This window comes from Podarcis vaucheri (genome assembly GCF_965113315.1).
Source record: "Podarcis vaucheri genome assembly, chromosome: 15".
Lineage (NCBI taxonomy): Eukaryota > Metazoa > Chordata > Lepidosauria > Squamata > Lacertidae > Podarcis > Podarcis vaucheri.
The window spans coordinates 39,537,942-39,682,120 of NC_138753.1; the positions used below are offsets into that span (position 1 = coordinate 39,537,942).

At 45.3% G+C, this 144,179-nt stretch overlaps 3 protein-coding genes and 1 long non-coding RNA gene across 6 annotated transcripts; all 4 read right to left on the reverse strand.

Annotated features, from left to right (window-relative positions):
• Positions 1 to 424: 424 nt before the first annotated feature.
• On the reverse strand, positions 425 to 13,405 carry GOT1L1 (glutamic-oxaloacetic transaminase 1 like 1). Of its 2 annotated transcripts, none has more exons than XM_082200558.1 (9): positions 13,190 to 13,405; positions 10,742 to 10,923; positions 10,345 to 10,471; positions 9,193 to 9,305; positions 7,879 to 7,971; positions 5,887 to 6,037; positions 3,802 to 3,967; positions 2,557 to 2,699; positions 425 to 670 (listed from the first exon to the last, which is right to left on the reverse strand). In XM_082200558.1, exons 1-9 carry the CDS (start codon positions 13,299 to 13,301, stop codon positions 465 to 467), a joined length of 1,293 nt encoding a protein of 430 aa, XP_082056684.1. In that variant the 5' UTR covers positions 13,302 to 13,405; the 3' UTR covers positions 425 to 464. The 2 variants fall into 2 exon arrangements, with proteins under 2 accessions (XP_082056684.1, XP_082056685.1); XM_082200559.1 differs by having other exon boundaries at positions 13,102 to 13,238.
• Positions 13,406 to 15,618: 2,213 nt separating this feature from the next.
• LOC309519599 lies at positions 15,619 to 28,022 on the reverse strand. Its single transcript, XR_014213854.1, has 2 exons — positions 26,762 to 28,022; positions 15,619 to 15,776 (listed from the first exon to the last, which is right to left on the reverse strand). It is a non-coding gene; the product is annotated as an uncharacterized lncRNA (long non-coding RNA).
• A 4,090-nt stretch (positions 28,023 to 32,112) lies between these two features.
• On the reverse strand, positions 32,113 to 57,805 carry ADRB3 (adrenoceptor beta 3). Its single transcript, XM_082200473.1, has 3 exons — positions 54,764 to 57,805; positions 42,739 to 42,805; positions 32,113 to 36,536 (listed from the first exon to the last, which is right to left on the reverse strand). The coding sequence occupies exons 1-2, from the start codon at positions 56,392 to 56,394 to the stop codon at positions 42,766 to 42,768; spliced, it is 1,671 nt and encodes a 556-aa protein (XP_082056599.1). The 5' UTR covers positions 56,395 to 57,805; the 3' UTR covers positions 32,113 to 36,536; positions 42,739 to 42,765.
• Positions 57,806 to 118,681: 60,876 nt separating this feature from the next.
• LOC309519767 (neuropeptide FF receptor 1-like) lies at positions 118,682 to 129,416 on the reverse strand. 2 transcript variants are annotated; one of them, XM_082200890.1, is made up of 5 exons: positions 129,215 to 129,416; positions 123,076 to 123,244; positions 122,373 to 122,695; positions 121,082 to 121,181; positions 118,682 to 119,577 (listed from the first exon to the last, which is right to left on the reverse strand). In XM_082200890.1, the coding sequence occupies exons 3-5, from the start codon at positions 122,668 to 122,670 to the stop codon at positions 118,686 to 118,688; spliced, it is 1,290 nt and encodes a 429-aa protein (XP_082057016.1). In that variant the 5' UTR covers positions 122,671 to 122,695; positions 123,076 to 123,244; positions 129,215 to 129,416; the 3' UTR covers positions 118,682 to 118,685. The 2 variants fall into 2 exon arrangements, with proteins under 2 accessions (XP_082057016.1, XP_082057015.1); XM_082200889.1 differs by having other exon boundaries at positions 122,898 to 123,244.
• Between the last annotated feature and the right edge of the window lie 14,763 nt (positions 129,417 to 144,179).

The window sequence follows — 144,179 nt, forward strand, 5'->3', positions numbered from 1 at the left end:
GTCACCTATCAGGGATGCTGCGGCTGTGGATCTCCTGCATCAACAGGGGGTTGTACCAGAGACCTTTAGGTCATCCTCTGACCCTCCACCTAAAAATCTAGATGGCAGGGGGGAACAGATCTAAAGAGAGCCTTCATTCTGACATGTTGTTTTCTATGTGCAGCAATTATCACTTGTAGTTTGGAAGTGATGCAAAGCAATCAAATCAAGAAAGGGGGCTTTGTTGTTTAAATTAGCTAACAAATACATAACTGAAAAGGTGGCTTTTGATGTCTTTGTAGTAAAGTACAACAGATTGTTTTAATGATCAACGGTGGCTGGGTAGCAAACTTGACATTTTGCATCCAGAATAGATTATCTTTTTAGAAATTATTCATGGCTTGAAGTCCAAACAAATACCTTTGATCTAATCTTATACAGAGGCTTTGCAAAACAAAGTTTTATTGCACCTATTAAAAAATCATTCAGGTGGACTCTCTTGAAGGTTCATGGCTCTCACTCGACCTCTCCATGAGCTCAATTTGGACTTGAGGGATCGTGGTCACAATTGCTTCATGGATGCTCCGTGCGACATAGTCCAGGTTCTTTGAATTAATGCTGCAGATGTTGATCTGCTTGTTTGCGAGGAGGTAGATATGTTTGTGCTGCGCCAGGAAGTCCACTTGGGAAGCTGGCAGGAAATAAGTAACAGTATTGGCCTGGGCATAAAACCAGCTACGATCAAAAGGCTCATCACTGCAAACAACCTCAAAAGAATTACGAAACACACAAGATGCAAATGAAGCATGCATACAAATAATGCACTCGTTTACTTAGCTTGAATGGCTACAGAGTTTAGGGCTGACGTGATGCAAATCTGCAGCTTCGAGAATTTCCCATCCCCAGTGTAATGGATGATGATGATGATGATGATTAAAAAGTTATATCTCACCCTTCCTCCCAAAGGATTCCAGGCAGCAGACACAGAGAAAATAAAACCATTAATCTAACTTATTTTATTTTTCAAAAAATGGTCCTGCCATTCTCCTGATTCTGCCTGTTCACTCAGATAATCTCTGAACTGGAGAACTTGCTTCATTTTCATGCCCAGTCTGAATGAAGTGGACGTTTCAATTTCTTATTTAACTCTAATACAGCTAGCTAATTGGGAAATTTAATTAGTGCAGAATCCAAAGCTTTTGTAATCATTCATGAATCGTGACTTTGTGGAGAAACATTTTGTTTAGAATGAAAACATTTCGAAGCATGACTCACATATTAAAAGCATCCACCTCAATCCAACAAAGTTTTGGGGACCTGTACGCCTCAATACATGTTTTCGGGGTGAAATCTGCAGGTCTGGGGGATGATTTCCCCCCCCCCCGCAAATTACTTGTAACCTCTGATTCCATCCCTTGAACATAAACAAAAGTTAGAGAGGGAAGTGAGATCATGGGCCCCCATCCCAAGATCTCTTATAGGCAGGTGTGGAGTCTTCACCTCCACCTTCTGGTGGCTCTGCCCTGTGAGTGGTATGTGAGCCAGGAAGTCGCACGTGTATAGACTCTCAATCTCAGTAGGAATCTGGTGCACTCAGGGTTCCCACTGACATGCGCAAGCACCTTAACTGATGTTCTGCTAGGGATGGGGTCCAAATTTGTTTTGGTTTGCAAACTGGCATCTGAGCAGCCGAACAGAAAGGGGAGTGGCCAAGAGAGTAGGAGGAATAGGGAATGATCTGGGAGACAGGTGGGGCAGTGGATGGGAATAGAGTAGCCGGGGGGACTGGGAAACAGCTCAATGAGTGTGCTCAGTGGCTACAGAATTATGACTCACTGCTGGGGAACAAAACAGAAAACCACGGGAAGGGGAACAAATGGGAGAGACTGGAACCCTGAACAAAAGCACTTCATGCTGCAATGGTTTGTTGCACCTCCAACTTCCACCTTTTAAAAAGCATATAGAAAACAGTGCAGAGGCTGTGATTTCTCCTCCTCAACACATGTTATTTGAGTTCTATCTCTTAAGGGCAGTTTAGAGATGTGAGATGGAAGTTACTTCCAGGTGAACAGACCACGCCAAACACACAGTGAAGCAGTCCTGTGGTTCCTCTACCATGCATCCAGATCAATGGCAACTCACCATGGCGAAGCAGGGAGCAAAGAGAGATACATACCCCTGGTAAGGTTTGAGCCTAGTGCTTAGGAAGGGCACAGTCCAGATGCAGAACTGTCTTGGGCTCAGCAACAGACAATGGCGGCTGGTGCCCGTTGGGCCTTGTAGGGAGGAAGGCAGGGAGGTGAACAGTAGACAGAGCAAGAGCCACTGACAGGCAGAGTCAACTAATTCTAGATTTGTCCACACAAATCCTCCTCTCTGCTGAGTTCTACAAGGCAAACACTGAGTCAAAGGAGGAGGAAGCAGATAGCCACTCCCTCTAGCCTCTGGACTGGTTTTAAGTAAGAAGGCAGCCAGGTGGGGGCTGACTTAAGGCAGACCAAAGTGGTGGAGCAGTGCCCCATTTGCCCTAATGGACCGGCTTCCACTGGCAAGAGAATAGGCTTATTGGATACATACGGAGGAACCCGACAAAGCTATTGACTCCTGATTGGGCTGTGATATGTTCCCAGGAACCCGGTGTCCCCAGGATACGCAGCTTTTCCTTCAGTTTTTCTCTAATCAGCATAATTCTCTTTACTAGTTTCAGCAGACTCTGTTTCCTGAGGACAGGGATAGAAAAGATATGGCATGAGATCCCCTCCCCCCCCACTCTCTCCTCAAAACGGCTGTGAAGTCTGGTTCAGACATAATGATTACAGCCCAACAAACTAAAGTTTGTTGAACTAGGAATGAGCCATGCGTCCACATACTCCCACATTATTTCTTTCCTCCCTTCGCTTTCATGCTTTAATTCAATGTTCAGTTAAACCACAGTTTCATTTTGATATCCATACCAAGAAACTGTGGTTTGAGCAATCCATACAAATTACGATATCAAACCAGAATCAAACCAATCCCTGGATCTAGACATCTATAGATTTTAAGAATGAGGCATTTCTCCTTTGACAGTAGTACCTGCTGTGACATGTCCACAAATCCTCTAAAAAAGAAAGAGGCTTTTTTGCTTTAGCAGCTGGTCTTATGTATAGGCATCTATGCAGATTTAAAGAGTGGATGAATGAACCAGTCAACCACCCATAAATTAATCATTCCTGATTTCTTTTGACAAGTGGACAACCCTAATTTTTGATACTAATGATATAATCTGTATATGAGATCTCTGAGTGCTTTTAAATGTTCCTGATCATCCCTTCATCCTTAAGGGCACCAGGGCAGAATATTACAGGCATGAATAAACCAACCATACCAAGACAAAATACAAAAATGCAACAAAAACAAAACAATCAATAAAACAGTTCATGAACCAGTTAACACAACAGAGCAAACCAACAGCGTGGCCAACATTTTAAATGTCCAGGCAAATAAAACGGGTGATCATAGTTGGCACCACTTGCAGCCACACTAGCTGGGACTGATGGGAAATGGAGTCCAAAGGGCTGCAGGCTCCTCACTCCTGTACTGAATGCTATTACTGCACTGGTGCCTGCAGAATATTTATTCAGCCCTTGCCTGGGTTGCTCATCTCCCTCTTTTCTCTTGCCTTTTTCCACTCACAATTGCAATTGTGCAAAACTATTTGGGGAAATATCTTCATTACAGGTGCATCAAAATATTCACAGAACAGCAGCAGTCTGTATTGGACGATTGCTTTTTTTGTCCAATACAAGCCCTGACCGCGGAGTTACCTGCCTTCCTTCTTACCACTCGTACAGCAGTGCAGGGCTGGTCAGCACCATTGCGATGACCCTTGCCCCCAAGCTGGTGGGGCTAAACCACGTCATGCATATTTGCTTGCACAGCTGGGATTGGATTCTGATCAGTGTCTGGTTGTTTTTCGTCACCACAATGAGATTTCCAACCCGCTCCTCTGCATGAAATAATAGCAAAAGGGAACAGGGCATGTTGAAGATGGTGTTGCCAAATCAATTGCATACCAATCAATTACATGCGTACGCAGCCAGCTCTCCCCACACAGAACAGCTTCAGACTACACTTCCTACTCCTCCACCAAATTCAGAAATTGCTGGGGCTGGTGGGAGTTGCAGGGAGTATCCCTGAGGCTGCCAGTCCAGAGGACAACCCACCCAAGCTTTCAGAGGAATATAGGAACGTGCCTTGGTCCCGAGTCAGTCCACTCAGGACCATCAGCCATACGGTCCTCTACACTTTCACCATATGAACCTGCCCAGACCCTGAGATCGTCACCTGAGACCCTTCTCTGTATGCCACCTCTGAAGGACATTCAGAGGGTGGCCGTGAGAGAACATACCTTTTCTATAATAGCTCGATATATATGAAAGGCTTTCCGCAGGGTTTTGATTTACTGGGTACTGGGCAGTACCAGTGATTGGAAGTCTGCTTTATGATTATTATTTTTTAATATGCTTGTGCATCTTTATCATTGGATTTTTATACTGGTTGTAAAATCACTTTGGGGCTTTTTGTGGTGGGATTTAATAAACCGAAATCTACACTGTCAGCGACTCCCCAGTGCTTCATTCCTAGCCGAAATCAGAAATACTGGGGATTGAGACACAAGACTTACCCACTTTGGAAGAATGGCAGATGAAAGTGATGGACTACATGGAATTGGCGGAAATGACTGGCAGAATCCGAGACCAGGGAGAAGATTGGAGGAAATTTAAAGACTATTTACAGAAATATTGCAAAATTAAGGAATGTTAGAATGATGTTGGATTGAAGTTAAGTGGTTTCTAGCTGTAATGGTTTAAAAGAATATGGAAAAATTGGATTTTTAATAGGTAAAAATTTAATGTTATAATATATTAAGATTAAAGATCAGGATAATAAGGAGGGAAAGGAATTGCTGAACTAATAAATTGAACTGGAATACAAAAAGGGAGGTATGAGGAGGTCCAGGAAACAAGTAAATGAAAGATAAGTGATGTAAAGATGGAATTATTTTAAACTGTTTTATATTTTCTATTTTTTTCTTTTTTCTTTTTCATTATGTAATACTGTGAAAACTTTAATAAATATTTATATATATAAAAAAAGAAATACTGGGGATTGAACCTGGAACCTTCTGCATGCAAAGCAAATGCCCTCCCACTGAGCTACAGCTCTTCTTCTATGTGATTAGTTCCTGAAGAGGATCAGTCAGTTTTTACCCCTGCCATTCAATCCAATTTTGGAAGCGCTTTTGGATGGCACACAATAGGAGTGGATTTTTAAACCACTCCATAAAATCATCACAAGCATAAATGTGATATAAACTGGGCATTGATGTGGCAAGCTGAAGTCTAGGATTTCTACCAGAAAAAGAAGAGAATAACTCGGAGTGAGTGCACTCATTGTTACTCGCTAATTTCTGAACTCCTTTCTCTTGTCTTTGAGGACCTCTAGTGTTTAAATATAGGTATGATATCTTTCCAGAGCAGTCATGGACTTCCAAGCAGCCTTCCCAACTATGTGACACCTGCTTTATCTTACAGCTCCTGGGTCCCCATGATGACGGGTAGATTTTAAATGCAAGTGACAAACAAACAGACTCATGCACTGAGAGCATATGCGAGGGGGGTGCAGAGCTGTACTGCCTAGGCCTGCATCATGCCATCAAGACACACGGCAGCAATGGATTTGGCAGCAATGTAACACAGGTTCCTGATACGGTGATAGGGGACGACGTTACCTGGGATGATCCCACAATCCTCTTCTGCATGCTTTTGCTCTTCAACGTGAAAGGGGTTTCTTGCGATTCCACTGCCCTCCCCCAAGATGCTTGGTCTGCCTAAGACCCACTTAGTGTGACCATTGGAGTCCTACCGTATAGGCCAAACATTTTGGAAAAAGACTGAGCACACAGAAGCTCAAATCCCTTTGCTACAAAATGCCGCACTGCCCAGGCATCCTTGTCCAAGTTTCCTGAAGCCAGTCCTTGAGCTGCGATGTCGAAAAAGGGGAAGAGGTGCTTTTTCTAAGGACCCAAAAGAGGTGGGAAGAGAGAAGAAACAGATGCATTGTGAATTTGGGTGACATTATTGTGAACGATAGCTATGGGTTTACCTAAAAACAGCTTTGCATTGAAACACTAGCCTGGCAATCGTGACAAGAAATTGCGTGTGGGTGAGTAAACGGAATTCCATAGAAGTGAGTGAGTGAGGTAAAGGCGGATGGATGGAGCACTCTGTTCCTTCTCTGTAGCCCAGCATACAAAGCAAATTTGCTATCAGAGCAGGGAAGCCCCCTTCTCCATGTCTAGCACAAAAATATAGCAGGCTGCTGTAAGAGGACTGGAGCTCCAGCAGAATAGAGGTTTTGTGTTGTTCTTTTGGGCAGGCTAGTGACTTTTATGGTCTTATTTACAAGGCTGCTTAAAAGTGCCTCTTGATGGGTGTCTAGGATTTGACTAAGGAAGCTTAATGTTCTTCCTAATGGCTTGATGTTATTTCCTGAATGCACAATTCACCTGCAAGGTGGGATCTCAGAATGTGCATGGGGAAAACAGGCAGGCAGTAGGTTTTGTTTTTTTAATGGAAGAGAAAGGGAAAGATTTTGGGATGTAGTCTCTGGTGAATGTGCAGCCTGCTAGAGGAGGAGGGCACGTTTTGCCTCCACTGTGATTTGCTTGTAAATTTGTAAATCAAGCCAGTGTTACAAACAGAGCTGAAGTCTCTTAAGTGTCCACTCATCGAAAGAACAAGAAAAACCCTAAAGTTCTGCCCTAAAACATCTCACTTCTTGGAAGTGGGGATGGCATAATTATTTGCAGTGAAGCATGGGATATACTTGCACATTATCCTTTTTCACAAGTGGGACCTGCAACAAACTGGGTGTCAAGTGCTTCTCCCCAGGATTCTAACCACTCCACTCCATAGTATGCCCCTTTTCCCAACAAATTTCCATTTTCCCACTATCAGACAGGCCCCATATCCCCTATGCTTTTAAAGCAGCATCATACCCAGGCATAGGCAACCTCCGGCCCTCCAGATTTTTTTGGGACTACAACTCCCATCATCCCTAGCTAACAGGACCAGTGCTCAGGGATGATGGGAGTTGTAGTCCCAAAACATCTGGAGGGCCAAGTTTGCCTGTGCCTGATCATATCACTTTGAACAGTCACATCACCCTCTCCACCACCAAAGAATTCTGCTAACTTTACTTCGTTAAGCTGCTGAGAGTCATTAGGAGACCTCTATTCCATTAATACGGGACGCGGGTGGCGCTGTGGGTTAAAGCCTCAGCGCCTAGGGCTTGCCGATCGAAAGGTCGGCGGTTCGAACGCTGCTCGGTCCCAGCGCCTGCCAACCTAGCAGTTCGAAAGCACCCCCGGGTGCAAGTAGATAAATAGGTACCGCTTACCAGCAGGAAGGTAAACGGCGTTCCGTGTGCTGCGCTGGCTCACCAGATGCAGCTTGTCACGCTGGCCACGTGACCCGGAAGTGTCTCCGGACAGCGCTGGCCCCCGGCCTCTTGATGTGAGATGGGCGCACAAACCCCAGAGTCTGTCAAGACTGGCCCGCTCGGGCAGGGGTACCTTTACCTTTACCTTTATTCCATTAATGGATCTACTGTTCCCAGAGTGGTTTAACAATCGATCCCTCTTCCCAGAGAACTGTGAGAATGGTAGCTCTTTGAGGAGAACAGCGGTCTCTTAACAACTCTCAACACTCTCAACAAGCTACATTTCCCAGGATTCTCTGGGGGAAGCCATGCCTGTTTAAAGTGGTTTGACTCCTAGAACATCAGGAGGGCTGCAGCTTCCATATTCCTGGTCTGTCCAGTCATTGGCCTCTCTAGTGGATTCCTATATTTTACCTCCATCACTGCTGCAACTTCTTCCCACTGCTTGGGTGTCAAGCCAGTTTCCTCAGGAGCATGCAGGAACACGATGGAACCTTCTGGTGCATCCTGAAAGCAAACCGACCCTTCAATCAACACCTTATGTTGATTTAAAACACTGGGGGTCACAGAGGTTGGGTGGGGGGAGAAGTCTGGGAAGAAAACTGGGATTGCCTGAGGCAAATGTTATGGCTCATCAATGGCTGTTGCTATCATTCTCAAGTATAAAACCTTCACATTCAGAAGCAGTGCACTTCTGATTACAAAACGCTAGGGACACAGAACAGGAGCGATGGTTTGTATCGGGCACATGAGCGCGAGGGGCACGACACTATAGCTCAGTGTCAGAATACATGTGTTGCTTACGAGAGGTCCCATGTTACAAAGGAACAAAGGAGGCCGCTTTATACTCATCTCAGGGCTCATCTAGACTTGCATTTGCCCTGAGGTTAGAAAGTGTGGGTCTGAGAGGTTTTCCTCCTGCCCCATCGTTTCTTCCCAGGGGGAAAAGCCCACTCGTTGGCACAAGGTCAAAGCAAACCTCCATCTGGGAAAAATGGTGTTTGCTCTGATTCAGTGATAACAATTGGGTCTTCCCAGGGGAAGGCGGCAGGGGAAGAGGGCATGTGGATGAGCCCATAACTGGTATGGTCTATGCTTACTTGAAACCGATTTGCATGATTTCAGCCAAGTGTCCTTTCCAGCCTTCCTTGGAGATGCCGGGGATTGAACTTGGGACCTTCTGTATATAAGGCAGCTGCCTCCTTCACTGAGCTATAGACCTTTTTCAAGGCCAAGCATCTCTTAGCAGCATCAGGAGGCAGACAATGAGGAAGACCTCAGACTGAGGCTCAGCCAGGGTAGATAATACTAGGCTAGATGACACAGCTTCCTGTGTTCTGTTGACAACTGGGTGGGCACTGCTGCAGGAAGGAGGCTGTATTTATTTAATCAATTACATTTGCATCCTGCCCTTCCTCTGCAGGGGTCAGAGTGCACACACCATCCCTGTGAAGTAGGCCAGGCTAAGACACAGTTACTTGTCGGTGGGGCAAGCAACCCTAAGGGTGTTAGTCTAGCACATGGAGGAAGGTCAGCACAGGCTAGGCAAGAAAGGATGGTCTAGCGGTTCCTTTCTCTCCCTATTCTTTCCCACGCAGACACATCAGCTTCCAGTGCAAGCTTGGTTTCATCCCAGCATTCTCACTGCAAGAATCTGTAAGGGTGAGTGCAATCCATCTCTAGCTCTGGCTGATCAAGTACAGTAGTCTTTTATTCTCAGGACATTACCTGCAGCTCCTCCAGGAATCCTTCTGTGTCGACAGTCAATTTGATGGGATCCCAGTAGTGGTAAGAACGGATGTCTGAAAAGCCAGCAACTTGGAATATGCAACCAAGATTGTCTGAAAAGATAGAAGGGGGAAGCTTGTGGGAGCTTTGTTTTGCTCCAGCTTTGTTTTTTGGTTGAAAATGAGGGATGCACTCGCATGTAAGAGATGAGGAATGGGGCAGAGTTCAGTGGTAGAGCACATGCTTGAATGCAGAGGGCCCAAGATTCATTCTCTAATTACGTAAATGATGTCAGGGAGAAGGGCTGGGAAAGACCTCTGCCTGAGTCCATTTAGATATACCGTATTTTTCGCTCTATAAGACACACTTTTCCCCCTCCAAAAATTAAGGGGAAATGTGTGTGCATCTTATGGAGCGAATGCAGGCTCCATGGCTTCAGCAAAGGCAACGCAAAGAGATTGACTGTCGCAATACAGTCCGAAACTCTGAAGCTCTGAACAGGAGTCTCCTACGTGTCCTCAGCACCCTTATTGAACTACATACCATCCAACATTTCAGGGCGGCAAAGCAGAACACCCTCCCACGTCCTCCCTGCCTGATCTCACCACTCTTTCGCCCATTCCCTGCCCAATCCACGTTCTTTCTCACCCCCACCCATCCACCTGATCTTCGCTCCAATCTTTGAGCCTACTTGGTCTCTCCCTGGCCACCAGAATTGGTGTGCCCACTTTCAGAGGTGTACTTCCAGATGTGCTGTGCCCGCTTCTGGGAGTACAGCAGTGGCAGAGAAGGTTGTGGAGGCTGCCATGGCTGCCCCAGAAGACAAGGATGAGGAGGTGAGGAATCCAGGGTTTCAAACAGAAGCCGGGGCAGCTACTGTGAATCTGGGATGTCTCGCTCAAAGCAGGATTGTTGGGTAGTATGGAACAGCTCTCAGAATTCTTCGGGGGAGGCAATAAGTTTTAAAAGTGGTATCATAGTACTTTAAACATATGGTGTGTGTGCCCTCTAGATTATGTTTTCTGCACTGCTGGCACTGCTACAGATTGGGATTCTTTTTTAAATCACAGCAACATTTCCCACGGGCTTGCAGCTTCAACTGTAGGGCTGCGCATCAAAGTGGTGCTGGGAAAACAACAACAGTTTATATACCTAAGTGGGGTGCGGCGATCAAAACAGTTGCTGGAGCTGTGCAGTAGCTGGGCTTGTACCATTGGTGGAGAAATTCAGCTCCAATCCACAAGGCTCCGGTTCCACCATTTGTCTGAACACCACATGCCTATTTACAAAGGAAAGTTTTGGGTAAGTCAAGACGGGCAAGAGTAGGGATTTAAGAAGGCATCAACTTCCATTCTGCCCTGCATTTGCCATGTTCCGCTGCAGCTCCCAGTTCTGTTTTTGTCATAATTCTCCAACATCTCTAGACAGAAGGACCACATAAGTGAAGCTAAGGTACAGGATAAGCACAGGGTTAATTTGTGTACAGAATGGCTTAATTAGCACGGAGCTGACTTCTAATTTAGCTGCTGTTGCTGATAAAAGCTGTTACCCTGTTGTCTAGGAGAGCATGGCTGTCCTTGCCAATAGCTAGCTCCATGGCTGCTCGGGTGAATTCCAAAATTCCGAGCTGTGGGAGGTATTCGTGGTTCAGTGTTGGGTCCTCAGGAATTTGAAGCAGGATTCGTTTTACCACTGGTGGGATCCAAACTTCCTCCAGATCTGTCTGGCAGCCTGGGAAGAAAGGCAGTGCTGATGTAAGCTGTACCCACCAACATTTCAGAGACAAAAACAGGAGGGCACACCCATGCATTTGGTCATGCTGTGTTTCAGTTCTGCATCCATAAGGGACTTTGGAGGTTCCAAATTATTTGATCTTGTTGACAGTTGAAAAAAATATGGCCGTCTCTTTCTCTCTCGGTAATCACCTTGTGTCTTTGCAGCTCGCGTCCGCTGCCAAAGTTATGTGCCTCTCTCATCACTAGGGATGGGGATGAAATCTGCTCCAGTTAGCATTTAAAGGCAAACCTATCTAATTCATATTTTCTGAAACAATACAAAAATCTCAACGAGAATGTGGAAATCTGAACTTAAGTTTGGGGGAAATGAGAAACTGATATTGATAGATTCACCTGCCCCAGCTTGCCCTTCTGATGACATGCATCACTTCTGCTACTGGATTCTGGTTGGCTCCTGGATCTAGCACAAAGCTCCTTGTCATTATCTTCGAATCTCTCCATGAACTCGCACCCTCACTTTCAATCTCACATCCTAATGCAACCCGACCCATGACCCCTCACTTCTCTAGCTCCACCACCCTTATGTTTATTGACTCATTTAGGTCCCACTTCTCCTCCAAGGACCTCAGGGTGGCATATATGGTTCTCTCCCCCTCCCCACTTTACCCCACGACAACCCTGCGAAGTAGGTTAGGCTGAGAGGCAAGGACTGGCCCGAGGACACCTGGCAAACTTCATGGCTGAGTGGGGATTTGAACCCAGGTCCAGAGTTCTCCTGTTCCCTCAAAAGCCTGCTGCTGTGGATCTTGTATCTATGAGTAGGAAACAGGAGGGGTGTGGGGTGTTGCATACTTTAAAAAATATCTCCTTCTCTCTCCGCCCCCCCCGGCCCCGCCCCAAAGCCGTTACTATGTGGAGTTAGTCTGCCTGCTGGTTGGCTGCACTCAGAGAATTGGTTTCTGCCTTAGGGTGAGAATCAAACCTGCCCTCCACCCCCGGTGAGAGGTGGGAGATGTGTGTATTCCCCCTGGATGAGACATGACAATGGCCTGCTTAGTGGAGTTTTTTTTTGTTTTGTTTTATGCTGCAGGCTGATTGATGTTCCTGGCATATATGATTTATTTTTTATGTAACTGATACTGTTTTGATTTGTTTAGCATATGAATTATACTTCTGGTTCATTCATTGTGCTTACTGAATCTTTGGTGTGTGTGTGTTCTGAATTAGGAAGTGTTCTTTATATTGGTTAATCCTTCGTTAATCACTCAGAGCTGCTTTCAGCTAACTTCCCTGCTGGAAAGGGGGTGTTCAGATATAAAATCAAAATATAGAAAGGCTCTGCACTTTCTGTCTGTATGCTCAGAAGTCTCTCCCAGAACTCCTGTGGGTGCTAAAGGTAAAGGTAAAGGGACCCCTGACCATTAGGTCCAGTCGTGACCGACTCTGGGGTTGCGGTGCTCATCTCGCTTTATTGGCTGAGGGAGCCGGCGTACAGCTTCCAGGTCATGTGGCCAGCATGACTAAGTTGCTTCTGGCGAACCAGAGCAGCGCACGGAAACGTCGTTTACCTTCCCATCAGAGCGGTTTCTATTTATCTAATGCACTTTGATGTGCTTTCAAACTGCTAGGTTGGCAGGAGCAGGGACTGAGCAACAGGAGCTCACCCCGTCGTAGGGATTCGAACCACGACCTTCTGATCTGCAAGTCCTAGGCTCTGTGGTTTAACCCACAGCGCCACCTGCGTCCCGTGGCATCACTGCCATCCTGTGGGTGCTAGCTTCCCTCAAAGCCCTCCCTAGACACCACCTTTTCTGTTGGCTCAACCCTTGACTTCCCATGCACTACTGGAACAAACTAAACACCCATGCAACTTTAACAACCATATATTGCTTCCCTCTGCTCCCCTTCCTCGGTTGCATCTACAGTATCCATTCCATTATAATTTTAGACTGGAAGCCACTTGGGAGCAGGGGACTGTCCTCTTGTCCTCTGGAAAGTGCTTTGTACACTTAGGTCAATGTATCTATATGTCTTATGTTTTTGCCTCTCAAAATCACAGTCGTCTGGGTGGCTAAGAAACAGTAAGCCATTAACCTCAGAAGAGCAGAAAAAGGTTGATTCCCTTATGTGCCTCACATCTACAACACCATGGTCACTGAATGTTTCTTCTCACCTGTGACAACATTGGAGTTAACTTGTGCAACCTTCCCTATTGAAACAGATTATTGTTGGAAGGAGCTAGGCTTGGCTAGGAAATCTACCTGCATGGCCAAGGCACACCTTTTGGGGTGAAGGATCTGCTCTGTACGCATCCAAGGGAACGTCTGCTGCTTTGGCTAATGGAACATCAAGGAAAACCGAAAGAGTCGCCATGGCCCAGCCAGGCTAAGACAAATGAAGCTTTCACTTGCACCTTCTTCTGCTCCAACAGTGGGGCCAACATACTTGCTTAAAGTCCTCCAGAAGAACCCACATTGACCCTCCATCTCATGGAACTGTAAGACAATTGTTTCCTGGGGTACCATGTGCATTCAAACTCAAACATTCCAAAGTAAGGACGTGGATAGAAAATAGCCCACTTAGTAAAATCCAACATGCATGATTCTCTGGGACTGCTCCCTCTCTTCTCCTCTACCAAAGGGGAGAGGGGGGAGAAAACCCCCGTATAAAGTTATTTGCCATTGCGTGAAAGTTAGGGCTGTGCAAGCCGCAGCTTCCCGATTCAGTTCAGATCCAATTGGGTGGCCTGGATTTGGGCCTGATCAGACCCAGATCAGACTTTTTGATGCTTAGGGCAGTGGTAAATTCTGAAGTGCAGCAGTTCAGTGTGGTAACTCATGGCCATGCCTCCAAGGATAGTCCAAAAGCAAACAGACTAAAGAGAAGGTTAACCCTGCCAAATTCCAGACAGGTAGATCCAGGGGCAGGATAGAGGTCTTCTAACAACTCTCAGCACCCTTAACTACAGTTCCCAGATTTTGGGGGGGAGGAAGTAATGACTGACTAAAGTGGTATGATGCTCTTTCAAATGCATAGTGCAGATAGGGCCATTGTCAGTGGGGGTAGCTCTCTTTGCTCCCAGGCACAGAGAATGACCCTTATTTGCCCCTGGTGAACGTTACGTTCAACAGCCTAAGACCAACCCTGCTTTATCAGTCCCATCCAGTCCAGCATTCTGTTCCCACAGTAGCCAACCAGATGCCTATGGAAAGTTCACAAGCAGGACCCAAGTGCGCCCATTAGTAGAGGCAGAACACAGCCTTACCCCCCGGGAATTTGTCTAATCATCTTTTAAGGCCATCCAAGTTGGTGGCCATCATTATTTCCTGTGGAAATGAATTCCATCAATTAGCTAAGCTCTGTGTGAAGAGGTACTTTCTTCTCTCTGTCCTGAATCTTCCAGCATTCATCGGATGTCCTTGAGTTCTAATCTGCTCATCTTCTGCATAGCAGCCCTTCAGACAGGCCTCTTCATTGCATGAATACCAGTAACACATTGCATAAAATGTGCCATTTTTTTTTACACACACCCTTCAAAGGGTCCCAATGCAGCTTATGTAATTATTTCAGAAGTCTTTTTGCATGAAGGAGTGTGGTGCAGTTGTTAGAGCCTAGTTAGGATCAATCAATCACTGGTTCATCCAGTGACCTTGGGTCATGGTGACTAACACTACCTCTTGCAGGAGCAAATTCCACTGTGTGCTGCGTGCAGGAATACTTACTTTTGTCGGTTCTGAATCTTCCAACATTCAGTTTCCACCAATGTCTCCGAGTTCTAGTATTATGAATGTTTGCTGCTAATGCTTACTTGCTTGAGTATACCATCCAAACACAGCTTACCAATGGAGAGAAATTCAAAGAATAAGAATAAGAATATAAGAGTGTAATTTGTGAGTTTGGGGGCTGTGCACACACATGCATGCATGCACAAACCAACCCAGGGCTCTACCCTGACCCAGGGAGTATATGCTGTCCTCAAATCAACTTTTTGGGAGGGAGAGCTAATGTTTAGGGTTAATGTGGTTAGTCCCCAAAATGGTGTCTGGCATCCAAGATCATCACTTCCACCTCAGAAACCCTTGTGCCAAGTTTCACAATGATATCTTAGGAGGCATCCAAATTGGTGCAGGTTGGAACTGTCCCACTAAATGTGGTAAAGACCCCACCAAATGGTGTGTGTGTGTGTGTGTGTGTGTGTGTAACATTCAGAGGTGTCCAGATTGGTGTAGTTTGGACCCCTTATGCCAAAAAAGGGTTAAGTCACTGCAAAGTCACATTTTGATCCATCATCTTGATTCAAAATGGCACCCAACATCCAAACATCAGCAAAGACCACCATTCCCACCTCGGGAACCCTTGTACTAAGTTTGGTTACAATATCTTAAAAGGTGGCTGAACCTATGCCAAAGTGATGTTTCAGTCTGCCATCTGGATACAAAATGGCAGCCAGAGATACACACACACACACACACACACACACACACACTGGGAACCCTCACAGCAAATTTGGAGATGATATCTCGAGAGACATCTAAATGCATAGAAAACATAGGCTTCTCAGCCTTTTGGCCAAGATCAAGTATATATGGAGAAATAATTTTCCAAAATATATAGTGGGCTGGTAATATTTTAACCACAGAATGCCACCAAACCAAGAGGACCTCATGGCACAGACTGGAAGAGAAGAAGCTTTTTTTCCTCCTCTAACAAATATTTAATAACCGTTCCATAATATAATCTGTTGGTAGCATTTGGAACCATCTGAAGCTGTTCGTTTGACAGACTTCCTCCAGACGATGCTTGCCACAACGAGGAAATGGGACATCATCGTTGATTAGCTTCTTCTTCCTAAGGATGGGGGATACAGCAAAAGATCAGTTTTGAGAGCTCAAGTTGGTACAAACTTAAGATTCCCAGTTTGAAGGTGCTAACTGCTGTTGACACCTTTTCATTTCTATTTTTTCCTTATTCAGCCCATCTGGGAGCTTTGTGAGCTGAAGAGAGGGCAAAAATGCTTTCATACAGAGCTGTGGGGCCTGTGGCCTTCCAGGGGTTGTTGAATTGCAGCCCACATCAGCCCCAGCTAGCATGGGCAATAGCCAGAAGTGGTGGGAGCTACAGTTCTTCAACATGTGGACGGCACCACAATGACTATCCTTGCTGTTGCTTCTTTTAAAACCACATTAATCTTCAACAGCTAGCTTGAAATACATTGTTGTTGGCATCTGTCCATCTCAAGGGTCAATGGAGTGAGTGCACCTCTGGGGGTGAAGTCAAACCACTTCGTTAGCAGCACTGAAGTGCTGGGGCGCAAGCCATGATGGTGTGTATGGAGATCCTTGGTTGCCCAGACAACAAGGCCACCACCCCTCTCGGACTTGCTGATGTGGTCCAAACAAAAGCAGAGCAATATATCTGGCAGCAGCTTGGTTGAAGGAGATGCCAGGCAGAGGTGTACAAAACACCATTGAACCGTCTTAGGGACTCCATTCTGGATTTGTAAAGCTATGGTTTTCCCAGTAGTGATGTATGGAAGTGAGAGCTGGACCATAAAGAAGGCTGATCGCCGAAGAATTGATGCTTTTGAATTCTGGTGCTGGAGGAGACTCTTGAGAGTCCCATGGACTGCAAGAAGATCAAACCTATCCATTCTTAAGGAAATCAGCCCTGAGTGCTCACCAGAAGGACAGATCCTGAAGCTGAGACTCCAATACTTTGGCCACCTCATGAGAAGAGAAGACTCCCTGGAAAAGACCCTGATGTTGGGAAAGATGGAGGGCACAAGGAGAAGGGGACGACAGAGGACGAGATGATTGGACAGTGTTCTCGAAGCTACCAGCATGAGTTTGACCAAACTGCAGGAGGCAGTGGAAGACAGAAGTGCCTGGCGTGCTCTGGTCCATGGGGTCACGAAGAGTTGGACACGAATAAACGACTAAACAACAACAACAACATTCCTTATAGCCTTTTCTTTTCCCAAATACGTCCCACAAGGCAGTGGAGGTTTAGGGTCAGAGTTTTCCTTCTACTAGATGAGCTAGTGGATGAGCCCCATCTGCCTCTCACTTCATTCTACAGCACGTGTAGAAGCCACTTCCTTGACCCTTGGACTCACTCTCGGTCTCTTCTGCTCAATCCACTGGAGCCTGTCTTGAAATGCTGCTACAGAAATCAGCTCAAAATATTCCACTCTTCCAAAGAAGCCAGCAGAAGGAATCAGAATTCATTGGTCACAGTATAAGTCAAACCTCAATGCAAAACAGCAACTTCTGGGATTATTATTTTTAACCCCAGACATGCAGGTGAACTGTACAGCTCCATTGGCAGAGCTGGCTCAAGACATTTTGCTGCCTGAGAGGCAAGGACAAAGTGGTACCCTCTCCCCATTCCACATACAGAAGCCAACCAGAATGGCAGCTGAATCTTGCTTCAACCACTAGTAATGGGTTAGCATCCTTCAATGCATCTTAGTGATGGGACAAGGGCAGGTCACGAGGCATGCAGAGTTCCGTTCTCCAGCAGAGGGGATTGGCTGATTGGCTTATCCTAACCATTGATTCACAGAGGGTGTGTTCAGACAAGATTATGATGCCTGATTAGAATGCTAGTGCCTGTGTCCAATGACCCTTTCACACTGCTATACCTGCAGTATACCAGCTCAGTCGGTAGAGCATGAGACTCTTAATATTTGGGCAAAAAATTGTGGCATTGCATGGGGTTGGACTAGACGATCCTCGTGGTCCCTTCCAACCCTACAATTCTATGATTCTATGATCTAAAACCCATGTGTTTTGAATAGAACTGAAATCATCACCACTTAAAATTGTCTTGTATGAACTCTTGAGACTTCAAAAACTCTGAAAATTTGTTAGCTGCAGAAATATTTGGCCAGGTGATATTTGGTATCAGCATTTTGGCATCCAACCATTTTACAACAGTTAATGTCTTGCCATATCCAACAGCCAAGTTACTATAGGATTTATTAAGCTAGTTCTCTCTCGTCCAGTGTTTGGGCTGTTGCTTATGCGGCCAAAGCAGTATCATTCAGATACAGGGAAGGGCTGTCAGAAGGAGGGACAGGGAGAGAAATGCAATTTAGTTTGCATGTAAAGGCAAATCTACCTAATCATAGTTTTTGGAACAATATGCAAATCAAAACACAGCTGTCATTTGAAATCCACACTTGTCTGAATTTTGCAATGCAGTTTTCCAGCCAAGTATTGTATCCAAAATGCAAATTGTAGGGTGAATTGCACAGATGAATGCATATATTACTGAAAATAACATCAACATGCATTACATTAGTGGAAAAATAATTATTATGGAAACAAGGCTTGCAAAAACGAGTACATTAGGCAAAACAGCCTACAAAAATGAGTACATTAGGATAAATTAGCACTAAAATGCTGCTGAATTTTCATGAGGACTTTTGTTTTTTAAAAAAGCAATCCCAAACTATTGTAGAAAACCGAATTTAAGATTGAGAACTGAGAAATTGAGAGGAAGAGATGGAGTCACCCATCCCTAACATGGAACTGACCATAGTCAGTGCCACCAGGTAAACAGAATACCTGTGGGGAGGAGGGATGGGCAGAGGCGAGTGACTGATGGCAGTTAACAGCAGCAAAGCCATGCTGATGGCAGCAGCAGTGGGAAGGAGCCATTGGTGGGAGACCAAGCATGCCAACTACCAACCCTGAGGGTAGTCAGTGGTAATTACGAGGAAGACAACCATGGGAAAGAGTTGCTATATTTCAATAAAAACAAAATCAAATTAATCACATCTCCTGCATGAACATAATACTTAGCTTTGCCAACAAAAGCCCATTATAACATATCCAGTGCTATTTTTCCAGAAAAAGAGGTATTGGAATTCACCATGAACACCTCCCTCGTTCTCTTATAATAGCAACAGAGAGGTGCCAGAACTCACCTGAGAGGTGCTGGAACTGAGTTCCAGTGAGTTCCAGCTGAAAAAAGTCCTATATATAGCCACGCGCTCACCCAGCACACTAACATCAGAAATGAATTACTTCTTGCTTTGCAGCAAGACTGTCCCTCTGGATGTTGTGGAACTACAATTCCCACCAGCCATGGTAAGCATGGCCAATGGCCAGGGATGATGAGAGTTGTGGCTCAGTAACATCTGGAAGGCCACACCTGACTGACAAGAGCAATAGCTGTACAACAACAAAATCCTCTATATCAGGCATCCCCAAACTCGACCCGCCAGATGTTTTGGCACTACAACTCCCATCATCCCTAGCTAACAGCACTAGTGGTCAGGGGTGATGGGAACTGTAGTCCCAAAACATCTGGAGGGCCGAGTGTGGAGGTGCCTGCTCCATATCCTTAAGAAAGGCCCCATCAAACCCAGGGCATATTACATCTGAGAAGACTTGCATAGCGTTGGAAGTACACCTGTCAACACCAGTTGCTGTGAAGCACCAGAGGGAAAGGCACTGGCGCATTCAGGCCACACTTGCAGCCTTCCCAGGCGCAAGGGCGCTGACTTGGGCGCCACACTGTGGGTGCCCAGCACTGTGGGTGCTCACTATGACAGTGGAGGCAGCCATCTTCCCCTGAGTCTTCATGCTGCAATTGAGAGATGGCGGGGGAGGACTCGCAGTGCTTTGCTCCTATGCCACTGACCCAATTCAAGACTATTTTCTTTTTATATATATAAATATTTATTAAAGTTTTCACAGTATTACATAATAAAAAAGAAAAAAGAAAAAATCCAAAATAAAAAACAGTTAAAAATAATTCCATCTTTTCGTCACTTATCTTTCATTTACTTGTTTCCCGGACCTCCTCATACCTCCCTTTTTTGTATTCCAGTTCAATTTATTAGTTCAGCAATTCCTTTCCCTCCTTATTATCCTGATCTTTAATCTTAATATATTGTAACATTAAATTTTTACCTATTAAAAATCCAATTTTTCCATATTCTTTTAAACCATTACAGCTAGAAACCACTTAACTTCAATCAAACATCATTCTAACATTCATTAATTTTGCAATATTTCTGTAAATAGTCTTTAAATTTCTTCCAATCTTCTTCCACCGACTCTTCTCCCTGGTCTCTGATTCTGCCAGTCATTTCCGCCAATTCCATATAGTCCATCATTTTCATCTGCCACTCTTCCAAATTGGGTAAGTCTTGTGTAATAAGTATTCTTGCTGCTGTTGTAGCATACATAAAGAAAGTTCTGTCCTTCTTTAACACCGATTGGCCGACTATGCCCAGGAGAAAGGCCTCTGGTTTCTTCAAGAAGGTATATTTAAATACCTTTTTCAATTCATTATATATCAATTCATTATATATAATTCAAGATTATTTTCCAGCTGGAGGTCCACACTTCCTCTTGGCCAATTTTTGGGGTGGGGTGCATGGCCGGGGCTGAGCTGTCCCTATGAAAACCAGCTATTTAAAGCTGAATTGGAGCAAACATCAATTCAAGCTTTCAATGGATTTATGTTTGCTAAGATTGGGCTTTAAATAACGGGTTTCTGTGGGGAAAGCTCCAGAGCAAAAAGAAGGGAGCTCAGACACTGAGCTTTAAATTTCTTCAATTTTTCTTACATGCCCTGACATTACAGCTCACCTGACAGCAACTTATGCAGTCACACTGGTTTCTTTAGGTTCCTCCCTCTTTTCTCTCTCTTTTTTTTTAATAAAATTTTTATTACGTTTCTTTCCATAGGTTCACAAATTCACATGCAAAACAAAAAACAAGAAACAGATTTTGAAGATAAACAGAAATAAAAAAGAATTAGATATATGTCAGGGAACTGACATCGGAGGAAAGGGAAGTGGTAAGGCTCCCAGAGACTGGGAGAGAGTCAACAGCCAAAGCAGGGACCAGCAGGGGGAGCGCGGGGTCTCTGGAGGAGGATCTCAGTAATGCTGAGAGAGACGCAGCAGCCCAGGCAGGAAGCAGCAGGGGAGAGAAAGGGGTGAGAGACACTTCGAGCGAAAATAGCGGGGAGGTGTCAGAAGCAACTGCAGGGAGACCCATGCTGCGCCGGAAGCTGCCACGTCGTGAGTCCAGGAGACGTGTTTCCGTTAAGGAACTTCTTTGCTGGAAGCGCTTCCGCAGACAGCCACTGTCAGACTCTACTAGTGACTAGAGCAGACATGTCTGAGGAGCTCTGTCACACACAGAGGTTTGTGGGGTCGCACAAACTCTGAAGGGGCACAATTTTAAGCACAAGCAGCTAACCATCCCTTGACAATATATATCGAATCATCTTTCCATAAGTTACTACCAGTTAGACCTCCTCACGTCCTCCCAACATTGCGTTCTTTGCAACAACAATATCAGCAATTTGTTACCTTATTTCGCAACTTACTGTAACTTTCAATTATTATGTTACCAAGTTCAAAATGTTGTAATTCAATTTTAGTACCTTTAAAATAAACATAATATATGTGTTTCAAATTGTCTCCTTTTTTTGTTATAACTTACTTTAGCATTTACCTAATCAAATTGCAGAAGCATGACATTTCCTGATCGTGCACAATCTTAACATTCAAACAACTTATGGTATTTTTGCAAATAGTCTTTAAATTTTTTCCAGTCCTCCTCTATTGTTTCCTCGCTCAGATTTCGAATTCTGCCAGTCATTTCTGCTAATTCCATATAGTCCATCAACTGCGTCTGCCAATCCTCCAGTGTGGGTAAATCTTGTGTTTTCCAATGCTTTGCGATGAGAATTCTGGCTGCTGTGGTTGCATACATAAACAAAGTTCTATCCTTTTTTAACACCTTCCGGTCCACCATGCCCAGAAGGAAGGCCTCCGGTTTCTTGGGAAAGGTATATTTAAATACCCTTTTCAGTTCATTATGTATCGTTTCCCAGAAGGCCTTCACTTTCGGGCAGGTCCACCAGAGGTGAAAGAATGTCCCTTCTGCCTCTTTGCATTTCCAACATTTATTATCAGACAGGTGGTATATCTTAGCTAGCTTGACTGGGGTCATGTACCACCGGTATACCATTTTCATAATGTTCTCTTTCAAGGCACTACATGCCGTAAACTTCATACCGGTGTTCCACAACCTTTCCCAGTCCTCACACATGATGTTATGCCCAACATCCTGTGCCCATTTTATCATGGCAGATTTAACTGTCTCATCCTGTGTGTTCCATTTAAGCAGCAAGTTGTACATTCTCGAAAGTACCTTAGTCTTTGGTTCTAACAATTCCGTCTCCAATTTCGATTTTTCCACCTGGAAACCAACTTTTTTATCCATTTTAAAAACCTCTTGAATTTGAGCATAATGTAGCCAGTCTCGCACCTTACTTTTTAGTTTGTCCTGGCTCTGCAACTTCCAATTATCTCCAGTTCTTTCAATTATTTCCCAATATTTTGGCCAGTAGGCCTCCATATTGGGTCTTTTTAGAGCCTTGGCCTCCATCGGTGATAGCCACCTCGGGGTCTTACCTTCTAGTAAGTCCTTATATTTCATCCAGACGGCAAAAATTCCTTTCCTGACGATATGGTTTTTAAACAATTTATGAACTTTCGCCCTGTCGTACCATAGATATGCATGCCAACCAAAAGCATTGTCGAACCCTTCCAGATCTAGGACATCAGTGTTCTCCAACAGGAACCAATCCTTCAACCAGCAGAAGGCTGCAGCTTCATAATACAACCTCAAGTCCGGCAGGGCAAACCCCCCTCTTTCTTTCGAGTCAGTTAGTATCTTAAATTTTATTCGGGGCTTTTTGCCCTGCCAGACAAACCTAGATATATCCTTCTGCCATTTTCCAAAACATTCCACTCTGTCCACGATCTGTAGGGTTTGAAACAAGAATAACATTTTCGGCAATACACTCATCTTTATAGCTGCAATTCGACCCGACAAGGTAAGTTTCAATCTTGACCAGATTTCCAAGTCCTTTTTAATTTCCGACCAACATTTTTCATAATTATCTTTAAATAAGTTCAAGTTTTTGGTGGACAAAAATACCCCCAGGTATTTCACTTTTTTAACCACACTTAATTCTGTTTCTTTCTGGTACCCCTCTGTTTCTGTAGATGTCAAATTTTTAGCCAAAACCTTAGTTTTTTGCTTGTTCAGCTTAAATCCCGCCACCCGACCAAACTCCGAGATAAGTTCTAAAACTCTTTTCGTACTAGATACTGGCTCTTGTAATGTTAAAACTAGGTCATCTGCAAAAGCTTTCAATTTGTATTGTTTCACTCCGACCTCTATACCTTGCACCAACCGGTCCTCCCTAATCATGTTCAGCAACACCTCCAGGACAGAAATAAATAAAAGAGGAGATAGAGGGCACCCCTGTCGTGTCCCTTTTTCAATTTTAAGTTCCTCCGACACCACATTGGTCACTATCAGTTTCGCTTTTTGCTCTGAATAGATTGCTTCTATTCCATTTTCAAACCCCCGCCCCACTCCCATCCCTTCCAAATTTTTCTTCATAAACATCCAAGAAATGTTGTCAAATGCTTTCTCCGCATCAATAAAGATTAACACCGCCCTTGTGTTCCTCTTAGTCTGCAAGAGCTCCAAAATGTCAATAATATTCCTGGTGTTATCAAACATATGTCTACCAGGGAGAAAGCCTGCTTGGTCCTTATGAATTACTTCATTTAGTACCTTTTTAAATCTACTTGCTAAAATATCTGCAAATATTTTGTAATCCACATTCAGGAGTGAGATGGGACGGTAGTTCTTAAACTGGGTCTTTTCCGATTCTGACTTAGGTATCAATGTGATGAATGCTTCTTTCCACGTTTCCGGTGCCCTCTTCCCCTCCATAATCTGATTGCATACCTCCATCAAAGGTTGTATCAAATAGTCCTTCAAAGTCTTATAATATTTGGAGGTGAGCCCGTCCGGGCCTGGAGATTTGCCAAGTTGCATATTCTTGATGGCACCTTCAATTTCCTGTTGAGTTATTTTACAATTCAAGATTGATCTTTTATCTTGACTTATTTTAGATAGTCCATTTATCTTTAAAAATTGGTCTATCTCAAATTCTTTCTGAGGCCCCTGTGCATAAAGTTCTTTAAAGTATCTGTGGAAGCACTTCCTAATTTCTTCTGGTTTCTGAACCATTCTTCCTTCAATCTCTAGATTTGTAACCGTATTTAACTTTTGTCTTTTTTTCAGCTGCCATGCTAGCAGCTTCCCACATTTATTTGTTGATTCAAACGATCTCTGCTTCATTTGTTTGATTTTCCATTCTATCTCTTGGTTAATCAATTTCGAATATTGTGCTTGATGGAATTTAATTTCTCTCAGCACCTCCTTAGACTTTGGTTTAGTTCTCAACTTTTTCTCTCCTTCGCTTATTTTCTCCAGAATTTTCTCCTTTTTTCCATTCCAGTATTTTTTCTTAATTGTGTTCTGTTGTATCAGAAACCCTCTCATAACTGCTTTACTAGCGTCCCAGATCATTCTTTTTTCTACCGTGGTATTCAAATTTATTTCAAAGTAGTCCTTTAACGTTTTTTGGGCCTTCTTCACAATCTCTTGATCTCTTAACAAGGTGTCATTCATTCTCCATCTAAAGGATCCGGTTGAAGTAAGTCTCAATTCCATTTTCAAAGCGTTATGGTCGGACCCCCTCTTTTCTCTCTTGTTGGAATTGTCTGCATATGTGCCTTCAATATTTCACCCTTACAAAACTCCAGTTCTTCTTAGACTACCTTCTCTTGGCATATTTCTGGTCATGGAATCTCACCCAGTAGTTCCTTAAGCTTTTTGAAATCCGTTCAGAGTGCATGTCCAACTACACTCAACTTTCCTTTGCCTCTGTATCATGAAACCTAGGAGGACATGATCACTTCCTCCCAAGGTCCCCAGACAAACTCCATGAGCATCTAAATTAGAACAGGAGTGAAAACCTCAGGGCCAGGGGCTAAGTGAATCCCCACCCAGCCCTGTCTTTCTTTCCCCATGGCCATATACCTCACCAGACTGCTGTGTGCCCCTCACAAGTGCTTTTGCCTGCCTGGAATGTCTCCTTGAACTGTGAGCATTGCAGCTAAACCAGTAAGAGTCACCATCTGTTATTCCATCCACTTCTTGCCTTTAGCCCCACCCACCACTAACATATAGCTCACAGAAGGCTGCCCATGAGGGAACAGCCACCTTGAAAACTCAATGATGAAACAGTGAGGTGTGCTTAAAAATAGGTGGCACAGTCTTTCACATGCCATTTTCAAATGCTGCAACAGCCTTCCCCAGCCAGGTGCCTTCCAGCTGAGGCGAGTTTTAATCCAAAACATCTGGAAAGCACTAAACTGGGCCTACGTGTGCCATAATAAAGGCTGAGCTCCACTTGGAGTCCTTGGTAGGTAAGACAACTTGGTCCAGGTTATTGGTGTGGGATAAATCAGCCTCATATAACCAACATACTTAACTCTAATTAATACATGAAGGGGTTAAGACCATAGAGTAAACTGTCCTGCTTTGCTTAGCTAAGTCAGACCCCCTTAACTTGGGAGGAAGGGCTACCCAATTCTGTTCTTTGTCTCTTCCACCATGAGAACCCTTCCAGTAAGGAGGTCTAAGCTGGATGCTCCAAGCTTAGGCAAGCCATCTTTGTGTTTCTATACAAATAATTTAGAAACCTTTACCATTTTGGAACTAACCTAAGTTTTACTGCCTGACTTTCCTTGCTGCTATATGGAAAAGCACATGAATCTGACCTTTGAAAAGTTTGTAAGTAAATCATTTTTAACTTACATATGGTTTCTTTCTATGCTCAGGGAAGTGGGGGGCTTTGGAAGCGACTAAGAAAGGAATATTTTAAAGCAAGCTTTATTTTGCTGCATATTTTGTGATTTTAAATCTCTGCTGGGCCCCTTTCAACAAAGAGTACTGGCCCCAAACCTGGATTTAAACATGCAAGGAATTCTCTTTTTATTTCCCCCTTTAACCAAATTACAAAATACCAAAAGCAACCATTTGTTTTAATGCATTGGTCTACAACTGAAGGGCTGGGACCCACTACTCAGCCAAGGTGGGTTGCGACAGCAGTGCTACCAACTATACAAATATATGATAAAAATAATGATTAAGAAGTGGGTCCCCACATGCACGTTTGGGTTAAACGTTAGTCCTGAGCTGGAAAAGGTTGAGGACTACTGGTTCAATTAACCTATATGCCACCTTTCAAGAGGTATTCCCAGATATTGGAACTTCGGGGAAGGGACATAGCTTGGTGGCAGAGCATTTGCCTTGTACGTAGATCCAAAGTTCAACCCCCAGAATATATCCAGGTTAGAGCAGGAGAAACTGTCTGAAACCCTGGAGAACTGCTGCCAGTCATGGTAGATAATAAAAGGTAAAGGGACCCCTGACCATTAGGTCCAGTCGTGGACGATTCTGGGGTTGTGGTGCTCATCTCACTTTATTGGCCGAGGGAGCTGGCATACAGCTTCCGGGTCATGTGGCCAGCATGACTAAGCCGCTTCTGGCGAACCAGAGCAGTGCACGGAAACACCGTTTATCTTCCTGCCGGAGTGGTACCTATTTATCTACTTGCACTTTGACGTGCGTTTGAACTGCTAGGTTGGCAGGAGCAGGGAGCGAGCAACGGGAGCTCACCCTGTCGCGGGGATTCAATCCGCCGACCTTCTGATCGGCAAGTCCTAGGGCTCTGTGGTTTAACCCACAGCGCCACCAGCATCCCCATGGTAGATAATAGCATAGACTAAATGGACCAGCGGTCTGATTCAGTGCCAGGCAGGTTGCTATGTTCCCATGTTATTTATCATGCGCTACTTAGAGGGTCCTGGATTTCACTTAGGGAATGAGCATAAACTACACATGAAATAAATGAACACAACTTACTGCTTGTGCTTGTGTTTGTGCTTCAGCTGCAGTTTCTCCTGCAGCTTCAGGACCATACTGCTCCACGTCCTGACCATAATTGCTCTCCCCGAAGTCTGCTTCATTTGAATAATCCACTTCTGGCGCCCCATAGTCCCCAGGTCCATAGCCTTGGAAAAGAGAGTTGCAAGGCAGGACGAAGTAGAAAAACCAACAGCAGCACAATTGTGCTCCTTTGAAAGGCATCGCCTCCTTCCCTTAACAAAAAGTGCTCTGGGCAAACTGGTGAGGAGGAGAGTGAAGAAAGAAATGTCCTGGGTTGCGCAGAGAGCCTTCCTTTAATAGGGGAGCGCAGCCAATGGTCTCAACAGCACAAAGAGTTCTGTGCCAGTTAAGTTGGATGTTGGTGGAGAGAATAGAAGCAAGAGCAGGAAGTGATGTCACAATGACAGCAAAGGCTGGCGTTTGTAAGAAGAACCTGATGCTGGAAACTGGCACACTGGCTCCTTTTATTTTAAAAGTTGGCTACAATAAAAGAGTTTCTTCTAGGGCTGCCCAGTGGATCCATCACTGAACCAGGCGCTGGCTGTATTGAGTTGAGGTATCCCCCAATCACACTGGGTCCACACAGATTGATCTGAGACTGTCAACGGATTCTGAGAAAATATCTATAATGAATTGAAAAAGATGTTTAGATTTTCATGGGGGGGGGGGACCAGAATCCTTTCTCCTAGGCATCATGTCAGAGTAAATAAAAAGAACGATCAGACCAATATTTATGTATGCAACTACGGCGGCAAGGTTATTGATTGCCAAAAATTGGAAAAGCACAGCATCCCAACTAAAACAGACTGGTTATCTAAAATGATGGAATACTTCCATATTGCCGAACTAGCAGGGAGGATAAGAGGAGATATGGTACAAAAAGTGAATAAAGAGTGGGCTATCTTTAAGGAATATATCAAAATTTATGTGGAAGAAGTAGAATTTTTGACAGATATTGAGTGAATCCAGAAAATGATTAGAGTGAAAGGAGAGTAAAGTTAAGATAAAAGAACAGATTAAAGAAGTAATTAAATGTGTTTACGCTAGTTGGAAAAATAAAGTAGCGCAACAAGAACGGCTGGAAGTCAAGTCCCTTGGTGGGTGTCTGTGTGGGGTAGGTGTGTAGCTATGTTGACATGTACAGTATAGGCAGGTATTATATAGAGTAATGTAGGCATGTTTTATGTTATGAAAATAAGGTAGTGTGTTATGTACGTGTATTGTGTAATTGTGTAAATGTATATGTATGTGTTTTATATGTTAATAAAATTTATTTAATGAAAATGTATTTTTTTTAAAATGATCTGGGATTGTCAAAATGGGGGGGGCAGTCTGAGGGGGAGGACCAGGGAGCAGGAAGAGACAGGTGTACAGGCAGCTTCGTGCAGCTCCTTCTCCTGCCACCCCGACTCCATGACTCTCCCAATTGGTTTGGGGCTCAGAACCAAATCAGATCCACTTGGAAGTGCTGGACCAAGCCCCAAATCAGATAAAGCAGGCAAACATGCTGCCCTACATTTTACAGGCATAATTGCAGCAGGGAAGGGGCTGAGCAAGGAGGGGATGCCTTGAGCCTGATGGGGAGACCCCAGGGGTTGCATCTCGTTCACAGGTTGGCTGGTGGTTCCCCACCCCTGTGATAAGCATTGCCATTGCTAGATGCCTCCGGTGGCCAAGGTTTGGCAAGGTTCAGGCAAGGACTTCCCCTATAGAACAGGTGGTCGTGGGTGGGATTGAAGGCGCCTTTTTGAGAATTTACTATTGCCAGCTTGAAATCATTACTAATGCCTCTGTATTTAATGGTGAGAGCCATTGTGTTTAATGGTAGCTGGTTCTTCAATGAGCTGTATGTCAGTTTTGAATATGTAAGGTTAGAAAAATGCAGCTTATATTTTTTTTTATAAAGATATTTATTGAAAAAAGAATTTTTAAAATTACAAAGGGGAAAAAGACAAAATTACAAAGAAAAAAGACAAAAACAGAAAAAAAGAAAAAAGAAAACCATCATTTTCAAATTCTCCACTTTCATTACCTTCTTTCCATGGCCTCCTCCTCCTCCCATCTCTTGTATCTTGATTAATAATTGTCACAGCAAATCCTTTCCATAATTCATAATATTCTGTCATTACATTACCTTGCTCTATTTTCATCTTATCTTATAAAAAACCTTAAAACTTAAAACTTAAATCTTATTTTTACCAGCTTCTCATAACCATTACCTTTTTACCTAGTTCTTTAAACATTCTTACAAGAGCCAAGTAATTTCATTTCAACATTTTTGCAACGTTCATAAAACATTTCTGATGATAGGGAAAAAAAGAGAGAATAAAAACAATCCAATCTTCTTCCAGCGTCCCCTCCCCCCGGTCCCGGGATTGTCAGTCCTTTTTATCCCATTAGTCTGGCACATTAACCTGGTGATCTTATATCCGAGGCCTTCAAATCTCTTCCATGTCCCTTCCACAATTCTTCTTCATATTTTCCTTTCACTCGTGGGAACTCCAGCTTGGTAGTGTTTTTGACCCTTTTCAACAAATCAGTCCCTTTCTCATAGTCCAGACTAGACTCCATGTGGTATTTTAAAACATGTTTCAAATTCCCTCCAAGATTGGAAGTCCCAACAGCTCCAAACCTCTGACGGCCCATTGCCAGATTCAGAAAGTCCAAACATCCCTGCATAGGGGGGTCAGAAAAATGCAGCTTATAGAATGGCATGCCCAACAAGTGAAACAAAAGCTAAAAGCCTCTGAAGGGCTAAAATTATTATTTTTAAAAAATAATTTTTATTAGTTTTTACACATATTTTCCAGCATAACATCCTTTTGAAATTTTTGGCTATCACAGCCTAATCTTCCTTCGACCTCGACTGATGGTTTTCTAAAGTCTTTCTAATTATGCATTTTGTTACTATAATTATTGCTATAAACTCAAATTTCCAGTGCATCTATTCTTAATTCTTTTCACAAAAGCAGCTTATAGAATGGCATGCCCAACAAGTGAAACAAAAGCTAAAAGCCTCTGAAGGGCTAAAATTAAGCCTGATGTAGGAGACACACAAACTTTGTCTCTTTCCCCCAAATACTCATACACACCACCACAAGATTCCATGGGTTCCAGGTGTGCTTTACCTAGGATTTGTGTTTCCTTTTGGAAAATAAGGAACAGCGGAGAGAAAAAGTTGTGTTATACCACTTCAGGCTATTTGTTCAGTCATCTACTCTCAACTGGCAATGGCTTCTCTAGAGTATCTGGCAAAGAGTCTTCCCTGGTCCCATCATCAGATTTCAGGGAGTCCTTAGTCCGTGAACGTGCAGCATGCCACTTGAACTTATTTTGAACACTCAAGAATGACAGCACTTCTGAGCATGTGCAGAGTTCCTTTCTACTCATACCAAGGCATATCAGAGATTGCCCTCTACCACAGTAAATATTACAGGTGAGAACGTTTTGCCCTCCAGATGTTGCTAGGCTCCCAACTGCCATCATTCCTGGCTCTGCTGGCTGGGGCTGATGGGAGTTGGGAGTACAACATCTGGAACATCAGAGTTCCCGAGTTCCTGTCTTAACTGCTGCATATTAAATGGTAGTTAAATAAATGGTTACAGGGCCCAATTAAAAAGTTGGCAACCTTTAGCTAGAGATGCGACTGATGAGCTGACACGGTGTAAATTTCTTATGACTTTATTGCCTATTACCCATTTGCAGGAAGGGAAATAAATGTAGATTCAGCTTTAGCTCATGCCTGCGGCTTTTATACATTAACTGTGCTGTCCCATCTAGACTGCAGCTGATTTTAGGACACATGAAAGTACTCCAGGGCACAGAATGGAAGGATGCGTGTCCATTTTAAGTCATCTTGTTAGCCTGTGTTTCATGAAGAGAAACCTGTATCCAGCAGATGGCAGCAGAACTTGGTTCTTGATAAGGTGACCAAAACACAAGTGTACAGTGAGTGTATGCACTGGCAGAGGAACAGGGGTGCGAGGGGAGTGCTATGCCCCCAGGACGCGCACCAGCCATGCCCTGGCCTGCTCTCTGCCCCGCGCCCCCACCAGAGCTTGACGCTCCACCACTGAGTGTATAGGGTGTTAGAGGAGGGGTAATGCCTCTGGTGGGGGGCACATTGACCCCCACCCTGCACCCAGCTCTCACCTGTGGCTCCTAGAAGCTGTCAGCATTTGACAAGGCTCAGAAGGCTCATAAAGTAGAGCATGAGGCTATTAATCTCAGGGTCAAGATTTCGCCAAAAATCCAACATCATCCAATTCACTTCAGACCAGTGCCAAACACCAGGAAAAGGCCCCCTTTAATGTTTGGCAGTGAAAAGCCCACAGCGCCCTAACCCACGGGGTCAATATTTTGCTGAAAACCCTGTGTCATCCGATTCACTCCAAAGCAGAACCAAACACTGGCAGAAGTCCCCCTACAATGTTTGACGGTCAAAACCCAATGTTTTAGGGCAGTGTTTCCCAACCGGTGTTCCGCGGCACACTAGTGTGCCGTGAGACACCGGCTGGTGTGCCGTGGGAGGGAGTCGGGCGGCGAGAGGCGGCGGCGGCGAGGATCCGCGTCGAGCCGGGGGCGGCTCCGCGGTGGTGGTGCCGAGCGGCGGGGCAGCGCGTGCAAAAGGGAGGAGCGCGAGACAGCGGAGGAGGAGGAGGCCGGCATGTCCGGGCAGCAGCAGCAACAGCAGCAGCAGCAACTCCCGGCGACGGCTCCTCCTCCGCCCGCTATCGCCGCCACCACCACAACAGCCGCCGCCGCCTCAGCTGCCGCCGTCCCTCAGTCCCTCGCTCTGCTGCCTCCTCCCACCCCGGCAAGGGGAAGGGGAAAAACGTTCACTTTTGTGCGTCCCTCCCGGCGTGACGCTGCGCGCTGACGTCACGGGGCGGGGCTTTAATGGTGGTGTGCCGCGAGATTTTTTTCCGGTAAACAGGTGTGCCGTTGCCCAAAAACGTTTGGGAAACACTGTTTTAGGGCACCCCACAATATCACCCCTTGACCCCTTCTCTGATAAACCGACGTCCGATTTACTCCAAAGTGGTGCCAAACACAAGGGCAACCCTCCCTGCAATGTTTGGTGATGAAAATCCCGCATTTCACAGCAGCCCAGAAAATGACCCCTAACCTGTGGGGTCAAGATTTGCCAAAAACCCGAGAGTTATAAGCCTGCAATATCGGGAGACCCACACACCCTCTCCACCCCTGCTCTAATCCCAAAGGCCCCTTATAAAAGACTTATCAAAAGTGCCAATGAACCTCAAAGCCAGGATTTGAAATGTGAGCATGACTGCTTCTGATTGTAAATAAGACTTCTCAACACTCGCAATGTTTTCAAGTTTTTATTTTTTTTACAAAATTTACATACATTGATGGTTAAAGAGTTCTTTGATGGGTATTTCGCTGGTAAGGGGAGGGTAGGTGAAACAGAAGTACAGTAACTAAAACACATTTATATTCACCATCCAAAATGCCATTGGTATAAGACTGGAACAGCCAAGGACATCTCACCATCCGTCTGAGACTGCCCTCATCCACTTCCCACCCACCTGTGTTCTTACATACAACCAATTTGGTGGGTGTCACTGGCTGGCCATTTCTGCCCCAGTGCTCCCCTTGTAGACGTCAGCAGGGAGGAGGCTGGGGACCAAAGTAGAATGAGTTGGCTGTCATTGGCTATGGCGCCACCTAATGTTGATCTCCCTGGCTTCCACCCCAACAGACACCAGCCGCCATTGCTCCTTCGGTTCTTATTAGTTGGTGAGGACCAGGGAATTTCAGCAAGCCCTGATTCTAGTGGCACAGAACTGCAGGAGTGAGAATTAAGCTGGAGTTGCCCAAATCCTCCTTGCTACCTAAGCATGACAAGTGCAGGGAGTCCCTTTTTTTCTATTGTGACTGTATGTAGTAAGCACTGAGGACCTGCATGCAAAGGTACCCCCCAAGATAGGACTTTCCATGGGGTGTCTGTGTACTCCACAGCAAGAATGGAAAGAACCTGACCCTACTGGACTCCAAGGACCCATCAGGCCCCATCCAGCATGGACAATGGTCAGGGAGGATGGGAGCTGGAGTCCAGCAGCATCTGAAGAGCCGCAAGTTCCCCACCCTTATTTCCATCCCTTATTGCCCAGCATTGTTTGCGCCAGAAGAAGAGGCAGGTGAACAAGCAATGGTGAAGAGGAGAAGCAGATCAGGAGATTTGTCAGTGGGCCTGACCATGCTGACCCTTGACACCACCTAGAGAAACAGCGTCATAGTTAGCCCTTTCTTCCACTAAGCTTAACAGAGTGCTCTAGTGAATTTTCCCCAAATATATTATAAAATATGAAAACCAAAAGAAGGGAGGAAGAGTGCATGTGAAGCTAATACTTTGGCAGAACTCCAAAGCTTTGGCTTCTGAGGTAGATAATTCAATACAAGAGGCATTCCCTCTGTGGTTGCTTTTGGGGATTTTACAGAGCTGTTCTCTGGCCCAGGAAGGACTGACAGTAAAAAAAAGGTGATTATCTTCATGGATCAAATATAAATATTCATGGACTTGGACAGATATTTAAATTGCAAGTATTTGAAATGCAAATTGGCATACATTTCAAACAGGACCCATTCCAACTTTCGATTAGGCTGTGGGCTTTTTATTCATTTTAATAAATAGAACTGGAAATGAATTTCCAAGGAAGACATTCGCTGCAATCTCTGCACCTTTCAACTGAATTAACACTACGTTCCAGATTTGTCAAAACTCACATGAAATAAATGCCAATGATAAAATAATTACAATCTCAAACAAACTGGCACTGGACTAATCCTATTTCACAGGCATTTTACATTTTCAGATGAGTTATGGAATTTGCATATAAGTACATTAGGGAAGAAAAGCATTTTGAGTCTGCAGTTCTAATTTGAATGGATGACTTCTGAACTAATGCAAAGCATCAGACTGTATAGATTGTTTCAGAGGTAACATAAGAAGAGGTTGCTGGATGAGGCCAATGGCCAGCATCCTGTTCTCACAGTGGCCAGCCCAATGCCTGTGGGAAACCTAGAAACAGGCCCAAAGCACAAGACCCCTCTCCCTTCTTGCATTTCCTAGCAACTGGTCCATCTTTGTCCCCAGGGCTGCCTATCTTGTTTCACTGCCTGAGGCAAAGAGGGAAGGCCCCTTGCCCCTGTCATCTCGCATACTGGGGTTGCACAGCTGCAGTAAGGTCATGGTAAAGGGACCCTGACCATTAGGTCCAGTCGTGGCCGACTCTGGGGTTGCGGCGCTCATCTCGCTTTATTGGCCAAGGGAGCCGGCATACAGCTTCCGGGTCATGTGGCCAGCATGACTAAGCCGCTTCTGGCAAACCAGAGCAGTGCATGGAAATGCCATTTACCTTCCCGCCGAAGCGGTACCTATTTATCTACTTGCACTTTGACGTGCTTTCGAACTGCTAGGTTGGCAGGAGCAGGGACGGAGCAACGGGAGCTCACCCAGTCGCGGGGATTCAAACCGCCGACCTTCTGATCAGCAAGTCCTAGGCTCAGTGGTTTAACCCACAGCGCTACCCACGTCCCAGCTGCAGTAGCTCCTGGCAAAATCCTGCCGGACGATGCCACCACTTCTCCTTCCTTCTCCAGGGATGGGTGGGATTGCCCATGCAGGCACTGCCCCATGGCATTCCACCACCCATGGTTATCACATCAGTCTGCCTCTTGGGTGGGCTGGCCCTGTTGGGTGGGCTGGCCCCTATTTATACTGACTGGCAGCTGCTGCAGCTTCTGTGGCTCATTCTAAAATGCCGCCAACTGCTTTGAGACATCAGTTGTGTAGATCAGGACATGTCAACAGAAGCAGCTTCACACGCTCCTGACTGGCAAGCTATGTGTGCCAATATTTCCTGCTCTTCTAAAAAGCTAAAAGGGCCTCTGCCAAAGCTCTGCTAAGAGGATCCTTGTTCTCCTCTGAAACTGGCCACTCAACAGAGAAAGAGAGAGAGAATATGTCCTTATGGGATAGATTCTTGAAGGCAAATCTGTTAGATTGGAAAAGGCTTGGATGAATTGCATCTGGCCCCTTGGAAGTTGCAGCTATATGGTGAAAGTTTGCAGTCAAAGTTGGACCAAACAAATAGATGGATCAATCAGCAGTATAGGGCAAAAAAATTCACAGCAGCTAGACTGTCATTCCTCAGTCCCACCCTGGGATTTTGAAACTGCATGAGAGAGAAATCCAACAGATGCAATGTTTCTGGAAATTATTATGAACCTAATAAGCTGCCTTCTATCAGCAAAGGCTATTGAGCCATCTAGCCCAGTGCTGTCTACTCTGACTGGCAGTGCCTCTCCAGGGTCTCTGGCAGAGGTCAGCTGTCAGCTGCCACCTGATGGCTGAACGGGAGAACCTTAGGACACTCTGTGTGTAAAGCATGTGTTCTACCATTGAGCTATAGCAGGGTTGCTGCCTAGTCAGGCAGGTGGGAAACAGCCTCAATGTTGCTGAACTGCAACTCCCATCAGCCCCAGCAAGCATAGGCAATGGTTAAGACTGATGGGAGTTGTAGTTCACCACTGGTTCCCTACACCTGCTTTACAGGTTTCAGCCCCTAAAAATCAGCAGGGGAAGCTTTTGACGGCATACTGCTATAAACATTAGCACCTGCAAATTAGCACCTGCAAATCAAACGACCAGCTGAAATGCTGGAAACCCTGAAATGTGGCAATAAGACAGCCCACCCCTGTTAATTCTCTGCCATCACTGCAGAACAACAGTGCCTAAAACAGTCTTCCCTAACCTGGTGCCCTCCATATATTTTATTTTACAGATCCCATCATTTCTGTCCATTGACTGGGATTGATGGGACTTGTTGTCCAAAATATATAGAAAGCATTGGGTTGGAGATGGCTGTCTTGAAGCATGATTCCATATTCACCCTTGTTTGATCCTTGACCATCACTATCAAAACCAATCATGACAAAATCCATATCCCTACCCCCACCTTTGCTACGTTTGCCTATTGGTTGATTAGCAGCAGAAAACCTAGAGCTCTTCAAATACTCCTAACATCCCTAACCATTGGCCATGCTTGCTATGGCTGCTGAAAGTTGGACTACATCAACGTCAGGAGGGAGACACCTTCGCTGCCTCTGTTGTAAGTAATGAAACTGCATCAAGGAATGGCTTCATCCAGCCATCATGACTTGCTTAAAGTGTTGTTGTTCCTTCTTCACAATGACTGGCTGCTGGAGGAAAGGGGAATTATGACGTGTGCATTTCAAAATACCTGAGTCAGCATCAAAAAGACAGACATCTATAACGTGTCAAGTAGGCACCCATAGAAGCAGCTTATAGCCGGACTATGGATGAAGGACTTGTATTTCCCTCAGTGTAAGTTCCATGTTAAACCAGCAGTGAGCATCTTGGGTGGAGAAACAGTATTAAAGGGACAGAACTGCTTCTAGGATTTGTAATTTAACGAGCAAGTTAAATTATAGCTGATGATTCTTGGGATCCAGAGTAACTGCTCCTGTCCTTTCTCAACCAAAATACCCCCCTCTGGAGTATCCCTATCAGATGATGGCAACTTCACTGTCTCTGGGGAACCCATGATAGCCATTCCCCAAACTGAACACAAAAGGAACAAACTGGTTATTTTAAAAAGGGAGTTTTTCCTCCTCCTCCTTTTCTGAACACTGATGTAGAGTCAATTTTAATTATTTGGTGATCAGGGAGATCCAGACCCCTCCCAGCCAAGCTTGTGTTGCTGTCCTGAAAAGAAAGAAGAAAAAGGAGTTTGAAAAGGGAAATAACAGTTCGCTGATGCACGTCAATTCCCATCAAAGACAACAACAGACCCTAATCCAACACAGCAATTTAGCCTGTCATTGACAAATCAAGCCAGGCTTAGGTTTCATTAAGGCAAACAAACACAGAGAGCTGGAATCAATAAGCAAGTGTGTGTGAATTGATTGCATAACTGGTTCTTCAGAGCTCCTGGTGGATTTCTCTGGGGGAAATAAACCGTAAACCATTTCCGTCCCAAGCTAAGGCATTAAGCCAACGAAAGCAAAAGCAATTCTAAGGTGACACACATTTTACTCCATCAAAATGCTGGCCCCTTTGCCTCTGTACCTGCAGAGCTATGAAAACGAGTAAACCAAGAAGACAAGAGATTGTGTGCTTCTCAGCACACATGAGTGCCATTGGGGTAAGGAGCCAGTCTTGCGCTTTGGAATTCTCTGCTCACTGATGTTAGGCAGACACCCTCACTACTTCCTTTTAGACCAGGGACTGGGGAAGCTGAGCCAGGCAAGACTGCTCCCAGGCAGCAACCGTAAGAACTTTGCCACAGCTGCAGCTGTTTCCAGGGAGAACCCTATTGTTGAGGACACAGTTTGTGATGGGCAGTTGGCATTTGCGGTGAGAGCAGGAATGCGACTCACAAAGGCATGAGGTGTGATTCATGCTGCGCCTGGGTTTTTCCTGTTCTATATCTTTATTCATTGGTTTACCAGATTTATGTTTTGTATTTTTGTGTTTCTGGTTGATGCACTTTTATTGTATTTTGGGGGGTATTCATCTATTGACCTCTTTGGGGGCCTTGGGCAAACAGCAGTATATAAATAACTCGATGAGGATTTGACTCACAACGCCGTTTTTCCCTGAAACCAAACCCACTTCCCCCAGGCCAACATCAGGATGTTATATATGGTATCAGGTGTGGGGAAGGTAGAGAAGTTGCTGGATCATAAGGCTGCCAAGCAACTGACAGGTGACTTGTCTCACCCAAGTGTCAAAGTTGGTTTAAAAGGTCTGGCTTATTTTTATCTGCACTTTAAGGGAAAATATGCTATGAAGATTTGCCTTTTAAATGATTCTGTGGATTTTAGCTGCCTTTGATCTACAGTTTTAGCTGGACATCGCTTAGAGAGCTCTTTGACGAAGAGGCTTCTAAATAAATGTGTTCTGTGGATGCAGGCAGTCACACAACGAGAATGGGAGCCACTGTCCACAACCACAAAATTCCTACCCACAACTGCTCTACCCTGATTCCTATCCTCCTTCCACTCAGGGGGAAGGTCTGCAAGGGTTTCCCTCCCATGCATTTTTCAGCTGAACATGCCCTTCAGAATCCCCAGCCCAACAAGGGAACGGGGCACATTCACAACATTATCATTTAGTTATTATTTTATTCCTTGCATTAATACTCCATCATTTTCTCCAAGGAGCTCAAGGGGGCATCTGTGGTTCTCCCCCCCCCCTTTAATCCCCACAACAACTCTGAGAGGTAGGTGAGGCTGAGAGGCAGTGACTGGCCTGAGATCACCCAGTAATCTTCATGGAAGAATGGGGACTCAAACCTTGCTCTCCCAGGTCTGGGTCCGAAACTCTAACCACAACACAGGATTATTCATATTATTATTTTAATTTATATCCCACCCTTGCTTTTGAGCCCAGAGCAGAAAACACATCAATGATAAAACATTTTTTGAAAAACAAACAAACGGTGATCTCAGGGTTGCCAGGAACAGTGTCTTTCAGCCAAAATCCTGAAAGTCAGTAATACTTTAAATACATTTAAAGCACATTACTTTCCCCAAAGAATCTTGGGAACTGTAGTTCACCCCCCCCCACAGAGCTACCATTCCCAGCACCCCTAACAAACTACAGTTACCAGGATGCTTTGAGGGAAGCCCTGTTACTTTTAATGTACTGGGCTCAATTCAAGGTGTTAGTATGGGCATACAAATGACTCGGGAGCAGAGTACCTAAAACAGTGGCCTCCCCAATATCAACCAACTCCACAACCAGCTGGTGAAATGGTGGTAGTGGTGGTGGCACCACCACCACCAGCAGGGGTTTCTTGGTCCCCAAGGACCTTTGACAGGGCCTTATCAGTGGCAGTTCCCTGCTTGTGGAAAACCCTCCCAGGTGAGGTTCATCTGTCTCCTTCTTTCAGGAGGAATTTGAAAACCTTCCAGGCATTTGACAGCTAAGAAACACTCTTCCTGTCAACCCGGAGATCACTATTTTTAGAATCATAGAATCATAGAGTTGGAAGAGACCACAAGGGCCATCGAGTCCAACCCCCTGCCAAGCAGGAAACACCATCAGAGCACTCCTGACATATGGTTGTTAAGCCTCTGCTTAAAGACCTCCAAAGTAGGAGACTCCACCACACTCCTTGGCAGCAAATTCCACTGTCAAACAGCTCTTACTGTCAGGAAGTTCTTCCTAATGTTTAGGTGGAATCTTCTTTCTTGTAGTTTGGATCCATTGCTCCGTGTCCGCTTCTCTGGAGCAGCAGAAAACAACCTTTCTCCCTCCTCTATGTGACATCCTTTTATATATTTGAACATGGCTATCATATCACCCCTTAACCTCCTCTTCTCCAGGCTAAACATGCCCAGCTCCCTTAGCCGTTCCTCATAAGGCATCATTTAGATTGCTGTTGTTGGTGTTAATGTTTTTGTCACCCTGGGTTCCTTTGGGAGGAACAGCAGGATATCAATTGAAATAGTAATAACAACTAATAATAATACTTATTAGTCACTCACTACAAACAAAGCACCAAAGCATCTTAAATTAAAAGCCTCAGGCATAGAACAAAATCAGATATGCCTTCCAAATTCCAAATGTGGCATTTAGATCCTGGGAGCGCTAAGAAGATTACGAGTGTAAGCAGGAAAGATAAAATTCTCTGGGTAAGCTTGGCGACAGAAAACGCTTCTGATGTTTTCCCTGCACTTACGATCCCTGCCTCTGGACTGCCTTCTTGTCCAGTCCAACATCCACATGCAGTCACCAAAGCTTTAGATTAAGAACTCAGGCTTACAGCAGCAGCCCAAACATCCACCCAGCTCCAACTTTAAAAAACAAAAGCTGTCCAGCCTGTTTGTCTCTCTTGAAGGTTCTGTGGTTGTGCTGTGGTTGTTTCTCCTGCTGCCTAAAGAATACAACTGGTTGATTTTCTTGAATTCTTGGTAGAAAAGCCCCCTGGCCTGATTAATTTGCATGGTTAAACCAAGGATTGGAAAAGGACATAGCCTGGGGCCAGAACATTTGCTTTGCATGCAGAAGAACCCAGGTTCAACCTCCAGTAGGACTGTGGGAGACCCCTTACTCAACACTGGAGATGTGCTGCCAATACCGAGCTAATAGTCTAACTAAGACAGCTTTCTCCATTCCTGTGCAATATCTGCATCGTACAGCATGACTAAAAGAGCTTGCCAAGAAGCCATTGAGCCTGTTCAAAAAATTAGGGGCATGATTCAGAACCCTGGGGGGGGGATTAGGGTTCTGAAAAGCACAGGGAGCCCCCACAAGCACAGGAGGCTCCCCATTTTGTGCAGCTGCCCTCCAACTCAGAGTGTTAACTGTACTCGGTATCAGATCACCTAGAGAGGGATTTGGAATCCTGCTTCCTCAGCTGAAGGGCTGGAGCTGAGAGGGAGAGTATTAGCTCTTATATGCAGGAGGTCCCAGCTTCCATCTCCATCTTCTCCAGGTAGCTATAGGTGGAAAAAACGCCCAGAGGGCTGCTGCTACTCCAAGCAGGCATGAGGATCTCTTCCAGTTGGTAGAGCATGAGACTCTTAATTTGTGGCTTCAAGCCCCACATTGGGCAAGAGGTTATTGCATTGCAGGGGGGTGGACTAGAATCTAGATGACAGTTCTGCCATTCTATGCTTCTATTCTTTTTTTCAGCTCAAGGACCACAGTTCCTTCTGGGCAGTGATCTCAGCACTGCATGTCAGTGGTCGGTGGAGCCAGAGGCAAAAGTGAGCGGGGTCATGAATGCAGATACTACCTTTGAACAGTAGCCTAGGTTCTACACACATACAAACACAGAAACACACTTCTCTATCCTCCATCTAGGGCTCAAGCAGGGCTTCTTTTCTGGGGGTACTCCAAGGTACACAGTACCAGCACCTTGCCACCCACCACCCACCCAAATGTTAAAAGTGTTGCATTTTTGTCTGTTTTTTTTTAAAAAAAGCTCTGGGCTCAAGGGCACATCACAATGAGGCAAAAGCACTCATGGGTGGTGCAAAGCAGATCCTGTGAAGGATGCTACCTGGGGAGGTCCAGACAGAGTCCAGAGGGCTGCATTCAGCCCCCAGCCCTGATGTAGACAGTACTATGCAAAATGGACTTAGTGGATTCCTGGTTTCCAGTCTTTGCTCCCCAATGAGTGAAGCTGGGCAGCAGTGACACAATGTAGGAAGAAGGAACAACTGGTGCACCCCCTTTTTCCTATCACATGATTCCAGTTGTGTGAATCTTTGAAAATCTGCACTGGCCTATTACGCTCTTAATGAAGGGAGCAGAATGGGCATAAGCAAATTAATGCATGAGGAGAGGTCTATCCATGAAGGCTAGATGGAACCTCCCTGTGAGGCAGTTTGCCCCTAAATTTCCTAGTGGTGATGCTAATTTTTATTCCTTTAGAAGATTTATAATCTGCTTTCGGAGCCCATGTTCCACAAAGCTGCTCACTGTATCAGCCAAAATGCAAAACCAAATACAGTCATATCTTGGAAGTTGAACGGAATCCATTCAGGAAGTCCATTCGACTTCCAAAATGTTTGAAAACCAAAACACAGCTTCTCATTGGCTGCAGGAAGCTCCTGCAGCCAATCAGAAGCAGCGGAAGCCCCATAAGATGTTTCGCTTCCAAAAATAGTTTGCAAACTGCAACACTCACTTCCGGATTTGTGACATTCAGGAGCCAAAACATTTGAGAACTAAGCTGTTCAAAAACCAAGGTACGACTGTACAATATAACACTGCTTAATATATCCACTTAGAACACGAAACCAAAAATCCAGCTTGACATAGACAGCAAAATTCTAAGAAGAATTCAACTGTAAAGCAGCCCCAAGGAGAGGATCCCAGTTTATATTGCATGACCAAATATAGCAGGTGGGGAACCTTTTTGGCCTACTAGGCTAGATCTTTATCACCCTCAATACACTCCATGGGCCAACTTTGACACATGGCAATCTACTGATGTCAGGTGATTGACAGGTGGGTGGTTCTGTCCTCCTGTCAAAGTTGGCCTGCAGGGCAGTGGCGTAGCGTGGGGGGTGCAGTGGGGGCCGGCCGCACTGGGCGCAACATCTGGGGGTTAGGGTTAGGGGCGCAAATCCATGGGTTAGGGGGTGCAAATTACTTGCCTTGCCCCGGGTGCTGACAACCCACGCTACGCCACTGCTGCAGGGGTGAGGGAAAGTAGTGAGCAGAGTTCAAGTGCACCAGTGAGTTCCCTCTGGAGAACTAGATTGAGCACCATAAGCAAGCAGGATTGAACTGCCCAACCCTCAGTTGATGCACAGGGACTTCAACTCTGTGCAAAGAGTTTTCCAGACAAAGGACCCAGTTGTGTCTCCACCTGCCGCATCCCTTATGTTGCATATAATGTCAGGTGGCTGTGGTTTGGGGAAATTGGCTTAACAGGACAAACTGGGTTCCTGAGCAGGAGGTTTCTCACTTCTGAAATACAGGTTATACCCACTATTGGCCCAACAGTACAGTGGTACCTCAGATTACATATGCTTCAGGTTACATACACTTCAGGTTACAGACTCCGCTAACCCAGAAATAGTGCTTCAGGTGAAGAACGTTGCTTCAGGATGAGAACAGAAATCATGCTCCAGCAGTGTGGCGGCAGCGGGAGGCCCCATTAGCTAAAGTGGTGCTTCAGGTTAAGAACAATTTCAGGTTAAGAACGGATCTCCGGAACGAATTAAGTACTTAACCCAAGGTGCCACTGTAATTCTTCTGCCACCACTGCATCCTTGGAGCATCAGCAAACAGAACATGTCATCCTGATCAATCTTCTAAGGCAGTACCGCATATAGCAGATTGTAATAATCCATCCAAAGTAAGGGCAACTGAGTCTGCATTCAAAGGCAGAATCTATCAAACAACCTGCATATTTGGCTCAGAGTTTCAAAGGGATACTCACTGTATTTTCTTTGGCTTCTTCCTTCTCTCACATTCTAGGACAATCTGTCACTTCTTTGGTGGGAAATCTTTTTTTGAAAAGAAAAAGGCAACAAGAATAAAAACAATTCAATTTACCAGTTAGGTTTTTTTCTTAGCCAGTCTTTTACAGCCTTGAGAACTGGGTCTTGTTGGATGCAGGTGTTTTAAAGCACAAGTTGCATCTGATCAGAGCAGATTTGCCCATGGAGCAAATCCTCAAAGTGTTCTCTCTCTCCTCCTCTGGTTAGTCTGTCATTGGCACATTTCGTATTGTATTTCTTTTATTGTTACATATACACAGTATCCCACCTTTCCCCCATACAGGTGAAGGTGGCCCTCCCCATTTTATCATCACAACAACCCTGTGAGGTAGGTTTGGCTGTCTCAGTCTTGACTATCCCAGGGTCACCTAGTGAGCTTCATAGCTGAGTCATAGCTGTCAACTTACAGATTTGAAAATAAGGGACCAGCAGCCTCGAAAATAAGGGATCAGCAACCAAAATAAGGGATCAACAATTACTTTTATAAAATACCTATTTTGTTGCGTGCAAATGGCTTTAGATATCTATTAGGTCCATAAATTACCATATAGCATATATTCAACACAAAAAAACAGCAACAATTTGTTGTTGACAAAGCACAGCTGGACATATCAAGGGCCCCATTACCTTCAGTAGCTTATTTAAGAGACATCATCAATAAGGGACAGCAGAGGGACATGGCGCTGGAATAAGGGACTGTCCCGCCAAATAAGGGACGCTTGACAGCTATGAGCTGAGTAGGGACTGGAATCCTGTCCTCCCAAGTCCTGGTCCAGCGTTCTAACCACTGCTCCACATTGCTACCCATAAAAAGTCTTCAGAAATTAATTAAGATAAGCTGTAATGGGCCCCTCTGAGGGGTGTGTCCAAAAACTGGCAAGTTTTATTCAATGTGTTACTGGTATTCATGTGAGGAAGAGGCATGTCTGAAGAGATGTCATGCAGAAGATGAGCAGATTAGAACTTGGGAACATCCAGTGGAGCTGAATGCTGAAAGATTCAGGATACACAAAAGAAAGTACCTCTTCACGAAGCTCATAGTTAAACTACAGATTTGACTTCCAGGAACATGGAGGCTTAGACAAATTCATGGAAGATTAAGCTAACAATGGCTACTAGCCAGGACAGCTATGTTCCACATCCACAGTTGGGACGTGGATGGCGCTGTGGATTACACCACAGAGCCTAGGACTTGCCGATCAGAAGGTTGGCGGTTCGAATCCCCGTGATGAGGGGAGCTCCCGTTGCTCGGTCCCTGCTGCTCGGTCCCTGCTCCTGCCAACCTAGCAGTTCGAAAGCACATCAAAGTGCAAGTAGATAAATAGGCACCGCTCCGGCGGGAAGGTAAACAGCGTTTCCATGTGCTGCCCTGGTTTGCCAGAAGTGGCTTTGTCATGCTGGCCACATGACCTGGAAGCTGTACACTGGCTCCCTCGGCCAATAAAGCGAGATGAGCGCCGCAACCCTGGAGTTGGCCACGACTGGACCTAATGGTCAGGGGTCCCTTTACCTTTACCTTTTATGCCTCTGAATACCAGCTTCTGGAGATCACATAGGTGGGGAGAATACTGTTGCACTCAGTTCTAATAATAATAATAATAATAATAATAATAATAATAATAATAATAATAATAATTTATTATTTATACCCCGCCCATCTGGTTGGGCTTCCTCAGCCACTCTGGGCAGCTTCCAACAAAATATTAAAATACAATAATGCATCAAACATTAAAAGTTTCCCTAAACAGGGCTGCCTTCAGATGTCTTCTAAAAGTCTGGTAGTTGTTGTTCTCTTTGACATCTGGTGGGAGGGCGTTCCACAGGACAGGTGCCACTACCGAGAAGGCCCTCTGCCTGGTTCCCTGTAACTTGGCTCTCGCAGTGAGGGAACTGCCAGAAGGCCCTCGGCACTGGACCACTTAGGGTTGATTGCATTCAAGAAGTATATAGAATCATAGAGCTGCAGAGTTGGAAGGGACCCCGAGTGTCATCTAGTCCAACCCCCTGCAGTTCAGGAATATTTTGCCCAATGTGGGGCTTGAACCCACAACCCTGAAATTAAGAGTCTCACGCTCTTCTGACTGAGCTATCCCCATTAACATGATCCAGAAGACTCTTATTACATTAGATTTGTTATCAGTGGCTCTAGCCCAGCCCACTTTTTCAGTTTGGGTACCACTGCACCGGGATGCATGCATCCATTCATGTAGGTACCCTCTTTCAGTGTCTGACTCCTTTTAGAAAAAGCTACGTTTGGCATGCTTCATGATCTCACCTGCAAATCAACCCCCTCAACCCTGTTTTTCCCAGAAAATAAGATCAAACTTAGAAGTACGGGCAAGAAGACAGCATGAGATTGATGCAAAAATACCCAACCACAAGAACGAAATGCATATGGCCATCTGTACGGAGGCATGAGGAGGTGAGGGAAAGAATGTAACTGTAAGTACTGGGAAATAGTGTAATGGGTTGAAGATGTTGCTGTGGAGACCCCTAGTTCAGAGGCAGAGTACATACTTTGCATGCCTAGGGTTTAAACCTTGACATTTCCAGACAGAGTATGTCAGCTCTGCCATTCAGAAAGGACAGTATTAAACTCCAGAGGTCAGTGGTCTGACTCACTTGAAGTGTGTGTGTTGGGGTGGGGTGGGGATAGCTCAGGCAGTAGAGCATGAGACTTAATCTCGGAAATTTAAAACTTATTTGCAGAAATGTTGTAAAATTTTTGAATGCTGATGACATTGAAATGAATTGAAGGGGTTCTAGCAACAAGGTAAAATGTAAGATGGGATTAATAATAGATAAACTAATAGGACATGAATTTGCTGAACCAATTTTTAAAAGGGATACAAAAATGGGAGACGTGAGGAAGTCAGGAAAATAAGTTAACTAAAGATGAGAAATTAAGAAAGAGGGAATTTTTCGTTTTCTTTTATATGTGTTTTTTCTTTTTCTTTCTTTGTGTTTAATGTCTGTATTTTTGTATTTTGTAATTTTGTATTTTTTTCGTTTTTGTATTTTTCTAAACTTTTCTATTTATAAAACTTAATAAAATATTATTTAAAAAAGGATGAGACTTAATCTCAAGATTGTGGGTTCAAGCCCCACGTTGGGCAAAAGATTCCTCCTTTTGGAGGGAGCTGGACCATATGACCCTCGTGATCTCTTCCAACTCACTCTATATAGGCTAACAGCTAAAGCTAAATGGTTTGAGGTGGGGAGATCTTCCAGCCCAAGGGCCACCTAGCCTTCTGGGGGCCACACTGACAGTGGGCAAGGCCAGAGGCAAAAGTGGATGGAGCGACAGGTGTACCATTGTACCTTTGTAATGATAGGTTAGTTCCTACACGACCGTCTCTAGTCTCCATCCAGAGTCATTATTGGAGATCAAAGACATGCTCCAGTCAGGCAAAAACACTTCGGGTGCAAAGCAGGGCCTCTGAGGATTTTGGCCAAGGATGGTCGTGTGGTGTAGGGGGAGCAATGAGGGCCAGATAAGAGAGGCTTGGAGGGCCATATCTGGTCTCAGGGCGTGAGGTTCTCCATCCCCTGATCTAGACAGAAGACCTTCTGGGAACTTCTTCGGTTGCACTGAAGAAAGGAAGGATGCAAAATGAAATAAAGGAATAAATGCAAGCGCTTGTGACAGTGCAATGTAGCCAACTAAGTTCTACTCAGAACAGACCCACTGAAATTAATGAGCCTATCTTAGATTTGTCCATTAACTGCAATGGGTCTACTCTGAGTAGGGCTAGCACTGGGGGAAAAAACCCCATTATTTACATCTTGTTTTTCCAGCTTTCAAAGCAGCATGCAACATGGTATGAGAGGAATCATTGGAAATTAAGGACATGCACCCTTTTGTGGGGGCATGTTTGCCTCAAACCGGAGCTGTCCGTTGAAGAGACGAGGACACAATCCAGACACATATTGGTGGCCAAGCCTATCCTCCTATAAAACTGAAAGACGCTGACTGTCCCCACTGTTGAACCCTGGTTTTGAGACCTTTTGGAACTTTCTGCTTACAAATGGGGCTGACATTTCAGACTCCAGGAAGAAGATACATTTCAAGATATTCTAAAAGAGTCTAAGAAGCAAGCTCAGTGCAGTGTTAAGAACGGAATGTGCTTTTGTTTCTTTCTTTATTAGTAATGCTATTCTTAATATCTTATTTGCAGACTTTAGTATGCTGAGATGTCCTATAGGCCTATTTTTGACATTTTATATGGACACTGGATGTAAGCGAAGCTATTCTGTAATTTATGCCCAATCTGTAAATGTGCACAGATAGGGAGGGGGAAGGTAAGCGGGGGGGGGGGTAGAAGCAGGAAAGCTTGTGATAAAAATACAGCTGTTCACTTTTTTAAAAATGCCAGGATAAAAATCAAATCAAATAGCAATAAATAAGTTCTCAGTTCAGCAATGTATGCCAAGATCCTCCTTTCGCTGAAGAAACCACTTAGGCTGTGCACATGTGTAGCCTTTGAAACACACAAAGGACATTTTTTCACAGGCTGCCCTTGCATATAGTGGCTAGCAAGTAAACCCACCTTTGCACAATAACCTAATCTAAAGTGAAACAAAATAATAATAATAAAAATTCCTTCCAGTAGCACCTTAGAGACCAACTAAGTTTGTTATTGGTATGAACTTTCGTGTGCATGCACACTTCTTTTGTTTCGACTACAGCAGACCAACATGGCTACCTACCTGTAACTAATCTAAAGCAGCAGCTACTTCTGTGTCATCTGTACACACAGATGAGCACATTTTCACTAATTTCCACCTCTCAGTTAGTGTTTCCACAGTCCTTTTTTTTTAAAAAAAAATCATTTCCCCCAACCTTTCAAAAGAGAGGAGCTGGAATTTGGTGTGTTGGTATACTATATTGGTATACAGAGTTACTGTCCTGCGTCCTATTTTGAAGGGGACCGGTAAGTATTAGAAACCCAAGAAAGTTCTCTCTGTATAGTACTCAGCCAGGAAGCAAGTGCTCAAGAAGTACATTACTGGAACAAAATGAATTATACCCAGCCCAGAAGAATGCACTTTATATTGGCAAGTAGTGTGGGCCAGGGATGACTTGGGGACGATGTCATGTGTACAGCACCCCCAAAAAGCACTCGCATCCAGCACTAAATGCACATTGTCATGCTATGTGTATGTGCCTTTTGAGAGGACTGACCAGGGCAAACACACATTTGAAGCCCTGGGGTGGAGGGTGGAGATGGGGAAGGGTTGTAGTTCAGTGGTAGAGCATCTGCTTTGCATCTGGAAGGACTCTGGTTCAATCCCCAGCATCTCTCAGGTAGGGATGGGAGAGATCCCTAGAGATGCTGCTGTCTGCTAGGGTAGACAATGGTGGGCTCAATGGACCAAGGTTCTCACTCAGTATAAGGCATCTTCCTATGTTCCTCAGGGTCCTCCTCCCACCAGTTCACCCCACCCCAACATGAGCTGGCTTCTCCTGCTCACATTGTGTGAAATGTATAGTTTGGACCAAAGGACGCTTTGCCCGCTGAGATATATTGAGGCTGAGTCACACTCTGAGATGTAGGAAGGGCCATGGCTCAATGGAAGAGCATGTGCAAAAAGTCATGGGACATCAGATTAAGAGCTCAGACTTACAGCAGCCTTCACTTTAAGAATCCAGCACCAACTTTAAGAACCAAAAAACCAATCCACCCTGTTTGTGTCTTTACAGTCCTGAGATAGTACTATGCCATCTAAATAATCCTACCAGTTAAATGTCTTAGAATCTTGATAGGGAAGTCCCAAGTCTGGTTAACTTATATGGCTAAACTGATGAAGAGGCATAGCTCAGTGGTAGAGTAGCTGCTTTGCATGTAGAAGGTCCCAAGTTCAATACCTGACACCTACTGATAGGGCTGTAAAAGACCCGTGTGGAAATCTGGAGAGCCGCTTCCAGCCAGGGTGGACAATCCTGAACTAGATGATGGATCAATGATCTGACTCAGCATAAGGCAGCTTCTCCCATTTCTTAATCATTGGGAAAGGATTATAGGTCAGTACTAGGGCATGTGCTCTGCATGTAGAAGCTCCCAGGTTCAACCCCCAACATCTCCAGGTAGGTCTGGAAAAGAGCCCTGTCCAAAACCTGAAAGAGAGGCACTGCCAGACTGTGTAGATATTTAGAAAATACTGAGCTGGATGGGCAAACTGACTGACTCAATACAGTGGTACCTCAGGTTACAGACGCTTCAGGTTACAGACTCTGCTAACCCAGAAATAGTGCTTCAGGTTAAGAACTTTGCTTCAGGATAAGAACAGAAATCGTGCTCCGGCAGCGCGGCGGCAGCAGGAGGCCCCATTAGCTAAAGTGGTGCTACAAGTTAAGAACAGTTTCAGGTTAAGAACAGACCTCCAGACTGAATTAAGTACTTAACCTGGGGTACCACTGTATAAGGCAGCTCCCAATGTTCCTAATCTCTGGAAAGTATCCCTAGTTATATGTAGATCAGTCGCAGGCAATGGGAAAGGCTTTTCTGTGTCTGAATCCCCAGAAAGCTTACTGCCAGTCAGACTAGAGAATATTGGACTAGTAACTGGTATCCATGCAGATGCTCTTGGACTGCAACTCCCATCAGCCCCAGCCAGCATGGTCAGGGATGATGGATGCTGTAGCTCAGTGACAACTGGTGAGCACCACGTTGGCTAGTCCTAGATTGGGTTAGATCAGGTGTGGTGAACCTGTAGCTCTCCAGATGTTGCAAAACTACAACTCTAGTCACCCCTGGCTATTGGCCATGCTTGCTGGAGCTGATGGGGAGTTTTAGTCAAACAACATATGGAGGGCCAAAAGTTAGTCACACTTGGAGTGGACGGACAGATAAAGCCGCCTTCTATGAACCTGTGAATATGAGTTGCCAGGGAGCTACAGCTACATCATGACTCTTCACAAATATACTGTAGTTAGAATGCCCTTTTACACATGTCAGTGTTCACCCTGAAACACATGATGGGATGCATCTGCTGGGTGAAGGGTGAATGTCTAATGGTCGGGGTGTATCCAGCAACATCTGGGGGCAGGGAAGTTTCCTAGAAACAGAAGACAAGCCCTAATAAATTAGTCCAGGTCTCAGAGTGGTTTCAAAGTCATTCCCTATTCCTTGGGAACTCTGGGAACAGAAGCTCTGCAGGAGGAATTGTCTCCTAGCAACTCTCAGCACCCTTAACAAACTACATCTCCCAGTATTTGGGGGGATCTATGGCTATTTGAGGGACGCGGGTGGCACTGTGGGTTAAACCGCAGAGCCTAGGACTTGCCAATCAGAAGGTCGGCAGTTTGAATCCCCACGACGGGGTGAGCTCCCGTTGCTCAGTCCCAGCTCCTGCCAACCTAGCAGTTCAAAAGCACATCAAAGTGCAAATAGATAAATAGGTACCACTCTGGCGGGAAGGTAAACGGCATTTCCATGCGCTGCTCTGGTTTGCCAGAAGCAGCTTAGTCATGCTGGCCACATGACCCGGAAGCTGTACGCCAGCTCCCTCGGCCAGTAAAACGAGATGAGCACCGCAACCCCAGAGTTGGCCACGACTGGACCTAATGGTCAGTGGTCCCTTTACCTTATGGCTGTTTGGTCTTCCACACAATGTGTCCTCATTGCACATTAGCGAGACTGAAAGAGGCCACAAATAAGAGACAGAGGCACTCTTCAGCACAGGAATGAGGAGACTGTGCCCCCCCCCAGGTATTGTTGGACTTCAGTACCCATCATCCCTGGCCATTGGTTACATTGGCTAGGACTGATGGGAGCTGGAGTCCAACAGCATCCCCAAACTCGGCCCTCCAGATGTTTTGGGACTACAACTCCCATCATCCCTAGCTAACAGGACCAGTGGTCAGGGATGATGGGAGTTGTCCCAAAACATCTGGAGGGCCAAGTTTGGGGGTGGCTGATCTAGAGGCTACTGTCTCCCCACGTCTGTTTTAGTGTCTTGGGTGACAAGGGGCCAAAGGCATCTACAGTATACCATTTGCCACTTGAGTGTGCCAAGTAGAAGTTGCCTGGAGTGAGCAACCAAGATGCAAAGAGATTTGTTCTCACTGGAAGCTCAGATGGATGCTGGATTTTGCCCATTCATCCTCTTAATTTGTCCCTGGCAGTGAAAGAAGAGGAACTGAGTGACAGCAAAGACTGGAAGCTGTCATAGACGAGGCTTTGTTTCCCCAAACACAGCAGGGGGTGAGGAACTACCTCATCTGTATTTAAAACACAGATGTGTGAACTTTTGCCTTCGAAAATGACAGCAGCTGCAAGATAAGTTGCATAGCAACTCAGTCTACACCAGCCAACCGCATCATGTTGAGGAAGACTTACATGGCTCCTGCTGTATAGTATCCAAAGCCAAGCACAACACAATAAGAGACCTACTGGACCGTCAGCAAAGGCCCATCTAGTTCAGGATCCTGTCCTCACAGTGGCCAACAAGATGATGGTGGGAAGCCTGCAAGCAAGCAAGACCTGAGCACAGCAAAACTCTCCTCACCTGTGATTTCCAGAAACTGGTAAAGTTGGCTCTGTGAGCTGGGAGATGAGCTTATGCGCAGCAGTGAAATGGGACGCACGCCTGCATTCATCATTTGCTTAATTCAGCTGACATGCTCAACCTCTTGTTGAGGGGCTCATCCACACTTCCGCTTGACTCGTGCTTAGAAAGTACGGGTCCGAGCAGTTTTCTGTTTGTCCCACATTTTCTAGGCATGGATCCAAGTGGTTCTGCCTTTGCCCTGCTGCTTTCCTGTTATGGTGATTTTATTAGTACACTGCCTATTATAATGCTCTGTATTGTTTTTCTTATGCTCTGTAAAATACATTCTTAATATTGTACACCGCCCTAGGGTATTTTGATATAGGGTGGTATATATATCTAAATGATGATGATGATAATATCCTTAAAAAAACCACCACTCTTTAGTGCTAAATCAGAACAAATGGCAATCTGTGAAGAACCTGATTGCCATTTGTTCTGAATCAGTGCTAAATCACAGATTTTCCTGGGGGAAAGTTGTAGGGTAAACGGATGGCTGGTTATACCCAAAGTGAAATGATATTACATTTGAAAGGCTATTGACATGCGTTGGGAATTCTATAGGCGGTGCAACTTGGAGTAGAAAAAGAGGAGTGGGAGAAGGATCGAGGGCACACAGTCATGCATAGACACATACCACATCTCTGCCAGTGACAGACTTTGGGCTTTCAAATTTCAGTGGCATCCTGTGCAGCACCAAAATTTGGCACACACACCCCCTTGCCTTCCATTCTAACTCATTGTTGCAGCGTCCCCTGCAGCAACCTCTCTGCCTGGCGCCTAGTGTGGGTGAACCAGTCTTGCTCCCCTAAATCCGCCTCTGTCTCTGCTCCAGATTCTCCCCCTCCAACTTTCTGTACTTTATTTAACAAAAATAGTAGGTGCTCCTATACATACATTCTGTGCAACATATAGAGTATGTTTTTGTTCCTAAGGTTGTGTCATAATCCCTTACCTCCAGCCAGATTTTCTTTTGGAGGCTGAATTTTACATGCACTGAACGTTTTCATTTTTCTAATATACAGGAACTTGCAGAACCACAGCCAAAGAATGGAAAGTACTAGAACAGGGGTCAGCAAACCTTTTCAGCAGGGGGCCGGTCCACTGTTCCTCAAACCTTGTGGGGGGCCAGACTATATTTTTTGGGGGGGAATGAACAAATTCCTATGCCCCGCAAATAACCCAGAGATGCATTTTAAATAAAAGGACACATTCTACTCATGTAAAAACACGCTGATTCCCGGACCACCCACAGGCTGGATTTAGAAGGCGATTGGGCCGGATCCAGCCCCCGTGCCTTAGTTTGCCTACCCATGTACTAGAAAGTTTCAGTAAGTTAAGCCAAGATCAAAACAAGGAGACCCCCAACTACATAAACTCACTGCGGCTATCTACACAGTAGAGACTTAAAACGAAACATGATTGCCACCCCCACCCAGCCACCCACCTGGGGCTGCATTTTAGGTCGCATTTGCATGTTGCAAATGTGGCAACCATCAGAGAGGGAGGGGGATGTCTTCACCCAGTGCATACTACCTGTTGGTTGCAAACCCCTCCCAACAATTCCTATTCAGGAGGCTGTCATCTGCACGTGTCAACCAGCTATCTCAAATTGTCACACCTCATCTTAACTGCACAGTGACCTAGTTTGAGGGAAAACACATCAAACACCAGTATTTCTCAAGGAAGTCCAGGATAGATGTGGATTTTGGCCAATGTCATGTGTACACAGCTTCAAACACCAGTGGTGAGAGCACACTGGAGCCAGAGCAATGATAATGAGCACACAGCTTGTGCCTTCAGCTGTGACACCTGATATGGTTCCTCCCCATCCCTCATTCCTACTCTTGCACTAGCTTCCTTTCACAGTCTTGGCTGCACTTATAACTCCCTGAATCCAGGGGCTATTTGCACTGTGCTCAGCACCTACCATGGCAATCACACTCATAACGCTTCCAGGTATTCACTTATATCAAGGTTGGAGGCTAAGTCGACATGGGAAGCAGGATCAGATGCCCCCAATCCCACCTGCTCCTGTGTAATCCATTCTCCTACACCACACATATAGCAAATGCAGACAGGCTGGCAGCATCCCCATTGTTGGCTAGACGAATTTGGGACCCCCAACCTTCATGGGCTGGGAGCATTTGGGTCCTGATCTTTCTGAACATAAGGTCAGGAGGAAAATCCTGCAATTTCTGAATGTGGGGCAACTTCCTACCATTCAACTATCTCTGTGGAAAGAGAAACAAATGAAGGAGCCCTACACACACCATCATGTTTGAAAACTGCAGGACCAAAAAGAAAAATCGGGGGAACTGACAATGAAAGAAAGCACAGCAGAGGATCTGAGGAAGCTGCCTTATCCCAAATCATGTCATGAGTCCATTTAGATCAGTATGGTCTACATGGACTGACAGTGGCTTTTGTGGGATTAAACCGAAAACCTTCTGCATGCAAAGCATGTTTTACCATACAATCACAGCCCTTCCTTCAAGTGTGCAGCTCTTTGAAATGCTGCAGTAGAGAAATACTACAGGAAGCTTCCTTTTACCCACTCAGATCACTTGTCCCCATAGCTCCAGGCTGTCTACTCTGACTGCTTTCTGGCAGAGTTACCCCATCACCTGACACCTGACTTCTTTAACCGGAAGAAATGCTAGATTAAATTTGATACCTTCTTCAAAGAAAGCATAAACTCCGAGGCAAGGGTGAGGAACCTTTGGCCCACCAGATTTCACTGCAACTCCCATCCCCCCTGGCCATTGGTCCTGCTTGCTGGGGCCGATGGGAGTTGTAGTCCAACAACATCTGGAGGTCCAAAGGTTCTTTACACCTGCTGTAAGTCTTAAGAGTCTAAGCTTTGGGTAATCAGTCCATGATGCAGCCTTCTGGGCACCAGTCCCAGTATGATGGGTGCAATCCAAAATGTGCTAATTAAGGAGCAAGCCTCATTGAACATACCAGGACTTACTTCCAAGTAAACATGCGATTCCTTCCCTTTTCAGTCCCCTCCCACACCACCCTCTGGAAAACAAGAGGAGCACAATATTTACCCCTCCCCCAATTGCTATGGACCAGTGGTGGCCAAACTTTGCCCTCCAGCTGTTTTGGGACTACAGTTCCCATCATCCCTGACCACTGGCGCTGTTAGCTAGGGCTGATGGGAGTTGTAGTCCCAAAACAGCTGGAGAGCACAGTTTCGCCACCACTGGTCTATAGCAATCACTGCTATAGACCAAATGTTATGGACTACAACTCCCATCAGCCCCTGCCAGTATGGCCAATGGGCTAGGCTGATGGGAGTTGTAGTGCAACAAACGTCCGGCGGACACTAGGTGGAGGAACCTTACTCTACACCTTCAAGACACCCCTCCCTCGGCATCCCACGGACACATTCCTGACACCTACTCTTCCAGCTGCGGGCACAAAGTGACCTGCGTGCCTTGAAGCTGGGCTTCCCGCAGGGGGCGCTGCGCGCAGCCGTGCCCATTGCTGGCGAGGTACAAGAGCTTCGTTTCGCCAGTCCGGCTGCTGGAGCGGCTGCTGGCGCTGCTGGAGCCCACGTCCTCGTCCTCCTCCTCGTCGTCCTCTCTGGCTCCCTTGGCGATGGGCTGGCCCTCCTTCTCGGACGGGGCCCGGGGGCTGAAGGCGCAGGGGCAGCGGCGCAGGTCCTTGGAGACCGCGTGGAGGCGGCGGTCGGCGCTCCTGGGGCAGCACAGGAGCTTCTTGAAGGCGCACCTGAAGTCGGGGCTGCGGCAGTAGATGATGGGGTTGAAGGCCGAGTTGGCGTAGCCCAGCCAGTTGAAGAAGCGGAAGAGCTGGTCGGGGATGAGCGTCCTGGCGAAGACCTTGAGGATGTTGGCCACGAAGAAGGGCAGCCAGCAGAGGGTGAAGATGCCCATGATGAGGCCCAAGGTCTTGAGGGCCTTGTGCTCCTTGATGGCCAGCAGGAGCCGGGAGGGTCTCCGGCGACGGGAGCCCTTGGCGGCCTCTTGGAGGAACCTGCCCTTGTCCTTCTCGATGGCGTGGAGCTGACGGGTGGCCACGGCGAAGACCCTCGCGTAGACGAAGAGCATGACCAGCAGCGGCACGTAGAAGGAGATGATGGAGGACAGGATGGCGTAGGGCATGTTGGTGACGAAGTCGCAGCACTGCGGGTCCTCGTAGCAGCGCAGCGCCTCCTCGTCCGCGCCGTCGCGCCACCAGTGGTTCATGATGGGCAGGAAGGAGATGAAGGCGGCCACGGCCCACACCAGGCACACCACGCCGCGCGCGCGGCCCTTGGTCACCAGCGCCTCATACTGCAGCGGCGCCGTCACGGCCAGGTAGCGGTCCACGGCGATGGCGCACAGGGTCTCGATGCTGGCCGTCACGCACAGCACGTCCAGCGACGTCCACAGCTCGCAGCCCGTGGTGCCGAAGGGCCAGCGGCCGCTCAGCACCAGCGTGGCGCCCGGGGGCACCACCAGCAAGCCCATGATGAGGTCGGCGCACGCCAGCGACGTGATGAAGACGTTGGTCATGGTCTGCAGGCGCGGCGTCTTGGCGATGGCCACCACCACCAGCAGGTTGCCCGCCACCGTCACCAGCACGGCCAGGCTGAGAGCGGCGCCCAACGCCCCCTGCCGGCCCAGGCTGCCCGCCGCCCCGGAGCAGTTGCTGCCGTTGCCCGACGGCGCCGCGCCCGCTGCCCCCAGCCACGTCCCGTTGGGCGGCCAAGGAGGAGCCATCGCGGCTAAGACGGCGACGGGAGCCAAGCTCGGCGCGCCTAGCTGGAGGCAGCCCCTCGACGGCTTTAGTTCGACGGGCCCGCGCTCCGCCGCTGTCGCGCAGGGAGAGCGGGCTCCGCGCGCGTCGGACACTGGTGGCCCGCTGCTTCTGGCTCGGCAGCCCAGCCCATGCTCCTGGGGAGACGGAAGGCGCCTCGGCAGGGACGGCTCCCTCCCCTTCGGTGGGGATTGCGGAGAGGAGGAGTCCTTAAAGGCGCAGGGAGCCTGGAGGGAGAGACGGGACACGCCCCGGGCACAGCTCTCCTGCATCTCCGCCCTACCCCACCCCGAGCCTGCTGCGGGAAGGCGAGCGAGCGGCGCTGACGTCTAACAGGGTGGTGTTTCTTTTACAAAGCCGCCTCTCCCACTGCAGAGATCGACCCGCACTCCAGTACTTTTCAAATTTAAGTTGCACTGAAATAGCTGCAACGCGTTGCCCCACGTGCGAAGAAGTTGCATTTCCCTCGCATTACTCTAGGGCTCTTCTCGGCATCGATAGTGCTTTACAAACCCTCTAGAATTCAGGAATGGGAGCAGAAGCAAATTTTTGGCTTTCTCTGAGTTGTTGGACTACACGCTCCCATCATCCCTGACCACTGGACGTGCTGGCTGGCGCTAATGGAGGGCCGCAGATTTCCCATCTTGGCTGTTCCTTCTAAGACTCCCGGGTTGCAGACCGCTGGAAGGATGGCGCTGGGGCGGGTGGTTGTGTGTCGGCCAGTCATAGTCCTACACATCCTCCTACTTTAAAGCAAACGGATTGATCCCCCAGTTTCTCGTTCGCTCCCTCGGGATCTCCCCTTTGGGGCAGAGCCACTTTTCACTCTCCGCTTTTGTCACCTCCGGCCCTTCCCAGCACCACATCGCATTTTAGCGCAAACAAAGCAAAAAGCAGAGGGGTGGGGACTCCCCGTGGGAGAGAAACGGACGGACCTCCGGGTACCACCAACGGTCGGAGTGATGGCGAGGCTGGTGGGCGCTGATGGGTAGCGGAGCGAACCAAGTGTGTCCCCAGAGGCCGAGCGTGGAACTGCGGCATTTCACGGATGCCTCGCGAATGGAAACAGAAAAGAGAACTGTGCGCATTCACCTCAGCCCAGTGGTAGAGTGAGGTAACGGAGAGGCAGCAATGCCAGGCTACTGTCGGGGATGCTGCAATTCAAATCCTCGCTCAGTTTGCGATTTTGGGACTGTCTCTCTCCCAGTCAAACCCACCTCCCAGAGTTGTAATCTGTGTGCATCCATTACCAAAATGAAGGTCTACCAGGCTGCGTGTTGAGCATGCTGCTTTATGGAAGTGAGCCGTGCACAGCATCCACATGCCTGGAAGATTTTGGGCATCACATGGCAGAGCAGAGTCTTCAACAAAGATGTGCTCTCCCATGCCCACATTCTCAGCATGTACACACTCCTGTCTCAACAACCTCTGTGCTGGCTTGATCGGGTCCTCTGCATGGAAGATGCAAGGATCCCCCAGGCTGGGGAGCTGGCTTCAGGCAATGATGGGAGTTGTAGTCCAACAACATCTGGGGGCCCAAGGTTGAAAAACTCTTGCATAGATACTCTGGGTGGCTGTGCCTGCCCACCTCGGCTCCCCTCTTCCAATTACCATATTTTTCGCTCTATAAGACACTCCTGACCATAAGAAGCACCTATTTTTTGGAGGAGGAAAACAAGAAAAGCCAGCAAGAGCCGCAGAAACACTCGCTCTTTAAAGATAGAGCGGCTCTTGCTGGCTTTTCTGGGAGGTGGGAGAAGGGACAGGCGGGCTGCCCTCTGTCCTTTCTCCCACCTCCCTGAAAAGCCAGAGCAAGGTGCACAGCTATCGCTGAAGCCAGCAGAACAAGAGGCATTGAGCAGCTCTTGCTCTTGCTCTTCTGGCTTCAACAATAGCTGCGCAGCCTGCATTTGCTCCATAAGATGCACACACATTTCCCCTTACTTTTTAGGAGGAAAAAAGTGTGTCTTGTGGAGCGAAAAATACAGTAACTTCCGTTTCCAGGGCCCACTCCATGAAATCTCAGGGTCTGGAATGCTCCTGACCTGACACCCTAGTCAGCACAGTACACATAATAAATTAATAATAAAATTTTTTTATTTGTACCCCACCCTCCCCAGCCAGAGCCGGGCTCAGAGCGCCTAACATCATGTAAATAATACAATATGCATAAAAATATGCACCAACAGAACCAATCTACCTCTCCTGCTGATGTGCTTGCACCACAATGCTGTCCCTTGCTACAACACCCTTTACTTGCTGGGTAAGCAACAGCAACCCACCTGCTGACAAACTAGCATAGCAGCCCTGCCCCACCTGGTGAGCTGCGTCGGCCACACAGATTTGCCTTCCTCTTTGATTTCCATCATGACAGGGTTAAGAGCAGGAGGCATCAAGAACAGCTAGAAACAGTGGCCACAAATAATGCCCCAGCTCACTTTACAAGTTAACGAGTGCTCCTGGGCAATGAAAGAGTCCATCTAGCAATGAAATCCCATCCTGAGGGGGGAAAAGGGGGGGGAGCCTGGCTCCTGAAATTGAATACAGTGTAAATAAAAAGACAAAAATAGAGGCATATGCTCATTTGGCGGGACTCACTCGCTTTCTGGAGAAAGACACAAAATTCCAGTCTCTTTGGACACAGAACAAAGTCCCATCTACACCACACATTTAAAGCACTTGTATACCACTTTAACAGTCATGGAGAATCCTGCAAACTACAGCTTTTACAGGGTACTGGGTATTGTATGTCTGTGAGGTCAGCTCCCATAGCGAACTATAGTTCACAAGATTCTTTGGGTGAAGCTGTGACTGTTGAAGCAATACAAGACTTATTATTATTTATTGCATTGATATCCCACCTTTTTCTCCAAGGAGTTAAAGTTGGTGTACATGGTTTTCCCATTCCTCATTTAATCCCTGCAACAATCGTGTGATGTAAGTGATGTTGGGAGGCAGTGGCTGGCCCCAAGAAACTTCCTGGTTGAAGGGGTTTTTTTAACCCTGGTCCTTTAGGTCCTGACTTGACACTAACCACTGCACCACACTGGCTCTGAAATTTATGGTTTGGGTGTGACCCAAAGTGTCAAGATCCTGGAGAACAGCTGAACTCTGAGGAAGCTCTGTATTATTATTTTTTCCTGATAGTAAAGTAGCAAAGTTTCACCCTAAAGGGATACTTTAAAGGTTATTTTTAAACAGACATTTCTCTGAACATAGGTGAGCAAGTTTGTTTTCAAAGCAAGGACTTGCAAGTTTCTTACACTGGAGTAGATTCATTGCCTCTTCTTGGAGCTGGCAGGATTAGAACACAGAGCTCTGTGCAAAACTGCCAGTGAATCTGCAGGTTAGAGCAGTGTTTCCCAACCTTTTTTGGGCAAAGGCACACTTGTTTCATGGAAAAAATCTCGAGGCACACCACCATGCCAGATGGGGAAAGGTCACTTTTTACTTATGTAAAAAATAAAATAAAAAAATAGTAACAGCATAGAAGGGAGAGAAGGTAGGACTCGAACCAGTGGATTCACGTTACAATAAAGATTTTGACTAAACATGGGAAAGAACTTTCTGCTGGTAAGGGCTGTTCAACAGGGGAATGGTCTCCCTCGGGAGGTTTTTCCCTTCTTGGAGGTTTTTAAGCAGAGGTGGGATGTCTGTCTGCCATGGATGCTATGGCTGAGATTCCTGCACTGCAGGGGTTGTACAGTACTGGATAGCCCTGGGGATCCCTTCCAACTCTACGATTCTATTAGGATCCCTTTTATAAAAGAGAGAACTTTAATGGCACGGCCATTATTTATTTCGGCTTCTCCCAACGGGGCCACGAAGGATCAGAAAAGCTGAAGAAGAGACCCTTCCTCAGAGGAGGCGGGAGACCACCGGACCCGCCGAGGAGGGGAATCCGGCCGCCTTTCCCTCCAGAGCTTCGCCTTTTGCCCCGGCCAAGTTGCGCCGAGGGCGCCTTGCGGGCTCTGCGTGGCTTCAGGCGGAGCCTAGGAGCCACTTCCCAGCCTGGAGGGCAGGCTGTGCGCGGACCCCGCCACTCTCGGGGCGCGACCCAGACCCGGCTGCCTTCCACGGCCAGCAGAGGTAGGCCGCCGGCTTCTAACCCGGCGGAACTGGGGCGTCCCGGGCGCAGCGCCGCGCTCCCCGCTCCTCCCGCCCCGCCCCCTTCTCCCGGGTGCCCCCTCCCTCCTTTGTTCTCCGGAGCCCCGCCTCCCCCTCTGCCCCAGCTCGCCTATTGGCTCACGCAACTGCCACTCAGGTGGGGGCCCGCTTTGGCCCCGCTCCCCGGCCGCCGAGAGAGAGTGGGAGCGTGCGGGGCTGGGCTGGGCGGCCGGGCGTCTCCTTCCCTGCGCTGCTTCGGCCGCGTCTGCAGCCGCCGCGGGACCAGGCGGGAGGCCAGTCATGCCCAGCCGCTCGGAAGGAGCCGTCGCTCCGCCGGGCAGCGCCTGCCTGCGCGCCCCTCGCTCCCTGCGCCGAGGATGGCGGGGGCGCCGGGCGCAAGGCAGCGCCGGGGCTGCTGGGCAAGCGGCAGATGCTGATGCAGTTTGGGGAATTCCTGTCACAGGGAGCAAGGCAGAAGCGGATGACGGGGCACGTTCCCCGGGGGAGCGGGGCCGGAGGATTAGCCCGACTCGCCCGACTCCCTCCCACGGCACACTAGGCAACGTCCGGCGGCACACTAGTGTGCCGCGGAACACCGGTTGGGAAACACTGGGTTAGAGGATGGGAACTTTTTTCAGCCTGAGGACTACATTCCCTTTGGAGCAACCTTCTGAGGGCTGTATGTCACTGCTGGGCAAGATCAGATGCAAAAATGGGCAGAGCAACAAATGCAAATTTTGCCCTTTTACAGTAGGCTCCTTCACACACACACACACACACACACACACACACACACACACACCTCTATCCTCCTCCCAGGCAAGCAAAAGGCATTACGGGTTCAAGGAAACATTCAGCCAGCCAAAAACACTCTGGAAATGTGCAAATCAGGGCTGACGAGGGGTCTGGCTGGAAAGAAAACCAAGATAAAGTTGGAGGGCCACATTCAGCTCCCAGCCACAAGGTTCCCCATCTCTGTCTTAAATATGCAGGGGAAATAAAGCAGTCTCAGACAGGAGCCCTGGGTGAATCTCCTTGCAGCAAATACATACAGCCCCAACCTCAAGTGAGCCTTGCCAGGCACAACCCTTAAAACCCTATTTTATCAATTTTAGGTTTGTAAAGGGTTGCTGAAAATTGCAACTCTGTGTTGAGTGAGCTACAGTGCCCAGATTTGTTGGAGGAAAGAATGTGCTTGAAAGGTACAGTGCCTCTGCAGTCTCTGTGCATTATGCCAAGTTGTGTCACTGTCTAATGCAGATGCAGCTGTGTGGTGCAATCTTAGGTGTGTTCATTCAGAAGCAGATCCCATTGTGTTCAATGCAGCTTACTAGGTAAATGTGTGTAAGGTTCAAGTCAAAGTCTCTTCCTAGATCAGCCATGGCCAAACTTGGCCCTCTAGATGTTTTGGGACTACAACTCCCATCATCCCTAGCTAACAGGGCCAGTGGTCAGGGATGATAGGAATTGTAGTCCCAAAAACATCTGGAGGGGCGAGTTTGGCCATGCCTGTGGACCTAGATGGACTTCAGTATTGCTGGACTGCAGGCTGGTATTGCCATGGATGTTAAGCCTCAAGAAAGAGAAAGCCCGTTGTTCGAGAGAGGAAATGAATTACCAAAGAGGACACCTATTTTCATAACATTTGCATCTGCTATTTTTTGGTATAGATTCAAATTTAGAAATTATCACCATCCATATCTTCACAAATCACCTTTCACATATAAACAGCTAAGACAAGGTTTATTTTTTTTATAACAAATTTTATTTGGTTTTACATATTCAAAATCACAATCATTCCATGAAATAGCCACTGTTAAGAGTCCTCTGAATCTCTGGACTTCCCACCTTCCCCTCCAATGGGTTCCATCGTTAAACCTTTTCTACTGCATCTTTTTCACAAAACCAAGTTTTTTTATAACTCCATTATATCCAAAGTTCTCATTACATTACAAGTGTTATTACAGTCCTGCTAGTGTTTTCAACTGCTTACAGTGGTCTTTAAGGCAACATATAGATTTTCCCCATTCCTTATTAAAGTTTTGGTCTTCCTGGTTCCTGAGCTTTCTGGTCAGTTTCCCCATTTTGTCATAGTCCAACAACTTCATCTGCCATTCCTCTCTGCTAGGGACTTTATCTTCTTTCCATCTCTGGGCTAACAACATCTGTGCAGCTGTCGTCACATACAAAAAAGTATTTTCTGCTCCCATGGAATTTCAGCTCCTACAATGCTTAATAGAAAAGCCTCTGGTGGTTTTTTTAAAAAATAAAAGTTATTTTAAACCTTGCTAACACAAGGTTTAAACAGTATAAAGTATAGCTGAAGATAATACAAAATGCATACCTAAGGCAGAGACTTCTACATCCAACTGTAAAAAAACTTGGGGAAAGAGAAATGTCTTCAATTGTTTCTGGAAAGTACAGGTACTGGGCACCTGTCGTAGCTCAACAGGGATGCTGTTCAACAGAAGAGGGGCTGCCAAAAAGAAAGCCCTGGATTTTATGGTAACTATATTTGTAATGTATTTTTGTCGGTGTTTGTCCTTTGATGCTATGGCCTGTCAGCTACACAAATAAAGTCTATTGATTGATTGAAGCCCTGCTCTGAGTTACTGTGGAGTGGGCGTCAGTTATTTTGGAGAATTAAATGAAAAACTCTCCTGCAAAACCCCTGGACCTACTGGGTATGAATAAGGCAGTTTCTCAAGTAACACATATCTACTAAAATACATCTCTCTACAGTGAGAACAAGACTGTGGCCAGGTGACCTTTGCATCTGCTCCATTTGCTGCCCAAGTGCTTAGTGCTGATGGACCATTTTATGCTCCTTAGGGATCATTCACACTTTCACTTTTCCTGTGCCTAGGAAGTGGTTTGTGGGATGTAATCCACTGGGAGCAGTCAAGTGCAACATTCCTTGTTTTCCTAGAGTGGACATGCCTCTTCCTCCTGGCCTGGTGCATCCTTCCTTGCATGTGACTAGTGGGTGGGCATGACCTTTCTAGACGTGGTAAAAGGACAAGGCATGCTGCCACTCTTTCTCTTTTCTATCTTCCTTTCGCCCTGCGAACTTCCCGTACTGCTAACTGCAGTCATTAGGTCAACCTGCATATGGGGTAAACCTGTTTGTATATGCTTGTAACTTTAAGCCTTAAGCCTGCCTTCAGGGATCACACTGTGCTCTGACTGATTGTGAGTAAACTTTCTTTTTAGTGCTTATGAATAAGACTGTGGTGTCTTTATTCATTTAGGAGGGATTCAAGGGGTCTTGCCAGAAAAATATTACAACACATTTCAATCCAGACAAGCCAGATTGAATTGCGTATTGTCTTAAGAAACTCACATGAGTTTGCAACTAGTTTTTTGCTGTGTTTGAGAAGGGGAATGTAAACTCTGCCAAGTAAAGGGACTTGCTAGCGCAAGTTAGGAAGGATATTATTAATATTCCCACATGGTTTTCCACTTGACCTGCTGCTTTCTCCCAGAAAACCTGCTCTTTAGTGCTAAATCGGAACAAATGGCAATCCATGGAAAACCTAATGGCCATTTGTTCCAATTCAGCACTAAAGATTATGTTTCCCTGAGGAGGGAAGATGATGTGGTTAAGCCCTCAGTCTTGGATCTGATAACCCTTCAAATAGAGGACTGTCCTCTGACAGCCATTCAGACTGACAATGGGCAAATGTTAGACAGGAATATGGCCACCACACTTGTGTGGCCTGATTCTGTGTACATCTATTTGGAAGCAAACTTCACTAAGTTCAGTGGGACTTCCTCACAAGCGAAAGTGCTTAGGATTTGAGCCATAGTAATATTTGGGGCCTGACGAAACTCTGTTTATAAATATTAATAAACAGGGAATGTTGTGAATATTTTCCCATAATGTTTATGTGAGGACTGAATTAGCCTTGCCCAAAGACCATCAAAGAGGAAAAGAGGGGGGAGAAACAATGTAGGAAACTAAATAGCTTATTAAGGAAACCTCAAAGTATAATTGTGTAACCTGAATTTGCCAGTATGTGATTGAATCTTACCCCAAAATAGTAATGGTGCCCTTTTTCTCCAGTTTCCTCACCAGTTTTGTCTTCTCTGGATATGATCCCATTTAGTAAGATCCATCTTAAACCACAGGGCCCAGAACACAATACTCTAGAACTGGGTTTTTAGCAAAGACAAAAAGGGGAGAGGAAATCTGGGAAAATATATTTGGGGATAATAGACATCGTGTTTTATACATAATTTCACCAAGCATACTTTTCTCATTTCCTTTATAACAACATCAACAACAACAACAACAATAAAATTTATTATTTATACCCCGCACATCTGGCTGGGCTGCCCCAGCCACTCTGGGTGGCTTCCAACAAAACATTAAAATACAGTAATCCATCAAACATTAAAAGCTTCCCTAATCAGGGCTCCACACCTGCCTGCCTCCTGTCTCCCAAAAACAGTACTTCTGTCTTGTCAGGATTTTACCTCAATCTGTTAGCCACCATCCATCCTCCAACTACCTCCAGACACTCAGACAGGACCTTCACTGCCTTCACTGGTTCCGATTTGAAAGAGAGGTAGAGCTGGGTATCATCCGCATACTGATGAACACCCAGCCCAAACCTCCTGATGATCTCTCCCAGCGACTGCATGTAGATGTTGAAAAGCATTCAGGACAGGACAGAACCCTGAGGTACCCTACAAGTGAGAACCCAGGGGTCTGAACACTCATCCCCCCCCACCACTTTCTGAACACAGCCCAGGAGGAAGGAGTGGAACCACTGTATAACAGTGCCCCCAGCTCCCAGCCCCTCAAGACGGTCCAGAAGGATGTTATGGTCGGTGGTATCAAAAGCCACTGAGAGATCCAGCAGAACTAGGAAACAGCTCTCACCTTTGTCCCTAGCCCACCGGAGATCATAAACCTGTGCAACCAAGGCAATTTCAGTCCTATGATGAGGCCTGAATCCCGACTGGAAGGGATCCAAATGGTCCGCTTCTTCCAGGCGTGCCTGGAGTTGTTCAGCAAACACTCACTCAATCACCTTGCCCAAGAATGGAAGATTTGAGACTGGGCGATAGTTGGCCATATTGGCCGCATCTAAAGATGATTTTTTAAGAAGCGGTTTAATGACCGCCTCTTTCAGCGGGTCTGGGAAGGCTCCCTCACAGAGGGAAGCATTCACCACCCCGCAGAGCCCATCACTCAGCCCCTCCCGGCTCACTTTTATCAGCCAGGATGGGCAAGGATATAGGAGACATGTGGTTGGTTTCACTCGTCCAAGCAGCCTGTCCACATCCTCAGAGGTAACAGATTGGAATTGATCCCGCACAACTTGACTAGACAGGACTCTAGCACTCTCCTGCCCCTGCTCCCAATCCTTTATTGCTCTATTTCGCCTTTTACACACCTGATGATGCATTTTTCTTTTTATGATGGATACACATTCTTCTGTTCAGTATCTAGTTGTGGCTATTTTTCAGTGGTCTAAGTGGCAGATGAAGAGTTCTATGCAGCCAAACAATTTTTGCAGCTGGTTCAGTTAGAAGTATCACCCTATCTAACCAATGTCCATTCTTAGTGCAGCACAAGTGACCCATTTCCTGTTTTCTGTTTGGAAAGAAGAAGAGAGCAACACAGCACTTTTTTCTTTTTCACATAGGAGGAACCCTGCCTTGTTTCACACAGCTGGGCTTAGTGCAGATGTCCTTTCTTCTCTTGCTAAATGTGAAAAAAGAAGAAGCACTAGATGCGAAAATCCTTGGAACCTTATAAGTATATCTAGTACAAGATGTTGCAAGATTGCTCTCCTGTGATCTCTCTATCCTGGAACATTGAGAACATACTGCAGAGTGTTGCTATGGAATCCCAGTGAGAAGCGGTAATGTCACTTGTTATTCATACATTCCTTGGCCAACAGCTCTGGGAATTGTCACTGGAAGAAAGGAGAGGCATTTCAGTTGGAAAAGAAATTAGTAGGTTGCTTGTAAGTAGAACGTGGGCTTTTTGCAAATGTCCGAAGGGTGGACTGGCGTCTCCAAGTCCTCTTTATTCATAGGACTGTTCCAGCGTGGGCAGGAGGAAGCAATCTGGTACATTACCCAAAGTATGAAACATTCATGTTTCATTTGGCTTCAGAGGACATTGCACATTGCGCACTACAGTTGAAGTGTGGGGGTCAGTCCTAAATGTATTTTCAGAATTTATCAGCAAGATTCTGTTTAATATGCAGTGAGTTGTATCCAATGATGTCACAAAGGTGGTGATAAGGGTTCTGTAGCCGTCCGTGCTCTCTAAGGTCACATCCACATCATGTATTCAAAGCACGCTTAACACACATTCAAAACTTCCCACAAAGAATCCTGGGAACCATAGGAGCCAACTCCCAGGGGCTGAGGTCCCTTTGGCCTCTGCAATAAAATATTTGAGAGGGCTTCCCCCTGAAGTTGATGGGCATTGCCATTCAAATGGGGTGTGTGCACCGCATCTTGCGATCGATTCTGCAGGGTGGAGCTTATATCATTGTTATTATTTTATGAATATTATGATATGCATTTGGATTATGACATTTATATTACTATGTTGTAAATGACCCTGTGGCCTTTCATTTCTTTAATAGTAATACTACTACTAATAGTAATACTACTAATAATAATAATACATGCTCCAAAGTAAGCATTTACCTAAGAAGGACCCTGGACGAGGCCAAGCTGAAGCCTATGGGAATATCCAGTAGAACCTGAACTCAACTGCTCTCTCTCCGCTTGTGATTCTCAACAACTTACATGGGTGTATTGCCTCAATCACTGGAGGCAGAACATAGCCTTTATCCTCTATGAATTTCTCTGACCATCTTTTTAAAGTTGATAGTCATCACTGTCTCTTTTATTATATGTCTTAAATTTTAGTAAACTTTTGGCTGTTTCCTATTAGGCAAACATTGGCAGAATATTCTGTAGCTGAGGGGTAGACCTAACCCTAACACAGCCCTTTGGAGATGTTGACCACCATTGGCTATGCAAAAAAGCTTGCTGTGGAAAAGAATGGGAGGGGACTTTTCCTATTCCAGGCCTCTATTTACACAGCTTCGACCAGAGATGACAATAGCCCTTAAACAAAGATGATTGTGATCAAGGTTAATTCATATTTTATTTTTTTTAATGTTTGCTTAGCAAGAGGTGCTAACAGGTTATACAAAGGAACTTCACCAGGTTTGTAATAGCCAAATTCTCTGCTACATTAAGCATTATCTATTTCATTCTTCCTTTTAAGAATATTTATAAACTGCCAACTCATGGTGGTGTTCAATAAAAACACTTTTAAAATCATAACAATTATGAAATACAGAACAGAAGAGATGACAATGTATCAGAACTGTAGGTGCTTGTCTGGTTTCAATAAAACACCCACTGAAATATACTCAGAGTCCTGTAGTGATTTCATGCTCTTTATTGCAGCTTGTAAAACAGTGACTGAATTGCCCCCCCAAACTTCAGGCTTTTATATACATTATTTACACCAGTGTTTTTCAACCACTGTTCCGTGGCACACTAGTGTGCCACGAGATGTTGCCTGGTGTGCCGTGGGAAAAATTCGAAAGATTTTTTTTTAAAAAATAATCAAATTTTCGCCCACTGTGTCCTGGGTGTGGGGGGGTGGGGTTTTTGACCCCACCCTCGGCCAGCAGGGGTGCCGATTGGCACTCCTCAGGGGGACACCCTCCACTTTTCTGATGTCCGGGCTGTGATAGGTTCAGACTCCAGCCTGGACCTATCACAGTAGGACATCATCTTCTGACTTCCTTCCCGCCCGAGCACAGTGTGCGCAGCAGCGGAGAGAAGAAGACGTCGCGACTTGAGTCACCAGGAGGACGGGAGAAGTTGTCATTTTATCTCTCTTCAGTCTCCACTGAATGCCTTGACTGGGTTAGGAACCCTTATAGCTCAGCATCAGTTGGTGGAAAGGACATGACTTTACAGGAGCAGGAGGAACTAACTGAACTGAGACAAAATCGTGGTTTCAAGCTAAGATTTGCTGATCTACCTTTGGACAGTTTTTGGTTGGATACTGCCAAGGAGTTCCCCCTTCTGGCAAACAAAGCTATTTTGCCATTGCTCCCATTTTCCACTACACATCTGTGTGAGATGAGCTTTTCAAGCATGATTGCTATAAAAACTATATATAGAGAGAGACACAGAGCTGTTGACGAAGAGCTACGTGTGTGTCTTTCTTCGATTCCAGCCAGAATATCAGCTTTGTGTTCAGCCAAACAGGCTCAGGGTGCACACTGAATAAAGTATTTTATAATTTTTCATATTTCTGTTTACTTACTATTTCATAATAAAGTAATTATAAAATACTTTCTTTGTGTTTATTTGATTCCTATTCAAGAGAATTACTTTATATATAGTCAATATAGGCACAGAGTTAATTTTTTTAACATTTTCTAATGGTGGTGTGCCTCGTGATTTTTTTCATGAAACAAGTGTGCCTTTGCCCAAAAAAGGTTGAAAAACACTGATTTACACAATGAGTCCCATCTGATTGGCTGATTCTGCTTCCCTCCTGGAGCCTGATTGGTCTTTTCCTGCAGGCCAATCAGTTGTTGCATTCTACGATCCTACCAGCCTAATAGGCTGATTAACTTCCTCCTGGAGCCTGATTGGTCTTTTCCTGCAAGCCAATCAGTTTTTGCATTCTAGGATCCTACTTGCCTATTGTTCTAGGATCCAAGCTTAGTACATAACACCCATCTAGAGGGGCCCTAGCTTAGGAGGTGCAGAACACACAGCTGTATTCTTCCATAGAGCTAAAGAGCTCCAACCATTACTGTAGATCTCAGGCCCTAACTGCGTTTATGGTGGTTCAAATACCTCTGGTGAGCCTGGGACAGGAGAACTCTGTAGGGTTGCCCAGAACTCTGACGTCCAGCAGGGCATGAACTGGAGACTTTTAGTAACGGGGCGGGGGGCGGGGGGGGATAGGCTGCCGCAAGCCTATCTGATTGGAGTGAATCTTGTGGTGATGTCATCTTGATGTTATGTTGGCTATTGACATCTTACTGTCTGCAACTTGGCCATTGTTTTCATAAGATTAAAGTAAACAGTAAGAAGATGAATTCTGGGCTGCCAAGTGCTGGATTTTGCTTGTGATATCTCAGGAATGGAAGCAAGCCTGAGTAATAAGGCTCCTGCAGGATGCAGATTAATCTTCATTTCTGACTCAGCTATGATTTTTAAAACAGTGAACGTGGAGAGGGAAGAAAAGGAGAGGGAGGAGACAAGGGTGCTAAATCTGAGTTAAAAGTGCCAAGTTAAATTACAAATATATGTTGCATTTCCTTTTTTTAAAAATAATATTTATTAATAGTTTCAGAATAATAGAAAAAAGAGAAAAAATAAAAAAGCAACACTACAAGACATAAAGAAGAGGAAAAAACACAAAACATAAAAACCAATACAGCAATGCAACAAAAAAAACAAAAGAAGAAGAAGAAACACAAATCCCAAATTACATATCTTTAACTTCCATTTGCTTGTTTCATTGACCTCCTCACACCTCCCTTTTTGTATTCTAGTTTAGTTAGTTATTTCAGCAAATCTTTCCATCTTTCTCAATTTTTGTTAAATAATTTATCTTAACATTTCAACCTAATAGTTAACTCAACAAATCCTTCCCATCTTTCCCCATATTCTGTTATTTAAATTAGCTTGATTTATTTAACCTTATCTTACCCTAAAATACCTTAAAGCTTGAATCTTAATGCTCAAATATACATAGCTCCTGATATCATTTCTGCTAGAGTCATTTAGTTTCATTCCAACATTTTGCCTAATATTCATTTATTTTAGGCTAATTCCCCAAATAAAAATTTTCTTTATAGATTTTCTTCCAATCTTCATCCAACGTCTCTTCTTCCTGGTCTCGGGTCGTGTCAGTCCTTACTGTCTATTCCATCTAGTCCATCAACCTGGAAGTCTTATGTCCGAGGCCCTTAAGTCTCTTCCATGTCCCTTCTGCAGATCTTCTTCTTCTTGTTTACACTCGCCCTTTTCCTTGTCATTTGTTGGTCTCTTTCTTAATTTCTTTCCTTTCTCATTGAGGAGTAGGTCTCTGGGGGGTTCCAACCTAAAATTGTCACCATCTCCCTTCATCAAACCCACCCATTCCCCACAGTCCCACTCCCCACAGTCATCAGTGTAATCCAAAAAGTATTTAAAAACATATTTCAAGGTCTCTCCAAAATTAGGAACCTCCTCAGCTCCAGACTCCCCCTGGCCCAATCCAACTTCCATCTTCAATGGCAGCGGCTTATGCTCCTGTAGGGCCTCGGGTTTCTCCATTTGTATTATTTGAGGTGCAACCACATCCTCCTCCATTATTTTCTGCACTTGCCCAGTCAGTACAAGTTCATGAGCTGGTCCCTGAATGGTTTCTGTATCAATGTTCCCTGTTTGTCCAGAGTTGTTAACCACAACAGTCATCAAGTCCATTTTCTCATTCATCAAATCCATCTTCTCATGCATCTGTTCCAGCAAGGCACTTGTCTTGCATAAAGCAAGCACCCAGTCTTCCTCCCAGCTCATCTTTAGTCAAGGTCAGAAAAGACTAGTCCCACGATCTTAATCTCACAGCTGTTGAGTCCTCACATAGACTGCAGCAACAGTCTAACAAGCTCCCTCTAAGGGAGACAATTTCTATTTGTATCCATTTTTTTAAGGCAAGTCCAACAAAGGAAAATTACTTTCATTTTTCAGATATTTTTCAGATATTTTGTTTCTTTAGAATGCAAAAGGCAACATTGGAGTCGGTTTATTTCTCTTCTTTAGCTATCTGTCAAAGTATTCCATTCACACAATGAACCCCTCCAAATATTTCTGTCTCTGACACCCCGTTTCCAGGTTAGAGACGGTGGAAACTTATCCTTCTTCACTCCCTCTCCTGCAGGGGTTAAACAAAGTTCTCCCCCCTTTTCTCCTACTTCCAAGGGGGTTTCAGTAATTATAGATGAAGGAAATTTAGACTTTTTTAACGGCTTTCCAGGCTTTAGCTCACAAAGTTTTTGCTTTAGTCTATATACAGAAAGCGGAAGGCGGACTTCCTGTTTTGAACCTTCCCACTTCGGTGCCAAATTAAGATATTTCTTGATCCAATTTTCCGTTTCTACTCACGGGTTTACTTGTTTTAAATCCAATTGTCCACAGGAAAAAGTCAGTGCTCTCTGGCAATGGCTGTGCGGCTTCACTCCGTAAAAATAGCAATCAGTTCGCAGCACTGCGCCGCTCACCCCACTTCACTCCGGAGCCCCAAAATGGGGTTCCCGGTGCATGGGGGGCGCTCCTGGTGCCCTGCCGAACCCCACATTCCCAGGCTTCCTCCGCCTGGGATTTCTAGTGGGTCCCCACCTTCGCCGCAGCGGGAAGACCCAATTTCCACGGAGCCCGTTCCTCCGATCGGAGGAACTCCGCCATTCACCGATGGCGCTGACCCGGACGTTATATGTTGCATTTCCTTTCCTTTTCGTAATGTGCTACCGTTTATTGGTATTGCTGTAGTGTAGAAGACTAGATTTTATGTTTTGGTTTTTTATCACATTTTGAGTGATTTTTACATAGTATCAACAGCCCTTGGCTAACAAATAAAAATTATGTTTGGTTTGGTAATTATTATTGATTTTTTTAAAAAAAACAAAAACAAAACTGCAGTTACAAGAACAATTCATGAGACTATTTTAATGCATTGGAGAGGCGATGAAGCTGGCAGGAGCTGACCTCTTTTTGGCTTAGGGTCAAACCCAGGGATGTGGAAGCTGTGCTTCAACAGATGCAATTTGACTAAATCTCCCAACAACCCCAGCCAACATGGTCAATGATCAGGGATGATGGGAGGTGTAGTCCAACAACATCTGAAGATGCATAGGTTCCATATCTCTGATCATTAAGTTAAAAATGCAAATAGCAACAGATGTGGGTGGACGGAGTGCTGATCACCAAGGGGGGGATGTTAACTCTCTCCTCACCTGCTCACGTGGCCAGTTCCAATCTCTGCTTATAAGACAAGTCACTTACCACATTACAGTAGTACCTAAGGTTAAGTACTTAATTCGTTCCGGAGGTCCGTATTTAACCTGAAACTGTTCTGAACCTGAAGCACCACTTTAGCTAATGGGGCCTCTCGCTGCTGCTGCACCGCCGAAGCATGATTTCTGTTCTCATCCTGAAGCAAAGTTCTTAACCTGAAGCACTATTTCTGGGTTAGCGGAGTCTGTAACCTGAAGCGTATGTGAGGTACCACTGTACTACCAAATACAGTTCTGTGAATAATCACTGCAACCCCCTTTGCTATTGCACTATATGGTGCCCTCCTCTCCAGCAACAGAAGATTCCTTGGAAAATGTAAGGAATGCTGCAGTCTGGGGGCAGGGGGAATTGTGTGCATTCTGAATAAATGAATGGCGTCAATATTCATTGACAGGGAAAGTTTGACTTGACACTTTGGGAAGTGCCATAGCTCAGTGGTAGAGCCCTCCAACATTTCTCCGAGGAAAATAATTTTACTATTTATACCCCACACATCTTACTGGGTAGCCCCAGCCACTTTGGGCAGCTTTCAACATATATAGAAACATAATAAAACAGTAAACATTTAAAAAGACTTCCCTATACAGGATTGCCTTCAGACGACTTGGGGGTCAGATAACTCCATGCCCTCCAATGTTTCTCCAGTGAAAATAGGGACGTCCTAAGGAAAAGTGGGGCATTCTGGGATCAAATCAGAAATGGGGACAGCTTCTCTAAATCAGGGACATCCCTGGAAGATGGGGACACTTGGAGGGTCAGGCATCTCCTTTGCATGCAGAGGGTCTCAGATACTATTCCTGACATCTCCAGATAGGACTGGGAGTATTCCCTTTCAGAAACCCTTCAAAGGTCCTGCCAATCATTGTAGACAATACTGAGATAGATGGACCAGTGATCGGACTTGGTAGCTTTCCATGTTCCTGTCCACCAGACCGCACTGGCTGTTGAGCCAGTAAAGATCAAATAGGTCCATTTGGACTCTTAAATGCCAAATGCTAAGCCAGTGCCGCTGGGACACAGGTGGTGCTCTGGGTTAAACCACAGAGACTAGGGCTTGCCGATCAGAAGGTCGGCAGTTCGAATCCCTGCGACGGGGTGAGCTCCCATTGTTTGGTCCCAGCTCCAGCCAACCTAGCAGTTTGAAAGCACTTCAAAGTGCAAGTAGATAAGTAGGTACTGCTCCGGCGGGAAGGTAAATGGCGTTTCCGTGCGCTGCTCTAGTTCGCCAGAAGCGGCTTAGTCATGCTGGCCACATGACCTGGAAGCTGTACGCCGGCTCCCTCGGCCAATAAAAAGAGATGAGTGTCGCAACCCCAGAGTCGGCCACGACTGGACCTAATGGTCAGGGGTCCCTTTACCTTTAAGCCAGTGCCACTGATGCTGTGAGTAATAGATTATAAAAGGACTGCCTTCATAGCTTTCCTGCAAATCTGTTCACAGCTGCTTGTGAGCCAGAACAAGCAACGGAAAACATTTCTAGTGGGAACGGAAGGTAGATTTGACACCATGTGAGTGGCATACGAGTGACATATGAATGACAAGTGGCAAGCCCCTCCTTGTGAGCTGGTCAGAATGTTTGGCTGGCGGCTTATTCTGGGCCATTGCCCTGTTTTTGCAAGACTGAGTCCAAGAAGATTCCTTCTGAATGCCCTGCAACATTGACTTCAGGTCCAGATCTAAAAATCCATCTGACTCATACGCCTGGTCATGAGGTCAGCCTGAGAAATGAACCAGCCACCACTTGTGTCATTGTAGCTTCTTTGATCTGGCAAGCAAAAGTCAACATGGAAGCTTATAAAGTTCACGTCAGCTCAAGGCCTGATGTAGGTCTTTGAGGTCTCTGAAGAGAAAGCAATTTGTGTTCCTTTTTTGTGGAGGGGAATAGAAAAGGAGAGAAATGCTAATTTACAAACTTAGCCCCAAATCCCCTTTGGCTGCTTGATACGTTAAATGGATGGTGAGAGAATAGCTGAGCCATGTGGTTTGATGTGGATGGGCTCTGGGCCAATCAAAACCCTGGGCCTTTGGCATTGGCTTGAGCTTTCCTCCTTTAATAGGTGTGTGTGTGTGTGTGTGTGTGTGTGTGTGTGTGTGTGCGCTAATTAGTCTGGTTTCGTCTGCTGGACCCTTAGGAATAGTTTCCATGTTAGCCTACTGCATTTAGCTTTGAAGTTGTTTGGAATGATCTGTCATCATATTTCCCCATCAGCACATAAAAAACACTGCATGCAGCTTTAACCCACTAGGTACTGTCTCTCCCAGGAAGGCTGTAGCCAGTAAACCTCCACAAGATGCTCTGCACATGTGATACTGGTTCCCCAGTGATACTGGTGCTGTTTATCCTAGGGAAGTCTTGCATTGCTGGGAGGATGTTTCAGCAGCCCAACTGTGTAGATGGGAGCAATTCTGTGGGTAGGGCAACTGCTTATACATTGCCAGAGGAAAGGGATAAAAGAATTTGCTGAATTACTTTTTAAAAAAGGGATACAAGAATGGGAGACGCTCACAGGCCAGTGTTTCCCAGTTGTCGGTGTTTATACTACATTTTTTAAGATTTGCCTTGAGACAGTCTTTAAACCTCTTTTGTTGACCACCAGCATTACGCTTTCCATTTTTAAGTTCGGAATAGAGTAGTTGCTTTGGAAGACGATGATCAGGCATCCACACAACATGACCAGTCCAACGAAGTTGATGTTAAAGAATCATTGCTTCAACATTGGTGATCTTTGCTTCTTCCAGTACACTGATATTAGTTCTGACAATGTAGGCAGCACATAGCCATCAGTGTTAGTAGTCATTTATAGTTTTGTCCTCCATCAATTTGCCTACTCCACTTTTTAAGCCACCCAACTTGGTGGCCATCACTGCCGCTTTTGGGAGCAAATCCCACAATTTAACCATGTATGGTGTGAAGAAGCACTTTCCATCATCCAACATCCACAACCTGTCCATGCAACTTTCCTTGCAGGCTCCAAAACAACTGGCCCTTCTGTAACCCACCAACTGAGGGTTGCTCTACAGAAGGCAACATCTTAAGACATGGATGAGTGAAGGCTGGTCCACTGGGGCTACTGGGGCATGGCCCTCCCGCTGAAAAGGTCAAGGAGTTTTTAACCACTTCCTCCTCATAATCTCAAATCTCTTTCTGCACACATTTTATACTTCCTTCAGTTTACAGAAGTACTGTATTTGTTAATCTCCTGTTCTCTGGCCAATCAGCTATCTGCACCACTCAGCCAATCCTAATACAAAAGTATAGCTAAGCAGAAAAAGCACACGTGACTGATGGAGATTCAGTCCTACTAGGATGGCTCTTACTCCATCAGCACAGACACTATAGCAGATATGGGAGGAGTTTAATTGATTTTGGGGAGACTTCATGGAACTGAAGCAAGTTTTCCTCAGATTTTGTTTAGTTCTTTGGCAATGGATGTGTAGGTGTAAACAATACATGAATTTAAAAAAAACTATTTTGCCCCTGGGGCAACTGCCCTTCCCCCCCCACACACACACACCACACCACTGTTCATGTAGCATGGCTTAATTTCTAAATAAGATGTATGAAGTCAATTGTGTCTGAAAATTGTACTTACATGAAAGTCCTTCCCTTGTCTATACCTTTGCAGAGAATAATTAAGGTTTTTGGTTTTTTTACTGAGGAGATAATGACGTGTTTACAATGGCATGTTTTCCTAAATAAGTGCTGTACAAGTCCTATTTCAGTGAAAACAGAAATGTTAAAATTGCAGCCTTGCCAGGTCAAAATGTTACCAGCCACCACTGACATGTATGGGGAACCTGTTCCCCTATTCCTGCCTTTTCTTTCTCTTGCCTCCAGGCTTCTGGCTGTATAAAGGTAAAGGGAGCCCTGACCATTAGGTCCAGTCGTGGCTGACTCTGGGGTTGCGGTGCTCATCTCGCTTTCTTGGCCGAGGGAGCTGGCATACAGCTTCCGGGTCATGTGGCCAGCATGACTAAGCTGCTTCTGGCGAACCAGAGCAGCGTACAGAAAAGCCATTTACCTTCCCGCCAGAGCGGTACCTATTTATCTACCTGCACTTTGACATGCTTTCAAACTGTTAGGTTGGCAGGAGCAGGGACCGAGCAATGGGAGCTCACCCCATGGCGGGGATTCGAACCACCAACTTCTTAATGGCAAGCCCTAGGCTCTGTGGTTTAACCCACAGTGCCATCCATGTCCCTCTGGCTGTACAGAAGCCAGCAAAAGGCACTTCAGTCTTTTTCTCTCCCAGCTCTCTTTTCTTCGCTTTTCTTTTCTTAACCTTTCCTCAGCTGGTTAAATCTCCCCGTCCCTGTTGTAATTCTGACTGAGCCCATGTTGCTATGAAGCATTTTCCTAAGCTCAACCCTGGAACATTTAAAAACATAAGATAAGCCTGCTGGATCAGCTCAGTGACCTAACTGGTCCAGGATCCTGGTCACATAATGGCTGACCGGATGCCTGTGGGCAGCCCGCAAACTGGATTTGAGAGCATCAGCACTCTGACCCACCTGGGATTGTTAGCAACTGGTATTCAGCGGCATAAAGCCTCTGGCAACAGAGGTCGAACATAGTCAGTGTGGTATACAAGATTTTAGCAGGAAGCTTTGAGACGCACATTGACTGTAAATGAAGCAGTAGGTCTGTCCTGAAACTTTTGCAGGCACAAACATTATTGAAAGTGGGTTCACGTATAAACTTCCAGTAGCACCATAAGCACAAATCATCATGAATGTGCAATAAAAAGGACATCCGGGGAGATTGGGGGGGCTATGCGGTTCCCTCCAGATGCCTTCACCCAGGGTGTCACCTCAGCCTTTTGAAGCTTCTTTCAGTCCCAGCCATCACTCTATAACAATCTATAAATGCCTCTGGCATTCCCTCCATAGTTCACACACACTTCCTGTTTTCCACAGACTTGCATGAGAAGACTTTATAATTCGTAACCCTGAATGAGGGTGCATTGCATTGCACTAGGGATGCCAGCATCAGGGCACATGCTCAGTGCGCTGTTGGCTCAGGGTCAGAGCCCTGATGTTATTGCTGTTTAGTAGGCTGTTCCCACAGAGCTTTGTATGCAAGGAATTGGGAAATCCCGAAGGCGTCTATGGGAATGGCTGAAACGAATAGCACTGCATTACCCTTCTGAGCAGAGGAAATTCCCAGACACAGCTGCAAAATGTATGTACCAGAGTCCCCAAAGTGGGGTAAATTAATCATGATCAGACTAATAGTCTGAAGCCAAAAATTGTGCAGAGCAGAAAACATTGCACAAGCCTGGACATAAACAGAGGTAGCCTAGCATGTTTACATTTATTTAATTGTCTTAAAAAGTTATTTCACTGTATTACACATAAGCAACTCATATTGGTTTTTATGCAGTCTAAAAATGAATACCTAGACCAGGGTAGCGAACCTCCTTGAGTCCAAGTTGGCCCACAATGCCATTCCCCCCTAAGCCATGCCTAACAGCTGATATGCTTCATGACATTATCTAATGATGTGCAGATTATCCTGCGTTGGTTGTGCATACCTCTTAGCAGTAAAGAACAAGGGCACAGAGACAAATTGTGTGGGACTTAATCCCCACTCATTGGCTGATGCGTGGGGTTTAAATCCTGCTCCTTCGGCGGAATTCCAGGTGAAAACCTTTCAAATTTAACAAAGAGGAAAGCACAACAAAGGACTATTTTTAAAAGAACAGGGAAACAGGCAGCAATGTACACTGTCAACGCACATTGAGAATACAGTAGCTATCAGTACTTCCATCTAAATTAGACATATAAGTCAATATAAGCCCACCAGGTGTCCGTACAGATATCCATGTGAAGTTGGTGTTTATATAAAAAAACACATTCAAGTGTAGCAAGGGCAGTGATAACCTTATATCACTGTATAATGGGCAGTTGGTATTTATCCTTCCAGGCTCAAAGTAGAAGTCATAAGAAATATGGCAACCATATTTCTCACAGCCATCCACATGTGCTGTGCTGCCATTATATGCACATCTGGAAATGTGGCATCCCCATCTTGTGAGAAAGACTAGTGGTAACCCCCAAATAAAGGTTGTCATATATTTTGTACATCCAAAATGCTATGTAGAGAATGCGTGGGGGTGGGGACAAGACAAACTGCAGAGGCCATCTTTAGTGTAAGCACTAAGCTGATATCCAGAAATGCTGGAATCAGAATTGAGGGCATGCCAACAGTTATTTATTTTGGATGACCTTGGGCTGGTTGTTTTTCCTTTCTCTGGTAGGGGAAGAAAATCTTTACCTGGCAGGTGTGTGACAGCCCTGGCATCCCAAGCTGAAATCATGTGTGTCTTCTTTCTCAGGGGTGAACCCATAGATCTGGGTCTCTAAATTCTAGCACTGAGAAGCATTCCTACACCAGGGATTGGATCTGGGCCTTTCTGCAGGCAAAGCAGACGCTCTACCACAACTACATTATGCTGGGAGGGCAGTGGGGAATTAAAATGGTGGCTAGGCTTAGCTGCAGCTTGGAGTGCCAAGTCAGGTTCTGGTTGCTTTGAAAGGAGTCCTTGTCCCTCTGTTTTGTCCAAGTCCAATTGGTTCAGAAAAAGAAAACCAGCATGGCCCTTGAAGTTATCCATCAACAATGAGGACATGCACAGCCGACCCAAACAGGCACACAGGTCTTACACACTAGGATATGCATTTCTGTTTAGGTAAAGGTAAAGGGACCCCTGACCATTAGGTCCAGTCGTGACCAACTCTGGGGTTGCGGGGCTCATCTCGCTTTATTGGCCAAGGGAGCCGGCATACAGCTTCCAGGTCATGTGGCCAGCATGACTAAGCCGCTTCTGGCAAACCAGAGCAGTGCATGTAAATGCTGTTTACCTTCCCATCAGAGTGGTACCTATTTATCTAGTTGCACTTTGACGTGCTTTCGAACTGCTAGGTGGGCAGGAGCAGGGACCGAGCAACGGGAGCTCACCCCGTCACGGGGATTCGAACCACAGACCTTCTGATCAGCAAGTCCTAGGCTCTGTGGTTTAACCCACAGCGCCACCCGCGTCCCACATTTCTATTTCTATTTAAATTATTTCTAATAAGTCTATTTCTGTTTAAATTATACTAATTCTTTCCAAATGTGCAAACCTTCATAGTCATCAGTGCATGCAAATGTTATATAAGTCATTCTCATCTTTTGTCTTCTGGTGATATATTTCCTCTTTTTGGTGATGTGTATGAAGCCACCCTACCCTACCTAATAATTGGGCCAGTCCAAGCGTGCCTCAGACCTAAATTGCAATTTCAGCAGAAACCCCTTCAACCCTGTCAATTGTCTTTCAGACTGGCCTGGTCATTCCAGCTGGAACTAAGTCAAACAGGGGCAGAGCAATTGTTCCTGCAAGTGACATTCCTCCGTCACAGAATGTTCTGGATGCTAGAGACAGAGAAAAAAAGCAATAAATGCTTCCATGCTATAGAATGGGAAGGGGAGGGGTGTTTTCTGCTTCTTCTCATCATTAAAGCCCCCATGTTAGGAAAGAGAGAACAACAGGGCTTCAACTGTTTATCCTGGGCTCAAAGCTTTGTTTATGAAATGGGGGGGAAATACATCTATGATATCTCTTCCTGCTTGGCCAGCAGTTGTGAAACTCCTTGTCCATTGGCCATTGCCCTCCCATGCCAGGAGTCTATTTTTAACCTGTCCACATGCCTCATGATTTTGTTGTTCTTGCACATATGGAGATTAACTCTAAGAACGTGTGTGTGTGTGTGTGTGTGTGTGTGTGTGTGTGTGTCAATTTGTGCTTGTTCTCTTGCATGGAGGAAAGGATGGGGAATCAACAGACATTTTTCAAAAGCCTGGAGTGGAGTGGCATCATCTCAACCAGCCTTAGGATTATACCTCAGCTGGTCTGCAGTAGAATGGTGGCATATGGAACGAATTGATTTCCCCAGCTCCGTTCTATTATTTGGCAGGAACGTCGGAGAGGGCCTTCTTGGTGGCTGCTCCTAGGCTCTGGAATTCCTTCTCAAGGAAGGCCCTTCTAGTCCTGTCTTTGTTGACCTTCTGCCAGCAGACAAATACATTTCCCACTGTTGGAGGCGGCATGATGCTGAATACTAGTTGCTGGGACTCACAAGTGGGGAAGAGTGCTGTTGCATTTAGGCCTTGCTTGTGGGATTCCCCAAGGCACTGTGAGAACAGGATTTTAGACCAGATGGGTTTTTGGCCTGATCTAACAGGGCTCTTATGATCCTTTTTTTTAATTCAGACAGGCCTCTGATCCATGAGCTAACTTAGAAAACAGGATGCAATTGGCCAGAGGGTGTTAAAGAAGGACCGAACTTTCTTTATATATGCAACAACAGCAGCAAGAATACTTATCGCAAAGCATTTGAAGACTCAAGATTTGCCCACTCTGGAAGAATGGCAGACGCAACTGATAGACTACATGGAATTGGCAGAAATGACTGGCAGAATCCGAGACCTGGGAGAAGAGATGGTGGAAGAGGACTGGAAAAAGTTCAAAGACTATTTACAAAAATACTGCAAACTGTACGAATGTTAAGAGATGCAGGATAGAAAACAACATGGCATCAGTAATTTAGTCAAAAGAAGTATGAGAATAAGTGAGGTTTAAGAATAAAGATGAAATGGATTAATATTATGTCTAAATTAAATTTCTAAGTTTTTGATAAAAATATCTAAAGTTGGAGACATAATACCTGAAAATTACAAAATAAGAGTTGAAATAAGGTGATAAATTGCTGCTTATAATTTTATAATTGGGAACACAGGAAAGGGAGATGTGAGGAAGTCCGAAAGGTTATGGAAATATGGTTTTTAGATATTTGATTTTGTTATATTTTTTCTATTTTGTGTTAACTTCTTTCTTTCTTTCTTTCTTTGTTTTATACTGGTGATGGTGTTTTATGTGTTTGGTGACTTACTGTTTAAAACCTTTAATAAATATCTTTTTAAAAAAAATAGAAAACAGGATGCAATGGATTTTAACTGGGGTTTTTTAATTGGTTAACTTGCATTTGTTTTATGTTTATCTATTACTTTGCATTTTATTTCCATTTGGACTTTTATAAAAGTATTATAATATGTGTTATTGTTATTTGTGTTGCTGTTAGTCAACTTGAACACCATTTGCAATTTCCTCACTAATCTGCTGCAGTTCTCCAATCAGTGGGCTTCATAAAGCGCTATCCAGTATTCTATGACTTGCATTAAGGACTCAGGTCACATGTGCAGGACGCAAGTGTGCATAAAATTTGCATATGCTAATTTATAGATATATAATTGCATATTGAAGTGATTTTCAGAGGGAAAAACCACCCTTTAAGTAAATGTGTTGTTGTTTTTCTTTTGAAACTTAAAAAGAAGGGGGGAGCAGGAGATTCAGGAAGTCTCAGTGCAAAAGACCTAGGGCTATCTCCTAACTCAGGCGTAGGCAACCTAAGGCCCGGGGGCCAGATGCGACCCAATCGCCTTCACAATCCAGCCCACGGATGGTCCAGAAATCAGCGTGTTTTTACATGAGTAGAATGTGTCCTTTTATTTAAAATGCATCTCTGGGTTATTTGTGGGGCATAGGAATTTGTTCATTTCTCCCCCAATATAGTCCGCTGCCCCCCCCCGCCACAGTCTGAGGGACAGTGGACCGGCCCCCTGCTGAAAAAGTTTGCTGACCCCTGTCCTAACCACACCCCTGCTTCTTGATGCATTCCAGGTTATCAACTGGAGACATAGCTAGATACACACGTTAAAATTGGAAGGGGAAAAGGAGCATATATACACTGTGCAATTTTCCGAAAGAAGGATCTTGAAGAATTGTATATTTGCAGATTATCAGGAACACCAACATTCAGGGAGATGTTTAGGTGGCTTCAGAGCAGCCATGTAATGGCTAGATATTAGTACAATGGTACCTCGGGTTACATACGCTTCAGGTTACAGACTCCACTAACCCAGAAATAGTACCTCAGGTTAAGAACTTTGCTTCAGGATGAGAACAGAAATCATGCTCTGGCAGTGCGGCAGCAGCGGGAGGCCCCATTAGCTAAAGTGGTACCTCAGGTTAAGAACAGTTTCAGGTTAAGTACGGACCTCCAGAATGAATTAAGTACTTAACCTGAGGTACCACTGTACTGTGTTCAAATCCCCACTCAGTCATGGAGTTGGTTGGTTGATCATGGTCCAATGACGCTCTGTGAGACTCCCTTAAGGAGTTTTTTATGAGGATGGCAGCGGTGGAGTCAAACCACGTCTGCCACTCTGAACTTGTTGGAGAAAAGGTGGGATACTACTAGGATTATAGGATGGAAGCTGCAATATGTGTACCTGGTTCCTTGGCTCATGTAGGCAAGTTTTGTCTGGGTCTCCATGGTTTCAGGCAGGGAACATTCCCAGGCTTTCCCTGGATATGTAAAGAACTGAACCTGGGAGCATTTGCGTGCAAAGCAGATGTTCTGTAACAGCCCTCTCCAATTTTTAAAAATGATGGAGATGATTCCATCTGTATCCTTAAAGAGTTTTGAGTTTCTAAGCTAGATGTATTTAAGAAGTCCGACATGCAGCTGTTCAATGGATACTGTTCCCCCATTACCTTGAGATGCAGCAGTCAGATACAGTGGTGCCTCGGGTTATAGATGCTTCAGCTTACATACGCTTCAGGTTACGGGCTCCGCTAACCCAGAAATAGTACCTTGGGTTAAGAACTTTGCTTCAGGATGAGAACAGAAATCACACTGCAGCAGCGCAGCGGCAGCGGGAGGCCCCATTAGCTAAAGTGGTACCTCAGGTTAAGAACAGTTTCAGGTTAAGAACGGATCTCCAGAACGAATTAAGTTCTTAACCCAAGGTATCACTGTATTCTCCACTTGTTGCACAGCAGATTGTCTGGTGGGGGCGGTTTACAACTCCTGCTACAATTCAGCCTTGGAGCAGATAATTCTTTGTCAGGCTGAGGCCCAGTGACATCTGCTGGCAACTCTCATCTCTGGTGAGGATGCTTCACTTCCTTTAGCTTCTTGGCAGCGCAGGTGGAGGCTGGCCGAGTGGGTGGGAGCTTCCTGAGAGCAGGATGAGGTTGTTTACTGGGGCACCATTTATCTGTGTGCCAAACGGGCTGGCAAGCAGGCAAACTGGATGCTATTGTGGCTGGCAAACAGAGAGGAATGTAAGTTTGGCACAGATCAGAAGTGTCTCGTCAGGCTGACGTCATAAAGAGAAACTGAATGCTATTCTGAGGGGCCTTGCTGTGGGATCTGAGGAGTCCCTGGCGTGTTGGAACATGGGCTCCCAACACCTTGGGCAGCTGGAGCAGGAGGAGAGGACAGAGGGTAAAAAAAGAGCAGTGGGTGGGTGGGTGGGTGTGCCCCTTTCCCATCCTCTGGACCTGCTTGGAAACGCAACAAACCTGGAACTGAGTGTGAAGCATGCAGCTGAATGGGGCACAGCAGCAGGCAGCCTGAGGAAGCGCCATCTGCCTTGGGCCTGCCCATGAAAAAGGAAGTCTGGAGTGAGAGACTAGGGTGATGTCTCCTGTTTCCGGGAACATTGTGAAACGTTCGTGGGTGAGCTGAGAGTTTGTTTGGGCCCGGAGTGAGAACTCAGAGGCTGAGAGGGAGCATGTATCAGAAGGAAAACAAATGGATATTGATTGATATGTATTATTTAAATTGCATTAATGTAACATTTTTATATGTACCGTATTTTTCGCTCTATAACACGCACCCAACCATAACACGCACGTAGTTTTTAGAGGAGGAAAATCCGTAGGCATGCCACTAGTAGGCATTGCCTCCTTAACACGCACAGACTTTTCCCCTTACTTTTTAGGAGGAAAAAAGTGAGTGTTATGGTGCAAAAAATACGGTAACTGTGCATTTTCGAAAATTTTTCGTTTAAGTTGTCTGTTGTTGCTTCGGGGGGGGGGAGTTGCATACCGCTTAGAGATATTTTAAAATCTATGAAGAGATATAGAAATTAAATAATCAAACAAAACTAAAAATCCAGGCTTTTCCACAATCACCTGCTGCATCATCCTGTCATCATCAGCTATTACTGGAGATGTCTCATTTGGAAGGCAATGGGATGCAAGAAGTGGACTGAGATGGGACGGAGGTGGGCTTTGCAGAAGAGGTAGTTGCAGCAGGTCTGTTCTTCGAAAAATACAGTAGCTCAGTGAGAGCAGGTGCATGCCTGCTTTGCATGCAAAAGGTCCCAGACACAATTGCTAGCTTATCAAGCATTCAGGATAAGCTTCAGCACCTGCAGGGTATTAAATGGTGGGCAGCAGTTCTTTTGGAAGGTGCATGACCCGACTTGGGAGTGGTGCATCTGCCGGCTGGCGGCTGTGCCCTCCCGATCCCTCTCGGCTGGCCCATGCGGGCCTAAGGAGAAGGATCTGCTGCTTCTGCCACCCCAGCCCTGAAGATAGGGCCCAGGTGTTCCCTTGATGAGGGAACCCGTCATGTGAGCGCCTGATTTCGCCCCCTAAAAAATGTGCCTGGGACTACGCACGCTACACCACTGTGAAAGACCAGGAGACCAACAGGAGACGGAGGCAGAGCCAATGACTGGCAGCGTCAATCAATACTAGTTTTGCCCCCATCCTCTTCTCTCCTGAGTTCCACGAGGGCAAAGCTGAGACCACAGTAGAGGCAGCCACAACACCCTGGCTGGCGAGGGCAAAATGAAATTGGTGGAGCAGTCCTAACCACCATGGCTTAAGCAGCAAAACATCTTGGGCTAAAGCATAGGTAGGCAAACTAAGGCCCGGGGGCTGGATCCGGCCTTCTAAATCCGGCCCACAGACGGTCCAGGAATAAGCATGTTTTTACAGAAGTAGAATGTGTCCTTTTATTTAAAATGCATCTCTGGATTATTTGTGGGGTGTAGGAATTTTCCCAAAAAAAATGTAGTCCATCCCCCCACAAGGTCTGAGGGACAGTGGACCGGCCTCCTGCTGAAAAGGTTTGCTGACCCCTGGGCAAAAGGCTGCCCCTCAAGTCCATTAACTCCAGCACCTAAATTATCTGAGTCAATTATTTGAGCAGTTATTTGAGTCAGAAGACAAAGCAGAGGCAAAAGAAGCAGATGTGCATCTCAACATACAGTATAAAATTTAATAAAATCCCTACACAGAAAAGGGGTGTGTGGGTGTACAGGAAATGCCATGCAATCAACACTATCTATGTGGCTCTCAGTACACATTTCTGTGGGGTGGTGTTTGCTGTGTGCCTTCAGAAGCCCTGAGCTGGTGATGGATGGTGGTGTTGGTGGGGCAAACTTGCATAGCAAAGGTCAGGTCTTTTGGTGCCTGAGAAGAGAAGCCGGCTCTTTAGCTACAAAGGGAGCAACATTCCAATTGCATCACAAAAAGGAAAGGATTATTCCTGTGCCCACTTCCCTCGCCGTCACTATCTCTGTTTTGCTTTGTAGCTGGCTGTTTACGGAACAAGGGATGTTTATGCTCCCCTCACTATTTTTTCTTCCTGTCTCGGGTGAACTCACTTTTAATTAGCAGACCAGTTAGTATTGGTGGAAGTACTGGAGATAATAGCGCGTTGGCCAGCAGGAACTCCCCCTCCTTGCCTGTGGCAGTCCAAGCTCAGTCCCTTTGCACTCACAAGAGGCCATAAACACTCCCCCACCCTGAAAAGTGTGGTGGTCGTGGGGGGAGCATCTTGTCACGCAAAGCCGTCCCTACAAGACAGAGCGATGGCATCTGCCCCGCTGGGAAGCATCAGGATACCAGTACAAATAGCAGGAAATAGCTTGGCAGGGAAATGGGTTGGGCATTAGGAAACTGATTGAGAGACTCTAAAGAACAATTGATAGTGAAGAACTGATAGGGCTGCCGGAACTCCTTAGGCTCCACCAGAAGCAAAGGGATGGTGCCTGGTAGATCAGGGAGAAGATTCTGTTAGGGGAAGGATTGGGGCCACAACTCCCAGAATTCCCTAGGAAGAGGGACTGGTTATTAGACGACTCAGCTCTGTGGGGAGAATAAGTGTCTCCTAGCAACTCTCAGCACCATTAACAAGCTATAGTTCTCAGGATTCTTTGATGGGGGAGTAGGGGGAGCCATTACTGTTTAAAATTGTATTATACAGATTTATATGTAGGTTAAGGTTACCAGACGTCCCTGTTTCCCTGGGACAGTCCCTGGATTTACAAATCAGTCCCCATATAAAATCCCTTGAAGTTGAAAAGTGTCCCCAGATTCATTGGAAAAAATCTGGTAACCTTAATGTATGCGGCAGATGTGGTTGAAGACTCCACAACCAGGCTGACTTGGCTTCTGTGCATGGAATGCAGAAGGCAACGCCATCTTGTCCATTGCCTCAATCAGCAAAATGTCTTTGGCTTGCCTTGTATAAGTTCTATAAATAAAATGAATAAATAAATAGCAGAGACTCTCATGCCAAGGAGAAAATAGACATTTACCCTTTTCCAGCTCCTCATCCTAAGATTTCACTCAACGATTCTAAGCCTAAGGCCCACATTCACTGACAGGCAAGCTGGGCCAGGAAGGCCAAAAATGGACAGAGAAAACAATGTGGAACAGGCCTGGTGAGGGGCATGGCCTGAGAAGAGAAGCCCATCCCCTCAGCATAGGTCCACCAAATCACCACCACACAGGAAGAGACAGTGAGGACATCTCGTTCTTCCTCATGCTTGGCGTAGAAGAAAGATCTGGCCATGTGATCCTGGGTACTGTCTCTTTCATTGGAATCCCTTGGATTTGCAGCATTGTGAATTATATGGATTTCCACAAACCTAAAATCCAAGTGAGGATACAAGAAGCTGCCTTTGTCCTGCTGTCACTGAGAAAACTCAAATTCTGATTGTCACTTCTCCCAATCCTTCAATTATCAGAGCAGCGCAATACATAAACTGAGTTCAGCAACACAGTAGGTACAATGCATGGTTAAGCAAGCTAAGATGTTGATCCAACAAGTGAAACCTCACTCCATGACCCTGTTATATGGGAATGGGGTGGGCAAAACATAATGTGGCAAGCAGGAGTGCTCCTTAAACTGATCAAGCATATGAGCACTCCTTTGAGAAGGCTGACCCTGGCCTGTCCCTGCCTGTGCTGCCATCTTTGTGACCTAGGTGACGGAGAAGCCATTAGCAACTCCTCTGGAGCAGAAGGGGTGGACAGCTGCCTTTGAGGAGGCATGTTGTCCAAGTCAGATGTGGACCCTGGGGACTATGGAGGTGGCACAAATGGCACGTGGGGAGATGGGATGGCATTCTAGCTCCTTCCTCAGGATCCTTCTCCCTACCAAGGCTCTGGCAAGGTCTGTCCAACCCCATTAGGACCCTCCCTGGGATCATCTGCTGTGACTGGACACACCTACCCCTTGGGACCCATGACGACCTTATACTGAGTAGACTATTGGTCCATCTAGCTCAGTGTTGTCTATGCTGACTGGCAGAATCTCCCCATGGGTTTCAAGCAGGACTCTTTTCCCATCCCTACCTGGGTTGAGCCTGGGACCTTTTGCAAGGCAGGTGCTCTGCTACTAAGCCCCAGCCTTTCCAAAATTAATAATACCTCCCTATGTAGGTCACATGGGTGACTGGTGTGACATGGTGGGAAGTGGGTGGTGCTGTGGGTTAAACCACAGAGCCTAGGGCTTGCCGATCAGAAGGTCGGCAGTTCAAATCCCCGTGACGGGGTGAGCTCCCGTTGCTCAGTCCCTGCTCCTGCCCACCTAGCAGTTCGAAAGCACGTCAAAGTGCAAATAGATAAATAGGTACCGCTCCAGTGGTGATCTCATGTGCCTTAAGACCAGGAGTGAAGAATCTGTGTCCTTCCAGATGTTGTTGGACTCCATCAGCTCCAACCAGTATGGCTAGTGGTCGGCGATGATGGAGGCTGTAGTCTAGCTGCATCTGGTGGGCCCCAGACCCTAACCTGGCAGCAGCTGAATTGGCCATTCCTAGAATGAGCAATGGGAAGTCCAAGAAAAGAGGCTAGCAGGGGAAGATTGGATTGTGGGAGGAGGATTGCAGGTGAGAATAGAAGCACTTCTGAAAAAAGTCATGATTTCTAGCAGATAAGAATTTGAACATGAGCCAATATGTTGCTAATGTTCTGTTGGCCCAGTATACCTGAAGGAGTGTCTCCACCCCCATCGTTCAGCCTAGACACTGAGGTCCAGTGCCTAGGGCCTTCTGGCGGTTCCCTCACTGCAAGAAGCAAAGCTACAGGGAACCAGGCAGAGGGCCTTCCTGGTAGTGGCGCCCACCCTGTGGAATGCCCTCCCACCAGATGTCAAAGAGATAAACAACTACCTGACATTTAGAAGACATCTGAAGGCAGCCCTGTTCAGGGAAGTTTTTAATGTGTGACATTTTAACGTATTTTTAATCTTTGTTGGAAGCTGCCCAGAGTGGCTGGGGAAGCCCAGCCACATGGGCAGGGTACAAATAATAGATGATGATGATGATGATGATGATGATGATGATGATGATGATATCAGCAGGAACATCATGTCCCGGATTTGGGAGCTAGCTGCAGTGCAGTCAGCACTTGAAACACCACTTGGAGAGTGGCAGCCCCTTCTTCCCTTGAGTGCTCTCCTGCCTTCTTCTTCCCCCCTCCTTAGTGGGTAGTGGCAGTGGCACTCTCCTCCCCTCCCTGTTGGCTTGGCTAGGTGGCATGCAAGTGGTGATGCCTCACTCGGTGCTGCCCTTGCGTGTATTGGTGTTTCGCAACTTTGACCTGTTGCAGGACCTTAGCCAGACCTTAGCAGAGCATACGCAGAGTGCAAGAAAGCAATCAGTTGCAGGCAGGATGGACGAAGCAGGAACAAAACGCTGCTACCAGTAACTTGGTTACTTAGAGGTGTTTATTATTTACAGCAGACTCTACAAGTTACTGGTTTTTCCGTGCGCTGCTCTGGTTTGCCAGAAAGCGGCTTAGTCATGCTGGCCACATGACCCGGAAGCTGTACGCCAGCTCCCTCGGCCAATAAAGCGAGATGAGCACCGCAACCCCAGAGTCGGTCATGACTGGACCTAATGGTCAGGGGTCCCTTTACCTTTACCTACAAGTTACTATATACATGAACAGAAGCAGATCTTAACTAGCTCCAAACGACTCTCAGAACTCAGAACACCACACTGACCAACAAACGCTCCGGTCCATAAGGTCATAAGTCATCATGCCTGTGTGAATCCTCAACCAATGGCAGAGCTGTATCCAAGGTCCCATATCTCCAGGCAGAATAACTCCTCCCTGCTCAGTCATCCTTGGCTTTCAGCCAACTCTTAATTGACTCTGTGTGAAGCGGCACAGAATGGCACATAATCAAAAATCCCAACAGCGTGCCCTGCCATTGCCCACTGGCTGTTGCTGTGGGGCACAGAGCATGGCTAAGGCTTGCAACACCATGGCACGCATCGAGGAAGAGAGGAGAGCAGCTGGCTTGGAGAGGAGGCAGGTGGGCAGGCAGTGAGCAAGCAGCTGGGCACTCCAGTGCTGCCAGTGGCGTCTGCCATATCTGCAGAGCCTCCCTGCTCCTCCCCTCCTAGTGGGCCCAGCGCACATTGCACAGTGCACATGGGCAAGCCAGCCCAACCTCTTCTCTTGGCTAGCCAAGGGGCAGGGTGGGGCACATGCGGGCATTGCCAGCCATGAGGAAAAGGCCAGGCCCGGGCACAGCTTGCCTCCATGCAGCTCAGGAAGGTGGCAGGAGGTCAGCCATGCAGCCTCAGTGAGGGAGCCTGTTGTGGGGGCGCCTGATTGCACCCCCCTCAGAATTTTGCACCTGGGGCCACTGCTCCATTCTGCGCCACTGTCTGGAGGGCCACTGCCTCCCTGTCATCCTGCCCTAGGATTATAGACATACTACAGTTATAAGCTAAGACACAGGTAGACAACCTTCATAGTCCCGTGGGCACTTATGGATTTTTGAGCTAGCACCATCAGCAGCACCTTCTGTATTCAAAGTCAGAGCATGTTAGAATTCATCTGAGCCTTCCAAAGCACTTCCAGAGCTGAAAGACGCAGTGGGAAAGAGTGTCACTCTTGCTACTCCCTCCTTCAGCTCTGTGTACTTTTCAACGGAGAGAAGGGTAACCACACTCATCCCCTCGGGACCAAAGGGGCAGGGAGTGTATGCGAAGTGGACTTGGAAGCTCTGTGGACACCAGGGGAAGATCTCATTGGTGACCATGGAACTAAGGCATCACATACACACACACACCCTTCTATGTCTCCAGTCTCTCTGAAAACGTAGAGATTGGTGTTACCGTTTGGAGTGGCCATCAGAGCTTAGAGTGGTCATTTTGACCTTAGGCTGCTTTGTTCCCCTGACCCCAAGCACTTGGCAAAGTCCCACAAAAACAGTGCAGCTATGGGTTAACCCCACTGGGTCTATCCTATCCCAAACAAAGGGCTTTTTCGGCGTTTATCTCTGCCAAAGCTGTTATCTCAGACGTCACCAAGTACTGTCATCCTGGCATTTCCTTGAGGCTGTATTTCCATAACAGAGTTCTTTTCTGTCACTTGTGCAGTGGCAAAATGCCTCTTAAAATACCTGCCAAAAATCTGTCAACTCATCTGTCACCACTGCTGAGAAGAAATCAGTCTGAAAGAGAAAACCTGGAGATGTTCTAAAACTGACTCCTAAAGTGATGCTTTTAGCTTGCCTTTGAAAATCTAGGCATTGCATCCAATGTTTGTCCTACTCAGAGTAGACCCATTGAAAATAAATAATGGACATGAGTAGCTTAGGCTCATTAATTTAAACAGGTCTACTTCAAGTAGAAGTTACTTAAAGGTAAAGGGACCCCTGAACATTAGGTCCAGTTGTGACCGACTCTGGGGTTGCGGCGCTCATCTCGCTTTATTGGCCGAGGGAGCCGGCATACAGCTTCCGGATCATGTGACCAGCATGACTTAGCAGCTTCTAGCAAACCAGAGCAGTGCACGGAAACGCCGTTTACCTTCCCGCTGGAGCGGTACCTATTTATCTACTTGCACTTTGACGTGCTTTCAAACTGCTAGGTTGCCAGGAGCAGGGACCAAGCAACGGGAGCTCACCCTGTCGCGGGGATTAGAACCGCCGACCTTCTGATCAGCAAGCCCTAGGCTCTGTGGTTTAACCCACAGCGCCACCCGCATCCCAGAAGTTACTTAGCTGGAACCAAATATGCTTTTCAGTCTCACTGATCATTTTATGAAATAGACTATTTCATTTTATGAAATAGAGTCAACTGAGGGAATATTAACTGGACAATGGCCGAAATTGTTTTAGTGCTTTTCATTTACTGAGTCTGCAACACCAGCACCATGTATGGGTGGTTGGGGGGGCCAAGGCTCAGGGGCCCCCCCAAGTTTGGCAGCAGCTGCACATGTCATGCTATGAAGTGTGTGTGCATGGCATGGTAACATCGTGAAGTCCTGCTCCCCTCAATCACAGGGCCTGTTCTGCAATCTTTGGCATTTTCTCTTATTGTACAGTACTTCAGTAGCCTTTGGCTGCAAAGTGGTTTATAAACCTGCAAATCCATTTCCAGAATCACGTAATGGTGCAGCCAGTGATTGATGGATGGGGTCAAGTGATTGATAGCTTCTAAGATCAAGATGGTTGCACAACCATTTCAGCTTTTCAGGGAAAAGGAAAGGGGGCGGGGAAATCATTCCAATATATCTGACAGCATTCAGTCACTGCGGCATTCAATGGTACATAGCATGCAATGGTAAAAGGGCATGGATTATTTGTTAAATGACAGTATGCCCGTGGAGATTTTTCAAAGGTTCTAGTGCATATGGCACAAAGTCAGCGCACAACCAGTGGACAACCAGCCGTCTTCCTGTTCATTTGTCTGTGGGTTTGTTGCTGCTAACAGCATTCCAAGCAAATCCACCCGTCCAGCAACTGGTTGTTTAAAAGTATCTGGTAAAATAAAAGCAGCAGGGAAGAGACTATGTAATTTCTGATCACCTCTTGCCCTAGCAGACTGTATAAGAGCCTCTATTTCTGTAATAATACGATCTTCAGATGGCGTGAGGATTTTCCTCCTATCCCCCCGTTCCCCTGAAACCTGCAAAATTCAGCTCTGTAAATAGCTGCCCTAGTTGGCTCTTTGGTCTGATTCAGCAAAGCTCATCTGATGTTCTTTGGCTGCATCTTTGATCAGCTAATTTGATACCAGATGCAGTAGAGAACTTGATTTGCATGCAGAAAATCTAATGTTCAATCCCTGGCATCCTTGAATAAAAGGATGACAGAGCAGTTAATGGGGAAATCTGCTGCTTAAGGTTATGTACACATTCATGGCTTAAAATGTAGGGAGGTCGCGCCCCCCCCCCTCCCGTGTTTCAAGTCACATTTGCATGTTGCTGTACACACCTGATGTGCAGTCCCACTCCTGCAAACTCTCTGCCAACGCCCTTTTTATGAAGCCACCACCTGCACATGTGCAATGGCGGCCTCAAATGTACACACCTCATCTTAAATGCAAAGTGAACATGGCTTACACTTTCAAATGGGATGGGGGTGGGGGAAGTATGCTTATTAAGTTTTAACAAACAACAACATTCAAACAGAACAATAAAAGAAACGAAAAGATGACGACCGTGCGGAGCCCATTATTGCAGTTGAAATAAAATGAACAGAAGGCTGAGTACACTTTTGCAGAAATTGTAATAAAACAGATCCCACAAAGGGAGATTTTAAAAGGAAGAGTCATGTAGCAATGAGGTAGCATTGCCACATCAAGGCATGTGTCAGTGGGGCACTATGCAGAATGCTATTGTTATTGATGAAGCATATAAATGCTGCCTATAGAGCAGGCGTTTTCAACCAGTGTGCCATGGCACCCTGGGGTGCCTTGAATGATGGTCAGGGGTGCCACGGGCAACACTGGCCACCACCCCTCTTTCCTTCCCTTCCTCTTGCACAGCTGTTTGTTGCAGCAGCCTAGGCAAATGGTGCCTCTGGGGCTGGCCAGGGGATGCTGCCAAGAGCTGCCAAGAGCTGAAGCGGCCTTGAAGTAAGCAAGCAGGCAGGTGAGGGAGCCCAGCCAGCCAGTCAGTCTGCCGGTCCTTGCTGTTGGGAATGGATAGGCAAGTCCCAGGCCCCTGTGGAGCAGTGTGAGGAGGCACCTGTCAAGATGCTGTCAGCAGCTCCTGGCTGGTATAAAGGAAAGTATAAAGACAAGGAAAAGTTTCTTACCGTCCTTTTTTATTTCAATCTTTACAGAGAGGCTATAGAATCCAGCCTCTTGGATAATGGCATTGTCCCAAGTGAATCTCCACCCCCCGGTCTCTCCCACTTCCTCATTCGTCACTTCTACAGGTGCTGCTATGTGCCTTATGTCTTTGCTCTCCTACTTTTAAGGCATGCCAGGTTCTGGGAGAAGGAGGGTCTGGAATGCTTTCTAATGACAATGTGTCAGCTGGGTGTTGTTCCGGCCCTCCCATGATTTCCCAACTTTACCCATCATCTGCCTCTGAGCTGCGACCTCCCTCAACCCCCTGTTGTAAATCTATACTGTCTTCTTCTTCCTCCTCCCTGGAAGGGTCAGGATGGGGAGGCAGTCTCCACCATTCCTCCAGTCCCTGCCAGCACCTCTCTTTGGGGCAGGGGGGCAGCTCAGAGACCAGCAGCAGCGGCAGCGGCTGCCCAGAGGACTCCCAAGTAGAGAGAAGAGACTGAGGGAACACTTCACAAGGGAGGGTGTTCATAAAAGGGGGAGAAGCTGCCAGCTCTGCAAGCAAGGGGTGACATAACTGGGCTCCTGAGCCCCACAGGGGTGCCACAGAAAGAATGTAGTTGGCTAAGGGAGCCATGGATTCAGAAAGGTTGAAAACCTCTGTTATACAGCATCAAAATGGACCCATTTTGTAATCCCTCTTAGAACCCTCTCATGATAGGTTAAACTGCAGTATTTCTCAGTAATGTACAGGTAGATATGGATTGGGGCTAATATCATGTGTACATGGCTTCAAACGCCAGCAGTGAGTTCTCACTGGAGCTGAAGTAAGGTGAGGTGTCAAAGTCAGAGCAGATAATACTGACTAGATGACCAATGGCCAATCAGAAAATATTTTATATCTGGTTTTATATTTGCCCATCTTTCACAGTATTGTCTGTTCTGCTTGGCAGTGGCTCTCCGGGGTTCAAAGCAGAGACCTTGCCCATAATCTGCAACCTGATCCTTTTACCTGGTGAGATGTCAAGGATTGAACCTGGGTGTCAGTGCATACAACGCACATTGAGCTACAGTATGCCCACCCACCCCACTGCCTCCCATTGATCTTACTTATTTTGAGGCAGATTCAGGTAGTTTAGGGTGTGTGGCTTCCAGGTACATTTGAGCCCAAGTACCTGTCTTTTGGGACATTAATAACTAAAATATGTGGTTGTTGCCCCTGAAGGCATGTCTCCCTCAGCTTGTTTGTCTGTCTCATCAGTAACACGTTGAGCTGGACTTTATCATGCCGGATGGAATTTGTTTCATGAAGTGCCAGCCTTTGTAAAAGAATGAAACAGGCTATTCTTAGTAATGAAAAAATAAGTTTATATTTTGAGGGGCACTCACACAAATACACAGATGAAAATGACCCGAAGTCAATCTTCCCTGTTGGCATTCCTTCCTTTTTAGTCCCAATGAAGATAAACACATTTCCATGGGAAAAGCAGATAAGAACATGGGACAGCTGGGATGTGAGAAGAAAAGGGGATCGTGAACCACACTTTTTGCGACACACTGCTGGTTGCCAAAAATAAAGAAGCATGATTGGAATATAAGGAATAGGCAATTGACAACAACTAATCTTTCAGTTTAACATGTTGTGTCAAGGGCTCTCCAAGCTCACTTAAGCTCCAAAATCCCATGCCCTAAACAAAATTTTCCCTAATTTTCCCCCTCCCCCCTTCCCAAAAAAGAACCCCCCTCCCCCCCAGACTTCCCTCAGCTCCTCTCTCTGGTTTTTACATACTTATAATTCTCTGCATGTTGTAAAATTGTAAAGATCCTTATCTGTCTATATATTATTAATAATAAATTTGTGACTGTTTATTCAAAACCTGCCAAGGAGTCCAATTCATTTTGTTGTTTCTTTAAGTACTTTGTAAAAAGTTCCCATTCTTCTTTAAAGTCACAGTTGTCCTTGTCCCGCAATTTGTGTGTCAATTTCGCCAGTTCCATGTAATTCATCAGTTTCTCTTGCCACAGTTCTTTAGGTGGGGTTTCTTCATTCTTCCATCCTTGTGCTATTAAGACTCTTGCCGCTGTTGTCACATTCATAAAGATATTCTTAAATTTCCTTGGTAGGTCTTTCCCAACAATCCCTAGCAAGAATGATTCCAGTTTTTTAACATTATTTGAGCAATATAGAGCCACTGGACTGTCATTATTTTGCAGGAGGGACTCAAAAGAACATCAAAACTTTAAGTAAGTTCTGACCATAATTGAACATGTTTGTAGGCAGAAGGGGATGATGAAGGCAAGTCGCTGCCCTAGTCATCTCCTCTCCTCCCCACTTCATTGAGGTGGTACATAGGGATGGCAGATACATGTGATTCAGTTCACGTACCTAAGTCATGCTTTCCGAAACAATCTGTGAACCAAAACACAGACACCTTTCTGAATTTTCCAGCAGTTTTGGAAATATGGAGAAGTGAACTTAAGAATGGAAGAATGAGAATCTGAGAGAAACAGAAATTGTATGCTGCAACCCATACGCAGATTGACCCCTTCCATGAGAACTTTGCCCGTAAGGCTGGTAACTGTTTTCTTGATTGGCCCTGTTTATGCCAAATCTCTGCAGATCCAATTTAGCTCAGAGCAGAGCCAGGCTGGTACAGGAATGGTACACCCAAGATCCTTAACAATGGCTCTTCCTTTTGGGTTGGTTCCATCCTTAATTTACCACACCGGCACAGGAGACAAAAGCCCAGGATGCCAGGGGGCATGAGCTGATGGGAGGGTGGAAATAAATCACTGTGCACAGGGCATTGTGTAAGGGAGAGAGACGGGAAAAGGTATTTCAAATATTCTCCCTTTTGTATATACACACAGGGAGAGCAGAACAAGGTGCCATTTGGCTAAAGCAGTCTTAACGAAGCTGCCTGGAGGGGGGAAATAGTAAAAACTGGAGGCCAGAGGGTAAGGAAGCAGGCGTAACATCTCTAGAAGTTTCTCAGCTGTCTCTGAACATACATAATTTTAGGAGTACAGAACAGTGGTACATGTTAAAGAGCTGTGATCTGGGGAATATAGCAGCATAAATCCTCACATAGGAATATTCTGTAGTGAGTGGTGGTTTTTTCAGGGTGTGGCGGGGGAGCAGTTTTTGTGTTAGGCTGTTTGCCTCAGTCCCTTCTAATTCCTGAATCCAGCAAAGGTTAAAATCTAATGATATGACTTTAAAAAGGTAAAGGGACCCCTGACAGTTAAGTCCAGCTGCAAACGACTCTGGGATTGCGGCACTCATCTTGCTTTATTGGCCAAGGGAGCCGGCGTACAGCTTCCGGGTCATGTGGCCAGCATGACTAAGCCACTTCTGGTGAACCAGAGCAGCGCACGGAAATGCCATTTACCTTCCCGCCGGGGTGGGACCTATTCACGGTATCTAGTTGCACTTTGACGTGCTTTTGAACTGCTAGGTTGGAAGGAGCAGGGACCGAGCAATGGGAGCTCACCCTGTTGCGGGGATTTGAACTGCCGACCTTCTGATTGGCAAGTCCTAGCAGGACATTGGTGTGGGGGGTGGCAACCACCAGCACAATCCACCATTTTTTGTGGTAGCGGCCAGTCCTACCCACCCCAAAAAGCCACAGCATGATGCAATATCTAAGGCATTCTTAGAAAACAAAATGGCAGCCATAAAGAGTAGTTGCTGAAAACGGTGAGAGAGGGTTTTGTAGTTTATTTTTCTGTTTCTTCTTTCTTCCATTTCTTTCCCCCCTTTATTTCTTGTGGAGTAATTTATTCTTTTAATTGTATTGTGAAGACTTCAATAAAAAGAATTCCAAAATAAAGGAGTAGTTGCTGAATACAGCTCTGCTATAACTACTGTCATCTCAGGCAGCAGCAAAGATAACACAAGTGACAAAATAACTGACATCTAAACAAATGACTTATGAAAAGAATGCCGTTTTTAAAGAAATGAATAACAACCGAGGTCTTTAATAGTCAAAATAAAAGGCATATGTGTCAGAGCTATGGAGAGCATTTCCTTATGGTGAGCAAGTGAACTGCAGTTGGCAGTCTTTCAGTGAAGTACCTTGCCCACCTAGACTGACCATTGGATCATCCTGGAGAAGGAGGACTAGGCCTTCCTGTAGAGCCTGGCTTGGGCGACAAAGGTCCTCAGAGTTCCTGTGTGTTTCTGAATCCTCAACTCTTTCAGCCCGACTTCTAAGAACATTAGAAGAGCCTGCTGGATGAAGCAAATGGTCCATCTAGTTCAGGATGCTCTTCACACACCGGCCAACCAGAGAAATCTGCAAGCAGAACAGTTTTCCCCACTTGTGACTAATAGCAAGTGGTAGCCAGAGGCACATACTCCATCCAACATTTCTGGTTTGCTACTCAAACCTGCTTCCTGGTTTGCTCTTTGGTTATGAATTACTCTGTAGTCCCAGGTATGGGCTTTGCCTATGGCTCCTTCCTGACCACACTCTCTTGCCCACACAACCCAGTCCTTGCAGTACTGATAAATATATATATATATTTCACACCACCTCAATATCTTTGTTGAACTGCTACCTTAGCTGTGGAACACAACAAACCTATAGGAGGATGACCTTGTGTAGCCTTGAAAATACGCAGCACTTAAAAATCCTCTGGTTTGCCAAGGCTCCTACTGGCTTCCGGCTTCACCCTTTCAAAGGGTTCCTTGACCTCTTAATTGGCCATTTCCCGAGAGGAGGAAATGGTGGCAGGCCTTTCTAGTTTCACAGCCTCAGTGGCTTTCAAGGGCTGAGGGATCGATGCTGATGTCATCCTCTTTTTGAAGGATGTGTTCGTTTCCTGTGCCATCCCCTCCCTGATAATTGCATCACCATCTGGGGCCTTGAAGAAATGTCCCTCTTGGCATCACAATACTCACTGAACTGGAGGGGTGGCCTCCTTCGGAGCATCCCCAAGCTGGCTCCCCTTGGACCCTCCCCTTCCCAGAATACTGGACTCATTGCTCTCTATTAAGAACAGGGGCAGGTTCTTGAATGCCAAAGGCAGGATGAGATTGGGCTTGCAGATACAATTCCTGTGGACCATGTAGCTCAGCCAAGACTCTTACGTTAGGGTTTTTGTTTTTTCTCAGCCTCCGTTTTATCATTACACTGGAAATCGAAAGATTTGAATGTTACCACCTTGCTTTTGGACTCATTTTTTCATGGCCACATCCGGAGTATACCTTTACAGCCCATGGATTCTCCTAAAGAACATTCATCCACCCCTCACAGAGCTACAATTCTCAACAGTTTAAACAAAATACAGTTCCTCCAGGTGTCACTGAACTCCAGCTCCTATCCTCTCTGACTGTTGGCCATGCCTGCTGGGGCTGGTGGGAGTTGGAGTCCAACAACATCTGGGGGGCCTCTGATTCCCCAGTTCTGGTCTACAAAGACTTGCAGTTGCTCTCTAGTACTTTAGACATAGAGGGTTCTCCTACCTGGACTGAACCTGGGATCTTCTGCATTCACATCAGTAGCTTGACCATGGAGCCACTTCCCTTTCCTAAAGGGTAGGAGGGAGACCCACAACACTCTTCCATCCAAAGCTTGTCCTGTCCCATATATGTCTGAACCTAAAGGTCATTGATCAGAATTCCTCTTGTTCACACAGCCAGGGCAGCTAAAGGATAGGAAAAGGGTAAGGTTTATTTTCAGTGACTATTTCCTGTTCATTGTATAAAGATATCTTAATCCCTTTTCTGTTCCAGATTAACTCCGAGACATTATTCACACAACAAATGACACAGATTAGAATCGGCATTCCATCAATTCAATGCTTCACTGTTCTGAATAGATCTTGTTTACCCCTAGGCTGATGGCTATCTGGTATGGTCTACTTCTTTGGGGGCAAGTACTGTATAGACAAGGGACGTGGGTGGTGCTGTGGTTTAAACCACTGTGCCACTTGGACTTGCCGATCGGAAGGTTGGCAGTTCAAGGCCCGGCAATGGGGTGAGCTCCCGTTGTTTGGTCCCAGCTCTGCCAACCTAGCAGTTCGAAAGCACGCAGTGCAAGTAGATAAATAGGTACCACTCCAGCGGGAAGGTAAACAGCGTTTCCGTGCGCTGCTCTGGCTTCGGCAGAAGCAGCTTAGTCATGCTGGCCACATGACCCAGAAAAACTGTCTGTGGAAGCGGACAAACACCAGCTCCCTTGGCCTGTAAAGTGAGATTAGCACTGCAACCCCAGAGTCATTCACAGCTGGACTTAACTGTCAGGGGTCCCTTTACCTTTACCTTTACTGTATAGACTGGGCCACTTTCTCATGATTTGATGTCATGTAATATATTCCACCATTAGCGTGATAACTGTCTCTACGTGTGTGTGTGTGTGTGTGTGTGTGTGTGTGTGTGTGTGTGTGTAAACTAGGGACTGCCACTCCTGCTCACCAAACCTGCCTACCTGCTAATCTCTTTGTCAACCCTCTTCCCCTACAACTAGCCAACCCTTCCTTACGCTACACCTGATCAAATCACCCTTCCTTTACATCTCATCCACCTTTCACCCAAAGCCCCACCACTCACAGCTCTCCACCCCTCCCAACCTTTTAAAGGAGAAAGAAAGCTTTTTCTGAAGTGCTCCCCCAGCCTCCGTTAAGCCACACTGCATTTTACATGGGTAGGGTGTTCTTCATAGAACAGTTGCCCCAATTGCTCTGTGAAGCGCTCCCTCTGCCCTTGTTAAACAGCTTCCCTGAGCCACCTGAGCCAACTCCATCACAGTGGAGTTGGTTAGCCGCATTCTGGCAACCATGTGAATGGCAGCGTGGTGCCAACCATACATTTTTATGCACATAGGAAGAAAACACGAGCACATACACACATATGGGTTGGCTTATTTCTGTGCATCAACACTCCCACAAGATGTGCCCTGCCTTAATTTGTTTTTAGCACTGACTCTAGTGCCATGCTCATCACAATATTATTTTGCATTAGGCAAGTTAGAAAATGTGTAGACAAATATTGTGCAACTCCTTGCACCCTGTTTCCCACCCCTTTTACTCATTTATTGCAGTAATACTCATCTAACAGTGTCCATGTCCCCCTGTTTCTATCTTTACAAAGACCTCCTTTCAACATCTCCGGTGATTTTGCATGTTTGAACTGTTTCATAGTTCTTTACAAATTTTTTTTCGAGTGCTCTCTCCCTCTCTCTTCCACCCCACCCCATACTTTCTTCTGCCACTGTCAAAGCATTCCCACTTCATTAAGAAACTGACCCCAAGTGCCAAACTCTAAAGAGAGTGGCACCTTCAGAGTCTCCTGTCCTTCTGAGACAAGCAGCAAACCACCACCATCTATTGGCCAAAATGAAAACTTGAGGATGCTGTTATGTGTACATAGCAGGGAACTCCGTTGAAGGCAATGCGAGAGCCATCTTCAGATATCTGACGGGCTGCCACATGGAAGAGAGAGCAAGCTTGTTTTCTCCTGCTCTAGAGCAGAAGACCCAAACCACTGTATTCAAAATGCAAGAGAGGAGATTCCAGCTAAACATTTGGAAGAACTTTCCGATGGTAAGGACTGCTGGGCAGTGGAAAGGAATACCTCAGAAGGTGTGGATGCTCCTTCATGGGTGGTTTTTAAACAGAGTACCTGTATTCTTGCTTGTTGTTCGCTGCCCTGGGCTCCTTTGGCAGAAAGGAAGGGATATAAGTTTAATCAATCAATCAATGTTGCAGAATAGATCCGGGAGGGAGAACAGTCTGGAGGGGTCCTAGGCCTGCAAGCAACCCTCAGCACATTTTTTTCCATGCTTGGTCTTGTCTCCACTTGCCTTCCCTTTCTCTGTTTTTAATGTTAGGTTGTAAGCTCGTCAGGGAAAGGACCTGTTCTCTTTGTAATCTGTAAAGCACCCCTAACAGTTAGTATAGCAGTATAGCAGTGAAACTTGGAAAAAAGAATGTTAACAATACACATATTTTTCATAACAGTCCACACATCCACCCACTGCTTTTCTTCTATGGCAGGCATGCCCAACAGGTAGATTGTGATCTACTGGTAGATCAGTGGACATCACTGCCCCTCCCCCCCAGGAAGATATAAAACTTTGGCTCCCCAAAAAGCCCTTAAAAAGCCTCCCCCCCAAAAAAAGCTCAACAACTTTGACCTGAACCCCTAAAAAGGGGGTAGAGCACTGCCAGTTTTTAACTCTGTGAGTGGATCGCAATCCCTTAGGAGCTGGCCACCCCTGTTCGATGGGAATATGTGAAATTGACAAGATGTTCCCTAATGGAAGATAGTAATTCCACATGAAAATTGCAGTTGATCCGTATGACCCGCACATTGTCCAACTGGAACATTTCACATCATTTCTCCTTTCACAGAAGATTTGTGTCTTTTGGGGACATCCTCGTCCCATGCACATTCATGCCCAGAGAGGACAAAATTGCCATATACACAACCTCTCTCCCTTACATTCTGATGTGTGTTCTCATGACCAGAATAGTATTTACACTGCAAGATGGAAACCTGATGAAGCAGGCACAACATTGCTTCCTTGTAGACCAATCTGGGAAGATGGGGAATTTGTACTCCTCCAGAAGTTGTTGGACTCCAACTCCTACCATCCCAGCCCCAACTCCTACCATCAGCCCCAGCCAACAGTCTGGGATGGTAGGAATAGTTGCCGTGCAGTAACATAGGGATGCCCAGACGCCCCCCAGACCTGTTGCAGGTTGTGGGGAAATGGCTGGCTGGTTAGAAAGCTCTCCCCCACCCTCAAATATATGTGTCCAAAAGCAGGCAAAGTCATGCCAAAGTCACATTTTGGTCCATCATCTTGATTCAAAATGGGAACCCTCATGCCAGGTTCAGTGATGATATCTGGAGAGGCTGCTAACCCTATACCCAAAAAGTAGGCAAAGTCACATTTCAATACACCATCTTGATTCAAAATGGCAGCCAGAACTCAAACTTTAAGAAGAGTGCCACCCCCACCCCTTGGGAACCCACATGCCAAGTTTGGTGACCCTGTCCGAAGAGGTGTTCAAATGTATAGACAACAAACAGACAAATGGACAGACAAAGCACTTTCCAAAATATGTAGCAGATATACACACATGCACATACACTAACCCTTGGGGTTATCTGGTGTAATTAATTTATGAAATTTATGAAATTCACTGCTGGGAGATCTGATCAGATGGCTTTAAAATAAGATTAGACTAATTCATGGAGTCTGTCAGTGGCTTTTAGTCATGGTGGCTAAATGGCATTTTGATGTACAGAAGTGGCAAGCCACTGGGTTTTTAAAAAGCAGATTTTCCAACTGCACAAATCCCCCCCCTCCAGGTACCCCACGCTTAAACAAACCCTAATGAACACAAGGTGTGCTTTGCTCCTTGTTTACACCTGCATCAATGGTACCTTCTCCATAGGAGCTGGTGATTCTTATCTAGTATTATACAGCAGCAATTCATTCAGTAACTAACACGTGCAAAACCAGGAGTACCATCAGGGTATTTACGAGGATGCAACACAACACCTCAGTGTGCCATGAAATATCAGTTGCAGGGAGGGAAATAGTAGGACAGGTTGCTCCCTTTGTGTCCCACTTGTGGACCTCCAAGAGGCATCACGTTGGCCTCTGTGGGAAGCAGCTTTCTGGAATAGAGGGGTCTTTAGTTGTGTGTTCATGTATACTATTCATCAAAGGCTGTCCTTTGCTTGGTGAGAAAAGTCTGGTTTAAAGATAAAGACCCCTAAGAACAAAGAGCAGGAGGGACCTTGAAGTTGTCCCTCAGCATTTAGCACCTGGACATCATACTGAGCAGGGCCACAGGCCACCTGGCCATAGTCTTCCCCACTGCAGTGAGGTTGTAGTTCTAAATTTGCATCTGTACATATCAATTAACATACAGTCATACCTGAATACGCTTCAGGTTGAACATTTTCGGGTTGAGCTCCGTGGCGACTCGGACGTAACGGAACATGTTACTTCCTGGTTTCACCACTCGTGCATGTCCAGACGCTCAAAATGACATCACGCGCATGTGCAGAAGTGGCAAAATGCAACCCACAGATGCGCAGTCGTGTGTTACGTTCACTTCAGGATGCGAATGGGGCTCCGGAACGGATCCCGTTCGCATCCAGAGTTACCACTGTTATGCACATTTTATGCAAATCTGGCACATTTTATGCAAATCTGGCATTCTTTTTACCTCAGCATACATTCCCCCCACCCCACCAACCCTGAACTGGCCCTTCTGGTGGCATGCTGCACATCTCACAAAGCAGGGTTTAGAAAAGAACTGAGATTTGCAGGCCCTGCAGATACCAGTCCTCCAGACCAGGCTGCTTGAATCTTGCAGTGTAAGGAATGAAATCCTTTTCAAGTTCCAAAAGGACAATTTTAGCATGCAGTATGGAATTTGAGTTGGCTTAAAGGCAGTTACAAACACACACACAGTAAAGAAAAGGGGGGTGGGGGTGATGTGGATAATAAAATTCCAGAAATTCAAACAGTAGTGAAGTTTCAGCCCCAAAGCAAGCTTCAAAGTGACTGCCGACTAGCCCATAGCTTCTTTAAAAATGTTATAGTAAAAAAAATGTTATGATATATGATTGGAGTTACTGTTGCCCAGGATTTGTACACACACACATTTTTGCCCTACTGTTTTCTTTGATCAGACAGGCTTTGCAAACTTTCAGAAGTACTGCACAAATCTGCAATCCACCAGGTCCAATAGGGCACTTGCCTACTACATTCCACAATGCCTCTATCATACTAGTTTCAGCTCCCTTGGGAGGTAGGGGAAGTTATCGCTGATTTCCAGTCAAGATCACAGGCCCAGGCAGGATTTGTGTGTGAAAGGAAAAGGCTTCTGGGAGAAGAATGTCTTTAAGATAGTTGGCATTCTTTGTTTCCTTTCTGTTTGGTCTAATGCTGTCTGTCTGTTGATGTGAGATAGGCAGGTTTCAACTTTAAAAAGTCCTATAAGAATGAAGACAAGAGATGCTTTGTACTGCACCTGTGAACCCATCTGCTCTGTTACTGGCCTTGTTTGCACATAATGCCATGGCCAGTGTTATATTTGAACCATGCCCAGCAGTTTCTTTGGTTTACTCCTAACAAACCATGGTCTGCTGTTAGCTTGATTTGTTTCAACTATGGTTTGGCATTATGTCTGAGTCCAACACCACGGTTTGTTTGGCCTTCATTAGAGTCTGGACATTGGATAAAAATGTTACTGTCCATTAATGGCTACAGTAACCAATATGGTAGCAAATTGTTAGAAGATGGCTTACTCATGCTGGAATCTCTAGAATGTTTGGAAACATTTTAGGGTGGTGAATGCCTTTCTCAGGAGAACTGACGGTGGCAGGCAGATCTGCTGCATGACAGCAGTTGGAGACCACAACTGTTACTGTATATTACTGTGACTTGACTCCGCATTAATAGCTGGTCTGCTTCAATTGTGGTTTGGCATCACATGTGAACCCAGCACCATGGTTTGTTTTGCTGTTTCTAATGAAGTGGTCAAGTGTATTACAGCTGCGGTGATCTCTCATCAGGGTTCTCTTGGTCTCCTAAAGAGTTTTTTGCCCCAGCCATCAGAGTTTGGTGGCAGAGGCTCACGAGCTAATGAACCCCCACGGGACAGACCAGTTTGGAAATCCACCTCCTCCTTGGAGCTACAATTTCTGGAGGACTCTTTCTCCAAGGCCTTCCTTGACAAAATCAAGAAAGAAGATAAAATAGATCTATATCTGTTCTAAGCACTTTTTTTCTTAAGCCCACAATATTGTGGGCTAATTGACAGTACCATGAGCAATACCTGGCATTTTACTTCCTTAGTGAACTCATCAGCTTAAACTTGGACATGGTGACATTTATTAGCTTCTCACTTTGGGATGAAAGGAGAGCCCAGGACAAGGGAGATGCTCAGTGGAAGCCTGAACAGCTAAGGCTGGGTGACATTCTCCTCCCGCCCCCCCCACCACCACCTCAGTTCTGCACTTGGCAGCCACATGGTAGGAGCCATACAAGACTGTGGATGATGGTGTGATTCATGTCAATCCCATGTTTAAGGCAAACCAAAGGCAATGGTTCTTATTGTCATGGTGACACCTTGTGCCGGCATCTGATCTTAACTTAGCTATGTCAGTCATTAGATTCATCTTCACCCTCCTCCTTGGAGAGGGGCCTGCACATTCAAAACTGAGCCCAGCCCTAAATATTCCATAGCCATCTCTGAGCAGAGAAAATAGCATGCATTGGTTTTCATTTCACCCTTTCCTGCAGTGACTTATGGAATTTCAGACAAAAAGAGATTATATAGATAGGGACAGAGAACCATTTTTCAGCCTGAGGGCGACATTCCCTCCTGGGCTTGCCAGTACTGGCTGGTGTCAGAGGCCAAAGGGGACAGAGCAATGCATGTAAAGCTTACCTTGGTTCAGCTGGCTAGCTTCTACAGGTGCCTGCCCACCACTCTCTGGCCTCTATTCAGGAAACCAAAAGGCATTATCAGAATTCAAGAATGCAGGCTCAACCAGGCAAAAACTCTCCAGGAGGGTGCAATGCAGGGTCAATGAAAGTTGTATCTCAAACCTCCAAGTGCCCCTATTTTCCAGGGACAATCCCAGATTTACAGAAGCCATCCCAGTTTCTGATTTGATCCTGGAATGTCCCGCTTTTCCTTAGGACATCCCTGTTTTCATCGGAGAAATGTTGGAGGGTATGGAGTTATGCAAGCCCCAAGCCAAGGAGATAACTTAAAAACCTTTAGAGGACATCTAAATGTTGGAAGCTGCCCAGTGTGGCTGGGGCAAAGCTAGCCGTTAGGAAACCGCAATTACTAGACCTGGCTTCTATAAATGCACAAAACCTGACATCTTTCCGCAGGGCCTGCAAGACAGAGTTGTTCCGCCAGGCCTTTGGTCAGGGCGCAGCCTGACTCCCTCCTCTGGCAACCTGTACAGAATTTTGCTTAATTGGTTGCCATCAATTTGATTTAATTAATTTTTATAATGAAATATTTTTAGATTGTGTGACTATTTGACTGTTTGATTATTTGATTGTTGTTAGCCGCCCTGAGCCCGGCTTCGGCTGGGGAGGGCGGGATATAAATAAAATTATTTTATTATTATTATTATTATTATTATTATTATTATTATTATTATTATCTGAAGGCAGCCCTGTTTGTGAAGTTTTTATTGTCTATTTTATTTTTGTTTGTTTTTAGATATGTTGGAAGCTGCCCAGTGTGGCTGGGGCAAAGCTAGCCGTTAGAAAACCGCAATTACTAGACCTGGCTTCTATAAATGCACAAAACAGCACACTGTGCCAGCTTAGCTTACAAGCCAAGCAACAGGATGTCAAGCAAGGCCCTGCTGTTCATATTGCTTTAATTGTTCAGACTCTTGGGTCTTGCCTCCAGCTGGCTGGAGGTGTGTTTTCCCCTCTAGCTCCCTGACTCCCTCTTATATAGCGTTGCACTATGCTGACAAGGCTGCCTGGCACATTTGTCGCATCCACATGGACATCACTGTAACATTCCCTATGCATTTCTGGGGGAAAGGGAGGTCTCCTGTAAGTATTCTCATGGCTTTGAACCGAAGGCAACAGCGTGAGCCAAACTGATGCCTTATCTATGAAAGATAACTGGCCAGCTGGTTTCAGACTTTGATCTTCCCAGTTAGTGTACTATTTCTCATACTTTACCAACCATGTGACATACTGCTATTTTCTATTGAATAAATGCTTGAATATACAGATTCACATTCACTCCTTCAAGTATGGGATATTAATAGCAAGCAGTGCGAGGTCTGGGCGTTTTAGGCCTTCAAGGGAGAACTGATGAGAGAGCCATCCTAGCTCCTCATGATACAATTCTCTTCTGTGATGCTACATGCATTGGCTGCCCCTGAGCTAGGTGACCTGAAATGTCCCATCTTCTTTTCTTCCTGTGCTATCCAGCCACATAATCAGTGCTTTACAAATAACTGAGGAGACGTGAGAATCTGAGCACAGGAGTGTTTCTGCACAGCTGCTGTGCCACAAAAACAGGATGTAACATTAGCTTGAAAAACACGACTTGCCATGCTGAGTGAGCCCCCAGAAGGATACCCATTATCCCAGTTCTCTGTTTCTGTCATTCATTCATAACTAATGCTCCAGGCAAGGGACCCAGTGCACAGCAGGTTGGTAGCAGCATCCAGCCTCCCACACTCCGAAAGAGACCTTTATTCTATCTATAGAAGTTCTGTTTTTAGCTGTAGTGGCTAATAGCTATTGATGGACCTTTCCAATTCTTTCCCCTTCTTCTCTTTTGTAGTGTTTGGTGTGAATCATCCAAGAAGTGATCTCTCCTCTCTCCTCCAAATCTGAAACGAAAATTAATGTTTTCCTTTGGACATCAGTTTCCAGAGCCAGAGGCAGTGCTCAGGTAATTAAAGACACAAGCTTTTTGTAACCTCAGTGTAATCAACAGCCTCCATCTCTTAAAATAATTAAAATGATGTGACTAAAGTCCTATAGATATACTGTGGCAATTATAAATTTTAATTGCTGTGTCACTTAATAAGGGTACAAGACACCTAATGGGGATTATGATCCCTTATCGGTTTGCAGTGCAATTATAATTTTCAGGGTGGAGAATATTAGCAAAATATCTCAAACACATTCATTTGTATTTCTGCAAGAAAATTTACCTTCATTGTTTTTCTCCTTCTTTTTGTCCACCATCCTTTCATTTTAGTAAAGATTACCTATAGATTACCTATAAATAATATTTGCTGCCAATAAAAGGCCACTGACCCAGAAGATGTCATGAAGAGAGGCAGCAGCAATATCATCCTTATTTCTTTACACAGAGGTGTATATGACTTTCTGTCAAAAAATCTTTATCCTGCACTTTCTACTGCATTTCCCTCTCACTTTCCTTACCAAAAAAGGCTGTTTTTATGTTTCTATATCTAGGGTTGCTTTTTATTTTTATTTTTTGGCCAAAGTTGTTGAGCCAAGAATTTTTTTATTTTTTATTTACAGGAAAATACACACTTCCCCAATGGGTTGCCATGCATCCAGGTTTTTCTGGACATTTGGCTGACTCGCAGGAACCACAGATGTTGGCAGCCTTAATTTATCTTTAAGTGCGTACGTTGTTCAAAAGTGCAAAAGCACTTTCATCCACATTCATGGCACAAACCTAAATTTGCTGGTGTGTAATTGAATTCATTTAAAATAGTGACATGAGCTCTGTACCTTTCATTGCTCTTTGGTTCTGACTTGTTCTTCAGTACCAACTACTGACTTGTCTTGTGACTTAACGGGTTCCCACTCTTGACTCATTTAAGATTGCTGCCCAGCCCTGACACTAAATGGGACTTCCCAAGGACCCCACAATACCTGCCCCTTTCCACAACACACATTACTGGTGTGAGAAAAAATATTTGTGTTTCCCTGCCCTCCCACCCCCCCCCCCCGCGAGCATTTTCCATCAAGTAACAAGAAAAGAAACTGCATTCTTAAATGGCCAGGCAAGAGATTTTTTCATGCAGGATTTTTGTTGCATTCACCTGATTTTTTAGGTGGCCAAGAGATGTTTGTGAATACAGTGGTACCTCGGGTTACAAATGCTTCAGGTTACAGACGCTTCAGGTTACAGACTTTCTTTCTTTCATCCTGCAAATCATCTCTCTGCTGGTATGCACTCTGCAGCCTTCCCAGGTGCCTACACCCTCAAATCTCCTGAATTCTTGGCTAGGCATTCCTGTAAATGCAAAAGGAAGGGCGGACAGGGCCTGCCTACTGCCTATTGACAGCTGTTGTTTGTGAGGAGACTTTTTATTTTGAAAGGAATTGTGTAGAATTATTTTTATAGGTAAAAGGAAGGACTTCCCTTGAAAATTAAACTCTTATGTGCACCAATCTCCCTCCCCAGTTAAAACCCAGGGGTAGACAGCATGAGATAACTCCTGCCAGGAAGTTACAGACACCCAGGGAAGTTGCAGTGCTGGTGAAATATTTAGTGGAAAGAAAAGCATAGACAGAACACTGGTTGCCTTTATCACAGGCAACGGAAAAGAATTAGGGAATTGAAGGGAAGTTTTCTTTTTGCACAGCACTGAACATGCATCTTGCTAGACAGAGCTGACTTGATACAGTTGGAACCTGAGGCAAACCACAAAATGGTGCCTTCCCTCACCAGCTAGGGAAGAAGGGGGAATCAGGGGGAATCAAATCAGTCTTACCTGAAGGTTGAAAAGGGGATCAAAGGCCATTGGGGAGGCGCTCTGAATCATGGCCAGTGCAGAGCACAGGACATTCCAGAGGGCAACCCCTGGCATTTCCTCCCTAGGGGTGGCAGGTGACCAGCAGCGCCTCCTATACTGGAAAGGCTTCATGGCTGGGGCTGTTGAGGTGGCAGCAGAGCCAGCCTCCAAGGAGTGTGTCTTAGCAGCAGGGCTGGATTTAGGCTTGATGAGGCCCTAAGCTACTGAAGGTAATGGGGCCCTTTATATGTCCAGCTGTCCTTTGTCAACAACAAATTGTCTCTGTTTTTGAAATTGAAATACTTTATTCTCACTTGTACAACTTATATACAGTGAGATTACATGAACAACCCCACTCAGCTCTCTTAGACTTAATTCCCCTCGTTTACTGACGCACACCCACCAACCCGAAAGTCAGTTGCCCTGTTGCTATCTTTACCCTGTTGGTGCGACTAATCATGCTTCTATATCTTCTGCCCAAAGATACTGTAGATAGATGATAGATAGATAGATAGATAGATAGATAGATAGATAGATAGATGATAGATAGATAGATAGATGATAGATATAGATGATAGATATTGTGTTGAATATACAGTGGTACCTCGGGTTACAGACGCTTCAGGTTACAGACTCCACTAACCCAGAAATAGTACCTCGGGTTAAGAACTTTGCTTCAGGATGAGAATAGAAATCGTGCAACGGTGGCGCAGCAGCAGCAGGAGGCCCCATTAGCTAAAGTGGTGCTTCAGGTTAAGAACAGTTTCAGGTTAAGAACAGACCTCCAGAACGAATTAAGTTCTTAACCTGAGGTACCACTGTATACTATATGGTAATTTATGGACCTAATAGGTATCTAAAGCCATTTGCACATAACAAAATATGTATTTTATCAAAGTAATTGTTGAACTGAAATACAATTAAGAAGAAGTACATTAAAACACTGTTGCTGCATGTAGGTTTTATTTTATTTGTTTTTTATCTTATATTTTGGAATTGTACATCCAGTTTTCTTTTCCTTTAAATTTTTAGGGGGCCTCCAAGAGAGTGGGGCCCTAAGCTATAGCTTGTTTAGTTTGTACATAAATCGGGCACTGTTTAGCAGCAGCAGCGGGAAATCAATTCCTTGGAGGCTGAATCCGCTGCCTCACTTTTGCTAGTTCATAAAATGTTCTGCAGGGGATCCAGCAAGACATCACCTCTGAACCTGCCCCAACCTCATTTGTACAAGAAAAAGCCTGAAGTGAACAGGCTGATGTGAGACCTGACCCACTTTTGCCTTGTTTTAACTGACACAATTTTCTGGCTTCCAAGGGAAGTTTAAACACATTACTGGTCTGCTCTCCTATCTATAGAACATCCAATAATGTATTTCCCAGAATGGTAGCAGCATTTGTGAATGAGCAATTGTTCATATACTTCTAACTGTGCAAGAGCTATTTCCAGCTCCGATCCATATTCAAAACTTGCACTACATCTGAAAGTATAAGCTGCTGAATATTGCTTGTCTGGTGACTCATCAGTATAAGACTGGCAAATGTAAAATTGACCCAAGGCTGTAGGCATGGGGGGGGGGCTACAGCTTGCATTGTAAAAGGAGAGGCAGTTTGGGGTAGTGGTTAGAGGCTATGAGGAGGATCCAGATTCAAGTCCCACTCATCCATGAAGCTAATGGTATGACCTGAGGCCAGTTACCATCTCAGGGCCTAATCTACCTCACAGGAATGTTATGAGGATAAAATGGTTGAAGCTTTCTACCCATTGGCTTAACTGGAAGAAAACTTGCTTCCGCCTTCCAGTGTTCTGGCCAATGAGTGCCAAGGCACTAGGATAACTGACAATCACTAGGCCAGGGGTGGGGAACCTTATGTGCTCAAAGGTCACATTCCATCATGGGCAATATTATTAGGGTGTCCACTTAGAGCGCTTCCATACTGTGGGAGGGATTTGTGTACATGCCTGGAATTTTAGGTTTGTACAGTACAGTGCTTTTTTTCTTTTAAAATGTTTAGGGGTACTCTCATTTTCCTACTCAATGAGGCCAAACTTAGAATCACAAAATGTTTAGGGGTATGTGTCCCCCTGTGTCCCCCAAGGGGAAAAAAGCACCGGGTTTGTACAATTAAACACCATGGTGCATTTGCAGCAGCAAAACAGGATGCCTTCATCTGCCCCAGCTGCAACAAAATGCACCTCTCCTGCATCTCCTGTCTCCCAAGACAGACCAATGCCAAAAACAACATTTAAAGTGAACTAGAACACCTGTGTACTTTCAAAAAGAAACCGGAACCTCAATCAGAGTAGAACCAATCATCCTTGCCACAAGTGCACCTTCCACTGACCACCTACCTTGTGCTTTGCTTCAGTGGTGTAGCCTGGGGGGTGCCAGCTGCACAATCGGAGAGGGCGTGAACCAGGCACCCCCCACAAAGATCCCCATCGCATGACCATCATGCCATGCCCATCACACGAGCAACCACCTGGCAGAAGCAGGGAGCAGAGGGGAAGAACACTCTCCCGCCCCCGGCCACTGGCAAACAGCGCTATGCCCCTGCTTTGCTTCTGGTGCTAATGCTTCCCTTTCCTTAGGCACTAGCATAATCCTGTATCCTCACTTGCCAATTTGTCAACAGGAAGAAATAAAGGAGGTTTTCAGCAAAGGCACAGACTCTTCTTATGCAATTCATGCTGAGGTTAAGGTGGCCCTCCAGGAGCATCCTAAATGCCACCAGTTCCTGGCTCTCTGCTCCACAAAGCTTTTGTGCTCATTGCCCACTGCCTGGGGCTTCCGATGTCTCCTACTGCCAATTTTCAAGCAGCAAATGAGGTCCATAATTGCATGCATTTTTGACAATAGCACAGTGCAAGCCAGCAGGCCTTTTAAAAATCTGTGGATGATGGAGACAGGAAGGTGGAAGAAAGTCATATGATACCCACCAACCGATCATCCATGGAAAATGGCAGAGTTATGCTGGAAAGCATAATGCCCCCCACCCAAGAATCTTGGGAAGGGTAATCTGTTAAGGGGGCTTGAAATTGCAGCTCTGTGGTGGGTAAGCTGTATTAATAATAGTAATAATCATAATAACACTAATAATTTCTTTCTTGTAACCCACCCTTTTGACTGGGTTGCCTCTGCCACTTCCAACAAAATATAAATGAACACAATGAAACATCAAATATTAAAAGTTTCCCAAAGCAGATGTCTACAAAAAATCCTATAATTGTTTTTCTCTTTGACATCTGATAGGAGGGCGTTCCACAGGACGGACACCAAAACCTAGTAGACCCTCTGCCTGGTTCCCTGTATCTTCACTTTTTGCAATGAGGGGACTGCCAGAAGGCCCTCGGAGCTGGACCTCAGTGTCTGGGCTGAGTGATGAGGGTGGAAATGCTCCTTCAGGTATACAGGGCCGAAACTGTTTAGGGCTATGAAGGTCTGCACCAACACTTTGAATGGTGCTTGGAAACATACTGGGAGCCAATGCAGATCTTTTATGACTGGTGTTATATGGTTCCGGCAGCCACTCCCAGTCCCCAGTCTAGAAGCCACATTCTGGATTTATTGTAGTTTCCAAGTCACCTTCAATAGAGCATATTGCAGTAGTCCAAGCAGGAGATAACCAGAGTGTGTGTACCACTCTGGTGAGACAGTTCCCAGGGTTCTTGGGTGGGTCTGCTTTAAATGCATGGTGTGTGCACAGGCCCACACAATTTAATCCTGCTGACTGCAGTATGACTAAGGTCCTGAAAGTAGTATGGCTCACTCTCTCACCCTTTGCTCAAAGCTAAACTAGACATGACAACCACAGCAAAGTGTGAACAAATCTCCTTCAAACAGCAGCCATAGGGAGAGAGCACATTCCTGATTGGGTCTGGAGGGGTAGGAGATCAACCCTTCCGTCTCAGTGCCATTTTTGCCCATCAACCAAAGCTGATAGTCAAGACCTCTTTTCAAGCCATCCCAGCCAGTTGGCATCTCCACCACTGGAGGCAGCAAATTCTACCAATTCGTTATGTGTTGTATGAAAAAGAATTCAGGAACTTAGGAAGCTCCCTTGCACTGAGTCAGATTATTGGTCTAGCTAAGTATTGCCTACGCTGACTGATAGCAGAAAGAGAGGCCTGGATTGCCACATTTGAACCCTGAGCCTAAGGTCACTTCTCTTCCCCCCCCCCCAATAGTACACATTAGTGCATATTTCCCTTGAGCCGAATTTAACATGGATCAATTGCATGGCCAAAAAGCGAGTTTGAGTGTTTTCCTCATTCTTTCTGTCTCTTTTTTTAATTTAAGAATAATTTTTTATTAACCGACCAATCACATCAAATCAAACAAAATTACATAAATTCCAAATTACACAGCCGAATTTTAAATTTTTGTTGGGGGTACCCATATTTCAAGTTCCAAAGGGATTCAATCAACTTCTTGTTTCTTACTGCTGTTTTAATGCCCACAAATCTAACCTTATGATGTTCACAGTACTATCCAGTCCTTTCTTATTATTTTTCCACATCTCTTGTTGTTATTTTCATATATTTTTCCTTTCTCTTTGTGACCTCTGATAGTCTCCGCAAGCTGGTTAGAACAGTTTGTAATCCTGCGTGGATATTTTTTTTTTTATCCAGTAGCTATATCCAGACGTTTTCCATATAACATTCTTTCTGTCTCTTACATGTCCACGGCTCTGATCCCAACACCCATCTCCCTCCCTCCCTCCCCTTGTTCAGAGTTCGATGATCAAGGGTGTGAATTTCGAGAAGACTCAGCACAAAAGGTAATCAGGCACATCCCTAAAGAGCTGTGGGCAGCAGAAGGAAGGAGTGGAGCCCAGAGGAGGAACTGATTTGCAGTGTGTCTGAAGCACCACTGGCATGATTAGGAACTGGCTGGAGCCAATTTCCTTTCACTTGAGTAACTAATGCAAGCTGATTAAGGCATTGCAAGGGCATGCAACTCTCAAATCACTCTGAGGACCACTCTGACATTCGTATTTAAAACAAGAGGCCAAATCACATTTTAGCTGTGGAAAAGCACTCCTGCTTCAATTTAAACTCGCCGTTTTCTTTTTAACTGTTAACCACATTTTCTCTGTATTGTCAGGAGTTCAGCCTACACTCGAGTAGGACCCTGGCAGAGACAGATGCCTGACTGGCATGTTCTCTTCCTCCTGGTCTTTCGTTCGGGAGCTTCAAAAGCTTTCTTCTGCCTGAACATCACAGCAACTGATGCCAACTGACATGGCACACTTAGGGATCCGCAGAGTTTGCGCAGTTGGATGACAGACCTCAGCAACGCAGCATTTTGGCTAATCTACTTTATTTACATATAAACACACACGGAGCGCTGCAACATGGCTTCCTATCTCTCTAGCATCAGACAGCAAAGAGAAAAAGAATAAAGGACAATAGTCCCACTTCACGGAGCACAGTAACACAAACATCCTGTGTCCGTCACTTCCCACTCTGTGGAGTCAAAACATATACCGTCATGTGATAGACAACAATACCATGACTGCAATCATGGAGCAGGAATTCTAACATGTATATCCCAGAACACTCTCTCACTGTCACCCTCTCTCTCTCTCTCTCTCTCTCTCTCACACACACACACACACACACTTCACAGGCATCTCTGAATCCCTCTCACAATTCTCTCTCCCTCCTTTCTGGTTTCCACTCCATCAATGGTGACTGTTGCTCATTGGGACTGGTGGGGGAGAGAGAGAGAAGGCAAGGAGCATACAGAACTGATGTTGCTGTTGAACTGGCACAGCTAAATGTTTGCTTCTGTAGATGCATATACACCATACATTTAAAGCTCCTTTTGCCAAATTGGGGGGGGGGAGAGAATCCTAGGAACTGTAGTTTACCCCTCACAGAGCTACAATTCCCAGTACCCTTAACACACTACAGCTCCCAGGATTCTTGGGCACTGTCTGCTTTAAGTGTAAAAAACATCATCTTCTGAGGTGAAGTGAAACTAATCAAAGTGCAATGAAAGTCTAAAAGGGATCTGTAGACAAGGAATGGGGGGGGGATAGAGGTGTTACTTATTCTAGCCAAACACAAATAAAACACGCAAGATATGCAATGAGATTTTGTACTCTTATTTTAATGAGTTACCAGCTACAGTTATGTCATGACTTGTAGACAGACACATATACACCCTTCAGTTGACAAAGTGTGAGCCATCCCCCATTCTATGAGAATGTCCAATTTCCACGTACGTAATTATCAGCCCATCTTGCTAGGAATGACTTTTTTATTTATACGAATGAGTTGTTTATATCCCACCTTTGTGCCATAGTCACAGTACAAATGAATACTGAAAAAGTATTAAACGATGCACTACAATAGCTAACAATATATTTCCCAAAATGGCATCAGATAAAAAGATTGTCAGAGCATGTGCATTACAACAAAAACAGTGGACTATGTTCATTGGAGGTTTTTAAGCAGAGGTTGGATGGCCATCTGCCATGTATGCTATAGTTGTGATTTCTACATTGCAGGGGGTTGGACTAGATTTCCCTTGGGGTCTCATCCAACTCTACCATTCTATGATTCTATGATCTGTCTTGAGAAAGTTCCCCCTGACTTCCCATCTGGGAGGATAAAATGAAGTTTGCGTAGTTTTGACACGAGTTCAGTGTTTGAGTTAAAATGTGGTGCCTTGCATTTTCACAACTCCTTTTGCACAAGTGTGTGTGTGTGTTTGTACAAACATAATTTGGTGGATACCGTATTTGGGGCTGGCAAGATTGCATGCAAAACCTTGCAAGAAATACCAACAGTGGAAGAATGGCAAATGAAGATGATGGACTTTTGGAAGCTAGCCAACCTGACCGGAAGAGTCCGCGACCAGAAGGAGGAGGAGAATCAAGAGGAATGGAAGAAATTTAAAGACTATTTAGCTAAATATGTTAAGATAACTTAAATGTTAAGATAACTTAAATAGAATTACTTGTGAGTAACAGAGCGGCCTAGGATTTAAATATGTGAAATTGTATAATATCATGGGTAGACGTCAAAATGAAAAGAAAGAAAGATGTTTATTGAACAAGTAAATCTTATATGAAAATAGTGTTGGGAAACTGCTGCAATGAGCTATATGGAAACTCAGCCAGGGGGATTTGAGGAAGTCACTCAACAATGATAACAAAAGTGGGGTTATAGCAGTTAAGATAAATGTTTTTCTTGTTTGCTTGTTTTTTGATATTGTAATTTGTATTTGTTATAATATTGGGAAATTGATTTTAAAAATTGGGGGGGGGGAGATTGCATGCAAAACCTATCCAAGTACAGTGGTGCCCCGCAAGACAAATGCCTCGCAAGACGGAAAACTCGCTAGACGAAAGAGTTTTCCGTTTTGGAGGTGCTTCGCAAAACGAATCTCCTATGGTCTTGCTTCACAAGACGAAAATGTATTGCGAGTTCCTGCAGGGGTTTTTTCCCTCCCCCCCCTTTTTCTAAACCGCTAAGCCGCTTATCCGTTTATCCGCTAAGCCGATAAGCCGCTAAAAGCCGCTAATAGCGCTAATCTGCTAATCCGTCAATGGGCTTGCTTCGCAAGACGAAAAAACCGCTAGACGAAGAGACTCACAGAACGGATTCTTTTCGTCTTGCGAGGCACCACTGTATCCCCATTGCACCAGCATGAGCCTACAAGGACAGCATCAGGGAGTTATCTCTGAAGACCGTATGTCAAAGCTGAGACAGAGCCCAGGATGCCAGCTGGGAACGGGATGCTGGACAACCAGTTCTCAGTGGTACAAGGGTCCCAGCCCCTTCCAGACAGCCATAGCCTCCAGTTCCTAGTACTCTTAACTTCCCTGTGTTGTAGACTGTACAAGTAACTGAGATTCTTTTTCTGCTTCCTTGGAAACATGAAAGCACAGTGTTGTTCTTGACATTGCTAGGCATTGGCACTAAGGTTACCACAACATGAACCTCTTAGCTTCTTCACACAACAATAGCCGCTTTCATTCTTTGGAATACTCTCCACTGAAAGTTGTTGGTTTTTCTCTGAAAGTTGCTCAGAAATTTACACCTGCGCATATAAATTATCACTTGTTTTCTGCAAATTTGCGCTCTGCTCAAAATCCTTTCAATATCTAGCAACATCTCTGGTGTTATACACTTGGAATGTCCAAAACTGGGCAGAAAAATATTTACAAAACCACTTGGACTACTATCCTGCAGCTCATCAGCCAGCCTTTGGTGGGTCATGGGATCTTTAAGACATGCTGTCACACCACTAGAGTGGCACCTGAACTCCAAATGAAGCCCCCATCACACACTGGCAAAAAAAGTCCACCATTGTAGATGTACCACCAGCAGTGCTCCACAGGGGGGTTAAAAATGACATACCACGGCATATCAGGGCAGATGAGAAGAGCTTGGATGTTCCGTATCCAAATCCTCCTTTTTCACCCAATATGCACCCAGGAAAAGTGGAAAAGAATGCCAGATTTGAAGCTAGAAGGCTGCCTACATTTTGTACCTTTAAAGCACTTTCTTTCCCTCAAAGAATTCTGGGCACTGTTTTTTACCCCTCACAGAATTGACAATTCCCAGAAACCCTTAAAAACTACAATACCTGGAATTCTTTGAGAGAAAGAATGTGCTTTGAATATGCTTTAAAGGTATGTACGTAGAAAGAAAAATAAAGCAACAGGCTGAACAGGGGAAATAATAAATGAAAAATTCTGTTCTCTTTTTAAATCCACATTTGTTTGGGCTTCCAATACAGGATTTGGGGGCAGGCAAGGGAAGACAAACTCCCTTCATATGTTTTTTTCTAATAATTGTAGAAAGAACTCCCACAGCATGCTCAGTTCACAGAAAATACGAATGAGTGGCCACCAAAATATCCCCATCCATTCATGTGAGGCAAATGCAGATGCAGGAACGGAATGATCCCAGAAAAATCTCTGCTGATTCAACCCTCCTCAGGCATCCCAAGCTTTGCAAACTTTGCTCAGGGGTGTGATGTCGTTGACATCCTGCAGCAGTATTCCTGGTCCTTGTCCCTGGCCATGTCCAGCCTGTGGGCCACAGGGAGCTTGAGGGGGCAGGTTCTTCAAGCACATTGAATCGGAGGACTCCCCATCAGTGAAGATTTTATTCCGGGTACCAAAGCCACTGGTGCTGACGGTTGTCCGCTCAGCATAGACCCCTTGATGGACCATTTCATCAGAGCAGGTTTGGAGTTTGAAGGCTGCCTGGAAGCCCTTCTTGAAGTTCTCATTGAAGTAGCCATAGATGATGGGGTTGACACTACTGTTGGAGAATGCCAGCCAGTGCGCAAAGGGGAAAACGTAACTTGCAAGCAGATTTATGTGCTGCTCATCCAGCTTGGCATAGTCTGTGAGCAGCATCAGTGTCCACAAAGGTAACCAGGAGAGCATGAAGAGCAGAGCCACAAGCACAAGCATTTTGATGACCTTCACCTTCCTTCTAGAAACCGCCATGTTGCACTGACCTTCATGAACTACCTGGTGCTGACTTACTGGGCCTGAGGACCTATACAGCTTGAGCCCAATTCGGCCATACATGAATGTGATGAGGGTCAGCGGGACAACATAGATGTGGGCAAAAAGCACAGTGGTGTAGACTTTGCGCATTTCACTATTGGGCCAAGCCTCATAGCATGAATACAAGGGGTAGGTCATGCTCTGATTGCCATTGTATACCATGTAGCTGTCCTCCTGCTGAGCCACTGTGAGCTTGATAGCAGAGGGACACATGATGGTAATAGCCAGTACCCAGATGATGGCAATGGTATTGAGTGCCTGGAAGAGGCTGAGCTTGGATTTAAATGGGTAGACAATGCAGCGGAACCTGCAGAGGAAAAAGGGAGGAAGAATACAAGTAGGGGAATGACTACTATGCAAGAAGGGAGGAACAAAAAGATACGCTTTCTATCTGGCCCAAATGGGCCATTGAGGGGCAAGGAGATAAAGAGGCTGAGCTGGCCTCAACCACCATAATTTAAGATTATTTGTTTATTATTTGCATTTATAGACAGCTTCCTGTCTGAGATATTAAAGTGGTTTGCACTAGGTAAATAAATATAAATGCAGATTTACACTAGGTAAATAAATATAAATGCAGAAAAGACTTTGCAAAACAAATATTCATACATAAACACACTATTAATATCAGTGAAATTGGAGAGCATTACAAGGCAGCATAATGTAAAATTTCAACCCACATGTCTCATTCACCATCCATTCTATGCAACCACAACACTCATTTGCTACCTCAAACATTATCTCTATCCCCCAACCGCTCATGCTCAACAATATTAACCTACATGCAAAGGATATGGTGGGTGAATCCTCTAATCCAGTCTTCACCAATCTGATGCCCCCAGATCTGTGCTGGCTGGGGACTAATGAAACTTCACAGCTGCTAGAGGGCACCATGTTAGTGAAATGAGGTACCATGGAGTGTTGATCAGATGACTGGGCAAATGAATGCATTGACCTTTAGCACAGAAGAGCGAATACGTTGTATTCCATAGATGGGGTGCCACCACAAGTTCCCACCCCACAAGGTCTCATCCCACATCATAGCATGTCACTGGCACTTTCCTTCTCAGTCCTGCAGCTTTATAAGCTCCTTGACACTGTGCCCAACATGAGGATGGAGCAAGTGGGTAAGACCTGCTACTTTGCTGTCAGTCATGCAACTATTTAAAACACAGGAGGACTGCTGTCACAATAAATTTGGCAGTCCCAAACACCTGTATTTCCTTTAATAAAGTGTTCCATCTCTTATTGTTTCTGCTTTTGGCCTCAGGATAGGACTCTGACCAGGAAGGGGCCAAGCAAATACCCTTTTATCAGGACTCAAGGTCTTCAGCATCTCCACCTGCTAAGCCTCCTTCGCCACGGCTCACAGATTGTCTGGTCACTGCTGCTGGGGTGGGTGACACACTCAGTGATTGCATGGGAATCAGTGACAGTCCCCATGGACAGGTCATGTGGGTGAGCTGACCCAGTCCTATCCACTGAACTGAGAACGGACACCTCATAACACATTAAGCATCTGTCCTATGGAACTTTGCTCATTTGTTTGGAAGAAGGGTGATGGGCATCCGTTTCCTCCTTCCTTGGCCCCAAAACATGCATGGGAACTGAGCTCGATCCCACAGCAAACCTGTGTACTCTCCCTTTCTGGCAAGGGTGGGGAACCGGTGGCCCTCCAGATGTTGCTAGACTCCGACTCCCATCATCCCTTTCTACTGGCCATGCTAGCTGGGGCTGTTGGGAGCTGGAGACCAACATCTGGGGGGCTACCGGCTCCCCATTCCTGCTTTAGGACCTCACCTTCTTCTTACCTCTCCACAGCGATTGCCACCAGAGTGAAGACAGATGACGAAACAGACATGCCCTGCACCAGCCCGCTCATCTTGCAGATGCTGTTGCTGAAAGGCCATCCTAGGAGGAAGAAGGCAGTTGGGAGCCATGAGACAGAGTTCAGCAGACATTAGAGAGAGGCTAGTTTTACCAGCTGATTCTATCTATTTAACATGCAGGAGGTCTCTCTCCACTGTGAAAATCTCGTCACCAATACATCTCCAGCATGGCTCAGCTGCTTTTCAAAAAGTGAAAAGCAGCTTAGAGGAGGTTATGATTTGCACAGCAGCAGGAGAGAATGATGCTTAATCTTTTCCCTGCTGACCATTTAGAAAAAAGGGCAGGCAAGAGACAACATGATAGAGGTGTAAAAAATTATGCATGGCATCAAGAAGTGGAAAGAGAAAAGTTTTTCTCCTTTCATAATCCTCGTGGACTCCATGCAGCTGAATGTTGAAGCATTCATGGCAGACAAAAATAAGGTCTTCTTCACACTTTGCATGGCCAAAAACTATGGAAATTCACTCACACAATGGCCACTAACTTTGGTGGCTTTCAAAGAGGATTGTGTTATTTTGTGTTTTTATATTGTGATTTTATGTTGTAACTTCCCTGAGACCTGCGGGTATAGGGCAATATGCAAATTTAATAAATAATAATAAATAATAATTACTATTATTCTCTACTCAAAGTCCCACCCTTCCAAGCTGCTTTCTGTTTTATCATGATGTCAAGTCAACATTCAGCATGAAAGTGAGGGTTGTACAAATCAGCTCTTACACCATCATCATCTTCATCACCATCATTAATAATAATTACATTTCTAAACCACCCTTCATTGTGTTATGGGGTTGGATCAAGGCCAATTGGGTTGTAGCCAACTAAGCTCTATGTAGAGTAGACCCATTAAGCCTATGTCATGTGCATTAATTTCAGCGGGTCTTCTCTGAGTATGACTAATATTGGATACACGTTACCCATTGAAATTAGTTTCATTTGGAATAAATGGGGCTGAATTTAAGCCCTGACTAACCTTGCCCCCTTGAATCCAGTGGGAGGTAAGTGCAACCAACTTAGCCTGGGTCCAACACATGATCTGGGAACATTTCCCTCTTTCCCCATAAGAACATAAGAAGCCAAAGGTCCATGTAACCCACAGCAAAGCGGGTGCTTCTGGGAAGATTGCAAGGGGCCATGAAGGTGAATTTTTCCCGAGAAACCAAGAGAGGCTGAGCTTAGCCATCCTATGCCCCCCCCCACCTTTTGGCTTACCTGTGATCAAATTGTCAACTAGTGTGGTAGGAATACAGAAGATGCCCACCAGCAGATCACTGATGGCCAGGTTGAGAATGAACAGGTTGGTGACTGTCCTCATCCGGCTATTTTTCAGTACAATGAAACAAACCAGGCTGTTCCCAGCCATGCACAAGGCAAAGATGAATAGGTAAGCGACAATGTAGATGGCGGCAACAGGTGGTGAGTGCGAGTAGTATGGGGAATAAGTCATGTTCCTTTTGGCATTTCCCAAGGAGTAGGTTGTTTGGTTAGTGCTGCCTTCAGGGGTCTCCATAGTGTGGCAAGAATTTGGCTCTCACCTGGGAAACATGAAAGAGAAATCACAAGTTAATGTGGATGGTTTGAATAAGGGGAGCCTTGCAGGTACAAAATTAGGATGCGCCTGGTGCTACTATTATGAAAGGGCTCCGCTTCAGCTTTTTCATTGCTGAAACAACTGTCTTTCCCAGAGCATAGGCAACGTCCTGCCCTGGGGCCAAACCTTAAATTGTCCCATTTTACCTTGTTTCCAGCCTAAACCTCCCTTTGTCTGGCCGAGCCCTGCCATTCTGCAGAGCAGAACATTAGTTGCCTTAGGCTTTTCACAACTGATGTTGAAAAGGCTGCACAGGAGACATACAGTACACATACGTAGGGAACCCATTATGTCACTTCCTGTTTTGCCCATCCCATCCAACACCTGATGAGGCTCCTTCTCTTTCTCCAGAGGGGATAACTGCAGAACAGGGCTTGCAGGGTGCTTGCAGGCATGCAGATCAGTTGCAGGTCTTCTACTGCGATTGCTGCAGGGAAGCACCATCTTCTCCGCAGCCTTTGTGCCGTCTTGAAGAGGAATGGCCTTGTTGCAGCTAAAAACAAACAGACAAACACAGCAACATTGTGCCCAAATCCACCTTGTTATTCTGTCAGCGATGCATCTGAAAACTGCAGACATGAGAGAGGTGCCCCTGGGTAAGAAACCTGCCAGATTGCAGTCAAATAGGCCCAAGGACTTTTGTACTAGGCACCTTTAAAGTTGATGTTTGGGTGGGAAGACCTAAAAGGGATTCGCTTTCTGGATTAAAGCATTCAACTCATACTGCTCCATACCAATCCTGCATCACCTCTGACAAGCCCCTAATTCCACCTGAATCCATCCGGATCTACTGTGCACCTCTGTTTTTTATTATTACATATTAAACTATGGTGTTCATTTAATTGCTTATTGTAACCAGCCCATGTATTGATGGAAGTCAATATTTAAACATTTTAATGAATAATTAAAAGCAAACAAAAACGTAAATAGGCCTAATGTTTTTGGTAATAGGTTTTCATTTTTACACCACCCAGGACTGGCTCTAGGTTTAACAGTGCAGTGGGCAAAGCATCCTCTGGTGAACCCCTTACTCTGTTGGTGGGTCCTCACAAGCTTACCAGGTAGTAGCAATGGGCACAGAAGCACTCCAAGCAGCACTGAGTGGCTGGAAGCTGCCATTTTAATTTCCCATAATTCCTCCAAAGTGATGCTACATTGGGGTCATTCTTGGAAATCAACATGGCACCCAGCCACTCTGAGGATTAGGCCACATAGCGAGAGCCAGCCCTCAGAGCAAATGTGAGCAAATGGCCCTGCTTCAGCAAGTGGAGCCCTGGCAGCTGTCCAAGGTTCTGACCCCGCCGCTGACCCTGACCCATGAAGCAGTGCAAATGGGGCAGTGGTTTTTTCTGAGAGCATCTACTGCTGTGATGTTTAAATGGTTCCTGAAGACAGAGACTGCATACTCTGAGGCACTTGCAGGAAACCTGCCACGATATGGACAGCTTAATTTGGAATGCGTTGAAATGAGGTAAACAGCTTTTTAATCACCAGGCAAGATTTTAATGAGAAGAACAAGAACAAGAGGAAATGCACCCAGGAGTGAAGACTTAATGCCCACCACAACTGGCATTCCATTGCTTCTCTATTTGTCTAATTAGCTTAAGTACCTAATGAAAACAACCAGTCTACAATTATCTGGGGGTGGGTGCCATTCAGTCTTGTAATTTTTCTCCTGTTTAATAAGCAGGTGTCAAAGAAAGAAAGAAGGAAGGAAGGAAGGAAGGAAGGAAGGAAGGAAGGAAGGAAGGATCAGATCTCCCCATCACATTTTCCAGGTCTAGAAAAACACATCTTTGTCAAAGGAGTGTTCTTTCTCAGCAGTCGGTCACTTTCTCAGTATTTCAAGGGAAACTAATTTTTGAAAGTGCACAAAAGCTTTTCTCCAGCAACCAAGTGCACTTTCCTTTTCCTCAAGTCTGAACACAGGTGGCTGAGATGAAGCAGGAGCATATAGAAGAATCAAAAGCCTTGCTCTTCTGGCAATATAAGCATTTACCAAGAAGCCTGTACTTCTGCGACCTATAGGGCAAGGTGAAAAGACCAGATATTCTATCCAGATAGGGCTGTCTGCATGCCAGCTGCTGCCCCCACTCCAGATTTTGAACCTAAAAACCCGAATTCCATGTCAAGGAAGCGCATGTTCTGAGATCAGAAAATGATTAAGCATGGATAGATTTGCTTATTTAACATAATGTTGTTTTGCTCAGGCTGTTTAAATGGAATATAGCCATGCTGCTTATTAAGCAAATGTCTTGCTGAGCTGATTTAAATTGTCTCTTAATTGCTTTGTACTGTACTCTTGAATCTATTATAAACCATCAAGGCATCAGTTTGAATAGCAAGGTACAGATCTTTAAAACCAACCAAACAAGCATTTAATTACTCCAATGTTTTGTGTGATAGGATAGAATGAAATAGAAGGAAGGCTTTAGAGATAGAAGCATCATAGAGTTGTAGTCAGTTAAGACTGACTCAGAGTAAACCTATTGAAATTGATGGATATAATTTAGTCATCTCTATTTCATCTCAGTGAGTCTACTCAGAATATGACTAGTGTTGGATGCAACCCATAATAATAAACCCCAATCAATTCCATGTTTTGCCTTAGATTTTTGAAATGCATTGACTGCTCTTTAAGCAAAGTCAGTGCTTTTCTGTGTGATCTCTGTATTTCTTGTAAGCAAGTAAGATGTTGCAGCAAACCTAGACATTTTGTAAATGCAGGCAGTTCCATCACAGACTCTAAAAGGCAGACCCCAGGCCCCGCACAATCGCACTGAGGAAACTGATGGCAACATTTCACATGCATGTACCCGTGGCTGAGTGACAGCCATAAACCCAAACAACTATTCTACACAATTTTTTGCAACATTGCCAATGACCCTTCAGCATACTTCTGAATGATGCACCAGATCATTGATCTCTGCGTTCCAAGGAACTCTAAGAGTATGCCTGGAATTTTGGGGTGAGAGCATGCAGTCTGCTCCTCATGACACGATATGTTTGTTCTATTATCCCTGTATGTTTCCAGTGGGAAGGAAATTGGGTTTTTTTCTGACTCCATAGTGCAACACCACATGGAATGTGGTACATTGTTCTGGTTACAGCAAATAGACATGAATATTGTCCAACTGGAGAAGGTGCAGAAAAAGACAACCTTAGAAACAGCTTATCCCACCCACCTGCCAAAATCCCTTGTGCAGTGATTCCCAAGCACCCAAAATCCAGCTGGGAACCTTGTGGACCCAAACAGGGCAGGATTGGCATCCAGGGATGTCAATCCTGCTTTCTGTCTGGTTTGGGTAATGTCTGCTGATTAATAGCCAGGTGTGGCTTCAGGAAAACGGGCTCATGGGCCTAAATGGAACCACTGGCAGGTCAACATTGGCCTGTTGGCCTCATGCTCACTCCTCCTGCACTAGGACAACAGAGCCCTTCATTCCATTTCAATTGTGCAAACCTAAATTTCTGGTCCCCTTCATGAATCACTTCCTTGTTGTGGCGAAGGGGCTTGAATAACTCCAAGAAACTATGAGTTATGCCGTGCAGGGCCACCCAAGACGGACAGGTCATAGCAGAGAGTTTAGAGGTCCAAAGTCACAAGGTGGTTAGATTGGTCTCAACTAGAACCAGGGCCTTTTCAGTACTGGCCCCGATGTGGTGGAACGCTCTGTCACAAGAGACTAGGGCCCTGCGGGACTTGACATCTTTCCACAGGGCCTGCAAGACAGAGCTGTTCTGCCTGGCCTTTGGTTTGGACTCAGTCTGACCCTTATGTTTCCCTCCCCTTATGGTTTTGATCTATGGGCTACTTTTAAAATGAGGCTGCATTTTAAATTGCATTTTAACCTGTGTTTTAAATTGGGGTTTCCCCCCCCCATTATGTTTTTACTGTAATTTTTACTGTTGTTAGCCGCCCTGAGCATGGCTCTGGCCATGGAGGGTGGGATATAAATAAAAATTAGTGGTGGTAGTAGTAGTAGTAGTATTAGACTAAATGTGATCCACCTGGAGAAAGAACTGGCAAACCACTCCAGTATTTTGCCAGGAAAACTCCATGGACATAAAAAAGGAAAGTGAGAGTTTCCAGGGTATGCTCTGGTTCATGGGGTCATGGAGAGTCGAACACGACTAAGACATCTAAACAACAAAATTTCAGGTATGTCCTGTAATCCTTCCTGAACAATAGCAACGGTCTGGAGGCACCTTTGGAAAAGTAATTTTGCAGATGGCTTGAAGTGGGTTTCCTGACTTTAGGTTGGTACCTTATCCTCACCCTTTATGGCAGAGCTCCACCCTGGCCACATTCACACATGCCTTGGCAGTGTCCAGATGAGGTCCCTGCATTGCAGCCTGCATGCCTTTGAAGAGCCCCCAGAAGCCCTGCCTGGCCCCCAAAGGCAGCTGGAAGAGTCTTAACAGTGACTCATCATTTGGAGCACATTTTATTCCATTGATTTATTTTTATTCGTGTCAAGATTTATATTGCGACTAATCACTGAAGCCTCAGGGTGGCTAACAAAGATAAATATTTCAAAAAACGTGAAACAAAGCAACAGGAGGATTGGAAGCCCTGTAAACAACAACAAAATAGCAGATAAAGCACCAAACCAAAGCAGCCAAGGCACTAATTCAAGTGGGGAAAGGAAACAAGTGCTAAAAGCAATCAGATGTCACACAAGGCAGAAACTGAGCTATTGGGGACCCAGGCCCTGGATTTGTATTTGCTGCCAGCTCTCCAGCTTGAAGCATCAGGGATATTAATTTTTTTAAATGGTTCCAGTGGGTGGGTGCAAAGTTCCTTTTGCCAAACCACTAAGTGGTTTAAAAGTCTGAGAGCAGGCATAAGGCAGCAGTGCAGGGGTGAGGGATCAGTAGTCCTCCATGTGCTTTTGGATCTCCCATCGTCCCTTACCACTGGCAATGCAGGCTGAGGCCAATGGGAGTTGGAGTCCCAGCAACATCTGGAGGGTCACAGGTGCCTCATCTCTGATGTAGTGGATAAAGGTAAGTTGTCAGGTAGGGTGGGGAGCCCTTGGCTGAAATCTCTCCTATCCCCTAGCCATGAACTAACTAACAGCAACTGCCCAGGATGCAGAGATGCAGGCAGAGGACATTCTTGCCAGTAGGTACCATGGAAGCTCAGTGTTGTTGACTGGCTAGATGATCCAGGTGCAGGCTGCTGATGTTGACACAGTGGCTAGGCAGTCAGAGACTGACTGCATGCTTGCAGTTCTGACTGAGGCTTCTGCCTCACTCCATGGGCGCTCTTGAGTGATCATCAGTATGGGTAGAAATTTCCTTTCTGCTCATTTATTTGCCCTCCTGCAAGTACCAGATTTCCTAGAATAGGCCACTGCTGCAATAGATCAGCCACTAAGGCTACATCCATATGATGTGTTGATGGGTGATTTATGCTTAATTGTTTGCACAAAGTTTGCAAGGAGGACAGGCAACCGTCAGATATTTGCTGAGCATTCAAGCTGATTTGTTTGTGTTGAAGTTATATGATTTTGCATAAGGCAAGTGTTATTCCACATTTTCTAGTTTATTTTCCCATGCGGGGGTGTGGTTTGTTGCACAAAAGCACCAAGTCAACTTTAATGAATTTGCTGGTATGTGATTGAATCTCACCCTGAAAGAGCGACAGTCTGAAAGTCTCTGCCCATCTGCAATATGAGGATTCTAATGCTGATCTGTCTTATAGGGGTGTTGTAAGGATTGTTAAGACGGTGATTGCAAAGCACTATGAATAAGTGTGCAGAGTTAATTTTCCTTCTTACTGAGTAATTCCAGCATAGTCCCATACATCTGATATTAAAAATGGGGCTTACTTGGCAGATCCATTCCGCTCTTTACCCCAGCTACTCCTTCATTTCCTCCATTGATCCCTCCATGTTCCATTTTAGACTGTAAGCTCCTTGATCACCACCTATCCTCTTATATTCTGTAAAGCACCATTCACATGGCTAGAGTATGACAATAACAGGGATGGTGCTGATGCTGTAACAGAGCCCAGGATTCAGCCATAAACAAATAAACAATATGAGTGAGCTCTCTTTTAAAAAAGAAAATAGCCATTACAGTGTGTTCTCTATCCAACCCACGAATTGGTCTAAAGCAGCCCTACATTGATCTGAAAATGTGTTTCATGGTCCATGGAATGGGATTTACCCAAGGCTGGGGGAAGAAGGGAAGTATAGAAACTAAAGACTGACTGTTATATCCCAAAGGTATGAGAGTAGGCAAAAACAGTTAGTGAAGCCAAGGAATATACCATACACTCCCTGTATATAAATATTACAAGGTTTGTTGTCCCCTTTCCTTCTTCTTTGCTTCTGGAGAGACAACTGTTAATTTTGCATCACTTTCAATAACTACTCATCTGCAAGACAGACCCAATTTTCCTGACATGAAATGTAAAATTTAGAATATATTTCCACAACGTTTCCCCCCTTACCTGCATCCTGCAGTGATCTAGGGATCTTCCTTTGTGGCTGGCAGAGAGAGGAATCAACTTTGCTTCTAACATTCTATGCTTCCATCACTGGAACAGATAGGTTTAAACACACAGCAGCAGCACCAGGGAGCTAATCATGCCTAGTCTGTTTTAGTCAAGAGAAGAACAGTCTGGAGACAGAAGGAGGTGCTGTGCTCCCAGCTCCCATGCCTATCTAATCCACCTCAGCTCCGACTGAATACAAGAGAATATACAGTCCCTTTATAATAAAAGGCAAGAACAGTGATGTCACTACAAAGCTTCATAACACATATGTGCAAAAGGGAAACATTAATACTATCTGCTACTGCACTGTACCTTGCTTTCCATTCACAAAAGATAGTATTTGTTGCATTGCTGTTGTTGACATTATTTGGTACAGCCAATTCCTCACTTTTCTTCTTCCCCCACTTTCTTTAAACATATTGCAAGCCTTAACCCTTCCCTTCTTTTTTTTAATTTGGAAGGCTCTCCTCTAATGGAATCCAGCCCTCATACTTAAAAAGTGCCCTCACCCCTAATATACAATAACAGCATAAAATCACAATACATCAAGCAACGCATCACCAAACTGCTAGGCAACCCTTATACAGATGATAGTTAGCATGAATCAAATGCCTCCATAAAGAGACAGGTCTTAGCTTGGCACTGAAATGAGACTGCTGTCGGTGCACTGTTAGCATCAGCAGATGGGACACCCACTTCAGTTTTGACATTGCCGTGATTTGAGAACTGATCTGCAGCATGTGCAAAGTGTGCCATTTATGGTTTTGTTTCACAGCTGAAACCAAAATTTTGCTCTGTTAAAACAGTAAATCCATTTAGCCTCCCTCACAGGAGCCAACTCCTAGGGGCCAAGGTCCCTTGTCCTCCCCCCCAATAAAATATTTGAGCCCCCCCATTAAAGGGCACTGCCATTCAGATGGGTGGGTGGGTGGGTGCGCGTGTCTGTGTGTGTGTGTGCTATGTCTTGTGATTATGTGAGGCAGGGCTTTTCTTCACCCCCCCCAACACAAAAAAAATTCAAGTTGCCTCCCTGAAACTGCTTGCTGCCATTTTACCCTGAAAAACTGAATCCAGACAGAAAGTGTGTTCCACATTCCATTAACATCAATAAAAAGGCTCACATGCTTATATTCTGGCATTGCAGCCTAGCATCCCTAAGCATACCTGCAGTCCTAAGTAAGTTTGTCCCAACCAAGTTGCACTGATTTTAGCAAGACTCAATCCCTGTGAAGAAGTAGGGCTGCAGGAACAAATATAGTAGATTGTTCTTTGTCATATACACCCAGTCCTTTAAGATACAAAAATAAATGTAATATTAACATAAAGCACCAATAAATAAAGGACATTAAACCAGGTTGGTTGTAAAGGAAAAATGAGGAGGGAGAGGTAAAACCATTTACGGGCTCCTTCAGGTGTTTATTGAGTATTCCTCCTGTTTTTCTTGCACCAAGGTTGTTGTTGTTTAGTCGTTTAGTCATGTCCGACTCTTCGTGACCCCCTGGGCCAGAGCACGCCAGGCACTCCTGTCTTCCACTGCCTCCGCAGTTTGGTCAAACTCATGCTGGTAGCTTCGAGAACACTGTCCAACCATCTCGTCCTCTGTCGTCCCCTTCTCCTTGTGCCCTCCATCTATCCCAGCATCAGGGTCTTTTCCAGGGAGTCTTCTCTTCTTATGAGGTGACCAAAGTATTGGAGCCTCAGCTTCAGGATCTGTCCTTCTAGTGAGCACTCAGGGCTGATTTCCTTCAGAATGGAGAGGTTTGATCTTCTTGCAGTCCATGGGACTCTCAGGAGTCTCCTCCAGCACCATAATTCAAAAGCATCAATTCTTCGGCGATCAGCCTTCTTTGTGGTCCAGCTCTCACTTCCATACATCACTACTGGGGAAACCATAGCTTTTACTAGATGGACCTTTTTTGGCAAGATGATGTTACACTTTGGTTAAGTTATGACTGGTCCTTATTGAGCCTTCATCCTGATTTTATTATGGAGAGGTTATATGACAATGAACATTCACCCTGATTTGCCAGTACAGTGCTTAACTCATTTTCCCATTAATCATTTGTCCCCACCCCACACTTTTCAAGGTAATTCCTCGTCACTTTCCAAACCACCAAGGGTCAATTTCGCCTTTTAAAATACGTATTTCTTATTCTCTCATTGTGAAAATCTAAAGTTCCAGTATGTGCTTGAATCCCTCCCACAAAATATTGACAGTGTGGAAGCATAGTCAAAAAGCAGAAGAGGCAGAAAGTGCTTAGCACAAATGTTAAACGTTTTACAAGCTTCTTGGGCTCTGTCCAGGGTCCTGAAAGGCTGACCACTCTTATTCTAGGGAATCCTGAGCCTGACTCACTAATGTCTGCCCTCTGCCCCAGACTATTCACCAGATTTACACCCTCCTAATTTACCTGCAGGTTCTGCTTCATCAGGAGTGGACAAATGCAACTTTCAACTCTCTTCCAAACTATTATCTGGCTAATGGGAGTTGTAGTCCAGCAACACCTGGAAGATACAATTTGGGCTACTTTTCCAGTCCTTCTAAAAATGCATATACAGTAGTGAATAGACAGAAAGAGATCATGCCTGCAGTCTCTGCAATCTCCACCATTAATTAACTTTCTGTGCAGAGAATCTACAGATAAGCAGGCTGTATGCAGCTGAGATTCCTTCCAAAAGCAGAGTCCCACAGTTACACAGCAAGAGAGATACAACAGGCATAGCTTCTGTGCATACTAAACCAATCATTTAAGGGACAAAGACAGCTGGCATGATCTTTCTCCACATGTTTCCTTTCAGAAATTCTGGAAAAGACTAAATTCTATAATGAATTAACTCTATAAGACAGAGATATCCCTGCTTCTCAAGACAAGCAATGCTGCAAACTGAAGTTCTGATACCAAATAGACACCAGGTGTTCACCGTGCATAAACAAAGCAGCTCCAAAACAGCAACTTGCAATTGTCAGCAAAGCCCAGTCAAGTTCTCTGTAAGCCTGGTTTGTTATCCAAGCCAGAATGCTAATCAATTCAGGCCTCCAGCTAGGAAGGTACACAGAGGCTGTCAGAGTTTATTCTTGGCTGTCCTCACAGGATGGGTAGATTCACCCACGCTAAACACTTCACACACAAAGGGGCATGTTTCTTAGGAGTAAGACAGTTTACGGCTTTAGAAATTAAATCACCCTGCTTTTCCACCTCCCCTCCTGTCCATCCTGCAGTTCACTCTAAGCTTCATTTTGTTTGTTATGCGGGGGGGAAAACACATTAGATGGATGTCGATATTTATTTCTGTATACCGTGTGGGTGGTCTTTTCTTCCTTACTGGGCTACAATCCAAGGACCATATGCAGCTCTGGTACAGGTGGGAAGGTTCAGAGGCAAAAGTGGGTGGAAGGATGAATATAAATTTTCCCTTCTAGGCAACTGGTTATTTCCTACACACAGCTCTCGCTATCCTCCATTCAGATTAGCAAGAATTAATACCAGAGTTCAAGGACATCATCCAGCCAGACAAAATAACTCAAGGTGGATGTAAGGCAAGACCAGTGAGACCAGTGAGGTGTGTCCTGGGAACCACTGTTTAAGAAAGTACTTGACAAACTGGAAATAAGTCTACAACAGAGTGGCAAAGGTGATGAGATACCTGAGAACCAAGTTCTGTGAGGAATCATTGGAAGAACTGAGTATGTTTGACCTCAAGAAGATACCATTATGATGCAACATGGTAGCTATCTGGAAATATTTGAAGGGTTGTGTCAGGGAACTGACATCGGAGCTAGAGGCGGAGGGAAGGCTCTCAAATGATGCTGGAGAAGGGCCCAGCAGGGAGAGAGGCAGCTCTGCAGATGGGGAAGCAAATCAGCGCAACACCAGGGATATAGAGGGGCTGATGGGGGAATCGGTGAGAGGGCTCCAGGACTCTTCACCGGACACCAGCGGGGAGAGCACGGGTCCTCCGCTACCCAAGCCCACCCTGCGCAGAAGACTCCCGCGCAGAGAGAGTAGGAGGAGACTGGGTGTCAAACAACTTTTATGTTGGAAAATATTTAAGAAACGCCCACTGATGGATTCTGCTAGCGACTGAGGCAGCCACAAAGTGAAGGGCTGTCCAGACTGAAAGGTTTAGCAAGGCAACAAAGCCTGGAGAGGCAGCAACTTACTCACGAGCAACCCATACACATTACAGGTTGTCACATATCAGATGGGCAATTTTGTTTTTTTGCTGCTCCAGAGGATAAGATCCAAATCAATGGGTTCAAATTACAAGAGACTAACAATTTTAAGAGCTTCCTGATGTTATGAGCTGCTTGACAGGGGGAAAGACTTCCTTGGAAAGTGGTGGATTCTCCTTCATTAAACGTTCTGAAACCGAGTTCACCTATATGAGATGCTGCACTAATGAATTCCCTGCATTGGCACAGGGTTGGATTACACAGCCATTGAGATCTCCTCTGGTTCTATTATTATATGAAAATCCACTTTGAAGAATGCTTTGGGGAAAACTAAAGACAAGTTGTACTACTCTCATTCTGAATCAGAAGGGGAGGGGAAACTGTCACTGTTCCAGTCCAATGCTGGGTCCCACAGAGAAGGAGGTGAGGCTGGTCAAAAGTTGCAGGACCATGGATAACTCCATATGAGCAAGTTACTCCAACAAAGGTTGGGAGCAGCCTGCGGCTTAACCCTCTGTCTCAAGACTACCTCCTCCAAGCTCCACCACCTCATGGAGAAATGCAGAGCTTTAAAGGGCCAAGGACCTGGCCAGCAGACAGACACTCCTCTTCCACTCCACTGCCTCCCTCCTAGTGCGCTCTCTGTGCTTCTGGGCTAGTGAAGTGTGGTGGGAGGCATCTGGTTCCTCCGGCTCATGCTCAGAGCTCCGGTCTTGGCACCTGTGAGAATCTGAGCTCTGGCCCTCATAGGATTATTCTGAGGGCTCCTGTCTGACAGCCAGTAGTCAGCCTAGAGCCCTGGACTTGATCCATCTCCTTAACTGGTGCCTCTGTCTCTGCATCTTGGTTGCTGCTGAATAAAGGGGTAATGAGAGGAACTCATCCCCATTGTCAAAGCAGCAGGGCTGAGAGTCTCTGTTTTCCATTGTGTGCTATGGCAGTTTAATTGCCACCGTACAGCACAGCCAAGGTGAAAGCATCACTTTGGTTGTCTCAGCAACAGGGTTGCATTTCCTTTCAAAGCTAGGGTCACCCGCAAATGATGGGTGTGAACATTTTCCTTTCCTTTCTTAGAACCCAGGGGGGAAATGAGCAATAGGGAGGGGGCCCCTTCCCCCGTTTCAGCTCGGCTCCAGTGAATTAATTCACAAAACATTGTGAGAGATGGTAATTCACATAGCAGTTTCAATATTCAAATGACTGAGCCACAAATGGTCCTTAACAAAACAAAAAAAATCCTAGCAACCAAAATCAGCATTAAAGCAGGTTAGGGGGAAAGTATTTTAAAAATGCAACTGCTTCCCTTGGCTCCTTTGGGTGAAAAGTTTGGATAGGCATTAATAAATACAATTCTGTATTGGAAATCAGCCCTGAGTGCTCCCTGGAAGGACAGATCGTGAAGCTGAGGCTCCAATACTTTGGCCACTTCATGAGAAGAGAAGACTCCCTGTAAAAGACCCTGATGTTGGGAAAGATGGAGGGCACAAGGAGAAGGGGACGACAGAGGACGAGATGGTTGGACAGTGTTCTCGAAGCTACCAGCATGAGTTTGACCAAACTGTGGGAGACAGTGGAAGACAGGAGTGCCTGGCGTGCTCTGGTCCATGGGGTCACGAAGAGTCGGACACAACTAAATGACTAAACAACAACAAAATTATAATATTTACAAATGCTCAGTGATACACCCTGAGTATACCTGAAGGAGCGTCTCCACCCCCATCGTTCTGCCCGGACGCTGAGATGAAGCGCCGAGGGCCTTCTGGTGGTTCCCTCCCTGCGAGAAGCAAAGCTCCAGGGAACCAGGCAGAGGGCCTTCTCAGTAGTGGTGCCCGCCCTGTGGAATGCCCTCCCACCAGATGTCAATGAGATAAACAACTACCTGACATTTAGAAGACATCTGAAGGCAGCCCTGTTCAGGGAAGTTTTTAATGTGTGACATTTTAATGTATTTTTAATCTTTGTTGAAAGCCACCCAGAGTGGCTGAAGAAACCCAGCCAGATGGGTGGGGTACAATTAATAAATTATTTTGTTGTTGTTGTTGTTGTTGTTGTTGTTGTTGTTGTTGTTGTTGTTTTATTATTATTATTATTATTATTATTATTATTATTATTATTATGAATAGTCCAAATCCTGTGCAGCATGTTTCAACATAACACCAATGCATTTGGAAGCAACTATCTTGGAGAAAATAATGTAACGTGAAAGGTTATTTCATCCATGCATGGTGAAGTTGTAAGGCTATTTTAAAATTTCTGAGGGGAGGGGACTAGAATATAGCAAAATGAGAGGTCAGTGCATTGCAATAAGACTTCAGTGGAACTTTTAACTATCTCTGATGGACAAAACAGAGATCTCCCTGACAAAGACTTGCTGTCATTTCTTTTGGCAGCAACTAGGGAAGTGACAGCATGAAATTGGAAGTCAGATGAGGAAGGTTGACTATAGGAATGAACAAATGTGATTTGGCAAATTGATTTACTGGAAAAACTGACTACACACATAAAAGCAACAAGACAAGTAAACACTGTGGATGACTTTTGTAGTCAAAGGTACGGATTTGTTCCTTGGACAAAATGTAATTCTGGCTACTCATGGATCTTTGGGATAAGTAAAGAATGTTATACTAGTTAAATTTTCTTGTTGTGTAACAAAAAGTATTAAGATTATCAAGGGTAGTGTACAGCTAATTTACAATGTATGCAAAAATAGGTACCGGTACATCATTGCTCTTTGCTGCTATTGTTAATGGTATTTTTTAATAGAACAAAATATAAATAAACTGGGTTTTTTAATAAAACAATAAAACCCCAAGCATCAACATTAATCATCCTAAAACTTACCAAATAATTATCCTCAATACAGTGAATAGAAAATTACTGGTGTGTAGCAGCTACTTCTGGTGATTACTATGTATGGCTGTTTTTTATTCCAGATGTGCCGAACTGTTAATGTTTTTTTAAAAAAACAAACCATTTGTCATGCTTTGCTTCTCTGATGTTATCTTAGGCCACTGATGAAGACATTTGGGTCAAAATGTGTTGAAGCATGCTGCTGCCTAGAATTTGGCCTATTAAGGACAGAATATTGGAGGATAATTACTGCAAAACAATATTTTTTTGTCAATAGAAATACTCCAGTATTACAGCCATAATAACAGATTTATGTAAATTTATTGTGCCTTTTGTCCTTAACTCGGATTTTTGCAACCGTTTCAGTATTCAGCGTAATATTTGGGGTGTCTGCACAATAGAACTATTCTATTCATTCCTCCCTTCACCTAGTGGGCAGGCTGCAAAACGACATTTTGTCTTCTGATGAGGCTTCATAATATAGATGGTATTATTATTCAATCTCAGCTTCTCCAAGCATGTTATTATAACTAATTTACAGAGCCAGATTTAGATAGTGCAAGACAGTGCTCTCCAAGGCCCCCTGACACGCAGAACCATAGAAAATAGGCTGCCGTACAATCTCAGTTGGAAATGAGGACCGTTCGCCAGTCTTTGCTTCTGATAATTCATTCCTGGAATTTTCTACCTGGCCAGGTATTCTTACTGCTGCAAAATAGCATTGGCTGGTCCATGATGCTCTGGTGCAGCAGTGATCTAAAATCTTCCCCAGCAGCTTATCCTCAGGCAACGTTGATCAGAATCTTAATGAAGCATCAGGGTTTCATAATGTCCTTGGTGGTTCCATTTGCACTTTTCGTATTAAAGGATTTAATCAAAGTTTATCCCAAGACAGAATGTGACATTTTAGAATGTGGATAAGTGAGGCATTGGACACACCACACCATCAGTTAGTACCCTGAGCAAAGTTAAACTTTTGTGCACATGCAATTGCCAGACTTTCCTCTCTGTATAATGGTACCCACAGAAGCACCCCTGACAAATTCTGGGTGCCCTTAACCTTTAATGCTTAACCCTATGCAGAGAAAGGCAAAGGCTGAGTCCAGATGCCGCAGAAATAGACATCTGCACAGCATAGAAATGAGCCACAGAGAGCTTTGGGACTGCAGGCTCCCTTTCCCCTTTTTTTTTGTTCAGTGTGGCTGCAAGGAGATAAAAACCTTTTGTTCCCATTCTTTATTTACCATTATTGGAGTTGTGAGTTTGTTTTCAACATTGTGAATCTATTTTATTCTTTGCTTTGGTAATACCAAGGTTACACACACACACACACACACACACACACACACACACCTGTAGTTCAAACAGCTTTGGACTGACTTTGCCTGGAAAAGTGGTATATACTGTAAATTAAATGAAAAACATTTGCAAATTGTGTTTTGTTTTTTTATTTAAAAAATACCATCATTTGTTTCATGGTTAAGATCAAGTTCAGGAGAAATGGCAAGCTGAAGTGATACCTTCAGGACTTCTTGAAATCTTGTGAGCATGAGAGTTTGCTGTGGTTCATTCTTGTAACACCAAACCATGGTTTATCATGACATCTGAATGCAGCGTACTCCCTCAAGTCCCATTGAACCAGTGCCAGAACTTCCACCAAGGGATGATTCTTGATTTCACTCAGGAACAATGCATTGTGATTACAGCATGTACTGACCAAGGCCATAGGGCCATCCCTGCTGTGAGGTAGAATGAGGCCATCATCTCAGGAAGCTAATCCGGCATGTCCTAAAAGGGTGACATTCTCTATATCCCCTCCACAGTTATGGAACTTGTTGCCAGTTGGGCACTGCCAGGCCACAGCACTACAGCTGAAGTGTGGGCTTTAGCCCATTGAAGGAACTCCAGTTTTTCATGGAGTAGGTCTAGGTTCAATCCCTGGCATCTCTCTGGGAGAGAACCCTGCGGGAAATCCTGGGAGGTCATTGCCACTTATTGTAGGCAATACTGAGCAGGTGGACCATGCATCAGACTCAGTGTTAGGCAGCTTCCTATATTCCTACAGGCTTAAGGAATAAACTATAAGGCAAGGAAGCATGTAAATAGTATTTTGCCCAATTGCTCAGTCCAAATTATTTTAGATGTACCTGGCAGTCTTTAAGTTCTGACTGCTCTGGGTTGATTCTATGTCTCCATAAATCCCATGAAAAGCATGCACAAATAACACTGTTGTTAACAGACTATCATGTGACACCTTTTTGCACAGAGATCTGGATTCTAGCCAAGGTGAAGGCTAGTCAGGAAGACGAGGAGGACTACCAGGAGGACCAGCTGGTGCAAATCAAGACATAAATAATTGGAATATTCACAGTTAGCATTCATAGTCAGGACAATCTGGGGTGTGCAGTGCAACCTTATGCATGTGTACTCAGAATTAAGTCCCACTGAGTTCAATGGGACTTGCTCCCAGGTGAGTCTGCCTTGTGGACTGAAGCCTGAAGGAATAAGTCCAGCTCAGCCCCTATAACCCATTTTCAAGAGACACCAAGAGCAGGGGAGGGAACTCACTTATAACACAATTTCTTGATTATTCACTATTATAGGGCCATGAGCTTGAATGCACAAGACTGTCCAAGTAGCATTCACATGGAAGGTCAGCAGAGGGCACCAGCATGCTATGTAAACACCTCTGGATTCTGAAAAATGAAGATCAGTTTAGAATAAAATGTTACCAGTCTCTTTTCTTCCACTTCTTTTTTTTTTCCACACAAGCTGTGCAGGAATATAAATGATCAATTGCTGTAAAGGTAAAAAGTAAAGGACCCCTCGATGGTTAAGTTCAGTCAAAGGTGACTACTGTATGGGGTTGAGGTGCTCATCTCGTTTACTGGCCCAAGGAGCCGGTGTTTGTCCACAGAAAGTTTTCTGGGTCATGTGGCCAGCATGACTAAACTGCTACTGGTGCACAGAGGACCGTGATGAGTGCCAGAGCGCACAGAAATGCTGTTTACCACCCCACCACAGCGGTACCTATTTATCTACTTGCACTTTGGCGTGCTTTCAAACTGCTAGGTTGCCATGAGCTGGGACAGAGCAACAGGAGCTCACTCCATCGCAGGGATTCGAACCGCAGATCTTCTGATCAGCAAGCCCAAGAGGCTTAGTTGTTTAGACCACAGCACCACTTGTAATGATCCAGTGCAACTGGATAGGCACTCATTTCTGCTTCTATAAGCTAATAATTGGGTGAAATTATTTGCCGTTTTACTTGCTATGGGTGTGATTCCATCAAGGAAAGGCTGGTGCAGGAAATCTGCTGCTACAAGTGCCCATCAAGGCCAACTGGTGCAACTTGCAAAAAACCATGTGATTCGCCTCCACAAAAAGCCAGGAAAATATTTTCACTTCACTTCACACCACACTTCACACCACAAAACTGTAATCATATTAATCCATTTTCTTCACACCTCTCTTGGCGAGGAGGCACAGAGATCAGGAGAGTATTTCATATGTGGTGATAAAGTTCAAACATTCTGAGCAGAAATATATTCAATGAAATAAGTCTCTTTACAAAACAGACAGTTCACAGTTCAGTTCAGTTCAGTTCAGCTTTGCCGAACAGCTTTGCCGACTGTCTTCCATGAGGAACAAAAGGAGCTGCATTCTAAGGAATTAATTACATTTCTACGCATGGCAGCCCATTAGTAGAAACTGGTGGCACAAAACTGGAAAAGCTCGTCAAACATGCAACTTTCTCCATGGAGACAAAAGGCAAAATGGACAGCAGCATTAAGGGCGAAACTTACAAAATATATGAAAGCTTTAAATGGAACTCAAGACACCAACAATTTTATGGAAATTGTCAGGGAACTGACATCGGAGACCAGCAGAGAGAGAAGTCGCCCCGATAGTGCAGGAGAGGGAACCAGCAAGGAGAGAGAGGGGGTTTCCGAGGGGGAAGGGAATCAAGGTGACACCAAGAAGGAAGGAGGGGATGAGAGCACTTTGGAGGGAAGGCTCTGGGACTCTTCCAGTGAGATCAGTGGGGAGAGTGCCGGACCACCACTGGGCACGCCTACTCTGCGCAGAAGGCTTCCACGCAGAGAGGCTAGGCGGAGACTGGCTGTCAAGGAATTCTTATGTTGGAAAAAATTTAGGAAACACCCACTAACGGATTCTGCCAGCGACTGAAGCAGACGCACAGGAGTGCGCTTCAGTTAGGGAAAGGTTTAAACAACAAGCAGTTTAGGGAAGTCGGTGACTTACACACAAGCAACTACAATTCCCATTACAGAAATAGACTGTCCTTTTTTTACTTTCTTGTCTTGCAATCCACACAAATTGCACACTCCATCTATGCAGTGCAATGTACTTTGTTAAATACCCGAGCTTTTAATCAGTGTGTGGTTGAAGACTGTACTGTTTTTGATACATATTTCTGCTGATGTACTAGCATAATATAAAGCTTCCCCTTGTAAAATTGAATATCAAAATAAATTTAGAAATGAGAGAGAAAGAGAGTTTTCACACTTTAATGCTACATCTGCATGTCCCAGTGGATAACCAATCAGAAAAGCAGAAATATACCAATGTGTATGTTGGATAGATAGCTGCAGCAATATACGTGATAATGAAGCAAAATATGCAATTCGTGCTGATGTTATTTTACACTCGTCAGCCTCATAATGCTTCTAAAGAACTATTCTGACCATATTTCCTGTTCCAATAATAAACAGACCTTCTGCAAGAATAAAAATAAAGTAAGTACTCAAGAACCATAGCCATTGAAAATGTCAGGACATTTCCCAACAGCGAATGACAGTGACAGATCCTTTTGAGTTGACACACTGCTTAGGCAGTTTCCTCTTCCCTTCTCTATTAGTGACATTTTACCCAGTGGAAGTTTACACTCAAGTTGGCAGAAAGAGGCAGAGCAGAGCATGGGGCTAGCAGAGTCACAGAGATATAACAATTACCTTTCAGATATGAATGCAAACATGTGGCCCTGCTTTCATCAGCCAACTGATGTGCCAAAGGCACAGTGGGGCACACCTACAGATGGCTAGGCATGGACCACACTGGATTCAGAGCAGTTAGGTGGTCTTGCTGACCACCCACTTCAATTCATCCCCTAGGCAATAAATCTCTTTCTTTCTTTCTTTCTTTTTTAGGTTAACATTGCCCAGCTATTAGGAACAGCAGAGAGAACGTCATTCACAGAAACATTGAGTCAGCCAAACTGTAAGTTTGCACTGGTACCCTGAATACCCTTTGCACAGCAATGGAGCATGCACATGCGTATCTCAGTGGAAAGAGAGTTTGTGTCATGCTCATGAAGCAGATACAACCACATGCATATTACCATATACTTTGCATATTTACAGTGCAATCTGGTTAACGTTTACTTGGAGCTACAGTAAGTCCCATTGTGTCCAGTTGGACTCGTTCACGCCTAAATGTGTTTGGACGCTGCAGCATTAAGCTTGCTAACTGCCATAATGAAGATCTTCTTTTATACCATCCAAGCTAAGAACATACATTTCTTACCAGTGTTGCCAACTTTCTTTTCTTTTCGTTTTTAACCATCCCTGTTCATCTGCCTTTAACTATAGTCTGGCACACAGAAATTAGAAATTAAGCCAGGAAACAATCCTCAGCCAGTAAACAAAACTTTGTTACTCCCATTTTCTGCACCTCAATTGCCTATTTTTAGTTATCATTGCATGTATATCACAGCTTTCCTCCAAGGAGTTCAAGGTGAGCATGGTTCTCCTCTCCACAACAACCCTGCAAAGGAGGTTAAGCTGAGAGACTGTGACTGGCCAAAGATCACCAAGTAAGCTTCCAGACTAAGTAAGGATTTGAACTACGGTGTTCCAGGTCCTTTTCCAACACTCCAGTCACCACAACACACTGGTTTTCTTGATGTTAAGAGCCAAAGGTATTAAAAGGGTGGGGGAGAGACTAGTCCCAACACCAGCAGTTAGACAGTTTGAGCACTGGTTGAAGGTCCCAAAGACTTGGAAGGGCTCTTCATGGGAACAACCCAGCTGAGATTCACTGCCCTCCTCACCAGACCCTTGGATGCTGCAACAAACTCCCCTCCTCCATAAATACATTTCTAACCACCACAGGTTATCTTTTGGATTTTGTGTGAGGGAATTCTTAGATACTTGGAAACTCAGGCAAAAGCAGAACAAATAAGAAAAAAATATTTTACAGAACAAAGTAGATAAAACAAAGGTTGTTATCAGGAAGTAATGTTCTTTCGGGAAATGGTTAACTTATTAATAATTATACTAAAACTAAAGGATGTTACAGGCTTCTAAACAAGGAAGTAAATTCATAGCTTCTTTCAAACTTAAGTTGCTTAAATTCAGTTATTACACTTCAGGTAGTTGTTACAGGTTTCCACACTAAATGGAAAACACTCAGCTTATTTGGAGTTATTTTACTTCAGGTCCTTAAGTTAGTTAGATGTTTACAACTTAATACAGTGGTACCTCAGGTTACAGACATTTCAGGTTACAGACGTTTCAGGTTACAGACTCTGCTAACCCAGAAATAGTACCTCGGGTTAAGAACTTTGCTTCGGGATGAAAACAGAAATCGTGCAGCAGTGGCGCAGCAGCAGCAAGAGGCCCCATTAGCTAAAGTGGTACCTCAGGTTAAGAACAGTTTCAGGTTAAGAACAGACCTCCAGAACAAATTAAGTTCTTAACCCGCGGTACCAACGTACTCTGGTTCTTAAACAAGGTGGTACTTTCTGTCAGTTACCCAATTACACTCCTGAGGTATTTCCAAATAGTATAACAGACCCAGGGGATCACCACACCCCTCTTTAACTGGTTTGGGTCTTGGGAGTCTTCTCTTTCTAGGTACATGAGAGGTACCAAAAAACCCCATACTTCTTGACATAGCACAGAGTTAAATGGTGGCATTTGATCCTCCCGCAAGAAGCAGCGACAGGCACCAATTTGGATGGCTTCAAAAGAGGATTTGACAAATTCATAAAAGCTAAAGCTAACAGTGGCAACTAACAGCTTCTACATTCTTAATGTTTGGATGTGAAGGCTAGTGCAGGATTGGAGAACATGTGACTCTCCAGATGTTTTGGGACTGTAACTCCCATCCATCCTGACCACTGGCTGTGCCAGCCAGTGGCGTAGCGTGGGGGGTGCAGGGGGGGCCGGCCGCACCGGGCGCAACATCTGGGGGTTAGGGTTAGGGGGCGCAAATCCACGGGTTAGGGGGCGCAAATTACTTGCCTTGCCCCGGGTGCTGGCAACCCACGCTACGCCACTGGTGCCAGCTGGGGCTGATGGGAGATGAAGTCCAAAAGTATCTGGAAGGCCCCAGGTTCCCCACCTCTGCACTAGTGAGCCAACCCTATACTATGTTTCCTCCATTCTTGGCTCTTCTTGTGTGAGAGAGACTTGGGGAATGGCCATATGTAAGGATTTGATTCTTCCACACGCCCTTGATCGTCACCCCAACAGGTGAAGTTTGACACAATGGCAAGGTCACACAGAGACCAAAGAATGGGAGATGGGGGGGGGGAGAGGTGGAGCAAAAGAACGGTGAGAAGAAGGGAAAGCTGCAAAATCTGACACCGCATGGGGTTCACAAGTGGTTCTAAAGGCCACCCAAACTTTTCTTAGGAGAACACAGGGAAAGTGAGCTGGGCCACAAGGGGACGGAACAGACCAAAGACCTGGAACAAAGAAGCAGCAATAAGAAAATGAGATGAATTGAGGGGGGAGGGTTGGTGCAGGGGAGGGGCAGGAGAATGGAAATGTCTAAAAACGTGAAAGAAAGGGGAAATTACAAGGGACATGGAGGAATGCATTACCAAAAAATTGAGAGCAGTAGAGGACTCAGATGTGCATAAAAGTT

Excerpts from the sequence above, each read along its gene's own strand:
- GOT1L1 (XM_082200558.1), bottom strand. The coding sequence starts at position 13,301 with ATGGCGACTCTTTCGGTTTTCCTTGATGTTCCATTAGCCAAAGCAGCA. Across the intron at positions 7,972-9,192 it reads GATTCCTGGAGGAGCTGCAG|GATGCACCAGAAGGTTCCAT; the intron begins GTAATGTCCTGA and ends GTTTGCTTTCAG. Across the intron at positions 3,968-5,886 it reads CAAAATGTTTGGCCTATACG|AGGAGCGGGTTGGAAATCTC; the intron begins GTAGGACTCCAA and ends TATTTCATGCAG.
- ADRB3 (XM_082200473.1), bottom strand. The coding sequence starts at position 56,394 with ATGCAGGAGAGCTGTGCCCGGGGCGTGTCCCGTCTCTCCCTCCAGGCT. Across the intron at positions 42,806-54,763 it reads TTGTGCCCGCAGCTGGAAGA|ATTTCCCACCAAAGAAGTGA; the intron begins GTAGGTGTCAGG and ends TTTCAAAAAAAG.
- LOC309519767 (XM_082200890.1), bottom strand. The coding sequence starts at position 122,670 with ATGGAGACCCCTGAAGGCAGCACTAACCAAACAACCTACTCCTTGGGA. Across the intron at positions 121,182-122,372 it reads AGTTGACAATTTGATCACAG|GATGGCCTTTCAGCAACAGC; the intron begins GTAAGCCAAAAG and ends TCTTCCTCCTAG. Across the intron at positions 119,578-121,081 it reads GTGGCAATCGCTGTGGAGAG|GTTCCGCTGCATTGTCTACC; the intron begins GTAAGAAGAAGG and ends TTTCCTCTGCAG.